This window comes from Eumetopias jubatus, unplaced genomic scaffold, assembly GCF_037043125.1.
Source record: "Eumetopias jubatus isolate StellerSeaLion01/CBP00866 unplaced genomic scaffold, mEumJub1_p1.0 scaffold_2, whole genome shotgun sequence".
Taxonomy (NCBI): domain Eukaryota; kingdom Metazoa; phylum Chordata; class Mammalia; order Carnivora; family Otariidae; genus Eumetopias; species Eumetopias jubatus.
Window position 1 is genome coordinate 171,472,021 of NW_028274808.1, and position 144,179 is coordinate 171,616,199.

A 144,179-nucleotide genomic window follows, 5' to 3' on the forward strand; every position below is an offset into this window, starting at 1 on the left:
ACCCCCTTCCCCTCTAAAACCCTCAGTTTGTTTCTCTGAGTCCATAGTCTCTCATGGTTCGTCTCCCCCTCCGATTTCCCCCCCTTCATTTTTCCCTTCCTACTATCTTCTTTTTATTAACATATAATGTATTATTTGTTTCAGAGGTACAGGTCTGTGATTCATCAGTCTTAACACAATTCATAACACTCACCATAGCACATACCCTCCCCAATGTCTATCACCCAGCCACCCCATCTCTCCCACTCCCCGTCGCTCCAGCATCCTTCAGTTTGTTTGCTGAGATTAAGAATTCCTCATATCAGTGAGATCATATGATACTCGTCTTTCTCTGCTTGACGTATTTCGCTTAGCATAATACCCTCTAGTTTTATCCACATCATTGCAAATGGCAAGATTTTTTTGATGGCTGCATAATATTCCATTGTATATATACACCACATCTTCTTTATCCATTCATCTGTCGATGGACATCTTGGCGCTTTCCACAGTTTGGCTATTGTGGACATTGCTGCTATAAACATCGGGGTGCATGTGCCCCTTCAGGTCACTACATTTGTATCTTTGGGGTAAATACCCAGTAGTGCAATTGCTGGGTCGTATGGTAGCTCTATTTTCAACTGTTTGAGGAACCTCCATACTGTTTTCCAGAGTGGCTGCACCAGCTTGCATTCCCACCAACAGTGTAGGAGGGTTCCCCTTTCTCTGCATCCCCGCCAACATCTGTCGTTTCCTGACTTGTTAATTTTAGCCCTTCTGACGGGTGTGAGGTGGTATCTCATGGAGGTTTTGATTTGGATTTTCCTGATGCCAAGCGATGTTGAGCACATTTTCATATGCCTGTTGGCCATTTGGATGTCTTCTTTGGAAAAATGTCTGTTCATGTCTTCTGCCCATTTCTTGATTGGATCATTTATTCTTTGGGTGTTGAGTTTGATAAGTTCTTTATAGATTTTGGATACTAGCCCTTTATCTGATATGTCATTTGCAAATATCTTCTCCCATTCTGTCAGTTGTCTTTTGGTTTTGTGGACTGTTTCTTTTGCTGTGCAAAAGCTTTTTATCCTGATGAAGGCCCAATAGTTCATTTTTGCCCTTGCTTTCCTTGCCTTTGGCAATGTTTCTAGGAAGAAGTTGCTGCGGCTGAGGTCAAAGAGGTTGCTCAGGCCAGCTGTCTTATAGAATGTTCCATGCTCTGGATTTTCCTCATGGCGTAATTCACCTTGTTCCTTTCGTCCAGGTTATTTCCTGACAGCTGGAAGGTAGGTCCAGAAGTTTGACAAGATTCAGCTTACACATTACTGGCAAGAATACTGCACAGGTGACCCTGAGTACGTCATGTTGTGTTTTACCAGGTATCACAAAATGTCAGGGTGTCCTACTGTGACTGACACTCAATCTGTTAAGATACCAGCTGCTAGAACTTTCCACCGAAATGCTGTTTTCTCCCTGTTGCCATTAGAAAGCAGTGGGGGGATAACTTAGCCCTCTGCACATATCCTTGTCTGCAGCAATCTTGAGAGCAACTCCTGATGGCTTCATAGCACTAATTTTAAGCACCTTCAACGAGCTCTTTTGTATTTCTTATGAATCCTAGGTTACAAGTGTTCATTTGGCTGTTCTTCAAAAACAGCATCTTGCTCAATGCTGATAAAGAAGTTCTGCAAATATGTGTAAACATTTCCTGTCGGGGACAGCTGGAAACACTTACCCTGAAACATCCCCAGTGGGTAGTGGAGGAATCAGTTTTGCTATGAAAACCTTCTTCACTTTCCACCAGCATCCGGGGTTTTCAGAGTGACTCACGAGATAGATAGGCTTCCCGCTGCCAAGGACTCCATTGTGTTCTCCCGGTACGGGGGGTTTCAATCCTGATTGTACATCTGAGTCATCGTGGGAGCTTTAAACTATCCTGATCCTACTCCAGACTATTTGGATCTGCATCTCTGAGGGTGAGATCAAGCATAAATATACCATAAAGTTTTCCCAGGTGATTCTACTGGGCAAGCCAGGTGGGAACCACTGAAAAAGAAGTTCCTTCTAAAAGGAAAAGTGATTGTCACCGTTTAACATCAAGATGCTATATACCTTTCTCCAGAATCATGGTTGCCAAACTTGGGTTCGACATTAGAATCACCTGGGGGAGATTTTAAAACTCCTGATGGCCAGGTTACACACTACATCAGTTAAATGGGAATGTCTGGACACGGGAGGCAGGCATCAGCATGTTTGAAAGATTCCAGGCAAGTCCAGAGCACAGCTAAGTTTGGAAATGACTGCACTGAAGAAGCAGCTGTGGTTTGCTTGAAAGAACATGAACTCGAGAGTCAAACAGCTCTGCTGCTCGCTACCTGTGTTAATTTCTTAGCCGAAATTGTTTTTGAGGAGAGGGAAAACAATGCTATCTCACAGTTTTGTTGTCTGGATCCGGAGAGAATAGCTGTGCTAGCACATGAAAGTTAGTACCCATTCTAACCCTTAGATTAGTTTCTTATCGCTGCTGTACCAAATTACCACAAACATAGTGGCTTAAAGCAACACAAGTTTATTCTCTTACCGTTCTGTAGGCCAGAAATCCAACATGGGTCTCAGTGGGCTAAAGCTGAGATACTGGCAGGACCACATTCCCTTCTGGAGGCTCTAGGGAAGGATCTGTTTGCTTGCTGTTTCCAGCTTCTAGAAGTCACCTGCATTCTGCATTCATGTCTCCCTTTCATCTTCAGAGCCAGGGATGGCCAGTAATCTTTCTCACATTACATCACTCGGACTCTTCCACCTCTCTCTTCCACATATAAGGACCACCCAGGGGCACCAGGGTGGCTCAGTTGGTTAAGCTTCTGCCTTCGGCTCAGGTCATGATCCCAGGGTCCTGGGATGGAGTCCCACATTGGGCTCCCTGCTCAGTGGGGAAGTCTGCTTCTCTCTCTGTCCCCCCTCCACCCCTGCTCATGCTCACTTGCAGGCTCGCTATCTCTCAAATAAATAAATAAAAGTCTTAAAAAAAAAGACCATCCAGATGATCCAACATAATCTCATTGTTGTAAAATAGCTGATTAATAACCTTAATTTCCCTTTGCCAAGTCATGTAACATATTCACATGTGCTGGGCATTTTGGAGAGGTCATTATTTCGTATACCACACCTTCAATACCTTTCCCTTTAATCAGGATACAAAGCATAACTGTAGGTTCATGTCAACTGATGTCCTATAAATACACGAGAGTCTTGCTAATGTTCAATGAACATGACCAACTAAATGAGACCTATTGGAGGTCTTGTTTTGTTATTTGTCCTACTAACAGACCCCTTCCCTGTTGCTCTGTCTGGGGGCCAGGCTTAGGCACCCGTGTTTGTATAACGTGATCCTGCAGCATAACCAGTGCAGAGTGGACCATGGGGGGGCCAATGAAAGAGCTTGCCAACATCTCATTGGAATTTGCCTTAAGAACTTGAGGGGAGAGACGTGGATAACTGTCATTAGTGGTTGCCACACTCTGGAATCAAAGGGGTTATAGGAATGGAACTGAAGTTGCCAATAGGCTAATGCAATGCTAGTCAGGGTTTGAAAGAGGCAAGAGCCAGCCGAGCTCGCGCAGAGAGGAAGTGGGTCTACGGAGATGACAGCTGAGTGCGTTTACTGAGGGAAGCTGGGATGCAAGACTTTCCCCACAGCTTTGGCTCTATTTTAGAAAATAGTGTTTTGAACAATTATTAAGAACTAGAACTTGTGCCAGGGGAGAGAATTAAAGAGGCTGATTATGAGTCCTGAAGATTGTTTATAAAGTCATAGCAGTGTTCTCTTACTCATGTAACAGGGAAAATGGAGAAAAGAAAGTGAAAAATCAGAAAATCTCATCATCCTACATGTTCCTGATTTTCCATCTTTTATAAATAATAACATAGAAAGTGCAATGGGGGAGGCAATGTATTATTTGGAAGTGTTTTAGGCTAAAACGAGCAGCAAACTGGTTAATGGCAGCTGAACTCCAAGGACATTTAATTTTATTTAACAAGAAGGCCAGAGGTGATTCCAGGGTTTGTTCTGAAGCTCCGTGATGTCATCAAGGACACCCCTCCCTCCCCCCCACTCTCTCCAAAGGACAGTCCCAGCTATTGGCTTCTCATTCTTGTTCTGGTGACCCCAAGGTCGCAAGATGGCTGCCACAACTTTAGGTATTTTGGCTTCACATCAGCTTTCCAAGGTAGAAGGTAGGAGGTGGGGGTAGTGCATAAAGGCTATATTCTTCTGAGGTTCTGTCATTTTATCTGAGATAGGGACCACCCTCCCCACCCCCCAGCCAACATCTCCCTCCATCTCTTTGGCCAGAACAGGCTCACTTGCCCACCTCTAACCCAACACTATCAAAGGGGAATGGGACAAGATGATGACTTAGACAACACACAATGAATTGCCTGTGACCGGAATAGATGCCTCCCTCCCTCCCTGTGATGAGTGGATTTCCACCGGTTGAAGTTCTGTTAGCAGAGAAGAAGTGGGGCGATGGCTATTGAGTAGCCAATAAACTGTTGGCAACAAGCAAGCAATGAAATGGCTGGAGGAGGAAGAGGAGAAATAGGAATTAGGAAACCACAGACCTCTTGGTTTTGCAAGATAAGAGCTGTAGCTATGCCTATTACAGCAACTCCGGCTAAGGCTGCTGAAACCACGTCAGAAATGCATTTTTCCTATATGCTAGAGGAAACTTCCATGTTCTAGGTTAAAGGCCTTGCCTGGGATTCGCTCTCTGCTATTGACCGTCAGATGCTACTTGAGAAACTGCTGTCATTGGCAATGGGAAGGGCCACATAACACCACAAGTTCTAAGCATCAGACAGATTTTGGGACTCCTCTTTCTCTCTCCCACCTTGCCCCAAGTAGTTAAAAATAAATACAAAGTCCAACCCATAACTACCCACCCATAACTGCCATGACTAGTACCCATTTCAGTGTTTTTAAAAATAACAATATCAAGGGGCCCCTGGTGGCTCAGTCGGTTGGGCGTTCAACTCTTGATTTTGACTCAGATCATGATCTCAGGATGGTGAGAATGAACTCTGCGTCGGGCTCCACACTCCGCAGGGAGTCTGCTTGAGATTCTCTCTCTCCCTCTGGCCTCTGCCCTCCTCCAATCCATGCATGTTCTCTCTCTCTCTCTCTCTCAAATAAGTAAATAAATCTTTAAAAAAAATAACAATATCAACTTTTTCCAAAATCACTTTTTGGTAGTTGCAACTTTTCAGATGCCCGTAAATATGTGCTTATTCTCTATTTTGGGTAAAGCACCGTTGCTCATGGGAATTCTCTAGTTCTGCACGTCATCACTGGAACCCCAGATAATATATAAAAAACTGTTCATCACCTCAATGGTTTGAGAGTTAATTGAGACCATCAAAGGGTAACATCCCAAAGGCGTAGCTCTAAGCGACTTCAGTAACTAGGTCAACATATGTACAGCACAGAAAATACTGCTTGGCATAGAGTGAGCTCCACATAAAGTGTTGTTATAGATCTCAAAACTCTTTCAGAATGAAAAGAGACCACATGATGTATACAAGGATGGTATGTTAATGAGAGGGCAGTGGGGGGAGGGGAAGGGGAAGGGAACGAACACTCTCTACCAATCCTCCCTTATTCCAGGTACAGGAAAGACAAGGTACATCCCTGTGTTATGACATGTTAACCATGGCAGCAACCCCACAAGGTAAGTATTATCACGGCCACTTGACCAGAGAGGAAATTGAAGCTAAGATAGTTGGGGTAACTTGGGCAAGATAAATCAGTAGGCAGCAAAGCTATCTCAGGTCCGTCCCAGCTGACCCATGCTTTTCTTAAGAATACATGCTACTTTCTTTTTTAATTTGACAGACTCATAGGACAAAATATTTGGAAATGGATAAAAGCTTTAGGTGTTCATAAAAAAGGGCACCAAATCCACTTACGCTGGGTGGCTGATGGTGTCCCTGGAGGCAAGTATAATGTAGCTTTTGCCTAACTCTTCTTGATTATTTATAGCCTTGGAGTTACAAAGGTGAAAAATGTGACTCCTGTCCTCAGAGAACTTACAGGCCAGTGGAGAAACAGAAATATAAACAAATTCAACACGTTAACTGCTACAGTGGTCACACATTCAGAATGGAGATGGATTATGGTAAAAGAAATCCCTACCTGGAAGGGGATTGGAGAAAGATTCACGGAGGATATAATTTTGACACAGGATGCTGGCTAAGGACAAACAGGAGTTTGCCAGGCAGAGAGGACAGTCTGTGGAAAGGAGAGAGGTTGAAGAGAGCTCTGGGAATTGTAAGTAGTTCGGCATTGATGGCTCATGAAGTTTAAAGATAAGAGCGGCAGAAAATGAGTCTCTAGGGGAAACAAGTGCCAGACCTTCCTAAAAGTATTTAAGTTTCATTGTTTTTAGAGGGAAAATAATAATTATGCAGCACTGTGATGTCACCAAGTAAGAAATGATGTGAAAGCATAGAGGTCCAAAGTAATTAATATTTTAACTTTCATGCCTGCCCAAGATTGGAGAGGACCTAAATGTCCACCGATAGAGGACTTGTTAAATACATCTTGTATATACATACATGAAAAACTATGCAACTATTAAAAAAGAATGAGACAAACCTACAGTGTCCTAGATCAGGTTCTCTAGAAAGCCAAGCTAACAACGTAGGGAGGTACAAGCCTTGAATGGCGAGGGGGAGGCCAGTGTGAAGTAAGTCCAGAGAAGTTTCATTGCCATGCAACGTGCTGGCATGCCAACCACATCAATGACCGGAAGAGACACAGCGTTTCGCTCAGCAGGTGGGTTACAAGCAGGAGCCATCTCAGAGCGGACTATGCAGGAGAGGTAGGAGAAGTCACCTGCTTGGCTCCTCCTGTCTCTCGTTTCCAATTGGTGGAGCTTTTCACTTCCCAGTTAGGTCCTGACCCTTGGTGGCACCCGGGTCACTGGGACCTATGCTTTGTTCTATGGTGTTTCATCTGGGTCCCAAAGTAGAGGGGCTACGAGGTGCAGGAGGAGCACTGACCAAGAGAGAAAGAGGGAGCCTGTTGAGGGAATTCTAAAAGGCACGTGAAGAGTTTTATCCCGATACATATACAGCCGGGATATAAAGTCTGGAAACATAGACATTATTTTATCATATGTTATATGTTGATAAGCTATCTTTTTTACCAAAAAAAATTCCTTATGTTTTCTTATGTAGGCACCTTATGTTTTGGTATAAAACAAGCTTCAGAATGTCCTTTAATTGAATAAACAAGGTACAGCACAGCATTTACACTGTCTGCCAACACTGGGTAGAATAAAGAAAATATGTTGGGGGGGGGGAAGTTGGCAAAATAGCTGAAGGAGTTTAAAAGGTAGAGACTTTCAGGTATAAAATAAATAAGTCATGGGGATATAATGTACAGCATAGGGAATACAGTCGGTAATATTGTAATAGTGTTGTATGGTGACAGATGGTGACTACACTTGTCTTGGTGAGCAGTTCACAATGTATACAAATGTTGGATCACCAGCTTGTACACCTGAAACTCACAGAATATTGTATGCAGCTATGCTTCAAGTTAAAAATTAAAAAAAAAGTATGTATGCTTATTTCTGCATAGAATTCTTCTGGAAGGAGACCCAAGAAGCCACCAACAGTATTTGTCTTTGGGAGGAGGAATTGGGTTGGGGGGGGTTGAGTAAGAGGAAATTCACTTTTCACCATGTCTCTTTTTGTGCTTTTCTAAGTTTGTACCCTGTCAGACTATAATTTATTAATCTGAAAACTTACATTATACTGAGAAACCCATTTTTTAATGTTAGTGTCAGGGTGGCTGGTGAAACGGGCGGCAGAGAGGACAGAGTTTATTTACTCTCTGAGGCTGGAGAGGGACCCAACATCGAGAGAGACGTTGCCCCCGCGTTTCTGTTCGGCTGGGCCTTCTAAGGGGTTTTTAGGGTGTGAGAGGGTTGCAGCTGTGGCGAGGGGGCCAACTCTTGGCCAGGTAGAGCAGGAGGTGACAGTTTCTCCAGGGGCTCTGCCCGGGAGGTGGGTTGTGGTCCCGCTAGAGAATACGTTTTGTCGTTGTGGTCTATTTTCTGAGAATGAGGGGCACCGTGACCTGGAAAAGCTAAGAGTTAGGGCCCAGCACAGACATCTGTGGGTTTAGTCTGTAAGCTTGCCTGGGGAGGGGACCTTTTTTCCTTCCCCCTTTCAGTTCAGAAGATCCCACTGACAGTAGTAAAGAGGATTTTTGAAGGAGATCATTTAACTCAGCAAATATGTAAGAGCATCAGGATACCAGGGCGGAAACGGAAGGAAACACGGCAGACCTGGCCCTGCCTGACAGAGTTTGTAACTGAGAGAGAGGACAGGTAGACAAGTGTAAAGGCAATGCTGTGGGCTCTGGAACCCTCAGCAAGTGAGGACAACAGATCCTCGCTCTGAGTACACAATCCCAGGGCGGAAGAAGTGATTTTGTGGTAAAACCCCTACACGGCAGCGCTCAGTCTCTCGTGTTTCCTCCTATAGTCCTGTGCTGTACTTTTCATCCCCGTGACTTATTTATGTGACAACTGGAAGTTTGTACCTCTTACTGCCCTTCACCTATTTTGTCCATCCCCCAACTCTTCCTCTCTGGCAACCACCAGATTGTTCTCTGTCTTGTTGAGTCTGTTTCTGCTTTTGTTGCTGTTGTGTATTTGTTCCTTCGTTTTGTTTTTTTTTTTAGGTTCCACATATGAGTGGAATCATATGGTATTTGTCTTACTCCAGACGACTTATTTCACTTAGCATCATACTCTCTAGGTCTATCCATGTTGTTGCAAATGGCAAGATCTTATTCTCTTTCATGGCCGTGTGTGTGTGTGTGTGTGTAAGAGAATTATATAATCATGGTTACATATAATATATATATAATATATAAATTAGTTTCTCATTTTTAAATTGTTGATGTTGAGCCAGGAAAGAAGTACACAAACTTTTTCTATAAGCAGGAAATAATAAATATTTTAGGTTTTGCAAGCTGTACTGTCTCTGTCCCAACTCCTCAACTCTGTTGAGGTAGCACACAGCAGCCTTACCAATACCTACACAAACGAGCAAGGCTGTGGTCCAATTAAACTACTGGAAGCCTTGCAAGTCTATTGGAGGTTCCAAGAGGACTTTGAATATCATACAATTTTTAGGTGTCGTGAAATATTATTCTTCCTTTGATTTTTCCCCGAAGCCTTTAGAAGTGCAAAAGTACCTCTTATCAGCTTGTAGGCTGTACCAAAATGGACAGAGGGTCCTATTTTGCCTGCAGGCTGTGGTAGGCTCACCCCTAAGTTAAAATTCTAACTCCGTCCACGTAAAATATCGATACGCCTCCAAACAGCAGTGCAGGTGCTGCTGGACCACGAAATCGTTGTGGTTCTGTGGCTGGTTGCTTGATTTGCATTTCATTTTGGTTTAACTTTGGGTTTGTTCCCCTTGCTTCGGCATGCTTATTCTTGCTGCATCATGTGCTGATTTGAAATGGAGCCCTGCGCTGCCAAGAAGGTCACAAAAGAAGATTTAATTCCCCTGTGACTGCTGGTTAATTCATTTCTGGACATTAGAGGCGCTTTTATGAGCTCCACACCATATGCCATATGGAATATCATTATGAGCTCCCTAGAGCTTCTGTTATTGCCATCTGTCTGTGACTTCCTGTGTGGTTTCTTTGGCAGACCGGGACTCATTTATCAGAAATGCTCCTGTAAAGTAAGTTTTCAAAACTCAATTCTAAACATCTGCCTCTGGAGTTAAATGTATATTTTCAAGGCTTAGACATTGGAAGTATATTTATAATGATCTCTTTTGTGAAGGCACCGTTGAAAATCAGAAGAGTGTATTGTAGTCCATCACCAGGGTAACACCCAGACACAAACAGGGCCAACGTTGCAAAATCCTCCCCAAGTAAAGCTCTAAAATCCCCCATTTTGAGGACTCTGACTTGTTAGTCAGAACCTTGGCATTCTGCCTGAACTAGGCCTCTGCTCTCAAACACACCCAGAATTTTCCATCCTAATGGTAGGAATTATATTTGTCATTGTATTGTGTATTTTGTTTTTGTGTCCCCAGTATCGAATACGACACCTAACACTTAGTAGGAGTTCAGTGAATTTTTGTTAACCTGAACTGAGATGTCGAATTATCCCCCATGAGCTTCTAGATCATCTCTCTCTGCAGTATCAATGACAGGACTTTGACTCAACGTGACACTGGTGATCAGTGGTAAAGGAACTGTTTTTCTTCCATCTCCTTTGTTCTGCCCTGGGTGAAGTTTTTCACTGCCCACACTGCTGACCTCCACCTGATCCGGTTGCCCCATATTTGGTGCCATGCCAAGCTAGGACTCTCCTCCAGATTCTCCAGAAATTTCTCAGCACTTGCCTTCAGTGGACCGACCATAGTACTCCTTGGGGAACTGATGACCTCCCGCCGAGGTTACTGCTCGGTGAGGATCCAAAGTCCCGGGGGGGAACCAGCCAGACCGTCCTGCCCCAAAAGGATGAGGATTACCCTTTGGAGGGATTCTCCCCTCCCTTTCCTTTCTCTTTTTAGCCCTGGGGTGGTCTGACCCTATACTTCCCAGACAACTGAAGATCTGGGGCCAGGGCGGCTGCCCGGTGTGGTCTGAAGGTCTGAGCATGAACATGACCACTGCCCAAATGCCAAAGATTTGTCATTGTCGAGCTGTCAGCGGGGAATGTAGAGGCTGCTTTAAGGCAATAGGCTTGAGCAATGGAAACCCGAGTAAGGGAAAAGGGCCCACAGTGACCACGGGGCTGAAAGCAAACAGGCTCATTAAGCAACCCACCTGGAGATAGCCATAGGCCCTACCTGACCAATGGGCTGCTTACAACCAGGCACAGGTACCAAAAACAGAAAATTCCGTACGTCCCCATACCTCTTCACCCCCCCCCCATAGCCCCTCACCACCCCTTGTGGCAGAGTCTCTTTCTTCTCTGCTGTCTTGCCCACTCCTCCCTTGCTGTATAGTCGATAAACTCTTATCTCCTTAAAAAAAAAAAAAGAATTGTTTGTTATGTTGTCTTGGTGGCTGATTATGAATGTATGTAAAGTTCATATTTATTTTGTGAAGATGAATGAGATACTCAGAATAAAGCGTTTTCAGATCTTCAGATAAATGCATAGAATAGATCACCCAGGATGGCAAGATGTGGATGGATGAAAGTATCTTGACCTCTGAATAAGAAGACCTTGACTTAAAGACCAGCTCTTTACAAGCTCTAAAATATTAAAAAAAAAAAAAAAAAAAAGACCACTTACAATCTTGGATCTATTTTGGTCTCTGAAACAAAGAATAATCCCTGCCCTCTCTTCTACCTTGCAACCTACAAGTGATATAAGAATTGAACAAGATAGTGTAAATGACTAAAATTTACAAATGAAAATTCACAATGCAAATATTGGATTTATTCATTCATATGCACATTTATGGCCCCTAAGGACAAAGCACTGGGGAATACAGATGTGAAAACAAATAATTTTTATTTTTTTACTTTTTTTGAAGATTTTATTTATTTATTTATTTGAGAGAGAGAGAAAGAGAGAGAGAGGATGAGAGGGGGGAGGGTCAGAGGGTGAAGCAGACTCCCCACTGAGCAGGGAGCCCGATGTGGGACTCGATCCCGGGACTCCAGGATCATGACCTGAGCCGAAGGCAGTCGCTTAACCAACTGAGCCACCCAGGCGCCCAAAACAAATAATTTTTAAAGGCAGACAAATGAGTTGGCACACAGGGAGGCAGCAGGAGTGGTCCTCAACTTGAATGGGCATAAGAATCAGGTGGAAGGCATGTTAAACAATTCCTGTGCCCCATGAAAGAGATTCTGGTGTGAAAGATCTGGGCTTGGGTACAGTATTCTATGGATTTAACAAACTCCCCAGGAGATTCTGATGTGGATGGTCCATGGACCAGGCTTTGAGAATACCAACTTAGGACTTAGCAGGGAAGATAGAAAAAAAAGAAAATCACTAACAACTTTCTTATTAATTTTAGAACCCTAAAATAGGCCTGCAATATTTTGTTAAAATGGTGTTCACGGGCTGTGAAGAAGTGAGAAACAAGTGAGATGATGAGATCAAGGGTACAACAATGGTACAATGGGAGTCTTCTCCCCTTACTTCCCACATTTTCTGTCCTTTCCACCTGTGACTGTAACCCTAGATTTCTTTTAGGAGTTGGCATATTTGCTAGGATTCAGTTGAGTTCTATGTGTTTACCAAAAAAAAAAAAAAAAAAAAAAAGCAATGGCTTACACAAGGTAGGAGTTTATTTTTCTTACTGGAAAGTAAGGTCCAGAGATAAGTGATCCAGGGCTGGGATGGTGGCTCCACAAAGTCACAAGGGATCTGCTAGGTAACTTTTTAGTTCCTCATTCTATCATCCATAGGGTGTGGGACCCTCAACCTCAGGGTCCAAGATGGCAACTATAGCACCGTCACTCACAGCATTTTTCCAGGCAGTGAGATAGAGATGAGAAAGGGCAAAAGGAAAATCAACTGTCTTTTAAGGAGACTTCCTAAAACTCATCATCCCTTTCTATGTATATCTCACTGGCTAAAGCTGCAGAAATATATTGGTTATTCCCTAGGCAGCCACACACCATGATATAAATCAGTGTTTCTATTAGTAAGGAAGAGGGAAGAATGAATACATAATGAGGTAGGCAACCAGAAATCTCAGGCTCAGATGGGATCCTGGAGTTTGAAGCTTGTTTCACCAGGCCTGGGCCTCTGGCCACAGCGACTCCAGCTATTGCCTGATGTTGAACCTCACGAAAAAGTGGCAGAGTAGAGAAAATCCAGTGGTGCTGGTGGGCAGACAGAGATTTGGCAGACACAGATTTTCTGAGTTGGTGGCATGAAAGTGCCCTCTGCCCTCTGTCTTCTAAAGTTTATTTCCCTGATGGTACCTGTATGGTTAAGAGATAGGCTACAGTTTTAAACAGGATCGACATCCCAGATTTAAGACTAAATAACCCAATGACTTTTGGTAACTTAGCTGCCAAAGGCTTTTATTTTTATTTCTCTAAAATTGAGATACATTCTGATTTAGCTACCTTCCTCATAGGGTTATTTTGCTCATTGAATGCTATATGTGAAGTGCTTTTACACTTTAGGGTTAGATTCACAAATATATTATTTTGAAAAAAAAATCCATCAAAGATAGGCTAAGGATTAATGAAAGTAGTTTGAATTGTTTAAATTGGGTTCATATACCTAAAACTTTAATTTAAAATTTCCTATTAGCAGGTGACATGAATAACTAAAACATCTCATTTAATCCAAACGAAATTCCTCTCACTGGATTTTTAATAAAATCTCCAAACTATGAATATCTCAGCTATTGCCTCCAGTTCTTCCTGATTAATGTAGCTCATTAGCATAACAAATTCTCTCTCCCCCAGAACTGATCATTTTTTCTTGAAAGCCTTATCATAACTTCTTTGTATCAACCTCGATATCTTGTTTTTCTTCAATGTGACCCCTTCTTTTTATGTGTACATTTTAGGTGTAGCTGGATAGGAATGGGGAAAACATACATAACCACACTGGTTTCATTTTACGTGGATGGTGATTGACCAAAGTCAGCCCTTGAATGCACCTCTGCCCTTCATTACTTTACATGATCGCTCACGCCTTCTCTGCTCTCCTCAGACCTCCAATCGCCCTTTGCTCTGGACTCATTAGCGGGACCTTGCTCTCTGGAATTTATGCATCTTGCATGAGTGAAACTTTACAAGACTGCTCAGAAACTAGTTGAGCAACCATCGTCTTGTTATTTATCTTAATATAGTTCTGATGAACATGTACATAGTTCTAAAAAGGTGTCAGACAAATCGAAACAGGTTCAGGGTGCTGCTGCTTTATTCCTATGGACAAATCTACTCCCGTGTTAGCAAGGTTCTGGGCTTGGCTCTAAATAAGAACCCAATTTGCAGACTAAGGTTAAGGAGGCATCGGCATTCTTGCCTTGCCTGTGAATGTCTCTCTCATCCAAGTTGTGCTCATCTATCAAGGCGCAGCACAAATATCACCCTCTAAGCCAAAAGTGATTTTTTTTTCTCCTCTGAACCTGGAGACTAATTTATAGCTCTCCTGTGAGGCCCCCACCTTACGCTGGTTTGATTTATAGTGGCTTGTATACGTATCATCTCTCCAATAGACTGTAAAGCAATGAGCAGGGACCATGCCACACATTCTGTGTCTCCAATGTCACTAAGGAATGAACCCTGGACTCATGTTGTGGCTTGTATTCACCTTTCATTCATTCACTGAATAACTATCAAGTGCTGACCTTGGGCCAGGCCCCATCCTAGGTACAGGAGAGCAATAGAACAATGGCGAACACGATTAACTCCCTCAAGGTGTGTAGCTCACAATGCTGTCGGCAACGGTGCTGGGCCATGAGCTCTGGGTTACCTGTCTGCTGTGAGATCAGTCCAGAAATCGAGAGTAAGCACCTCGACACTTTCAGAGCTATTTTATACCATGAAATCCAAGCACGTGATCAGTGTTAGCAAATGCAGTTTGAGGTTTGAGTTTTGTGTACGTGTGTGTGTGTGTGTGTGTGTGTGTGTTTTAAAGATTTTATTTGGGCGCCTGGTTGGCTCAGTTGGTTAAGCGACTGCCTTCGGCTTAAGTCATGATCCTGGAGTCCCGGGATTCAGTCCTGCATGGGGCTCCCTGCTCAGCGGGGAGTCTGCTTCTCCCTCTGACCCTCCTCCCTCTCGTGCTCTCTGTCTCTCATTTTCTCTCTCTCTCAAATAAATAAAATCTTTAAAAAAAATAAAGATTTTTATGCATTTATCCGACAGAGAGAGACACAGCGAGAGAGGGAACACAAGCAGGGGGAGTGGGAGCTGTCAAGAGTCGCACGCTCCTCCAACTGAGCCAGCCAGGTGCCCCAGTAACACTGTTTTTTAATGACAGAAACAAATGAAAAGGCAAAAATAGAAGTTAGAAGGCTGGAATAACAGAACTTTTATAAAAAAGTGTTATAACATTTAACTAGGTACTAATTATCAGTGAAGTAGGTGATAAGCTAGCTAGTTCACAACTTTTCTTATCACCAATTTATGAATTTGATAGAACATTTTGACTTTTATTTTACATACAAAAGAAATTCTTGGAGCTAGAATCTATTTTTTCACCCAAAGATGATAGAAATTTAGCTAAAATTTTATAGAATAAATTGTTAAAACTGGCTACCAATGAAAGATTGAAGAGGAATTATTGTGGATGAGTCAATAAATATCCTGAGCTTGCTAAAATTGCTTCAACATCTCTATCCCATTTCTGTCCACATACTTCTATGACACGAGTTTCTCTGCTTTGTTAATAAGACAAAATATAGATGCTTAGATTTATACCCAGTAAGTGGTGGGGTGACAAATCTAACCTAATTAGCTAAATCAACAAGAAAGAAGCAGCGCATTTTTCCCATTAAAAACTTAAAGTATTGACATGCATATAGGTGTTTGTTCAAAGCGTTTGTTTATTTGCATAGAAGTGTTTAACAGGAGATAGACCATTGGGTCATTTTATAATCAAGCAAGCAAAGAAAGCAACTTCAAAGGTCATATGAAAAGGTAAGTACTCTCCCCCTCAAGAATGCAGACATTTCTTAGTGGGTATCTCTCATCCTTGGGTGGATTTAGAATTAGGAAGAGAAATGTTCAAGAGAATGAAGCACATACTGTTAATATTTACAGGTGGAGGGATCCATGCCGATTTGGGAGGAAGGTGGGACCACCACCTTTCTCCACCTCCCTCTCCCTTCTGGTCAGAAGGATTCCCCATGGCCCCTGGAGTGGGTCAGAGCTTCAGCTTCTGATTTGAACGAGCATGGGATTTCACTGTGCCCTCTTCACTTCCAGAGATGTGATCTGTGATAAGTTCTTTGCTCCTCTAAGGCTCATTTTTATCATCTATGGAATAGTACCCAACTGATAGCCCTGTAAGAAGTAGAGAATACATGGGGAATGTTGGAACAGAATAAGTGCTTGATAAAGAGCAGCTCCTCCAGCTGTCCATTGCTGAGTAACCACATGACATTTTGTCATGGAAAACAACCACCTTTTTGTCATGCTTATGGAATCTCTAGACCAGGAATTCAAAAAGGGCACAACAGAGGATGTGTGCCACGATTATGTCTAGGATCTTAGCTGGAGTGACTGGAACAGCTGGAGGTAAACTGAATGGATGGAGCTGGGGTTGGGAAGGATCGACTTCCAAGATGGCTTCTTGACTCATGCATCTGGTGCCTGGGTTGGGATGGCTGAAGAATGGGCCCAGCTAGGATTGTTGACTGGAGTGCTCACCTACAGCCTCCCCATGTGGCCTGGGCTTCCTTAGAGCACGGCAACCTCAGGATAGTCAAACTACTTAGTGGCAGCTTGGAGCTCCTGGTATCACACTGTGCCAGTTTTAAATCATGGCCCCAAATTCTTGATAGTTCTTCCATTAAGACATCTCCGATGAAGTCTTTGAAGAAAAAAGATACATGAATACTAAAAAACCTCCCCAAGTCTGCCATTTACTCCATGAGTAATGCAGTAGTAGGAGAAGTAGTAGAATAAATTATCAGGATTTCTGGGGATGGGCAATGTGTGAATTTAAGATTTGAAGATGTTGGGACTGGGTCCCTAATTTTCCTTGGCTCATAGTGATTTTTGAATAGGGCTGTTTCAACCCTCTCCTGCCTCCTCCTATCATAGAGCTTCTGCCTCCTGGGATAATTTCTGCCCTTTCTGTGGCCACCTTGGCCACTGGCAAGCTCTACTCTTGCTCTCTGACTTCCTGATCTGCAAGCCTTCTTAGCTCCTGCTCTGACCCCTTCTCTGCCTTTAGTTCACGCTGTTTTCTTCTGAGGCCATGATAATGGGAGGTCAGGAAACTCAAAGGAAGCCAGAGAGTTTTGTGTGCAAATGTGGAGAATGATGTTGTGAATACAGATGGCTCAGCCTTTATTACAAGGTTAGCATCCAGTAAAATTACATATTTGTTTCTTACAACAAAAATATCTTTTTATAAAAAGATTTTATTTATTTTTTTGCGAGAGAGAGAGAGCACGAGCAGGGGGAGGGGCAGTGGGAGAAGGGGAAGGAGAAGCAGGCTCCCAGCTGAGCAGGGAGCCTGATGCGGGTCTCAATCCCAGGACCCCAAGATCATGACCTGAGCCGAAGGCAGACCCTTAACTGAGGAAGCCACCCAGGTGCCCCAAAACAAAAATATCTTGAAGACACTGAAGACTTTAAAAGCAGAGTGCTGGGCGCCTGGGTGGCTCAGTTGGTTAAGCGACTGCCTTCGGCTCAGGTCATGATCCTGGAGTCCCTGGATTGAGTCCCACATCGGGCTCCCTGCTCAGCGGGGAGTCTGCTTCTCCCTCTGACCCTCCCCCCTCTCGTGTGCTCTCTCTCTCTCTCATTCTCTCGGTCTCAAATCAATAAATAAAATCTTTAAAAAAAATAAAAAATAAATAAAAGCAGAGTGCTATGGTTTTGCATATACATACTCACACACATTTACACATAATGGTTCTTTTAAGAAGAATATCATTTACCCTATTATTTTTCTTCTTTCTGGCAGGCATCCCTGGTTTATACCAATAGCTAGTCAACTCTTAAAGAGCATTCCTCTTGTGGTTTATTAGAAGATTCAATACCTTCAAAGACTTAGGTCTTTCCCTCTCTGCCTACTGTACTCAGTGTGGGTAGAGAATAATGGGACTGTGGACAAGGTCACAGTCCCCTCAGCACTCCTGGCTCTGCTTGGCTCGTTTTCAGGTGACTTATTGATGTTCACCCAGAAGAATCGGAAGACTGAGTGGGTGAGTCTGGACGAATCATCACCACACCAGAGGACGAACTCAGCCCTCTGTAAGCAGCACCTATCATCAGGAGATAATTTGGTGGTAGGGAACCTAGAAATCAATGGGAACCTCTCCCCTTAGCTTTGTTTTTTTGTGTGTGTGTTCTCTTGGCATTCATCAATTTTGCCTCTCGGCTTGTGAAGCGCTTGTACTTTGAGCCTTCCTTTTTTATTTGTGATTTTTATGACAATTATAATTGAGCTTCACGAAATCTCCTCTAGTCCCGTAGGCTTTTGGACATAGTCTCTCTGTTTGAGCTTAGGTCCAGGAGCTTCTTCCACATACATTTTTCACTTTAGGAGTTGTTTTGGAATTTCTCTGGAAACCACACACTAAGTCAGAACGAAACCTTTTTAGAACATCTCTCTAAACTGAATACCTTAGCAGAGTGGATCCATCCAAGGAGCGTGCTTGAGGAAAAAGGTCCGAATGCCGTCTAGCTAAATATGGGGATTTGTCCTGCTGAGTGGACTGTGTAGGCTGAGGACAAAACCTGACGTGCTTGGGGATTTTTAGACGCTGTTATATTGGAGCGGAAGTAGAGGCTTGGGGGCAGTGAAAATAGAGAAGACACCCAGCTGGGAGGACACAGAAGGAAGAATCTGGAGAGGAAATAGTGAATGGAGAAGCATGGTTAAGCTTAGCTGCAAAGTGTGATGTAACCTTCCTAGACTCCCCATAAAATCTAGAAAATTGATATTATAGTTAGATCTTTTTTTTATTTATCTTTTTTATTTTAGATCAGTTTTAGATTTACAGATAAGATGTGAAAACAGTACGGAGAGTTGGCATATACCTATCCCACACCCAGTTTCCCTGTTACTAATATCTTACATTAGTATAGTGCCTTTTTTACAATTAATGAACCAACATCGGTATTTTATTACTAACTAAATAAAGTCCATGCTTTATTTAGACTTCCTTGGTTTTTTACCTGATGTCCTTAAATTTGTTTTTTCACTTCCAGGATCCCATCCCATCCAGGATGCCACATTACATTTAGTTGTTACGTCTCCTTAGGCTCCTCTTGGCTGTGACGGTTTCTCAGACTTGCCTTGTTTCTGATGCCCTTGAGATTGTTGAGGTGTACTGGTCAAGCGTTTTGTAAAATGTACACCAATTGGGATTTGTCTAATGTTTTCCATGATTAGATTGGGATTATGAGTTTTTGAAAGGAAGGCTATGAAGGTAACATGATACTCTCACCATGGCACGACAAAAGAACATACGACTGACATGGCTTGCTGCTGTTGAAGTTGACCTTGATTACCTGTTTGTCAGGTTTCCCCACTGTAAAGTTATTTTCTGAGAGGAAGTCACTGTGCACAGCCCACACTTAAGGAATGGGGAGTTAGGTTCCTCATCCTGGAGGGCAAACTATCTATATAAATTATTTTGAATTCTGCACAGGAGACTTGTTTCTTCTCCTCATTTATCTATTTATTTGATCATTTATTTACATCAGTATGAACTCGTGGATATTCATTTTATTCTTTGGATTATAACGCAATATTACTTTATTGGTTTTGTTTCTCAAATTGTTCCAGCTTTGACCTTTGGGAGCTCTTTCAGTTGGCTCCTGTGTCCATTTGACATATCCCTTAATTTGTGTGTGTGTGTGTGTATGTGTGTGTGTGTGTGTGTTAGCACTTTCTTACTTTCTGGATCTTATCTATTTTCTGCCCAATCCTAGAATCAGCAATTTTTCTAAGGAGCCATGGTTTATTTATTGGAAAATGGTATCAGAAGCCAAGTTCTGGCTGCTAGATGTGCTTGTTACTCCTGGGGGTCATTGTTTCTAGGCCCTCTCAGCTGACAGAACAAGAAGATAGATGTGTACCTTATCCTGTCTATATACATATCCATAAATATTTCTATATGTAACCATCTATATATTAGGCTAAACATCCATTTATACTGAGGTCTCGAGCCCTGATCCATTATCACATGGGTGAGTCTAGTCTCCTCCCCTTGCTTACCTATAAACTCCCACTCTAACACTGAGAAACCACCCATTTACTGAATTGCTCCATTTCGGTACAGATGGGTAGTTTGTACAATTCTGTACTCCAATTCAGTACAGAATTGTTAACCTGTATCTCTGTGGGAAACAACTTTTTCAACTAGAGTGCAGTTTGTTCTACCTTTGGTCTTATAGACTCTGCTCACATCCAAAGTTACTTATGTCAGCATCCCTGGGATGAAATTGTTTCCAACACCTGCAGGACATTAGACTGATTCATCACCTTCTGCATTCCATCCCAGGAGTCCCTGTCCTACAAGGTGTTTTAAAAATTTGCAGGCATGAAGTTTCCTTCTTTATGCTGTAGAGTTCTATGGGTTTTTGGCAAGGGCCTAGTGTCATGTATCCATCATGAGAGTATCATACAGAATAGTTTCACTGATGTAAAAAAAAAAAAAAAATCCATGCTTCACCTATTTCAGCCCTTCCCCAGCTCATGAAAACCACCACTTTTTTTGCCTTTTAAAGTTAGGTTTTTGGCCAGAAGGTACAAAAGGGAAATGCATCACAATGCTGAATGTGGCCTCAAGATGGAAGGGGAGAGGCACAGTGGGTACCCTTGGGACCCAGAGACATGTGGACCACTGCTATGGGAATCATGTTCATGCCCCAAACCAGAGTTGAACCCCCTTCTTATAGTCATTTTATTCCACATTGATTTAAGAACATTTTATTGAATGTCTACTATGTGCTAAGTGCTAAGAAGACAATGAGGTAAGACAGGGTTCCTGGCCTTATAGAACATATGCTTTAATAAGTAAGTTGGAGGGAGGGTAAAGAGTTTTTTCACCTAACTAAAATGCATTCAACATCTCCCACTGAAGCTTGATGACTTCTTTTCTGCTGAGGATCATGACAGAAGCTAAGAAATGTTTTATAGAGATAATTATAGATGAACTCAAGACTGGGGACCCCGGATTTAAAAAGCACTGAGCTGGGACGCCTGGGTGGCTCAGTTGGTTAAGCGACTGCCTTCGGCTCAGGTCATGATCTTGGAGTCCCTGGATCAAGTCCCGCATCGGGCTCCCTGCTTGGCAGGGAGTCTGCTTCTCCCTCTGACCCTCCCCCTTCTCATGTGCTCTCTCTCTCTCATTCTCTCTCTCTCTCTCAAATAAATAAATAAAATCTTTAAAAAAAAAAAAAAAGCACTGAGCTGGATGCATCTACCATTGCGAGGTCCAGGCCTGCCAGCAAAGCCTGCAGTCTCTACTGTCAGGCCCGCCTCCCTGGCCAGACGGCCCCCACCCTGCCAGCTAACCCAGACTCACTGGTCCTGAAGTCCTGAAGTCAGTCTGTTATTGGGCACAATCCGGGGCTGGGCCGGGGCTTTCTATGTCACCTATGGATCCGCACATGGAAAGGGAAAATACTCCTCCCAACATCATCCCGCTCCTTACCTGCTGGGGTTCCTTCTGTGCTGTTTCCTCCAACAGGGCTTGAAGGAAAACCTGGGAAGTCGAATAACGGAAAGAACCCCCAGCCTGCTTCCAGGGAAACAGCCCTGTGCCAGGATTCAGCTGGCGGCTACTCACTGAGGCTGGTTTTCCAGTTGAGGCTCTGTAGACCCCCCCACAGCTGGTCCTGCCTCCTGGACGCCTGATGGGCCCGTGGGCGGGAGGGCAAACAAGCTGCAGTTGTGTCTCCCGCTGGGGCTTTACCACAAAAGGATATGTTTAACATTTCTTAAGGAATGAAGACATTTCCATTGCCTGGAGCAAGAGGGCTCTTTCTTTTTTTAGCGTTTTTTGTTTTGGTTTTTTATTTATTTTTATTTTTTGGTGCAGAATGGTGGTTTATTAAAGCACGGGGACAGGAAAGAGTTGCTGCACCCGGGTTGTGACAATGTTTTGTTTTTTTAATGGATAAAGACCTCAGGGTGCTGCCCACTCCACAGTTAATGAACTCTGCAGTCATTGGTCCTTGCTGGGATTTGGGGGAACTCCCCAAAGATCCTCCTAAAGGGGCCTGGCTAATGAGTACTTCGCCTACAGCTTTGTTGAGCATTTACTTAGCGTAAGAGATGAGGCCGGCCGATACCACCGCAAATCAGACAGACGTTCCCCCCCCGCCCCCCACACGGTCTCTCCGAAGGCTTCACAGAGCATCTACGAGGTCAGTTTTACTTGGAGCTGTTCCCTCAGGCCGAGCCGGGGTGTGGAGACATAGAGACCAGGAACATGGGTTAAGAAGCCCAGCTCTCAGCTGCGGGACCCTGGAAGAGTGACTTCAGCTCTCCACGTCTCAGTTTCCTTGCCTGGAAAGTAGGGATAATAGGAGCATCCTGTCAGGGGGTTTGGGGGAAGGATTAAACAAATTTAGCCATGTGAAGCCTTTAGAACACACTTCCTACATGTCTGGTACATAGTAAGTCCTCAAAAACTGTTTGCAGTTATTATTATGGTCTTTTTTTATGTACCAGATCAAGTGCTTTACAGTTATTACATAATTCATGATGACACAAACTTTCAATTTACAGATGGGCAGAGAGAGACCCGGAGAGGTTAGAGAGCTTGCCCAAAGACACAGGAAGTGGCAGAGCCAGTGGGTGTGAGTCTAGAATCCATGCTCTCATGTTGCAGAGATCCGTGTTTCGTGGAAACGAAAACTCTTCCCTGCTAGCATTGCTATCCGAAAGTGTCAGTAGAAGATTGCGGGCAGAGTGGGGGGAGCACCTGGGTGGCTCAGTCAGTTAACTGTCTGACTTCCATTCAGGTCATGATTTCAGGGTCCTAGAAGCACCCCACCCCCCTCCATGGAGCTCCCTGTGCATTGGGCTCCCTGCTCAGCCAGGGTCTGCTTGTCCCTCTGCCCCTCCCCCTGGTAGTGCTCTCTCTCTCTCTCTCAAGTAAATAAAATCGTAAAATAAAGAATGTTCTCACACAGCTGTCATCTCAACCCCGAACAATTTTAAGACACCACTGGTTTTATGAAGCATTCTGGATCGACCGGTTCCAATGTGAAAAATGAGTGTGTATTTATAGTTGATAAAATTAGTAAAATAGGGTAATATTATAAAACTTTTTCTGAGTACATGCTGTGAGTCAAGCATGGACATCCTTTCCATATTTTAATGTATTTAATCATCAAACAAACTTATGAGAGAACTATTATATTTATTTTCTAATTGAGGAAAGAAAGGCAAATAGAAGTTAAATAATTTGTTTAGATCCCATAACCAGAAGCAGGTTCAGAATTTGATCCCAAACTATCTGATTCCAAAACTCATGCTCTTAACCCCCATAACCATATGGTCTGAGAGACTCAAGCAGGAGAGGTACAGAGTGGTGCAGGTGGAAAGAATGAGGTCAACCAAGGCTTGGGGGCCAGAAAGTGCATGAAGAGCTAGAAAAAAAAAGTTTCAGCTTGACCAAAGGGGTAACAGGAGAAAATGGTAGAAGGATGGGGATGCAGATGTCAAGGTAAAGAATCTAGGTGGATCTAAGAGAAAGGTAAAGAGTGTAGACTTTAGTTTATAGATATGTGCATGTATAGGTACATGTATGTGTTGGCGTGTATTGGTATAGATAGGTGTCAGCATATGTGTATGTACATGCATGTGTTTGTATGTATTATATATGTACTCATATATGCTTTCTGTGCGATATATATTCTATATGCTATATATCATATGTGTATTATAAATATTATATATGTGTGTATTACATGCCTATACGTATATAATATATGTGTGTGTGTATATATATATATATATATAAATCCCTCTAATTGTAGCAAATTCTTCCCAGAAGCTTGGTACATTCCTCAGAGAGCCAGGGAAGAAAAACACTTTGAAAATTTATACTAATGCATTTAATTCAACAAAGATACTTGTTTGACAATCAGTATATTATTTTGAGTATTACTCTTGTGGGAAAAGGGGCAATCAATCCTAAATTTCTGTTATATTTCCAATCATTTTTGTGTGGCGATATTATCGACAAGGTTTTTTCTTATCTTCTTTATATTTTTTTGTCTTTTCCAAACCCAACATGTATTAGTTTTGCGATCAGAGGAGCAATGCTATGCAGAACATTCAACCTTTATTTAGGCACTTAAACATTCTGTCTAATTTGCAGTACTTTAATAAGGATCTTCAATTACATCATAGTAAGTGCCTCATGTCTATTGACACAACATCTTTCTTCTGGGGCGTGTCAACCTCATCTATTTAGACCCCATAAGAATCCTTGGAGATGGTATTTTTCCAAGAGCTACTTCGAACAGAAGATGGAAAGGTTGGCAGATTGTCATCCTATTTGGAAGACTGAGAAATGTGTCTCTAGGGATCAGCAGTGATTCATCCACGGCTAAGCAGAGAATACAAGAGCTGGCAAGAGTCCCAAGAAGCCCCATGTTTTCCCTGAGTAAGCAGATGTCTAGACATGGTGTCCAGAATGTCCGCATCCCTGTAGCGTGATGACTCAGAGACAACCAGTCCACCAATACTGACACATTTGCATGATAACGTGGGGCCTTTCACAGGGAAATAGTTGAAACTCAAATACAAGTGGAAAGAATAGCTCAAAAAGTGTTTTTATGGCTTCTAACAAACGATGACATTCATCTTTTGGAAAACCCATCAATTTATTTGTGGTTAGAACAGTGCAATCAAAGATCTCCCTTGTATCTAGGTTGAAATATATTAATAAGTCAGTATCTCTAACAGAGATACACTGCATTAAAATTTTAGCAGTTTCTTATGATTTTGCATTTAAAAGATAGATACAAGCTTGATTTCCATTTATGACATAGCTAGGAAACTAAGAATAATTCACTTGAATTTTTGACTGTAGTATATTTCACTCGATGGTAATTATATTTATTGTTACTCGGCAAGTCCCTAGGAAACCTTTCTTTTACTGAGTTGAAATAGCTTATATTAGAATTTATCATGTAAGGGGCACCTGGGTGGCTCAGTCGTTAGGCATCTGCCTTCGGCTCAGGTCATGATCCCAGGGTCCTGGGATCGAGCCCTGCATCAGGCTCCCTGCTCAGTGGGAAGCCTGCTTCTCCCTCTCCCACTCCCCCTGCTTGTGTTCCGTCTCTCGCTGTGTCTGTCAAATAAATAAAATCTTAAAAAAAAAGAATTTATCATGTAAAACTAGAGTAAAAAACTAAGAATAATTTCCACATTGTGTTTAATATGAGAAGATAACATTCAAACACAGATCCATCTGATTCTGAACAGATCTCCAGTAATACTAACATTATTTAAAGTTATTTTTCTTATTTTGTAAACCTTCAAGTGGGTCACTGAATTTCTAGATGATGAAACGTGTAATATGATTATACCGTATATAGATTTTGGTAGGAGTTTAATTTTGCGTGTTTTTGGATCACCTAAAAATATTCTTATCAGTAGCACGGAAAAGTGCCCACAACTGGTCATTATGGAGATTTGCCAAACCAAGTACAATTTTGAAGCATGTGTGTTTTTCTGATTCAAGTAGAGTACATTCAGCAGCTCAGCATTTCCCCTTCATTATTGATTGCATTCTATCAGTGTGACCTTGTTCCCTAGGGCCTCTCACCAATAATTGATACTAGAAAGGGGTGGGATTGATGTGGGGAAGGGGATAATCTTATCCTACCATTTTTATGTAGTCACAGACATTGGAACCAAGACCTACTACACAACCAGAGGTATCAAAGGTCCCCTAGGTAATATTCTGAATACTACATTTTAAGAATGGGCATTCTTAGAATGAAAAATTGGAGAAAAGAGTGTTGGCACCAGGCAGGCATTGTGACATACTGAGCCTACCTACCCCGGAGCAACATTCACAAACCCATGGACAAAACCACTAACCCCCATGGGCGCAACTATTAATCAGGCCGGCTGTAAGCATCTCGGTGCTGAATAATGATCCTAATTATGCATGGTTACAAGGTGGGCCAAACACAGCATTTTGCATATTCCCTTTTTATCCACTGACCCAGATGTCCTCTTTTGCATTCCAGCATTGGATGGGTGATTGAATGAATTCCATATCATACTGGAACCATCCGTTCTTTGCGTACACATTCCACACACTGAGGGTCTCTCATGACTACAGTTTCTTAGATGGTAACTGAAAACTGGTGACTCAAAAGAGTTTTGAGTCTCAAGTATGAATGCGACCTATAAAAAATATCTCTGACCTGGACTAGAACCTTTAATAGGAGGCACTCCCCAAGATATATAAAGCTTGTTTCCTGGTGAAATAAAATGGCTCCCAAGTTTCTAGTGTTGACAGGGAAACATGGCAAGGACAGTTTGTCTTGGAAGCGAAAGACACCATGACTGTAAGAGGTCATTCAAGTAATCTTATTACCAATGCATCACCATGGTTTCAGATATACGTTCAACACAGGGTCACTCCTACCTCAGGATTAAGCAGAAACTTGCGGCAAATGTTAACTCTTTGATTGCAGAGTACCCAATGTGCTCTAATTTTAATCTTAATCTATTCAAGTAATCCTGACCATTATAACCAACACCCCCTACTCCCTTGGACCTTGCTATGCTAGAGTTGTGGAACAATATCCTTCCTTTATGTAGTTAGTTTGGTCTTCTCCAGCTTCACATCTTGACCTTTCGCCATTCTCTTCCCAGATGCTATCCCTTCTGAAGTGCAGTGTTGGTTTCCATTTTCCCTTAGTTTGTTTTCTTCTCTTTTAAACACTAGGAATTGCTCATTGAGTATGTATATTGAGCATTCTGATTCTGTGACCATTACAATAAACAGAGTCAGATGCCAGGTTAAGAAAATGACAGCTTTTTCATGAGAAAATGACAGCTGAGGAGCCTCTCTCACCAGGATGAAGAGCAGAACCAAGTATCACTAAGGATATTTTTACCGTGACACATTTGAATCCTATTGTAGTCCCCTTTCTCATACGGCTCTCCTTTACTGGAGGGATGGCTTCATCATGAGTTTCAGGTAAGGCTTTTCAGAATATGGATGTAGTCACTGCTTTCTGGGTCATGAGTCATATATCTTCCTCAATTCCTGGAGGCAGATTTACCTCCAACGTAGCATCTGAGAAGGCCAAATTTTGGCACAGGACAACTCTTGACTGTACTACCTTGAAATGTCATTCAGTAATTCATGCATTTATTCATTCCACAAGTATTTATTGAACATTTTCATGTGCCAGTCACTAAGCCAGGCATCAGTGATAAAATGATGAGCAAAAAACTACATCATCTCTGTCCTCAAGGAGCTTGCTTTCTATTCTATTTGGTTGGTTATTAATCAAATAATCATACAAATGAGTGGAAAATTTTAAATCGTGGTTAAGCGTTAAGAGGTCGGGGAAGACTTTGTTGAGAAATGACGATTGAGATGAAACCCGAAGAAATAATGAAGTTTGACTAGAAGAGAGAGGTAAAGAATTTCCCAACCACTGGCAATTGCATGTTCAAAGTCCCTGCAATAAGAGCAATCAAGGTGTGACCCGAATGAATTTGATGGCTGGAAGGTCATGGCTGAAGAGATGATCAGGGGCCAAACTCATGCAGGGCCTTACAGACATGCTAAGGATTTGGTATTTATCTTCCAGGCCACAGAAAGCTGTTGGAGTGGTATGGCAGAGAGAAAAAGTGGTAAAGTGATCAGATTTGTGTTTTAAAAAGATCACTCTGGTGTTAGTGTAGAGTAGAAATAGGTGAGGGCTAAGATGTAAGGATGTAACCAGTCAGATCAGACTACTGGAGTAATCCAGGTGAGAAATGAAGGAAGCCAATCTATGGGAATGGAAATGGAAAGAAGAGGGTGGATGCCAGGTATTTTCAGGACTCAGTGATAGTTTGAATGTGAGAAATGAGCAAATAGAGGTTTTAAGAATGAACAAAGACTACTTGGAGGGATCAAAGTTATTTCCATGAATATTTTGTATTCATCTTTAAGGTTTACTTCAGTATTATAATTTTTAAATAGACTGCTCTTGTCTTGAAAAATTAGGGAACTAGGATTTGCTAGGGAGAATTTAGTCTATGGTCGAGTGTGGTTGCTGATCATCATGTTGAGGATATCAGAGGTTCCTTTTGGTTCACTGGGAAGACCAAACACAAGTTAAATGATAAGCATTTCCTACAGAAATTGGTGGTTGGCAACATGTTGACCACCATTATCTACCCTCACTTGAGAAACTGATAAATTTCCTCTGGTCCACGCAGCCATGAGTTCCTCTCTGTTGTTGATGGTTGCTTTGGTAATTATAGCTTTCTTCTGAACTATGACAAAGGACTCTTATCAAACCAGTTCATCGGTGTTTGAGACTTTCTCCAGTCATTTTCATTTGCAGATTATCTATCTGGGCAGTTCATGGGTCACATTCCTTGGGAAGGGCACCAGCTCATGTAGTTTTGCTTGTTTTCTGAGGAAAGGTAACCCTGGAGAAAGCATTTTATTAACAGATATTACATTTATTGTGACCATTTTATCACGTCAGTCCTGGTCCTAGGGTTGTTAAAACAGAACTCTATTTTGTGTTTACTCTTCCTGGGACCTGTACTGCTAATAGTTCACTTGGGAATAAGACAGACTTTCCTGGGAGTTTTATCACACCCGGACCCGAGAAGACAAAATGATCATTTTACTTCTTCCATATTCCCCCTTCTTTCAGTCACATTCAGTAAGTCAGAGAACTCAAAACTCTCAGGGAATACGCTGTGCCCCACTGGAAAGCACTAGGGCTATGGGTCCTTTGTTACTCTTTAATATTAATTGACCACTGTAAGAAGCAGCTGTGTTCACATTATCACTTACTGAATATTTACTGTATGCCAGATACTGTGCTGTGTGGTTTATATGCATTGAACAATGTTTTTTGAGGTATAACATGCATAAATTTTTATTGTACAGTGTAAGTCCCAATGAATTTTTATATATATGTATACACTTGCATAACTACCACCCAGATCATGATATAACATGTTTCCAACACTCGGACTCCCTCATTCTTATTTTCCAGACAATACTTTTACCTCCTCCATGACAGGCATTATTCTGACCTCTAACACTATAGTTTCGTTTTGCCTGTTCTTGAACTTGATATAAGTGAAACATTTGCTCCCAAGATGGCTCACTCACATGGCTGGTAAGTTGATATGGACTATCAGCTGGGTTGAGGGATGGATGCCTTGGTTTTTATCCAGATGGGCTTCTCCATATGTGAGGACTTTCCTCAGAGTATGGGAGTTGAGTTCCAAGGGTGAATGTCCCAAGGGAGGTGGATACTGTATGTGTTTTTATGACCTAGTCTTGGATGTCCTGTGGCATTGCTTCTGCCATATTGTATTAGTCAAAAGAGCCACAGTGGTCCACCCAGGTTCAGGGGACGGACATAAACCTGGGACACAGACCTTGATGGGATCATGGCAAGGTTCTGAAGGAGCATATTAGCTGGGAAATATTATCACAGACATTTCTGGAAAATATAATCTGCCACACTTTCCCTTTCACTTTGCTGATGGCATCTTATAGTTAATAAAAGTTCTTGATTTTCTTACACCATACACAAAAATAAACTCAAACTACATTAAAGATCTAAATGTGAGACCTGAAATCATAAAAATTTTAGAAGAGAGCACAAACTGTAATTTCTCTGACATTGGCTGTAGCAACATTTTTCTAGCTATGTCTCCTGAGGCAGGGGAATAAAAGCAAATGTAAACTCTTGGGACTCCATCAAAATAAAAAGCTTCTGCACAGGGAAGGAAATGATCAACAGAACTAAAAGACAATCTAAATCTACTGAATGGGAGAAGATATTTGCAAATGGCTTATCCAATAAAGGGTTAGTACCCAAAATATATAAAGAATTGATACAACTCAACACCCCAAAACCAAATAATCCAGTTAAAAAATGGGAAGACATGAACAGATCTTTCTCCAAAGAAGATGGTCAACAGGCATATGAAAAGATGCTCAACACCACTCATCATCAGGGAAATACAAATCAGAACTACAATAAGATACCAAAACTACCTTATACTTGTCAGAAAGGTTAAAATCGAAAACACAAGAAACAAGTGTTGGCGAGGATGTGGAGAAAAAGGAACTCTTTTGCACTGTTGCTGGCAATGCAAACTGGTGCAGCCACTGTGGAAAACAGAATGGAATTTTCTCAGAAAGTTAAAAATAGAACCACCCTATGATCCAGCATTGCACTACTGGGTATTTACCCCCAAAATACAAAAACACAAATCCAAAAGGATACCAGCACCCCTATGCTTATAGCAGTATTATTTGCAATAGCCAGATATGGAAGCAGCCCGTGTCCATTGACTGATGAATGGATAAAGAAGCTGTGGTATAGATACACAATGGAATATTATTCAGTCGTAAAAAAGAATGAATTCTTGCCATTTGCAACAACATGGATAGAGGCAGAGAGTATGATGCTAAGCAAAATAAGTCAGTCAGAGAAAGACAGATACCATATGATTTTACTTACAGGTGGAATTTAAGAAGCAAAACAAAGGAGCAAAGAAAAAAGAGAGAGAGACAAACCAAGAAACAGACTCAACTAAGAGAAGAAATTGGTGGTTACCAGAGGGAGGTGGGTAGGGGGATGGGTGAAATAGGTGATGGGGATTAAGGAGTACATTTATCATGATGTGCACTGAGTAATGCATAGAATTGTTGAACCACTGTATTGTACCCCCAAAACTAATATAACACTATTTGCTAACTATCTGGAATTAAAATAAAAAACTTTAAAAAAAAGTTCTTGATTCTAAAGAAGTTCAATTTATCAATCTTTTCTTTCGTGGCCAATTCCTTGTGTGTGCTATTTAAGAAAGCTTTGCCTACTTTAAAGTTACATTCTTGTACTTTATCCTCATCACTACCTTCTGAGGTAGGTGCTCATGATATTATGGGCCTCAATTCTTATAGAAGAGGAAATTGAAGCATAGAGAAGTTAACCACTTGCTCAAGATCTGACTCCCAAGTTCATGTTTTTGTCTTTCACTCTGACCCTCTTGGTACCCTGACACTTAGAGTGAGCCCCTATTCCCGATGCACCTGTTCCGATCAGGCCCAACATCCGTGGGACCAGCTCAGAGCTGATTCTTCCTCTGGAAGCCTGTTGGCCAACCTACCTTTTCCTTCCCCTCCTCCAGAACAAATAGTCCATGGAAAACCAATTCTATCAAGTTCCTAGATGATCTTGTAAGAAGTCATAAAGGAGAAGGCAGCTTCTTAGGTATATCTGACTGAAATTTGGTACAAACTCAAAGGGTTTTGTTTTATATTTTTTCCTGCCACTGTTGTTGTTTTGTTTTGTTTGGTGTCCAGGCAGAAAAATGAAGTAAGGAAAAAGGAACTGCATGATTCTAGTCCAAATGACCCTAAAAGTGTGTTCAATTTTTAGGGCGGAATATCAATAACTGCACAATCTTGAGCCTCACGATGAACAGGTCTGTAAGATGTAAGATGAGTATATAAACTACCATTTCCATGTGCTTTACCAGATTGTTGTGAGGATGAAATGAGCTAATGGGTAGACGTTAACTCTAAGGGCAGGGACTATAATACTTTCTACTTGTACAAAAAGCAGCAAATCCCTGCCATGAGGCAAGCCACCAGGCAGAGTGGAGAGCAGAGCCACTCCCTAACTGGAACATATCTTAGGAAAATTTTGTGATCCCAATAATGTCATCATACATAAACACTTATATTTTTATCTCAACTGTTACCAGGCATTTGGAAGCCTGCCAACTTTGACAGTTGCTGCTTTCCTCACATGAACCATTAGGTAATCTAACTTAAGTGACTCAAAGAAGAGAGGAGGGGACTCAGGCTTGTGCTAGAGCCTTCTGCAGGTTTCCTGGTTTGTTTTTTTTATTTTTTAAAAGATTTTATTTATTTATCTGACAGAGAGAGACACAGCGAGGGAGGGAACACAAGCAAGGGGAGTGGGAGAGGGAGAAGCAGGCTTCCTGCGGAGCAGGGAGCCCGATGTGAGGCTCGATCCCAGGACCCTGGGACCATGACCTGAGCCGAAGGCAGACACTTAATGACTGAGCCACCCAGGCGCCCCAGGTTTCCTGTTAATAACAGGTAAGAGGTAGGACGTACAATGGTGCTTTACAGGATAATCGTCCTTTACTAAACAATTCAGTCTCGAATTAGTTACAGCGGGTGACAAAGCAAGTAAGTTTTCTTTTAACTTCCCACTTTACCTAAAGTGACAGCATAATCAAATTATTGGATTTACTCTCTGGTTGCCACATGGCAATAATGTACATAATAACACATAGGAAATAGATTACATTTAAAATATGTAAAGCACATACAGAAGGCAATTAATAAGTATTCATGACCTCTTCTCTTTGATGAACTCCTTAGTTAAAGATTTAGATGTCGGAAAAACACTGATTTCATACTATTGTGTTCAACCAGATAGATGAATGGGAGTGTAAGAACATAGAGCAAGTTTATTGCCTGAAAAAACAAGAGCCGTGCAAACAATTGGATCTTGATATGTTAGATAATTGATCAGTCAAAACAGGAAAAAAGAGCATCTAAGTCTCAATGAGTTGAGAGTCAGATGTAATAAACCTAGAAAACAATTAATGAGGATTAATTAGAAAATAATGTGCTTTGCCATTGTGAAGACACTAGAAAATCGGCAAACTGTTAAATAGGAAGACGTATTTTATGGTTGAGCAGCTGCAAATAAATTTCTCAGAGTTCTGAGCCACCCATTGGAGCAGTGATATAATGAAGAAGAGAAGAAAGATGTAGGAGTGAAATGTGAGAAGCATTTCCTTTAAAATCGGGAGCAAAATAGAGATGTCACTATCAGCACTTTTAGTTTAGTCAGTATTGTGCGGAAGGTGGTAGCCAGAGCAATAAGGCTAAAATTGAATAGCTCTAAGGACTGGAAAGAAAACAAATAAAGCTATAGTCATTTGCAGATAATATAACTATCTGCACATATAGGCACAAAAAGCACAAAAAACTCACAAGGAACAATATAAAAATCAGTTCTAGCTCTGTATACTAGCAACAGTGAAAAAAAATACTTAAAAAAAGGGATTAAGGTGACTATAAATAGACTTCACAAAGTTGGGCAAAACCTTTAGAAAGAAAATTAACATTTATTGAAAAACAGAAAGTAATGCCTAAGTAAATGTAGAGATATATCATGTTAATGGCAAGGAAGACAGAATATGGTAAAGATTTCAGTTTTCTCCCAATTTGATCTATAGGAAACTCCAGTTTCAATCCAAATACCAGTAGGCTTTTCATGGACCTTGACAATCTGATCCAAAAACTTAAATGAAAAACCAAATCACCAAGAGTAGTCAAGATGCTTTTGGAGAACAGCAAAGTGAGGAAACTTGCTATAATAGATATTAAAACTTACTATAAAACTATGATTATAAGAGAGTATGCTTGGTGGGAAGCCTGCTTCTCCCTCTCCCTCTCCCACTCCCCCTGCTTGTGTTCGCTCTCTCGCTGTGTGTCTCTCTGTCAAATAAATAAATAAAATCTTTAAAAAAAAAAAAAACCAAAAACAGAGTATGGTGCGGGCACAGGGGTTGACAAAGAGATCAATGGAACAGAATAGAAATAAAGATAAAACAAAGATGGAAACTTGATATATGACCATGGTAAAAAGTCAGATCAGTGGGCAAAGGGGAGTATAGTCCATATATGGTGCCAGGATATGGTGTTTTTCATATGGGAGAAAGTGGAAGTTGGATCCCTATTTCATATCAGACGCAAAAATCAATTCCTGATATATTAAATGTGAAAAGCAAAACTTTTATAATATTAGAAGAGAATATAAGAAATTATCCTAATGATTTAGAATATGGAAAGATGTCATAAATAAGATATAAAAAAGCATACACATATACCAAAAATAAGAAAAGAATCATGAATTGATTATAGTAAAGAAAATAAGTAAAAAAAAGATTGAAACTAGGAAATATTTGTTTTTTTAATTTAAATTCAATTAGCCAACATATAGTACATCATTAGTTTCAGATGAAGAGTTCAGTCATTCATCAGTTGCATATAACACCCAGTACTCATCACATCGTGTGCCCTCCTTAATGCCCATCGCCCAGTTACCCCAACCCCCACCCACTCCCCTCCAGCAGCTCTCAGTTTATTTCCTATAGTTAAGAATCTTTCATGGTTTTTTCCCCTTCTCTTATGACTACCCATTCAGTTTACCCTTCTTTCCCCTATGATCCTCTGGGCTGTTTCTTATATTCCACATATGAGTGAAATGATAATTGTCTTTCTCTGATTGATTTATTTCACTCAGCATAATACCCTCCAGTTCCATCCACATCGTTGCAGATGGTAAGCATTCATCCTTTCTGATGGCTGAGTAATATTCCATTGTGTGTGTGTGTGTGTGTGTGTGTGTGTGTGTGTGTGTGTGTGTATGTGTGTATATATATGTAAGATATATATATCTCACATCTTCTTTATCCATTCATCTGTTGATGGACATCTAGGCTCTTTCCACAGTTTGGCTATTGTGGATATTGCTGCTATGAACATTGGGGTGCAAGTGCTCCTTTGGATCACTACATTGGTATTTTGGGGGTAAATACCTAGTAGTGCAATTGCTGGGTCATAGGGTAGCTCTATTTTTGACATCCTGAGGAACCTCCATACTGTTTCCCAGAGTGACTGTACCAGCTTGCGTTCCCACCAACAGCGTATGAGGGTTCCCCTTTCTCCGCATCCTTGCCAACATCTGTCCTTGTCTGATTTGTTAATTTTAGCTATTCTGACTAGTGTGAGGTGGGGTATCTCATTGTGGTTTTGATTTGTGTTTCCCTGACGTCAAGTGATGTGGAGCATTTTTTCATGTGTCTGTTGGCCATTTGGATGTCTTCTTTGGAAAAATGTCTGTTCATGTCTTCTGCCCATTTCTTGACCGGGTTATTTGTTTTTTGGGTATTGCGTTTGATAAGTTCTTTTAGATCCTGGGTACTAGCCCTTTATCGGATATGTCATTTGCAAATATCTTCTCCCATTCTGTCAGTTGCCTTTTAGTTTTGTTGACTGTTTCCTTTGCTGTGTAGAAGCTTTTTATCTTGATGAAGTCCCAATAGTTCATTTTTGCTTTTGTTTCCCTTGCCTTTGGAGACATGTCTAGCACGTTGCTGTGGCCGAGGTTGAAGAAGTTGTTGCCTGTGTTCTCCTCTAGGATTTTGATGGATTCCTGTCTCACATTTAGGTCTTTCATCCATTTTGAGTTTATCTTTGTGTCTGGTGTAAGGAAATGGTCCAGTTTCATTCTTCTGCATGTGGCTGTCCAATTTTCCCAACACCATTTGTTGAAGAGACTGTCCTTTTTCCATTGGATATTCTTTCCTGCTTTGTTGAAGATTAGTCGACCGTAGAGTTGTGGGCCCATTTCTGGGTCCTCTGTTCTGCTCCACTGATCTATGTGTCTGTTTTTGTGCCAGTACCATACTGTCTTGATGATGACAGCTTTGTAATAGAGCTTGAGGTCCAGCATTGTGATGCCACCAGCTTTGGCTTTCCTTGTCAACATTCCTCTGGCTATTTGGGGTCTTTTCTGGTTCCATACAAATTTTAGGATTATTTGTTCCGGCTCTGTGAAAAAATGTCATTTGTCAAATGTAGGTAGGATTCAGGATTCCGTTCCTTGTGGCATGTTGGCCTCTCGTTCTCTGCCACATGGGCCTCCCTAACATGGCTGCTTGATTTCTCAAAGTGTCCAAGCTGAGAAGGCAATAGAGAGAGTGTATATCAAGATGCAAATTACAATCTTGTGGAACATAATCATGGACACGACATCCCATTGCCATTGTCATCCTGTTGGTGAGAAGTCAGTCCCAGGTTTCACCCACACCCCAGGTGAGGGAATTACACAAGGGCATGGACACCAGGAGACAGAAATCACTGGTGGCCCTTGAAGAGGCTCCCAGCCATGGTAAGAAAGAATGGGATAGGCTTCAAAGAGAAGATGACCCTGAGGGAAGAGAGTCTGGGCTAGTGTAATGGGCAGAATGATGGATTCCCAGTGTTGTCCATGTCCTAAACCCTAGAACCTATGAATAATGTGGTAGGTAGCATGGCAAAAAGGAGTTCAAGTTGAAGGTAGAATTAAGGTTGCTAATCAACTGACTTAAAAAATAAGGAAATTATCCTGGGTTATCTGGGTAGGCTCCATGTAGTCAGAAGGGACTTAAAAGTAGAAAAGGGAGGCCAAACAATAACATCACTCAGAGAAGCATGGAAGACAGACATAGAGAGGCACAATGTTGCTGGCTCTGAAGATAGAGGAAGGAGCCTAAGAATGTGGGAGGTCTCTACAAGCTAGAAAGGGCAAGGAAACAGATTCTCTCCTATAGCCTCCAGAAAGAAATGGAACCCTGTTTACACTTTGTATCACAGTGAGGCCGTTCCTGACTTTTATCCTACAAAAACTGTAAGATAATAAATTTATGTTGTATAGATGGCTGAATTTTTGGTGACCTGTTACAGCAGCATCAAGAAACTAATACAACTGGGTCATTCGGCCCCAATACGATGGCTCTTGCAGGGTTCATGGAGAGAGGCAAGACTGTAAGCCTATTGAATCCAGCCCCATGGGTCCTACTTTGGAAATACCTTCTGGGTGTGTAAGCATGAATTAAGAGTTGTAACCTTTGAACAACACCAGTGTGGTGCTGAGGGTCTAGACCAGGAAGGGGTCACAGAATCTGGGAAAAACATCTACAACTTTCGAAAAGTCCAGTCATTATCAATAGGGCACAGCAACAAAAATGAAAGGGCAGATGCACTGATGAGACTCCCCCTCTCCCATTCTCTCGTCCTCAGGGCATTAGAAGTAGAATGTTCCCCGAGTGTCCCCCTAATCATCCAATTTATTAGAAGAACAAGAGAAGGTTACAAATGCTGAAGCTGGTTATATCCATCATTGTAGTCCTGGTATTGAACATAGTGCCATGTACTCATTATGCACTCAGTACATGTGTTGAGTAGTATCTCAAACTTCCTTTGTGATTGGACCATTTTGGCAGTTCTGCAATAAGACACGTGACTTTAAATGACAATCTAAGCCACGATCATTATGCCAAGGTCCAAGGAAGTGAAGAGCAGATGAATGATGCTCTTTCCTCTAATGAACCTTATCAGAATTTCCAAGTTGGAAGGATAATGAAAAAGTTGGTTGCAATATTTTTAACACCTGCATTTTGCTGATTAAAGCTTTATATTAAAAATTGATTTGTAAACTTAGAGCAATTTTTGTTTTGTTTTGTTTTTTTCCAGTTCTTTTTTTTTTTTTTTTTTTTATTCCCTCTCTTGGAGTTGAGGAGTGTCAGAAGTGATAAGCATTCTGGTCATGGGCATGAAGAAGCAAATAGTATATTGAAATGTTGCTTGGAGAAATCAATTCCTCAACACTTCTTAAGCACTTGGCAGCTAAAATAGAAATACTTAAATGTTGTTTTAGATGCAAAAATACTGTGAAATTCAACAAACATCTCCTTGGGGGGATTAAAATAAAAACTTTAATTATTTGATCATCTCATGAACCAAGGTGACTTGGCAAGCTCTCAACTGATAGCAAGGGTCCTTTGGTCTGTAGCACACTCCAAGCAGCTGCTCCAAGGCAAGACAATTCTTAGGACTATGGTAGAGGATTGCATCCATCATGATTTGGGGCAACATTGCAAAATGTTGGATGGGAATTGCTTTTAGGAACGGAGGACATTTAGGAATGTCTTCTGGGGGACGGCAGATGTTCAAGGGGCCCATTGGGCTAGGCCTCCGGAGGCTATAGGAATGGAGAGACAGGAGCAAGTTACCAGGTGGTGGTGGGGAGTTTAGCAGAGTCTGTTGATAACCATGGATCCCAGGGACAAAGGAGGAGAAGCATTGTTTAATTCACTCTCTTCTCATCTTTCCCCTGCTTACCCTCAAAAAGTGTCCCCCAGCCTAAAATTCGGTCTTTTCCCATTCCCCAGCTAAAAGCCAACGGTCTCAGCCAGATGAAATGTGATTCATTGATTTGTGCTCAGACCTGCCAACAAGTATTCTTATTTTCACTAGGAATTCATCTTTTAAACCAGTCCCTTAATAATGTTCTCAGTTGACTCCTTTTTCACATTTACTAGATAACTACAGAATGTCCAAGTATGTGATAGTCATTGAAAACGAAAGATTGGGCAAAATTGGTTTGTTATTATAATAGCTTGCATTAAAATACACATGTACATATTTCATTTGTCTTCATATAAATCATTTTATATATATATATGTATTTTACAAATATATCTCAAATGTAAAGTACGTGAGATTAGGATTCATTTATGAAGTTGCTAAAATTCAACCAGGCTGATTCCCTCTGCAAAATGATAGGTAAGGATCTGCCTGAGTATTGAGCAGGGCCTGAAAAAGCTGATTATATCAAAATTACTTGTGAAAACTTAAGACAGTCAATTTTAAAATCATCAAAATTAAGTGAAGAAAATGATTTTTTAAATGACTTGATTATTTTTACCTGAAGAAAGGTAAAATTTTGAATTAACTTGTTTTTTATGCTGTGGCCTTTCGACGTCTCTGTGTTTGAACCGGTTTCCTTATTGCCCTCTGCAGATAGCCTGGGGTGCTGTTCTCCGCTTCAGCATCACCTCCCTCCACGTTGGCAGCCCACAAACTTATCTTCTAAGTCACACTTATAAGGTCCCTGATGCGTAACAAGAGTGAAGGCAGACTGAAGACAGTTTCTAAACCTGGAGATGGCTATCAAAATGCTTTTAATGCCACCAACCTTTCAATTACCTGTTGAAACTGAAAAGGAGTCCAACAGTGATTTGCTTTGTGCCTTGGATGTTATTCACTTATTTGCCCAAACTTCAAATATTTGTACTTTTTCAAAAATAACTTTTTGTCTAGCAATGAAATAGTTTATGCTTATTGAAAAAATATGGAAAAATGAAAGTTATCACAAGCTAATCACTGAGAAATTACCATGTTGAGTACCTTTTGGTATCATATTGTATCGTTGGGGGGATTTCTCAACTAATATCATTAGCATTTTCTCATGTCATTAAATGGTCTCCAAAAACATGATTTTAATGACTGTAAACCATTAACTATTCTCTTCATATGGACATCTACATTAATTTCTGCAAGGCTGTGATGAAAACAGCTACCACCACAGAGGACAGAAATGCAAGCTCGGGGCTGCCTCTAGAGCCAAATGCTCTCCTCATCCGGAGTAAATTATGGCGCTCTCTCCAATCGGAGAATCCCCAGCTCCCATTTTCCCTCCTGCCACTTTTTTCTTCATCAAGATGACTTCTCCTTATCTTTCAACTCCCTGTAGAGTTGGAAATTGGTACCATTCATTGCATTCCTTACTTGTTCATCAACACCTGTCTTCTCCTCTATACTGGAAACTTCTTGAGGTTGGTCCCATGGATCATGTTGTCTTCTTCGTTGTTGTAACTGCAGCATCTGGTGTATAATCCCTGTAGTTAAATATAGTAGGTGCTTCCAAAATATCTGATGAGTGCATAAGTGAATTAAATCTCCACAACCACCATGGGACCATTGGGTGTCCATCCCCATTAAGGATGAGGGAAGTGAGGCCCAGAGACAATAGAACACACTTACTTAGGGTTGTGCAGCAAAAAGCTGGGGGAAGTGGGGTTTGAACCCAGATCTCTGACTTCAAGTCCCATGTTCTTTTCATTACAGAAGAGCTGCCCTCTCATGTCCTACTCTACACTGGCGCTAATGTCCATCTCTATCTCCCCAGCCTGAGACACACGAGCAGTGGAAGCAGTTCCAGTAAGAGCAAGGCTGTGATGAAAACAGCTACCGCCACAGAGGACGGAAATGCAAGCTCGGGGCTGCCTCTAGAGCCAAATGCTCTCCTCATCCGGAGTGAATTATGGCGTTCTCTCCAATCTGAGAAAATAACACCACAGACTGCAGCTCCCTTTCTTTGTAATAGATACCACGGCTCCTTTGAACCACCTTCAGAAAAATCTGCGTGGACTCCCGTGGACGTTTGCAATTCTCACCGTCCTGGGGATGCTGCTTTAGTTCACCAAATCATGCCGTTCTCTGTATACCAAATATTTCACCAAATTAGAATGAGAATGGATTGTAGATAGACCCCTTTCCTGCCATTTCCTTTTTCACATGTAGGAAGTGAGGTTCAGAGAAGTGAACACCTTGCCCAAGCCACACAGTACCGGGGTGAGAACAGGGCAATCCTGCTCCTCTGTCTGATGCTGTCCACTTTACCAGTGACCTCCAGACACCGGGCTGCAGAGGGCCCACCTAGGACACAGCTCCTAGAAGTCCAGCTCGTGCGAATGCTGTCAGTCCAGCGAGCTCTGTATCACAGTGACTACAATGTATCATCGTTACTTGCTCATTGGTCTGTTTTGTACCTGTCTCCCCCATTATTATATTAATAATCTTTATTAGCGCCACAGGTGAGGGGGCATGGCGGTCTGGTGATAGTTCTTCTTTTGCACCCGGCAGACTCCTACCAGTCCTTCCAAATTTGGCTCAAACATCTCCCGGTCAGGGAAGCCTGCACTCATCTCACCGGCCAGAGCAAGGACTGCCTTCTTTGCTCCTTCTGTAGGAAATTCTATTTGATGAATGAATGAACCTTACCTGATTTTTCTTTTTAATTCTGAAGGCTTTATTCATCATGTATGTTTTCGTTTGCTAAGGCTGCTGTAGCAAGTACCACAGACTTGGTGGCTTAACACAACAGAAATTTATTCTCTTGTTGTTCTGGAAGCGGGAAGTCTGAAATCAATGTACCTGCCGGGTGATGTTCCTCTCTGAAGGCTCTAGGGGAGGAGCCTTTCTTGCATCTTCCAGCTTCTGCTAATCCCAGACTTGCCTTGGTTTGTAGCAACCTGAGTCCGCTCTCTGTTTCTGTCTTCACCTGGCTGTGCTCCCTCGGTCTGTCTCGCTTCTCCTCTTCCCCTGGGACACCAGTCATAGGCATGAAGGTGTTGCTCTGCTCTGGTGTGACCTCATCTTAACTAATTACACCTGCTACAACTCGAATTCCAAATAAGGTCACATTCTGAGGGAGCAGGAGTTGAACATATCTTTTTGAGGAACACAATTCAACCCTTAGCAACATATACCCTAAAAATGTACACTTACGGGCACAAGTCTAAGTCAAAGTGAACTGAGCCATGTAACCAATCCTCAGATGGAGAAACAGAATATGATCAGCACCCCAAAGTCCTGTCATGCTTGCTTCCAGGCACTTGCCCCCTTCATCACCAGTAACCACTATCCTGCCTAACAGAATGGATTAGATTTTTCTTTTAGTCATAATTCATCTACCAGGAAACGTATCTGTTAAAGTGAAAATCTCAGTAATTTTTAGTATAATTACAAAGTTCTGCAACCATCACATTATCTAATTCCGGAACATTTTCATCACCTATGAAAGAAACCCCATGCCCATTAGCAGTCATTCCCATCACCCCTCTGGTTACCCCAGGCCCTGAGGAGCCACTCACCTACTTTCTGTCCCTATTGACGTGCCCCTTTGGACATTAATTTCATATAAATGGAATCATACAATATGTCTGGCTTCTTTCATCCCTGTCATAGCATGTATGGGCACTTTATTTCTTTTTAGGATTGAAAAAGATTCTGTTGTACGTGTACACCACATTTTGTTTATCCGTTCTTCAGTTGATAGGATCTGGGTCCTTTCCATTTTTTTAGCTATTAGAGTAATGGTTCTATGAACATTCTCGTATATGTTTTTGTGCGGACATATGTTTTCAATTCTCTTGGGTATGTACTTACATATTTTTGTAAGCTCATCATCCAGCACAATTCAAGGCTTAGGGTGCATATCAGTTGATTGATTGCAAGTTAAAGGCAATCCTAGCCTCTGAAAAGGCTAGCCTCTCCTACATTAGGGAGTAACTTGGACACTTGAGAGAATTGTTTGATGCATATTGTCTCTTCATATTCATTTTTCCAGGTAGTAAATAATCATCTGCTTTTCCACATCACTGTTAGTGCAGGAAACAGCACACGGCTCATGTGCTCAGAAAATGTCATCTGAAGTCACCATGAAAGGGCACATGCTCAAAATAACAAAATGAAGTATTTTGGAAATTGTTAATTTGGGGGGGGAACCCCGCAGGAAACAAAGCATATACCTATTATCTTTCCCTGATGAGGACATCAAAGAAGTACAGTGTTAGTGAGATCCCCTGGGCTCTGCTTTGTACCTCTAACAACAGTGATACGGACATGCTTCCAATGCTCTCTACCTCTTTTTATAATGTTTCAATAGAGTGGATCCCTAGATAGAGAGATAGATAGATAGATAGATAGATATAAATGGATGTATAGCAGATGAGATATAAAGAATAATAAAACAGGGGCTCCTGGGTGGCTTAGTCAGTTAAGTGTCTGACTCTTGATTTCAGCTCAGGTTGTGATCTCAGGGTCGTGAGATCAAGTCCTGCATTGGGCTCCATGCTGGGTGTGAAGCCCGCTTAAGATTCTCTCTCCCTCTCCCTCTGCCCCTCACCCCACCCCTACTCACATGTGTGTGCACACACTGTCTCTCTCTAAAAAAAAAAAACAAACATTAAAACAAATACATGTGTATCTATTAACCCAGCTTAATAAATAAAGTATTATCAAACTTGTTGGAGTCTATCTTCTCCCAATGAACCCACCTAACTGAATTTTGTGATAATAATTTGTGTTATAGTTTTACTACATTTGTATATATCTCTAAACAATATATTTAGTTTTGTATCTATTTGAATTTTAAAAAATAGTATTCCATTGCTTGCATTCTTCTGCCATGTGTTTTTTTCACTGAATATTATGTCTGTACGATTAATCCATATTGATACATTTTGTTTTCGTTTCTTCTCCTTCACTGCTCCATTTTATCTAAATACTACAAATTATTTTTCCTTTATGATGTCAGATACTTGGATTGTTTGCATTTTTTGCTATTACAAACAAAATTGCTGTGAACATTCTTACACAGATCTCTGGAATACGCATTTTTATAAGATGCACATGCCTACACTCAAGAATGGAACAGCTGGGCCATGAGGTGTTTTCATATTTATAAGATAACGGTCCATTATTTTCCAAAGGGGTTTTATCAGTTTGTACCATTAGTGTGTTAGGAGTTTCCTTTACTTTACATTCTCATTAACTCTTGGCATTGTCAGACTTCTGAATTTTGCCATTATCATGGGTGTAAAATAGTACCACGATCAGCTAGTCATTGGTGCATACTGACTACCACCAAACTCAGTGTCTTAAAACAACACCCATTTACTATTTTTCACTAGTCAAGGGTAGGCAAGATGGCTCTGCTGATCTCACCCGGGCTTGCTCACAGCCTGCAGATAGCTGGCAGATGACCAGTGGGTTGGCTGCTCTAGGATGGCCTCGTGATTTAGCTCTGTTCCACAGGTCTCTCTCATCACTGGGTAGGACAGTCCAGGCTGGTTCTCAGAGCTCAGACAGAAGAGTAAGAGAAAGAGCAGAAATACATAAGTGCTTGTACAAGCTGTGCTTGCAGTAAGTTTGGTATTGTCAGATTGGACATGGTCAAGTCCAGAATCAATGAGGGAGAGCACTACGAAAGAGTGTGGATACAGGGAGGCATGAAAACTTGGGGCAGTGGGTACACTCAATTCTCCTCAATGATTTGAATTTATATTTCCTTGATTAGAATTGAGGTTAAATATCTTTCAAAAGTTTGTTGGTCACATGTTTCCTCTTCTGAAATGCTTCTTCATGTCTTTTGTCCATTTTCATACCAAGATTTTATCTTTTTTTATTCATCCAGAAGAGATTATGATGATGATTAACCTAAATGTTAATCCTTTGCCAGATATATTGTGTTTCAAATATCTTCTTTAGAAAGAGAAATTAAGGAATCGATCCCATTTACAATTGCACCAAAAACCATAAGATATCTAGGAATAAACCTAACCAAGGAGGTAAAGGATCTGTACCTTAAAAACTATAGAACACTCATGAAAGACATTGAAGAAGACACAAAGAAATGGAAAAACATTCCAGGCTCATGGATTGGAAGAATAAATATTGTTAAAATGTCTTGAAAGTGGGCCTTTCTCCAGTCAAACCTTCAGATGAGTCCGCATCCTTGGCCAACACTTCAATTACAGCCTCATGAAAGATCCTGAAACAGGATCCAGTTAAGCCATACCTGGATTGCAGACCCACAGAAACTATGAGATAATACATGTGTGTTGTTTTAAGGCACTAGGTTTGTGATACTTTTGCTATAGAGCAGTAGGTATCTAATACACTTGCCAAAGAACCTCAGTGGGGACTATCCTAATCCATAAAATAGTTTCTTACTATGTTAAACCTCAAAAGTGTGGCTTGAAGTGTAGATACTTGTTACTCAAAATGTTGCTTATGGCCACATTTCAATCTCTGAGATTTTTAGAAATGCAAAAGCCCAGGTACCATCCCAGAGCTATTAAATCAGAATCAGCATTTTAACAAGATCCCTGGGTGTTTTATATATTCATATTAAAAGGGCTCCCTTCTGTAATTTTCTACCACCTTTGTAATTATGAGTCCTGCATACCACAGGGGTTAGAGGGCACCTTTGTTCAGAACACCTTTCTCCTGGGTCAGTGGAACATACTCAAGTTACCCCTTCCACTCCCTATAATAGAGAATATGTATTTCAAAGAACTTATTCCCTTAACATCCAGGTAGAGAATGTGCTGGTACATTTTAAAAACTCTACTTCTCTACTCACAGAAAACATCATTGGTATCCTCAATGTTTGCAGTCTGTTGGCAGGAGGGGGCTTCCCATCGATCAGAAAGTAGCAGAGTCCAGTAAGTTGCTCAGTGTGGGGATTGAATGACAAAGCAATGACAGAGGTTGGTTAAGAATACCATTTCCAGAGGAAAATACGTGTTCTCCGAAATGTGGAGAACATGTAGGGCATTGGAGGGTGACAGATGTTGAAGAAAGAGCAGGCAGGAATATTTATGGGGCCCTTGGTGAACTTGGAGGTAGACCCATTTGGCCGGAGCACGGACTTCAGGTAAAGGGATAATGAGAGATTAAGGCAATAGAGGTCAACATTGTGGAGGGAGATAAAGAAAGAAAAAGAGAGGTAAAAGGAAGATCGACAACAACAGGTACCAGTTGCTGTTTCAACTAAGGCTTCAAGATATAATAGACACCACATTCCAAAGTAAGGTGTGGGCTGCTGATTTATCAATGAGGAGGTCAAACACCGGTGACATGACTGAGTTCCTCACCCATATAGGGGGTGTAAAAAGGTTGGGAATAATTGAAGAGGAGAAGAGAAGAGTTTTAGAAAGCGTGGCTGCTGTGCTGGGGCATTAAGCTCTTACCACCATCACATAGGAGGAGAGGGAAGGGGTTCTTCTTTCTTTACCTCAAGGCAAGGGGGACTCTTGGGCAATGCCACTCAGCTTACTATGTGTCCTCTTTTTGGTGCTTGTCTTCTACCTGCAAAGTCTAAGTGGTGAGGGATGACTTCGGTCAGCTACTTTGACAGTGGAGCAGAGAAATGGCTTCACTTGGGGAAGGAGTGGCTGTGATTCCCATAGTTTTCTGAAGCAAAGAATGTGTTCCTGTGGGGCAGGCCTGGGAGGGGGTCTTAGGTCCTGTCTACAAGGATGGTCTGGAGGGGCCGGCAGCCCTCAGGGAAAAGAAGACTGGAGCCTGAGGAATAAGTGAAGAGACAGCCAGAGTAGATGTTCTCCCTCTTTGATGAGAATTGAGGAAGATAGATTCCCAGGGGTGGGAGGCAGAGCCGGAGGAGATGTCTCCAAAGAACAAATGAAAATTCACACGAAAGAAAAGTCTGCTTTAACCACCTTCCATTCCTATTTAGCTCTGATGAGAATACGCAAATAGAACTTCTTTGTCCTTTCTCCTCTTGGGAAGACGGTGCTCCCCTATTCCCATTAACCAGTCCCCGGAGAAGGGATGTCCCTGGGAAGGAGGTAGTTCTCTTTTGCGGAGGCCAACTTCCAGAGATCCTCTCAGCTGAGAACCTTCGGGACCAATCCTCCAGCAGCCGAGGGACAATTAAGGCATGCCCGTGGATGGCACATCACTGCTTCAGTAAATGGACGACACAACCTTCCCAGGGCAGGCATCCTGTCTACAGGGGCACGAGCATAGGAGAGAGAAGAGTTTTTAATCATTACAGAGGACCGGACTTCTAATTAGTGTCCAGAGCAGCTTTTATTACCTTAAAGGTATCAGAAAGATCACGGGGCTTGCTCTAAATTTCATCCACGGGTGAGGACAGAAATATTCCCACAAAACAAATTTATAGAAATGTGTATTTAGCTAACCAGCTAAATGAACTTACATCCCCCAAACCTTGGTTATAACCACAGCAGTTTCTAGAGAAGCAGCAGCGGGAAGATACCTTTTACATAAGAAAATTCCACAGTGTGTGTGGGGGGGTGGGGGGCAGATTATGCAAAGGCAGCTCCTAGAGCAGGGGTTCCATACTTTTTTGGTGTGTGCTCTTGTGTATGATCCCTTTGGCAGGATGACGTGACCTGTGGAATCTCTTCTCCAAATTGTATTTTCAAATATAGGAAATAAAATATGTAGTACTACAAAGAAACCAGTTACGTTGAAATATTATCAAAAAGTTTTAAAAAAAACTGTGGTCGAGTGATATGTGCCACTTCACATTTTAAATATTAAGATCCTATTTTAAACCTTTGAAATTTTAAACCTCAAGGTGATTTCGAAATAATCAGGGGTCTAAGCCACATTTTGAGACATCTGTACAACTGTAATAAATATGAAAATATCTGTGATTTCTCCTGAGGCCAGTGTGGCAGACGCTGTGGGGTGTTGCCTACATTTGTAATGGAAGGCAGTGCTAAATTTCACTTCAAGATTATTGAAAAAAAAATGAGTACTTACTGGATGAATAATTTAAGATTAATTGAATGAATAATTGCAAGATTAATAAAGATGTAATATTTTTCCCCGCCCAAATCCACAAACTCCCTTATTTCTATTTACAGACCCCTCAGGGGCCCATGGATTCCATGGAATCTGGAATCTGGAATAAGATCAGCTAATCCTCTGCATCACAAAGTAATGAGAATTTCAGGATCTTGTTGAGGGGAAGCAAATTGGGCCTGGAGTGTGTGGAAGGCTTTGGAATTCTAGGAGAGGAGAGGTAAGGATTCTTTGCTCTAATCCTAAAAGCAAAGAGGTGAGTGGAGACCCAAGGAGTGTGGTGTGCTTCCAATAAGGAATTTTCCAGGGCCATGATGGCCCAGGGAATTATGAGAACAGTCTCCTTTCCTGTTCTGTCTGTGCTGGATCCACAGAGGGTATCGGCCAAACTTTCAGGAAAAGTCTGTTACATGCAGCACCTTTGTATTAGTATGTTGTGGGGGTGGGGAAGGGGGGGAGAGTAGGCAGTATACATGTTTGGGGAGGGGGCAATGAAGAGAATTGCAGCCATTCCTAGAGGTCAGAGTGGTCATCCTAGAATTGTACCCAGAGAGCAGTTAGGGGCCAGCTGACCATGAATAAGCACCTGGCAGTGGGCACTGAGTCAGAGAGGCCAAGAGACTGACCTTCTTCAACCCGAATATGTGAAAAGTGAGTAAGCCTGGACGCAGAGACGGGGAGCTGGGTCCTGCCTGCATGGAATGGAACTACCCAGAGGTAGACAGGTAGGTTACATCAGGCTGATGGTTGTAATGTGACCCCGTAGTCAGCAAAGGGCTGGCTCCTGGAAGGGTGTTGAGCCGAGGAGTGTCTGCTATAATCAGGCTTCTGGAAGGAGCACTCTGACAGTGGGACAGTGGGTGGGAGGGCGGCCCAGGCTAGACACAGACTCTGTTTCAGAGGCAACTGCATGACGTAGAACCACAAGGAGCACAAAAGGAGTATGAGAACCCTTAGAATCATGCCTTTTAGGGAGAAGCGATTGTTGACATAGCTTGCCTTTCCAAAGTCAAACACAAAGTCCTTTCAGCAGGAAAAAAACTTGTGTGATTGCTCTGAAGTAAAAGAAACTGGCCTACCCAGTGCTTCCATCTTGGTGTGTGGTTACAGAAGAAAAGGTGGCTTAGAATTTCAGCATTCAAAGTTCTTCATTAAGTCTCACGGTGGGGAGTGGGGTGGGGGTGGGCGGCTGGGTGGGGGAGGGATGCTCATTGCACTCAGCTCCCTTCCGGCCAAGCATGTCTCTGGTGAAAGAGTTATGCATGAATGCTGAGATCCAGGGCAGAACCCTAAAGCTTTATTCCGTCCCTACCACACGTCAAGTAGTTTGTACTGTTGTTCCTTCACGGTATCGGCAGACAGAGTGGACACAGAAATACTTTAGGAGGCAAGAGTCCCCAGGGCCTCCTGTAGGCTCAGAAGGATAGAGAATCTTGATAAACATGACCTTTAGGAGTAAGAGCAGAGGGTAGGAGTCTAAATGGCTTTTCAGTCACTTAGGGACTCAAGCCCGAGTCTATATGGTACAACAGTCTTATGCGGCTATGGAGCACTTGAAATGTGGTTAGTCTAAACTGAGACGTGCCATGAATGGAAGATAGCTACCAAATTTTGAAGATAGAGCACAATAAAAACAACATTAAACATCTCATTAGCAATTTCAAAATTTTGATTACATGTTGAAATGATAACATTCTGGATACGTTAGGTTACTATGAAATACACGATTAGAATTAATTTCACCTGTTGTTTTTTTTTTAAAGATTTATTTATTTATTTGAGAGAGAGAGAGTGTGCGCGCGCGTGTGCATATGCGAGCACAGGGAGGGGCGGAAGGAGAGAGTGCATCCCGAAGCCGACTCCCTACTGAGCGCCGAGTCTGACTCAGAGCTTGATTCCAGGACCTGAGCAGAAACCAAGAGTCGGCCGCCCAACTGACTGAGCCACCCACATGCCCCAGTTCTTACTCTTTTTCTAATATGGCTACTAGAAAATTTAAAAATACATGTGTGACTTGCGTTATATTTTTACCAGGAGAAATAACTTGTAGTTATTTCACATGGTTGGAAACCATCACAGAGTTAACTCATATAACCCGTACAAGTAGAGTCTGGCTTAAGCTATGCAACCGCTACGTGATGTTCTGTAATCTTTGTACTGTTCTCCTGTTCCTCTTTTTTCCTATTTTCCTTCTGATTCTCTGTAGCCGTTTCAGGAAAACCTTTAAAATAAAAATAAACATGAAAAATTTCCTGGGCATGATGGAGGGGTGGGGGGCTGTATGGGGCCTGGTGGTTGGCCCACAATGAGCCCAGGACGGACTGAAAAGACAATCACCCACAGAGGGACAGCGTTCTTAGCATCCTAGCCAAGCAGATCAACTTTCTGGCCATGCAGAAAGGAAGTGAAAAGGAGCGTCTGTGTTACTGACCTGGGTCTTGGCAACAGACTGGCCCATATGGGATTCTCGGAGTTCCAAAGAAATTGGCAGCATCTCTATGTCATGAAAGGGCCCTCCCGTCCTGTGGCTCTCCCGTCCTCTCCATCCTACCTCCCTGTTTCATGCCCCTCACACTCCACCAGACCCCTCAAGTTGTCCCTGTACCCCAGCCCTTTCCTGCTTAGCCAGCCTACGCTGAGGCTTCTTGCCTGAATCCATTAGCCTTCAGAACTGCTGAATGACTTGAAAAACCTCTCAGGTGGCAGGCTCTTTCCTGGAAAAACCCTAAACCTGTATCCATCTCCTAAGCTGCCTTCTTTTTCCTTCCCCTGGGCTGCCAGGCACAGCTACAGAGCATCATTCAGTTGAGCAGATTGGCCCATGAAAAATTCATGGGCTCCAGCTCCAGCTGTACCCTCAGCGATACGCAGCATTGCGTGCACCACCATTGCATGTTCCCTCCGGCGACCATGCAAACTTTCATCGCTCTCAGAATCTCTACGAATTAGCAAAAAGTGCCCTCCCTCCAGTTAGTTTGTTTTGATATTGTACAATCTGGAGAGCTCTGTCCTCAGGATAGGAGGAAGTGGCATTTCCAGGGCCCCAGGGGGCAGCATACCTGGGCCCAAGTACTTAAAACCTGTCCACACACCGCCCCACCCCGCTTGCCCCTGACTTTGGGTCTTCACAGTGGCAGCAACTACCCCTCATCCCCAGGGAGAGAAAAGCAGGGTTGGTTCCTGGTTGGCATGAGTCAGGCTTCTCTGGGCAAAAGGAAAAAACCTCAAGGAATGCTCAGAGCATGATTGACATAGGACCCAGTCACGCATGAGTGTGTAAGCATGTGTGAGCGCCGGGGAGAGTATACACGTGCACTCTTCTGCGTGTGTGCGCAGCCTTGTGGGCAGTGTGAGTTTACAGGAGGAAGCTCTCCTCTGCTTTTCCAAGACTTGACCAGGAAGCCAGAATCTCTCGCCTTCATATTCTGGGATAGATTAATAAACAGTGCCCTTGTGCAGTACACAACCCAGACGCCTGTACTGATGGCTCTGACCATGGTCTCCTCAAACCTTGCATCATTCCCTTCCCTTCCATTGTCAGAGCATGGCTTTGCCTCAATTCATGTGAACCTCCTTGATTTTCTATTTCCCACCTGTAAGTATATGCACATCTGTACCTTTTCTTTCTTTCTTCCTTTCTTTTTCTTTCTTTCTTTTTCTTTCTTTCTTTCTTTCTTTCTTTCTTCTTTCTTTCTTTCTTTTTCTTTCTTTCTTTCTTTCTTTCTTTCTTTCTTTCTTTCTTTCTTTCTTTCTTTCTTTCTTTCTTTCTTTCTTTTCTTTTTCTTTCTCTTTCTTTTTCCTTCTTTCCTTTCTTTCTCTCTTTCTTTCTTTCTTTTTCCTTCTTTCCTTTCTTTCTCTCTCTCTTTCTTTCTCTCTCTCTCTCTTTCTTTCTTTCTCTCTCTCTCTCTCTCTCTCTCTCTCTTTCTTTTCCATTTCCCTTTAATTTCAGAGCACAGGGTGTGTGCCTTTTGTTCAAGGCCAACAACTCCTATGCTACTGATCCCATCAGGGGTCTTCTCCAGACCTTGTTGCGTTAACTATCCCCCCACCCTATTCACATCTTCCTTTCTGTCTTTTTTCCAGTCGTCCCATAATATCCACTCCATTTCATAAAAGCCTTCTCCTGACTTCCAAGGCCCCACTCCCCCTCCTTTTCTTTTCTCTCCCAGCCAAGCTTCTGGGAAGAAAACTCTCTAGGACTATTTTTACTTCTTCGCCCACTGCACTCTGGCCTCCCCTTCACCATGCTTCTTAGTGTCCTTTCATGGGTCCCTCAGCAACCTCCATGGTGCCTGATTAGCTGGATAACTTTCTAGTCCTTATTTTACTGGACTACTCTGTACGTTTGACACTGATGATCACTTCTTTCTTCAGGAAAATCTTGCCTCTGTTCGCTTCTGCACAGAACCTATCAGCGAGTGAGAGGACCATGCCCAACATCCCTATCTAGGAGGAAGAGCTGCACTCAGGTGGGCAGCCCCGTGTTCTCCTGAGACACAGGAAACCGATCCGCAGCCAAGCTGTGGAGGTCATGCTGAGCGAGGCCTGGGGTGAGGCAGCTATGGGAGGCCCTGGCCAAGATAAATGAGTAATAAGCAGCAGATGGCAGAGAGAGTCAGAGAGAGACAGGCAGACAGACAGACAGACAGAGACAGAAATAAAAACCAGAGAGAGATAGAAGAGAGACAGAGACAAAAAGAGAGACAGAGAGGAAGCTTATACTTGCTCTGAGGTAGAAGTGAGGAGAATGTGGCAGCCCAGGGAGCTGGAGAGGGAGCCTTACCTCCTACATTTACTACTTACTGCTCCTGGTTCTAATGCGCTGGAGGACTTGGGGCCTGACTCTTTTTATATCCATGAAAGAGTTTACCTTCTTAATACATTTACTATTTATGGAGCTAGTGTTCAAGTTTCTGTTGATTGCAATCAAAAGGAAGCTTGCCTAAGTACCTTGTACCCTGTCCTCTGAAATGTGCGTTGTGGGTTTTTCCAAACCATGCAGTTCCTCACTATAATTCTCTCTTGCTGTTTACAGAGAACAACCATGTCGATGTCTATCCACCTGGTGTTGAAGCTCTACCAGCAAAGGGCCCGAGTCACTTACACCCAATTTTCAGAATGTGGTGGTCCAGAAAGGAAGCAGAGATTATGAACACCCTTGCACACCTAGCAATCAGATTCCTCCGACATCTACCGGGCACATGGACAAAATTAGGACTTCTGTATTTGCAGCTCCTGACTTAGGATGAAAACAATCTCATTGAACAATGGAAATTCTTCTCACTGCCCCTAAAAAAAACCTTATTTTGGTGACAGAATAATTTATTATAATTTATGACAATTCCTGGGCATTTGAAGTTCTCTGTTCTCCTTTTCTTGACTATGGCTCAGCCATGACCCACGGTTATTGCCAACCCATTCTCTGCTTCTTTCCCTCATGCATGCTCATCACTGTGGAGCGGACACCATGCAAATTCTCTCACTGTACATTTGCTCATACACTTTCCTCACGTCTCCATGAATCCCAAGACTCAGCCCAAATTGTACCTTCCCCATGAAGCCTTCCTCTGAGCCTCCACTGCAATCCTTTTGGTCTTCTTGAAATTCCTCCAGTCCAGGGGTTCTCCACGGGGGGGCGATTTTGTCCCCCCCCTCCCGGGGAACATTTGGTAATATCTGGAGATATTTTTGGTTGTCACAACTTGGGGGGGGCGGTAGTGGAAAGAGCACTACGGGCATTTAGTTTGTAGAGGCAGAGAATGTTGCTAAACATCCTACAGTGCACAAAACAGTCACCCAACACAGAATTATCTGGCCCATAGTGTTTTGATAATTTTGAGAAACCCTTCCTTCTAGCCTGACTCTGGCACCCTTCATCCTCCCTGTTGATTTCTTCTTATGGCGTAGAATCTTAGGGCTGGATGGCACCCCCCCTCCCCCGAGCCTTTGATCATTTACTAAATGTTCAGTGACTCTCCCCTCTGGCCTCCTACCCTCAGCCCAGTACTAGAAACATGGTACATGCTTGCTGTCAGATCAAAATAACCCTAGGTTTTATGAAATATCATTTATTCCCTGCAAACATTTATATATATATACATATATATATTTTTTAATTATCAGCTTTTCTCCTGGATATAACCTCTCAAAAGGAAACATGACTACATCTAAATCACAGAGGGAAGAAATTCTAGAGACTTTCTGCGGAAGTTTGTTCAACATTAAGTAAAGTAAATACCAGCCAACTGAGTCTTACGCATTTAAATGATGGTGATGAAAATCACCACCTTAGCGGCACAGAGGAAAACAGGAAAGTTTTCTACTAAGGGGAATGATTAACTGAATTCTTACAGAGACACTGGAAACAAAACAAAACAAAACAAAAGCCAACAAAAAACAGAAAGGACAGTCCATTGCCTAAGTTTGTAAACTTGATTCCTCCAAACTCTTATTTATAACCTATCCCATAAACATTCTCCTTGAAGAAAAAAACACGTAATTGTTGATGCAGAGTTCAAAAAGGCTAGGTTAAGTATGTAAAGACAGACTAAGACTTTGTATTGGAAAAAGAGAGCTGATTGGCTAGTATTTTGTTGTATTTTGCATTTTGGAGAAGAACCGTATAAGCAGAAGTTCAAGTGCAGGCCTGCAGTGAGCTGATCTTGGATTTGAGTCCCAGCAACACCATGGAGCAGCTGTGTGACTTGGGTAAATTCCTTAATTCCTCACATCCTGGTCTTCTCAGCTTTGAAGTGAAGGGCAGTAACAACACCTCCCCAAATATCAAGTTGTGAGGATTTGATGAAGGAACACAGGAAAAGTGCTAACTGTGGGATGGGGCTAAATCTAAGGGATGAATAAATGAGAGCCATTGTTAACAGCTATTTCTACCTTTTAATATTTTAATTTTATTTCTGAAACAAATGGGAAGATCCCTTAGCCTCATGGTGTCAATTTTTATTTCCTCAGAAGAAATGTGACATCCCCTTCCTAATGTAAAAAACTTCCATCACATTGAGGTCTTCACATTTAAACTAAAACAAACAATGGCTTTTTAAATTGTGCAAGCAAATCTGTAGTGGTAAGTACCTGGAGAATAACTGAAGCTTGATTTTCTTTCCTTCCTTCATCTCTCCCTTCATCCCTTTCTCCCCCCTGCCCTCCCTCCCTATAGTGGAATGTGCAAATGCACATATATGGGGTTATGTGACAGGAAGGTATCTACAGAGACTGGGTCAAAGAGCCAAGTGTTACAAAAAAGTCTGAGAAGGGAAATTTCAGAGCCTTGGGTTTCAACCCTGGTTCATACTAGGTATGAGGTATCTGGCAAGTCACTTAACTATCTCTCATCTCTAAAGTAAGGGGCTTGATAGACGGTTACTAAGGTTTCATCCAGCTTTAATTACAGGGTTGTATTTTTATTTCTGGAGAGCCATGAGTAGACATCCAATTCAAATATATTGTTTAAAATGGCCCTGTCTTGGGGTGCTGGTGGAGTGTGTGGCTCTTGATCTTGGGGCTGTGGGTTTGAGCCCCAGGTTGGGTGTAGAGATTACCTAAAAAAAAAGGTCCTGTCTTTTTACTAGTAAGTTCAATCTGAAAAAAAGAGTGAAACATGATTCATTTTTCAAATGATATTTTACATTTTGCATAGATATCTTGGTTCAAGCATTTTGCTGCATTCTAAGTGCCAAAACCTGAGCTGGCTTTATGGGTATATGGCCTGTACACAGGGCTCCATAACGGCTTTAACACCTGCTATTGCCATCCCGAAATTCTTAGTAAGTTTTGAACAAAAGGCCCTGCATTTTCATTTGACACTAGGCTCTGCAAATTATATAGCTGGTTCTGGCTACAGTTTACAGTTTAATTTCTAGACCCAGGACTCTCTCCTTTTTTAAGTTAGAAACCTACATGGACGTTTTCCCTCTGCAGCCATTTTCAGTTTTTAGGGTGGTATAAAACGGCTTCACCTGCCAGACTGCAGGATGTGCCCACAGCTGAACAGGACCCACAGTGCCCGCCCTTGGCTTCCAAGGGCAGGGGCTCCCATCCTTCAGCCCCAGCTATCTGTAGTGGCCCAAGCTTCTGGGGATTCCCACATCCGTGCCAGTGTTTTTAAGAGTCTATGTTTTTCCAGGACTCAACAAGAAGATAAATAGTCTTCTTTTGAAAACTGGAAGATGACAGTCAAACCAAGGAAGAGCCCCATTCTGTGAAAACCCTCAGACCTCACCCCCCTCACCATGCCTGTGATCTTGAGCATTGCTGAAGGCCTGACCACCTGGCTTCAGGGGTCTCTCAAGTGCAGTAAAGAGGGAACTACTCAGAAAGGCTCTTGTCTAATCAATGCACATGATGATTCAACTTCAAAGTCACTTCTGACTCTTAGTGTGTGTTGTCATTGAGCACAGCAGTGAGCAAACACCATGAAGACAAGTTAATTCCAGTTTAATACAGTGTCCCGTGGGTTTACTCAACGGCCGGTGGAATGGGGATACTACTCACCTCACAGAGCTGACATGAGGATATAAGGAGATCGTAAGTGACGAGGTACCTAAAGAACTATTTCGTGAAAGTATTTGCAAAGTGCAATGTGGGCGCACGATTTAAAAAAAAAAACAAAACAATTTGTTCCTGCAGGTATGTATAGGTTTGTTCTCCAAAAGGAGCAGCTTAAAGGAAAGCGGACATAGGAAGAAATTTGAAGGATTTGCCTTTTCTCCTCAATTTTCAAACAGTGAAACTTCACGTACGGCGCAGCGCCCCTCTCTGGACCAGTCACGGAGGGGAATGCCAGCTGAATAGAAATGACAGCAAAGAATTAATGCCCACTCCGATGATGGTCAAGTCAGGCCATCTAGAGCTTCCTGTCCCGCTCTCTCTCTTCCTCTTCCTCCGCCCGCCTGCTCTCGGCGAAGGGCAGGATGAACTGCTGAGACCCTGCCCGCTCGCCTGGCTCCCGCGCAATCCCCGCGTCTGCGCTGAAGCGGAACTCGGAAACGCAGCAGGCGCGGCGAGAAGAAGGGGGGACCAGGCAGAAGTGGGCGTGACCGGAGCTGCCGGAGGGAGGCGTGGTCGGACCTCGGTGGGCGGGACAGGAGGGGCGGGGTCATGGCCTAATCAGGGCGGTGGCAGAGGCGGTGGAATTTAGAAAGGAAGCGGGCGCCGCGGGGCGAGGCGGGGCCAGGCCGCGATGGGCGGGGACGAGGGCGGGGCCACAGGTGGGGCTCGCTCCCGGGCAGGCGGAGCCGGGGGTTTGGCGGGGAGAGGCCGGGCCGAGCCGGGTGGGGGGGGGCCGGAGAGAAGGGTGCTGTACGGGGCGGGGTTCACAGCGCGCGGGGGCCGAGCCCTGCTACTGCGTCCGCGGCCGGTTCTCGAGCGGCACTGCCTGCAGGATCCCGGGACGCGGCGCCCGGTGGGTGGAGGGCGAAGGAACGCGGCGATGGCCCCAGGAGAACTCTCGGGGTCCGCGGTCTTGGCCGCCGCTGTCTTCGTGGGAGGCACCGTGAGTTCGCCGCTAGTGGCCCCGGGTGAGTGTCCCATCGGGGCCTGGGCGCTCGGGAGGAGGCGAGGGGTCCGGACGGCAGCCCCACTGCGCCCTGAGCTGCCCTTGCCCTGGCAGAGCCGCGGGATCCCGACGCTGAACATCAGGCTGTTGGAGGGTGGCCGGGCCGGGTGCGGCGCGGCGCGACGGCTCCCGTCCCTCCCTTCCCGCTTGCCCGGGATCTGCCTTCCCTTTTCTCGCCTGCTCCTCTGAGGACCTGTTACCCCTAGCCCGCCCCTCTGAGCTGCCCGGGGTGTAGGGACTGGACCTGGTCTTGGCTTCCGTCAGGGCGCTTGCCGCCAGGCTGAGCACCTTGGATCCCCGCGGACCCCTTGCCGCACTTGTCCTCAAAGGCCCCGCGAGCGGAAATCGACACCGGCGACCGGGTGCGCTGTCGTAGTTCCCCCCCACACCTTTGTTTTATATTTTAAGACCTTGGGGATTTCCGTTTCTTTCCAAGTTTTCATTAATTGTAGTGGTTGATGGATTCTTGTAACAGGTTGAGGGCTTTCAGATGTCTTCCCCACATATCCTGGATAAATCAGGCTTGGGAAAAGGGAAGGCACGTTTGTAAACTTAATTTTTTTTTCTTCTTTGAGTCAATTCCTGTCACCACAAAGGAACCTTCTGTGGTCAGAGCAGGAAGCCTCCAGCAGAGACCATAAAGTGTCTTCAATGACGAATTTGGAGCAGGAGTTTTTAATTGAAATCTAAGAGGACGTGTAACTTTTACGAAAGTCCAGTCTTACACTCTTGTTTTTATGGCTGTAGACCCCAGGGATTTCTTGCCACTGGTTTCCCTCTTAATTGCCACTTTACAGCACTAGTTAAATAATAATAATAAACGCATACCTTCTTGGCCAGTTGGGGTTACCACAGCCTGGAATCTTACGTCAGCAAGCTCTTCCAAGCTTGAGCGGCTCTTCTTCACGTCCAAATAATAAGCATCTGGAAGCCTTCCAACCGTGACTATCTCCTCCATACAAACACATACACTGCTCTTTACTCCTGAGAAGATTTGAATCTCTTACAGTTTAAACTGGCTTATCACTTTGGCCTTCACTTTTTCACAGAAAACAACATGTTAGGAAGGCAACAGGATGGAGAGTATGTCTCCTGAGCCTTTATTAGCAGACCCGTATTTCCTTCAGTCATCCCTCCTGGGGAAATGGAAGCTGGTGACATGTATTACTGGATGGGAGATTTTGGTTTTCACCCCATGTTTCATGGCTGAGACAAGGGGGTGCATCATGAGGTTCAAATTGGACTCGGGGTTGTAGAACATACTTAGTTGCCCCAGAATTTGAATAGCTTAACCTGGGAGTAAAATTGTTAAAAAATCAGCATTGGATGCATATAATCAGCCATCAGCCAGGGATGTCCATTCCTGGGTTAAGTTTGTGTTTCCGATGGATCTCAGCAACACTCAGCTCTCAGGTTTGGAATGTGATGAAAAAAGTTCTCATCGCGTTTTTTGATGAAAGTTTACCATTGAAGAACAAAGTATCTAAAAAGGAAAGAGTACAGGGTACAAAGGTGCCCGTGTGACTAGAGGCCTGTATGAAGAAAAGATGTCCTGACCAGCTAACATCTGGTCCTCTTGGAATCTATGACGGTATTAATGTTTGTAGGTAATGTTTTAGGAAAGTAGGAAGAAGGAAATAGGCAGCAGCGTTGAATGCTTGCTGTGTGCCAGGCTTTGAATTGGGCGATTAATATGCTTTCTCTATACTTATTTCTCAGAGCCCTATGAAGTTCTTATTTATGGTGAGGCAACTGAGGCCCAGAGCAGTTAAATAATTGGCCCAGTCACATAGCTGATGTATCAGTCAGCCTTCAGTCAGAGAAGCAGAACCAGTGGGAGGTGAGCGTGTGTGTATGTGTGTGTGTATCTTTATATGTATCTTTGATAACCTAGCCTGCTTGATTCCAAAGTTCATTCTCTCTACTGTACCCCACTTCTCCCCAGAGAGAAAATAGAACAGAAATCAACCTCAGCAGTCTTGTTGAAATTCTAAGATCGGAAGTGTAGGACATCCTAAAACTGTAAGCATGTGGTTAGCAGAAGTTGGGAAGCAGAGAAAAGGACAGATAACTTCACAGTGGGTAGTGACAATGTCTCTTTCTTTTCCTGCCCGCTAGAAGAATCTCGTTAAACTTCTGTCTCTTAGAAGTCGCGTTTGAAACTGTATACCACAGGCATCAGAAGGGATGATTTTCCACATCTTGGCTTATTTATGCCCTTAAGGTTTCTGGTTACTCAACCTTTGGGCTTATTAGTTTCTCTACCAGACAATGGGCACCGCCTTCTAGAGAGGAGTGGGTGGAAAAGGTTTGGGGGCGCTGAAGAGAGAATGGCACTCTCCTAGGGTTTTGTGGGCTTCCATCCAGGCTCCTACTCCTCATCTGATGCTAAAGATAAGCTTTATTAAATCCTGGGTTCTCCTTTGGCCAGGTAGCACTCAAGCCATGCAGCCACAGAATAACATAGTCAGTGGACAGAATGTTTTGAGCCAGCATCCTGGGAGCTGAGACTTCCATACCCAGATCTAATTTAAAGAGGAAATGAAAAATTTGAGAAGCGCCTTTCATTCTCTTCTCCCCCTTTTGCTCCCCCTCAAAGGAAATTAATCAAACAGATGATGTGGGCGTTTCAGTAGTTGAATTCAAATGAGACAGGCCAAAGCCCCAGGCAATAGAAACAAAAATTTCATTGTTACTTTTTAAAGAATTTGGCTCTGATGTTGAAGCTTACTTACATGTTAAGACAAAAGAGAAATTATTTAAAACTGACAAAAAATGATTTAAGTTGTCATTGGTTAAAACTATTATGTTGAGTGGTTTCTAATTATTTTAGGGCACTTCAGTAATTGGTAAAGATTTGGTGGGCTCCTGATAGTAGGGAGAATAAGGAGTCTGGTGTGCCAACAAGGACTAAACTTGGAATTTGGAGTTGGTTCATTGTAGACACTTCACTCTTTTTGGAGGAAGGATGCAGCGTTTGTTATACCTGTTTTGTGGCAGGCTCTAGTCTTGAGTATTCAGATCATCTGATTCTTCAACACCCTGTCAGCTATGTGGTTTTATTCCTGTGTTTATAGATGAGAAAATCGGGTATCTGAGAAGTTAACTTGAAAAAGTCACTCAAATATTTAAGTTGGATTTTGACCTTGAGTCAGATCTGTTAGCTTCTGAAGCCTGTTCTTGTTATTAGTGAATCATTTTGGTTTTCTTGCTAGTGAGAAATTTCTTTTTATTCGAAGATATTTATGAAGAATCACCAAGTAATAGGCTAATGACAAGATAGAGTGGGAAGAGCACCAAGCTCTAAGACAGCCCCGGAGTGGAAGTCAGGGAGAAGCCCTGCCACTTCGGCGAGTGGGGCTATCCATGACTCTGTTTTGTTACCTGTACAATGGGTATGTGCTGGCTCCTATTGTTGCCTGCCTTACCCACTGCCAGTGAGCATATCTCTTATCCTTTGTATTGTTTCTTTCTGGATTTCTTTCCCATGGTGTCCATTAGGCTGGACTTAAAATGTCAGCCAAATTGTCTAATAAATGTAGACCACATACCCTATAAGGTTGTCATTCTGGAGGTAGTGGTGGTTGTGCAAAGACAGGTTCATTGTACGTTTATAAAAGCCCAGAGTGGCACCTCAGAGATTCATGAATTTGCTGCCATTGACTGGGAGTTATGTAGACAGGCCTTCTTTTTCCACTTCCCTTCAGCTAAAATACAGTGCTCTTGGTCCTTTTGGAAAAGTCTCCCAAAGATTTAAAGATTTAAAGGGGAGACAATTACCCCTTGGTCTTGTTACTCCAAGGCACTCGCCACTGTTAGTGTATTTCCTTCTTGTTTTCTCTCTATTTTTTTTGCTTGGATAGGATCGTAATGCAAATATAATGTTGTATCCTGTGTTTTTCTTTCTCCTTTTTTTAAAAGATTTTATTTATTTACTTGAGAGAGAGCGAGCAAGCGCGCACAAGCAGGGAGAGCAGCAGAGGGAGAGGGAGAAGCAGGCTCCCCGCAGAGCAGGGAGCAGGATGGATGTGGGTCTGGATCCCAGGACCCTGGGATCATGACCTGAGCCGAAGGCAGACGCTTAACCGACTGAGCCACCCAGGCGCCCCGATCCTGTGTTTTTCATTGAATATTATATGTGAGGTCTCTCCATTTCCCTACCTTCTCAAAAAATTGCTGCATAATATTTCATTATATGGATTCACTGATTTTGTGACTCTGTTTTAGATTTCAGTTGTGGCTAGTTATTTTTAATTGAATTTGAATTTTCAAATGAATTAGTTTTATTTTTGAAAATTTTAAAAAAGATTTTATTTATTTGAGAGAGAGCGAAAGAGCATGAGTGGGGGGGAGGGGCAGAGGCAGAGGGGGAAGCAGACTTCCCACTGAGCAGGGAGCCCGCCTCCTGGCCCCACGCAGGGCTCGATCCCAGGACCCTGAGATCATGACCTGAGCTGAAGGCAGCCTCTTAAGTGGCTGAGCCACTCAGGCACCCCTCAAATGAATTGTTTCAGTGAATGTCTGTGTGTAAAGCTTTGTCTAGGTATCGATGATGTCCATGGAAAAGGAGTTCTTGGAAAGGGGGTGTTGGGGTCAAAAGTATTCATCTTTTTGAGACCATTGATGACACCAGTATCGGTGGTCTGAAGGTTGTCCCAGTTTACTTCTCACAGCAGTGTCGAAGGACTCAGTTTTCAAACTGTTGGCATTGTCTCAGAAAAACACATTTGCTAATTTGTAAGGCAAATAGTGGTACCTTGATTGTTTTAATTTGTATGTCTTTGATTACTGGTAGGTTGACTATGTTTTCTAGTATTTGAGCCATTTGCACATGCCTGTAATTCTTTTTGGACAATTCTGAAGTCAGAAAAGCTCTGAACACCAAGTTTTTGAGGCTTTTTTGCATACCCCGTTGGTGGTAAAACCTAACCAGAACCAATGTAAGATTCTGGAGTACGTATTCATTTCACCTAGTTTGAATATTACTAAATTTTGCTGCAGTAATCTCAATAAATTTGATTTCAGAGTGTTATATAATGTGTGCTAAATGCATTGCATTACCTTTCTAGAATCTACAAAGTCTGAATTTCAAGGCACATCTGACCTCCAGGTTTTCAGGGAAAGGATTTTGGTCCTGCATTTCCTCTCCATGACTCATTTGTTCTTGTCTGTGGGCAGCCAAATGTACAACTGCTTAAAATAGTAAAATATCCTATGGAGGAAAGTAACTCCTCAAATGAGTGGTACCTCATGAAAAGAAGCACTGTTTTGGTATCCTAGTGTGGAATCTGCTAAAATAAAGATACCCGGGCAAAGCTGAGATTTTCTTTTTTCTCGGTGGCTTTGGGGATGGATGCCCACTATAATGGCAACTTTATGGAGAAGCTGGGCTCCGTTTCTCCTCTGCCGGTTACTGACATGGCTCTCTTTGTAAGGGGGAAAAAGCCAGAATCTGCCCAGGGACTTTTTGGGGAGGGAGGGCTGGATAGAAAGTGGCAGATACCCCAAGCAGACTGAGTTTCTCTGGCGGTCATCTCACCTTGAGAATCCTTTTGTCAAACTCTGTGGAACTCAGGGCAACTGGTTTTCTGTTGTGCCTTCGCCATCCCCCAAGGCCCCCACCTTCTTGTTTTTGCTCATCCCAGGATTCTTTTTTTTTTTTTTTTTAAGATTTTATTTATTTATTTGAGAGAGAGAGAGACAGATAGGGAGAGAGAGCACAGGCTGGGAGGAGAGGGAGAAGCAGGCTCCCTACTGAGCTGGGAGCCTGATGTGGGGCTTGAACCCAGGACCCCAGGATCATGACCTGAGCCGAAGGCAGACGCATAACTGGCTGAGCCACCCAGCCTCCGCCCGCACCCCCCCCCCCCCCCGCCATCCCAGGGTTCTAAACAGCAGCAGCTCTGCCGACTTTCCCCTCCCATCATTCTGTTTGCATGCTCCTGTGTATATGCATTCCCACCACTAAATAAAATGCCATTGTACGAAGGGGAAAAAATCTGAACCACTTTCCTCATCTGTATTAGGGAGAAAATGTGCGGTGTTATGACAATTCCATGAGCTAAAACACGAGAGTTCATGGCACAGTGTTTGGCACATAGTAAGTGCCAAGAAAATATATTATTATTATTTTGTCCTGAACCAAATACTACCCTACCACCACTATCTGCTGAGACAAACTTCGTAACTGCTCCAGCATTTTCCTTTCAGGTCCTCTGCTATTGCCTGAGGCATCCCCTATCTCATCTAGCTTCCCAGCTCCCGCTGAGGCTGGTTGTGTAACGACAGGGGTGGGGGGTTGAGGAAGCAATGTTGGGAGCACCTGAGGCCTCAAGGGGGGAGGAATAGGGACCAGTGGGCTTGGCAGGGAGTTCTCTTGGGATGCATGGGGTATGGGGGGCTGAGCCATTAGCTACCAAAATTAGGCAAGGAAGGAGAGAAAGACAAAAGGAAAAAAACCATTGCCTTTATAAGGGTAGAATGTGACATTTTGTTTTCGAAGAGTTCTGGAAGATTCAGTTATCTGGTTATCTCTAGCCAGTCGATCCAAAAGTATAGTCATAGAATTCTGACAGTGTTCTCCTAGGATTTGATGTGATCATTCTCCTGACATACTTTGTGATTATTCAGGGTTGGACTGATCATTGTTCCTCTTATCATTGCTGACTAGTGAATTTTGCATTGAAGTAAATCTTATGATAAATGTAGTTTAATAAGAAGTATATTTAGTCTTTGCCCCCAGTTCCTGGCACAAAGTTCCTCAAACCCTTAGAAGTTCCCAGGTGGTAGGAGTGTCTTTTGTCATTCATGAGGAGCCCCCTTAGAGGGGATGCTCTGGACTCAGGGTGGTACCCTAGGTAGCCTCAGGATGGGGCTGGTCCTCTGAAAGGTCATGTGATTGATTAGAGGATTGGACCTTTCAGCCGCACCCACCAACCTCTGGGATGGGGAAGAGTTAGGGGGGAGAGCTTCTGATTAAGTGCTTTAAACAACCTTTTGAACAAGACTGGATGAACTTCTGGGTTGGTGAATGCCTGGAGGTGTGTGGAGAGTAGCGCATCTAGAAAGCGTGGACATTCCACATCCTTTCCTCATACCTTACCATATGTGGCTTTCCTATCTGGTTGTTCCAGAGTTCTATCTTTTCTAATAAACCGGTGATCTAGTAAGTCAAACGTTTCTCTCAGTGTTGTGAGCCGCTTCAGCAAATTAATTGCACCCAAGTATGGAGTTGTGGGAACCTCTGCTTTATAGCCTGTGGATCAGAAGCACAAGGTGACAACCTGGACTTGGAATTGGCATCCAAGGTGAGGGAATGGGCAGGCTTGTAGGACTGAGCCCTTAACTTGTGGGATCTGATGCTCTATCCAGGTAAATAGCCTCAGGATACAATTATTGCTTGGTGGTGCTAGGAAAAACACGTACTGGAATGAGGAAGTAGAATTCTGTAGCATTAGGGGCTGGAAGGAACCTTGACCATCTCCTCAAAGCTTATTTAGAATTGAGGACACTAAGTTGGCCTAGCCAGGACTTAAGCAGGTTCCTTTACTTGGTCTAGGACTCTTCCCATTGTGTTAAAGCTGGCTCTCTATTGACGTGGCCCCAGGTTTGCTGCTTCTGATAAGGCTCCTTGGTCTACATTTGCACTTGATCCTCATGCTGGTTTCCCAGCTCTCCGGATCTAGGTAAGCAGGACTTGAGATGCATGACTTTGGCTAACTGACTTATGGGGCGATTGTGGTGTTTTTAGCCGTAAAACTACTTAGTTACAGTCAGAGGGGATTTTGGTGGTCATCTTGTAATTAACCCGCTTTCTTTGCAGATGGGGAAACCGAGCCCCGAGGAGTTCAATGGCCTGTGGCAGTCAGGAACAGCATTAGCCTATGGTAGAGGAGCAGACCATTAGGTTTGGTGAGGAGAGGGCCTGTGTATGTGTCTTGGGCACTGTCCACGGCTAAGATCCAAGCACAGGACCTAGAATAGAGCAGACACTTAAATACTGGAAGGAAGGAAGCCAGAGTTGGAATCCAGGTGTCTGACTTGGCTTTTGGTTTACAATAAAGTGAAGGGTTAGGCTTTCCAATATTCACCCACAAATGTTAGCTATAGTCTCCTCTCTCCGTCCCTTCTTGAATTAATAAGAGGCTGTTTTGTCTGCCAGCTTCTCTGGGCCATATTGTTCCCCAAGCCTGAGGTGCAAAAAATCTGGTCATTGAGGAAAAAAAAAGAATGACGATAAAAGTCAGCAAGTACTGCTTCATAGGTAAGTATGGTAGGACATTGAAATGTTTGGAAGTGTTAATGAAAATTTTCAAAGCAAAAGTTCTCAAAACCCAAATCCATTCATGAAACTGTTTTCAAAGGTGAACTAAATTCAGTTGTGTTTCTGGAACCAGTGTACCAAAGGCATCTGTTAATGTGTGTCTGTCATGTTCCATAATACTTTATATCTTTCTTTTATGCCTTTGTTTCACAGGACAGTGCTTTGATATATTTATTAATTCAGCAAATGTTAGTAAAGTGCCTTACCGTGCGCAAGGCACTGGGGATGAAGTGATGTGAACAAAATAGACTCAGTCTGTGCCTTTATGGAGCTAGCAGGTTCTCTGGGAAGGTGGTAAAACAGGCAATAATGATAAAGTGTCTTTAGTATGTTTGGCACGTGGCCCGAGTACCTAACCTGGGGCTGGGGGTGGGATGAGAGAGTCCAGTACAGGTTGAGCAAGACTTTCGGGAGGAAATGAAATTTCAGCTGATCCTGGTAGAAGTGTTGGCATTAGCGAGGTGAAGAGAACGAGTGGTCAATGGAAGAGAGAAGGAGAGAAGTCTGGTTAAAACATAGATGGATCACTGGGCCCCACCCCAGAGTGTGTGACAGTAGAGGTGGGAAGGGACTGGAGGTTTTGCTCTGCTCATACATCTCCCAGGTGATGCTGCTGGAGTATCATACTTGAGTGGGGAGGTAGGAGGTGGAAGAAATAGGGAGCAGTGTGTCTCTTAACCAGGAAATCCCTCTGTGCTTTGCGCGCTGTCCACATATTGTTCCCCTCCCACCCTTCAAGCTGAGATCAAGGGTGGCACTCCCAAGAAACCTTCCCTCTGATTTTATCTCCTGGGAATGGATGCGCAGAGTCCATGAAGCCCTGTGGCATCCATCCTGTGGTATTAAACATTAAGTTCTATGCAGTTTTCACTGCGTCGGTCTGACCAGCGGTCCTTGGGGCAGCAGAGCATGGAAGACATGCTCAACGGTTTCAAGGCTTGATCAGATTCTTGCAAGCTCTCTGAGAAGCAGGCTGCTGTAGTCTCGGTCTCTCAGTGATGAGGAAACACATTTACTGAGGATTCACCAAGATGAAGAGAAGTGAAATGTCTCACTCACGTCACAGATGAGGGGAAACCACAGCTAAATGGATGTTCCTTGTTCTCAAATGTTCTCTATTATTATTATGTGAAATTGTATGCACTGTGTGCTCAGCACCACAGGTAAAAGGAAGGTTGTATATTTAATCTTTTTTTTTTTTTTAACTTTTTCACCGTAGGCCCATCTACTCAAAGGAAATGAAGGCATCAGAAATTGAATGCAGGTTTTGCTTTTTAGTGGAAAATGGGCTGTTTTCCAAGGAATTCTTTAGGAATTGTTCTTTTTGCTTTTAGAGTAAATCTTTGAATGGAGTAATTCAGTTTACATGTCATTAGGTTTATAAATGAATTTTTAAAAGTTTTGGCATGAGGGGGATATTAAGGAAAAATGGACTTCAGTTTCCTAAAAGATACAGATAAGACAGTTATGCCATTACCCTTCTTAACAGGCCAGATAAGTTTAGCTGAGTGGTTGAAGATGTATAAAGAACCCATACATAAAATGTCACGTGATAGAGTTAAAACCAACCAGACAAACAAAAAATCCTTTTCAATATCGGCAACATCCTTCCTCCCCCGTGCTTATATACAGACATAACATGCTTTTGTGACATTCCTGTAAGGGGTGGAAGCTTGAAGAATTCACGGGGCTTTCCGTCTCACGATATAACTCGGCAATGCTAATTTTCAAACGTTCTAACAGCTTTTCATAGCTGGAAGTCTCCAACACAATCGTGTGAATCATCTACGTGATAAAAACAGCAGCCTGGGATTTCCTGGCATCGGTAAACTGGCAGATGGCTCATGAACAGGCATTCCTTCATTTTTCTTCGCATATGTGTGCTGTATGCATGTGGAGCCTTAATTCCTTTGCAGCTTCCTCAATTCTTTCCAACCTCCTCCTCCTCCTCCTCCATTAAAGGCAAAACACAAAAGAAGCGTGGCTAAAAACGAGAGGCATTGAAGATCGCTGGAAGCTAGGTGATAGAGCCAGCAAGCGGGGTTCCGAGGGAAAAGTCTATTTCATACGCAGGATTGCCAAGTTAGTGCCTTAATATAGCCTTTGCAGGTGAAACAGGTAGATATTCCCTACAAGCAGCGTGCGATTCATGAAAAAACAAAGGACCTTATTTGAGATACTATTACGTATTGTGTAGGTATGTAAAATTAAAAAAACAACAAAACAAGCTTGGTTTCTGCCCTCCGCAAACTTGTGATTCAGAAGGGAAAGATAAGCTCTGAATACAAATCATTGTAGAATAATGGAGAATGAGTTTGGTACAATCCAAGAACTACAAAATGCTGTATGGGATCCCAGAAGAGGGACTTGCCTTCCGATAGGAGAGGTGGAAGGGACTTCAACATGCCTGAAAGCCTGGCGTTGTAAGAGGACCCTAAAGGAGTGGAGGGGCTTGCTGGCCAGCACAAGGAACAGCCTGTGCGAAGGTGTAGAGGCAGGGCAGGAGAAGTCAGTGCAGACCCGGTATGAACGGAGGGTTCCTCAGTGAAAATTGCAGAGGGGAGGCTGAGGTGAGGCTATGGAGCTCCAGAAACTATGCACTTTATTGTGTAGGCAGTGGGGGCCAAGGCTGGGTGGAGTGGAGGATGGGGGACCGGAAGGGGGGCCCCCAGGCACTGGGATGTGATGGCAGAGCCCCAGAGGCTGAGCTCAGTAAGTCCTGAGTTTGAGACATGGCCCCAGTACCTCAGCAAAGCGCTGATATTGCTGTTCCTTCTTGTTTCTAAGTTGCTGCTTTGGAGAGACAGAGAGAGAGACAGAGACAGAGAGATAGGGGGAGGGGAGGGCCAAGGGATGGGGGACAGGGCTGAGGAGACTGTTCTTATGCATCTCAGAATTGTTCGGCATATAAAATGAATAACGTAGTTCTTGGTCAGTGATAGAAATACGACACATAGTGTGTAGGTTTAATTAATACCTATGACATCCAGAGAGAAACAATTTTTCAAAGTTTAAGGAGTGCTGGGAAACCGGAATCATGAAGTAAGGGCAGCGTGCAGTCTTGATGGTGTAAGGGGCCGGGAAAAGTTCATTAACCGTGAAAGCTAGCTACTTGTGTATTTGTGTTCTGTTACAGTAAATCCTCTGACATTGTACAAATCAGCTTGACTCCTGAATTCTTAATCGTTAAGCATTTATTCTCAGAAGAATGTTGTGCATTTCTGTTTCTTTCCCCCTATTGTTGGTCAGGTTCTCATTGTTTTCTCTTCCCTTGAGGTCGGGCGGGGGGTGGGGTGGGGGCGCGTGTTGGCCATCAGTGTATAGAGCAGTGTCTTTAAATAAAACCTGCAGATCAGCACTGGGGTGATTTCGAAAACGCTGCTTGGCTAAGGGCTTCATCTTGTCATTTCTGGCAAGTCCGTTTTCTTCTGTCCCTTGGTTTTTTTACAACAACGTGACCAAATTGACTTAGGGAGAGGGAAATAATCTGCTTGAAAGTACTAGTATACATTAGGCACCTACATGTTAAGGAAATGGTAGTTTCTAGACAATGGATGTGGTGTGACTTAGTTCCTGGGTGGGAGTGGGAAGGGGGAAGACAAAGAGAAAGAGAATTCTTTTGCTTCAACCATATGATAAAATAGTTGATATTTTCTATGCTGTTCAGTGCTGTATCTTGATAATAGAAATGAGCAAAGACTCTAGACTTTGAGTCAGTGTGGAATAATAAAACATACTTGTCCCTGGTTCCTGGCACAGAACTCCTAAAACCCTTGGGATTTTTTGAGCGCTAGGAGTGTCTTTTGTTATTCATGATGAGCCCTTTATTATACCTGAGTTTAGGCTAATGGATGACTCTTGGGCCCCTTGATAGCTTCCGGATGAGGGCTGTTTGCCAGAGGAATCAACAACAGGATTCCAGGGTTGGAACTTTCAGTCCCATCCTTTGATTTCTGGGAAGGAAGAGGCACTGGTGATTGAATTAATCCATGGCCAGTGACTTAATCATGCCTATATGAGAAACTTCCATAAAAACTTGGAATTTAGGGATGTGCTGGGAGGGTGGTATGTCCAGAGAAATCACGGAAGCGCCGCACACAGCCCCCGCCCCTCATACTTTGCCCTTCTGTGTCTCTTTCATTTGGCTGTTCCTGAGTCATATCCTTTATAATCAAACTGTAATCCTAAGTGTTAAGAGTTTTCCTGAGTTCTGTGAGTTATTCTAGAAAATTGGCGAACCTGAGGAAGATCACGGAAATCCCTGAATTTGTCATTGGTTAGCCTGGGGACACCATTTGCAGCTGGTGGCTGAAGTGGGGGCAGGCTTGTGGGACTGAGCCCTTCAACCTGTGGGCTTGGGACTAGCTCCAGTGGTTGGAATCAGAACTGAACTGAATTGTAGGGCACCCAGTTGGTGATGGAGAATTGGTTGTTGGAAAATGAAACAGTCAAGTCTTTCCTGTTTGGAAAAACCAACTCATGATATTAAAACATTATGCTTGGAGGACTCTCTTTGAAATTATGGTGGTTTACTATTTAGATAAGGACTCAGAAGGCATTTAAAGAAATATAGGGGGGAAGAAAAGACATTATCAGGCCAGTGCCTTATTGTTTACGTACTTACATTGTGTTTTATAGTGTAATAAAGTAGAAGTTATACCACGGTGTGGTTTTCTTTGACCCTTTTGTCCTGTGGTGTAACTCAAAGATTTCATAGCATTGTCTCTGCCTCCAGTCAGTGGAAATATCTAGTATATAAATATTGGGGATTGCACTTACAAGTAGTTTCCTTACTCACGGATTTCCAGAATTATGGTTTACCTCTACAGCATTAATATTACTATTAATTAATTACTTTTAATTAATTTAATAATTAAAATTACTGTTATGATTATGAAATCACCAACATTTGACTATTTTTGACCTATAGTGACAATAGTTCCATGTGGTTCAAACTAATAGTAATGAAGGTTTCTTACTGATTTTTATCTATAGTTTTAAAAAAACAACTGTAGTGATTACCGTCAAGCCATTTTAGAAAATTCAAGGAGTAGAAAAAGGTACTTCCCATGTTCCACAGACAAAAGATACAAAGCACTAAAAAGAAAATTAAAATAACTTACAGTCTTACCACACAGAGGTAACTAGTGTAAACATTTTGATGTCTTTTTTTGCAATAAACCTGGGATCATGTTAGCTCAAAATCCTGCTTTTATTTATTTTTTTCACTTAATGTTTTCATTTACAATTGATATAACTTTAGACAAAGGGATATGGCAGATCTGGTCCCTTCACACGATTGTTTCTATTGTTTTAAAAGTCAAAGGGAAGTTTAGGATTTCTGAGTAATCAACAATTACAACAGTGTTAAATGTGGATCAGCATGGCTTTTTGATTTTGCTTTTTATAAATGATAGCGGGAATTTTTTTTGAATTTAGTACTTGACACCAAAAAAAGAAAAAAATAGGTCAGATTGACTTAGAGAATATAAATAACTTAAATGCATTTTCCTTCCCAGTGATTGGCTCACTAGGAAAAACCATTCTGTCATTCTAGATTTATTATTGAATTAGATGAGTTAATGATTACCCATAGATTTTCTACTTAAGACTCTAACTCAGCTAGAGATGAGCTATGGGTAATCCCATTTTGTGGAACTTTACTTAATATCAGAACTGTTAACTCACACGTCAGAGGCCGTAGAGCTGAAGAGTATGGTGTTCTGGAGCTCTGCTGCCTCAACTAAAATCTTAGGTGAACTACTTGCCAGCTGTGTGACCTGATGCAAGTTACTTGACCTCTCTGTGCTCTACTTTTCATATCTGCAAAATGGAGCGGAAACAAATAGCACCCTTCATAGGGTGATTGTAAGGGTTAAATGAGTTCATCCCTGTCACGTACTCGGAATGGTATTTATACAAAGTATGCACAAATACGTGACTGTTATTAATAGTACTTTTCCCTGGGTCTAAGCCTTGGGGCTGGTTTTCAGAGTTCTTGTTTGAGTTTTGTGCTAGTGACCTTCACATGGTGTCTTGCCCTTAAACTCAGCTTCTCTGTGTCTTAGGGTTTTCCTGATTACTTCTGTTTACTCTTTCCCTCCTTTGCCTTTTTGCAAAGTGATGGAATTTTGTCTCCTCGCCTCCCCTTGGCTTTGGTCTTTCTCTCGCGGCACTCCGCACTCGGGCAGGCTTCACTTGGGAGGACTTCAACCGGGTCGCGACCTTGGTGCTCCACATTCACTCATCGTGGCTTCCCGGTTCCCGTGTTCCCAGGAGGCCAGCCATGTGCCTGTCTTTCAGGAACCCCGGCTGCCCAAGTGTGACTAATGGGAAAATCCTGTGTTGAGGACTTTTTGTAGCTTTCTGTTGAATCATGCCCCTCTTCCTGTTCCTGGAAGGAAGGGAAGCGCGGGGCCCGCGTGGGGGTTCCGGGGGGGGGGCGGTGCGGGAGTGGCCGCGCCCCGCGGTGCTGCGTCGGAACCCCCGTGGTGACAGGTGCCCCTCACCTGCGGGCTTTATGCAGTGATTCAGTTCCCCACATGTAACACGGCCTCCTCCAGTGCGGCTTCTGGGGTTCGCGCCTTTTCCTACGAGTCGGTTTCATGTCCCCCGCTGACTGAGCGTGGCAGCGATAAAAAACTAACATTCATTGGGCACTTACTCTGTGCTAGGCAGGTGGGTAAACCCGAGTTCATCTCATTTAATGCTTAGAAACGATTCTCTTATTATCTGCATTTTAGGGATGAGGAAACTGAGGCACAGGGACGTGAATTGACTTACCTGGGGTCACAGAGAGCTAAGAAGCAAGTTGAACGCAGTGCAGCTGAGAACAAGCTGGTTCCTGCTTTTGCTTCTTTCTTTCTAGGGAGCAGCTTTGCCACAGACCTCGGTTCAGATCCTGGCCGTTCCCCAGATGAGTGACCTTGACTTCAATATTTCGTTCTTTCATGTCCCCATTTCTAAGATGGGTTTGGTCATAACACCTATCTCAGAATCATGACAATTAAAGAAAAAAGATAATGGGGGTAAAGACGCCTGGCACATAATAAGCTCTCAGTAAATGTCCGCTGCTGTTAGCAGTTGGGGAGAGAGTGGATGACCACAGGAGAATCGATCTGTCTGCCTTGCTCCCTCTGCCGGCTTTCCTCCTTGAAGCCCTTGCTTAGCTCCGCCCTGGCTCGGCAACACCTTGTTGTTTTCCCCCCCCCGTGGTTAGTTTGTGTTGTCTTCTGCTTGCCGGGTGGAAACTACTTGGCTGAACTCCGACCCTGGCAGGGGCGGTTGTACCCGAAACCAGGGACCTAGATCCTGGCGGCCTGGTCCTCTATGCCAGCTCCCTCGCTGGAACGCGCTGGGGGAGTCAGTGATTCCTAAGGGACCCCCTTCCCTCACCCTCGCTTTTGCTGTTTCTGCTGGAAACAGGCCAGCTGGGCTTGTCCTCTTCCTATTTGGTGGTTTCGTCCACACACTTGCCATTAGCTTTCCCCCATAGTTTAAATAATTTCTAACCTCTCCCTGCTTGGCCTCTTGGGGAGGAATGTACACGAACTGATCTGTTAGGAATCGCAACCTTGTGAAAAGTGGGCAGTGGCTTTGGTAAGGGTATGTAAACGCCTCTCCTAATTTATTGTCCCTTTACGGATCTAGCAATTTGGAATGTAATGGAGTCCCATGAAAATCTAGTTGAGGGCCAATTCCCCAAGCTGGGTTTAGGAATGTGCTATTTGCGGCCTTCTTTTGAATCTTTGCTAATGGCAACCTTCTGTTGATTTCGATGAGCACAGGGGCTTGCTGGTATATTAACATCTTTCAGAAAGCTTACCCAACAAGTGTGGAAAGCTACAGGCTATATCAGTTGTCCAGCTCTGAAAATAATCTATTTCTGTTTTTTAAAAACTGTCGGTATTTGGCAAATGGGTGTGTAAGTACACTGGACATTCTGTCCTACAAATAGCATCTTGACCAAACTGCTGATGATCAAGTTACAGGCAAACTGGACACTCAATTACCCGGGAGCCCTTCTGGAAGGGGAGAGAGTCTGCTTTCCCAGTTTCACAGGTTCCATGTAGCAAGTAGTTAAGGGGCTCGGCCCCGTGTTCCAGAACTGTGAGAGGGATGAGGAGGTGCAAAAACAGGACACCCTCCCCTCCACTTGGGGAGACAAGTGTGTTTGACTTAAACCGGGCTTTTTCTGTGAGCTCTTTTTTTTTTTTTTTTACCGTTTTATTTATGTATTTGAGAGAGAGAGAGAGGGAGAGCATGAGCAGGCGGAGGGGCAGAGGGAGAGGGAGAAGCAGACTCCCCACTGAGCAGGAAGCCAGACATGGGGCTCGATCCCAGCAACCTTGAGATCACGATCTGAGCCGAAGGCAGACGCTTACCCAACTGAGCCCCCCAGGCGCCCCTTCTTGTGAGTTCTGTGTCACGTTTGGGTTTCCTAACTTGGATCGCCGTTGTATGTCCCAGTGATGTGTCTTGGAGTGAAGGGCGCAGGGAAGGTGTCAGCAAGTGTGAGTCGTGGTTCTTCTGTCTGGCTCATTTTTCTGCCTCTACCCAGTGATGTCATGTTAGGCCACTGATTTACTTGCAAAATGAGGATCTCATCCATCCTCTTGGCTATCCCCTTGGGATTAGAGGTTTCCATAAAATAATGAATGTAAAAGCTTCAAATGTCATTTGGGTAGGAACTTTTATATCTTGTATGTTGTCTCTGGCTAATGTATATGATCGAAGATTTTCCTCCTCCTGAGTCCCTTGCTTTCTGTCCCTTCCTCCCTCCCTTCTGTTTCTGAAAGACTTGTAGATGCCATGTAACTGACACGGTTAGTACATATTAGGTTTGTGTCAACTATGGAATTGCTTCTAAGTACAATACTTAGTAATAATGTGAAAACATACCTCTGTGAACAAGATGGTTTTCAACATTTCCTTTCCCCTTCGTAGTTTATGGAAGGGCAAAACAGCATTATACTTGAGAGTGATCTTTTGCTTTTGCAGTGAAAAATTAATATTGGGTAATTTTACGCTGCTGAGATCTTTTTTAAAAAATGAATTTATTACAAATTTCATCTTGCTCTAGCTGGTTTTAATCATTTTTCGTGAAGAAGATTTTTACATTAAAAAAATGCATGCAGATTTCAATATTTATCATGCATAATAGGGTCATTTGGAGAGAGGCAGTCTTTTTAGGGTTTAAGGGCATTATAGGGGGTGGATGTGGACCTGGGCTCCAGCCCAGCTCTGTGATCAGCTGCTGATGGTTGAACCTACCTGTTTACTGTGAGGTCTGTGTCTCTAGATAAAACTGAAGGCCACCATCACTCTTCCAGGCCCCGTGAGACAGCAGCTAAGAGTGTGGGGCCCAGGGGGTCCACCTTACAGATGTTGTGAAAATGAAATGACTTTGTCCAGGAAGCGTCCAGAACAGTGTGTGGCGTGCTGCAAACACTCAGTAAATGCTGCCATTATGATTATTTTAATGTAGCAACTCATTCTTCAAAATATACCACCTGTCACAAAGAATCTAAAGTGAAGATTAGATTTCTGAAGTTTTGTTGCTTTAAGGTCACTTCAAACAAACGACTTTTTAAAAAATTCCATTACTTTCTTGTTTGGATATACTTTACAGTTTGAAAGGTGCAGAAGGGGAAAATAAAAGTGTCTCTCACTCCTCTTCTCCAGCCATCCAGCCCCTCCCCAGAAGACCGACAGTGCTGTCAGTAGCCAAAGACTTAAATTTTTAAAAAATCCCCACGCTGGTGACACTGGAAATAGTGAAAGATGGAGGAGAGGCAGAGGAATGGGGAGACAGAAAAAGAGGAAGAGGGGGGTTCAGCTGGGGTCTGAACTGCAGAGCCCTGAACTGTGAGCATCGCCCTTGCTTACACCCCTCTCTGAGGACCCCAAGAGGTACCCTGCAGCTCGGGGTCCACTGGGGGCTCTTCCACCTTCCCTGCCTTGGAGCTGTGGTTGGTGGCCTCCTGGCCTGTGTCCTGAGGCGGATACTGGCAAGTTGACCTTGTTCCAGTCTGGGGTGCGGCCAGGTCAGATGAGCCTTCTGTTGTCTTCTGAATGCAGACCATTGTCTCAAGGACTCTGGAAGGTTCAGGAGTCATCCAGAAGTTGAGATCCTTGGTTTCTCTAAACAGTGGGATTCTAAAGTTAATTAATCCTCTCTCAAGGAGCAGCTGTGGGGTTGTGGCTGTTGTCTGTGTTCAATCTTCTGACGCCCCTGGGGAATTGTGTTTGGTCTGGGAGTTCTGTAGCCTTTAGAAATAACTTACAAATGGTGAATCCAACACAACTGTGGAGAATGCTAGGGACTTTCTCTGACTCTGCAAAGTTAGTTTTCCCCTTCTAGTTTCAGCTGAAACCTACGATGCTAAATATATACAGTACCCATCATTATTTTTAAGTATCTTTGTTTCTTTATATTGACTTTCCCCTAGTTTCAGTTCTTTGTTCTGGTAGCTACCTGGGGTTCAGGAGTGATTCCGTTTCGCCCCTCAACCTCCAAGAATGTTTATTCCCTTTTTATCCAGCCAAATTCAGTTTTTCTTTCGAAATCTAACGTAAAGTCCCTTTTCTTCCTGGATCACACTAATTACTTCCCTTCCCACACCTGTGGTACATATACAAAGAAACTGAAGCTGAAGGACGGGTTGTGCTCCAAACATTCCTTTTGAGTGATTGGGTTGGAAATTCAAATGCATTTTCTCATTAAAAATAATAATTAGGCTCCCACAAAGGCTATTTAAAAAATGATAAAATGGGACTTGGTGAACTTTTAATATAAAAGTTGAAGGAATCATAAAGTGGGTCCCTGTATACTGACCACTTAGATTCAACGTTTTGCCAGACCCGCTTGCTCACCCTATCTGCCTGGCTGTCCATCTGTCTACCTACTTCCTTGCTGGCCTGTTTGAAATCAAGTTGTCGACAAGGTTACATTTCTCCCTAAACACCTCCATCGTGCCTCTTGTGGGATTAAGGACTTCCTTCTGCATAAGCACAATGCCATCACTATACCTAAGAAAATAGACAGTAGCATCTCTAGTACTGCCTTAACCCAGTTTCCTCAGTTGTCCTCAAAATACACTTTATGGCCGCTTTGCAATTTTTATTATTGATTAAAATCTTGAGCTAGCCTCCAGTCAGGGTTTACAGGTAGTACTTGGTTATTTTAGTTTCTAACAAAAGCTAACAGTCAAGTACTGGGCAAGGGAAGAAACTTTCTTGGCCCCCGGCAGTATTCTGAAATCTTCAGCCGCTGGTCCCTCCCCGTCTCCCTCTCTCACAATTGGTGCCTGTCTCCAGATCTGGGGGTGCTCCCGCTGCCCGGAGCCCTCCATTTTGCCATCCCCGGGGTATAGCTGATTTCACACGGGGATTAGCAGAAATGTCAGGGACAGCTGCATTTTTCAAGGGACCTGTTAGCCGAAGGTGTCTGTAAATCAGGGATTCCTTCCTGGGCATTGCTCATGTAGGCACGTTTTGCTGGGGGAAGCCATCTAGGCCTCTGTCTGTTCCCCGAGTGGTCTTTGGTGTCCAGAATGAGTTCTGGCCTCCAGTATCATGGGGCACTTGGACAAAATAATGGTAACCGAGTGACTGTATGCCCTGGGAGGGATTTTGTGTCATGGGTGGCTAGACTAGATCCTATCTGGATGTCCCCTCCCCTCCTGGTCACAGTTTCGGAGGCGGGTGGGGAGGGCTGTAGCAGCTGTTTATCTGGGGGTTGTTCAGAAGTTGGCAGGGACCAGAAGTTTCATGACAAAGTTTAGCACTTCTTTATATACGGACTTCCATTGTCTTCCCGGTTCCATATAAGCTCATTTGTTCTCCCCATACATTTTAAGCTTTTTTATTTTTTATTTATTTATTTACTTATTTAAAGATTTTTATTTATCTGGCAGAGAGAGACACAGCGAGGGAGGGAACACAAACAGGGGGAGTGGGAGAGGGAGAAGCAGGCTTCCCGCGGAGCAGGAAGATTTTATTTATATATTTATATATATGCGGGGCTCGATCCCAGGACCCTGGGACCATAACCTGAGCCGAAGGCAGACGCCCAACGACTGAGCCACCCAGGCGCCCCATTTTAAGCTTTTTAAAACTTGTCTGCGTGAATGCTGTGTCGGGGATAGTCTTAAAAGCTCTGTGACTTGGGTTCTCTCTGTAAGAGAAGTCATTTGGGGACGATTGAGTTTTGTAGAATTTGTTTTGCATTTGCCCCTTATATTGGTGTATGTAATTGATTTAAAATGCATTTAAACAATTAACTTCATAAAGGAGGTTGTTTTGCAGAAGCTCGGAGATCCATCCTGCTCAAGTGGTACTGGGAGGCCATGTGTGGGCTGCTCATGCCTGGTTTTCATGCAGGCTCTCACCAGTTTTTAACTGTGCCTTTGGGCAGGTGACATACCCTCCCTGACCCCGTGGTTCCTCTTCTCTAAAAGGATAGTACCCACCTCCTAGTGTTGTGACCATCTCAAACCCTCAGGGCCCACGGCTGAAACTCTACCTATGTGATTTCCCCCTTTAGAGGTCTAATGAAATACATTAATGTTTATGCAGCAAGCAGACTCACTGGAATAGAGTTTGTAAATAGCCTCATGTCAGCTCAGAACAGGTTTTGCCACCAATGAGTTTGTCAGATTTGGTTTTGCTGTGAAATGAATTATAAAAGCTTTTTGGATTTTACCTTGTGGAGCCAAGAGGGTGGGCGGGCTTGTGTTTTGATCACGAGTCACACGTTGCGGATGGGGCTGGGGAAGGCTGGGAATGTTGCGAGCAAAGTGAGGTCCACAGAGGTACAGTGACTTGTTCAAATCGCAGAGGTGGCCAGTGGCAAAACTGAATAAAGAAAAATCCTTTTAGGGAAATGTCCATCTATTGATCTCAGTAATCCAGACCAAAAATAGATTGCTCTTGGGCACTGTGATTTGAGTCTTCGCTAAAAACAAAATAGAGTATGTGTATGTGTTTGTTGAGAAGCAGTTTTCCAACCAAGCTTGGTGTGGGTTATCTGTACACTAGCCAAGTGCCTTTTCCATCACAGAGTTGTCGGGTCATCCTGCTGAGAAACCCTAGATTCTGAGAACGCATACCCTTTCCTGATAAAAGGGGAAGGCTAGCTATCAGAACCATAAAAATGTTCCTTGGTTGGAATGAAGCTGCTTAGGAGAGGTCCCAAGGACCTTCTTAATTGTTGTCTCTAGTTATTAGCTCAGTCTTCCCCATTGTCTAGCAACCTCGAGCTGTGCCCACTGGGTTTGAGGAATGCCATATCTAGGCTATTCCTTCTCAGCTCCTGTGACCACTGAGGTCAGTTGGAAATACAAGTATTATTTGGAAACAAGCTAAAAAAAACTGCTTTTGATTTTGGGGGATGACCTGGAGCCATTCCTCAGACCTTTTCCTCAGTTCCTTGCCGTGTACAAGCTTTTTTTTTTTAATACCACGTCTTCTTTTGTGACGTTCTTAATGGGATCTGGGCAAAACACAATACAGTTGAGTGGGTCCTCAAAATGCAGTGAATTAACCAAACCTGACCAGGTCTAGGAAAAACCCAAAGGAGTTTGATAAATGCTGGCTTTTGTTGAACATTTTTTACTTGTAATATTGTAGAAGAGAATCACATTTGTCAGTGAGAGCCAAGAACTTCCTGCTCTGCTGGCTCTTGCTATGTGCAGGGCAAACTTGAGATGAGGCTATGGGCTTATTTTTGGAATAGGCTGAGTGGACCTGGGGTTGTGGCCTCCGTTGGGTGAACTGTGATGTTGGCAGTGGGGAGGGAGGTCAGCGATGGGGGCCAAAAGGCAATTTTGTAGTTGTTCATGCCGTAAGCTGCTTTGGAGTCTGGTGTTGAGCATGAAACCTATCCTCCTTCCTGTCATGCTCATTGGAAACCATAAGTTTGGAAGTTTGGGGAGCCTTGACTCTAAGTTGTGAAATATGAGAGCAAACCAGCATTTTGCATTTTAATAGAAAATCTCTAAATGGTGACATATTGTTGAAAGAGAACAAATTAAAATACACCTTACGCAGGCATTTGTAGTTGGATGGTGCCCAGTTAGAGGCCCAGTTTTACATGTGCAGAGACCCAGGCTTCCAGAAGGTAAGAGGCAACAATATAAACACAGGCAGGAGCCAGGCTGTCTGGTTTGAATCCAGCCACTGGCACAGAGGAGCAGTGTGACCTTGGGAAGGCCACTCTACCTTCCTGTGTCTTCTTTCCCCATCTGTAATGTAAGGATAGACCTCTAACTATGTCTTAGGTTTATTGTGAAGACTCAATGCTTAGCTCAGTGCTGGCTCATAAGTGCTCCGTAAATGTACTGGTTATTGTTGTTAGTGGTAATAGAGACACAAACTACTCTGAGCCACACTTCCATCTCTTCTGGAACACCATGTCACCCAAAACCATTCCCTTCCTTACCATGGCTCTGTCCGCTTTGCGTTCTGACTCTGCTTGCTGGTCCCTTACTGTGCTGGGCTTTCCATCTTGTATGGACTTCTCCGCATGGGTTACCCCAGCTGGAGAATTGGGGTGCGCCTCTGGGCTGTGCCCTGGATGCCTGTGCACAGTCCTTTCCCTGCCCTCTCCCATCCCCTCAATCTCTCCGCCAGGCCTCCCTGTCTCCACGGGCTGCTCTTCTTCCCGGCTGCCCGCCCCCGCCCAACTGGTCTCAACAGATGTCATCTCTTCTTATTTATTGTGAGAGAAAATGGAGGATGCCGTGCACCTTGCTCCCTCAACTTCCTTCATCCCACTAGTAAGGGCTCTAACTCACAGCCTGGCTGCTTCAGGAAGAACTGGGTGTTTTTGTTTTTGTTTTTGTTTCTGTTTTTTCTGTTCCAGTGTTTAATCTGTCTTCATATGGAAATCTCCTCAAGGCCATCACTCCTTATTCTCTCTCAGTCTCTCCCTTTTGCTCCTTCCGTCTATATATACATTGGTTGCTGGCACTTAAAAGCAAAACAAAACTCCAAACAGAAATGTCTTCCTCTCATCCTTTTTTTTTTGCTCCTACTGGGCTTCCAGAAAGAGTAAACCGAGCCCAGTCTCTGTTCTTCAATCCAGGGAATCTAGTCTTACCTTCCGGGCTAACTGAAAAACTGTGCTGTCCAAGGCCATGAAGATCTCCCGTAGATTGTTTTTCCTTCCTACTTAATTTATTTTTTCATTGTATGTAGTATTTGTTTATTTTGGGATTTTTAAGTTTACTTCAAGAAAGTACAGAAGAACAGGGAGTAAAGTACAACAAGGAGAAAGTTAAAAAAATTCCAGTGGCTTCCTAAATTAGAAACTAATGGTTTCCCATGAGTTCTTCTTTGTTGCCTGATTTGTTTGAGTGCTTCTCGATTCTTTTTCTAAAGAGTCCCCTTAGGTTGTTTGTGTCTTGTTTCTTTTTTTAAATTGTGTTAAGAACATTTAACATGAGATCAACCCTGTAAACAAAATTTTAAGTTCAGGATACAGTATTGTAGACAGCAGGCGCCATGTCATAAAGCATGATGGAAAGGTTACACCCGTTGAATGGCAGCTACCCATTTTCCCCTCCCTTCACTCCTGGTAACCGCCATTCGACTCCGTTTCTATAAATTTGACTATTTTAGATGGCTCATAGAGTGGAATCATGCAGTATTTGTCCTTCTGTGACTGGCTTTTCTCACGTAACATAATGTCCTCCGGGTTCATCTATATTGTCACCTATGGCAGGATTTCCTTTTTTTAAAGCCGAATGGGATTCGATTGTATGTATAGACCGTGTTTACTTTATCTATTCAGCCACCAGTGAACATTTAGGTTGTTTCCAAATCTTGGCTATTGTAAAAAATTCTGCAGTGAACATGGGAGGCAGATAACTCTTTAAGATCCTGATTTCAGTCCTTTTGGATAAATAGGCTAACTGGGACTGCTGGGTCATAGGGTGGTAGTTCTATTTTTAACTTTGTGAGGAACCACCATATTGTTTTACATAGTGGCTGCACCATTTTCCATTTCCTTCCTATTTTAATTGCTCTCTTGCAGCATCTGACCTAGCTGACTGCTCATTCCTTCTGGAAACTCTGTCCCTCTGTGTTCTAGAGGAGAACCCTGGCTTCTCTTCCTTGGCCTCCTCATGGAGTAGATCCAGTTGCTCAATGGATATTTCCATCTGGTTATTCCCTCCCCCCCACCCCTTACCTCTATCTCCACGTGTTCAAAACTGAACTCATGATATTGTCGTTCCATGCCAAGTATATTAGTTTGCTAGGGCTGCTGTAAGAAACTACCACAAACCGGGTGGCTTAATCAAGAGAAGTTTATTGTTTCACAGTCTGGAGGCTAGGATTCCTAGGTCAAGATCGGCAGGGTTGCTTCCTTTTGGGGGCTGTGAAGAATCTTATTTCAGGCCTCTCTCCTAGTTGGTGGTGGCTTGCTGGCAATCTTTGGCCTTTAGAAGCATCATCCCTTCTCTGCCTTTATCTTCACATGGTGTTTTCCCTTTGCGCTTGTCTGCCTCCACATTTCCCCTTTTATAAGGACAGCAGTCCACTCAAATGGCCTCATTTTAATTTGATTACCTTTGTAAAGACCGTGTGTTCTGAGGTACTTGGGGTACTTCAATGTATGAATTGGGAGGGAGGTAAAATTCAACACCAGGCAAATTTCCTTTTTTTTTTAAGTTATTTCCCATCTCGATGAATGGCGTCAGTGTCCACCGTGTTACTCAAGCAGAAACTTGAGCATCATCCTTATCAAGTCACTTGCCCTTATATGAACTTGGGCTTCAGAGCTCGTAGAACTTGGAAGCAAAATTTTGGAACAGGAACCTTCGTAGCAACATAGATTTTCAAAGGGGTCTGTGATTCCCAAATGGCTGACAATCTCTGCTTTATATTTTTCCACCACCTTGGTATAAAAGTAATACAAATGAATTTTAGAAAATTACAGGTAAGTATAAAAATAAAATTGAAAATTATCCTCTTACCTGGAATCACTTAATATTTTGGTCATTGCTTTGTACATTTTATGCCTTCATGCATTTTTTTTTTTTAAGTAGTTGGACCATACTTAGTATGTAAGTTGTTGAATCAAGCTTTTCTCTCTTTTTTAAAGATTTTATTTTTTATTTTATTTTATTTTAAAGACGATTTGTTTATTTGATAGAGAGAGAGAGAGAGCACAAGCAGGGGGAGCAACAGAGAGAGAGGGAAAAGCAGGCTCCCCACTGAGCAGGGAGCCCGATGCAGGGTCTCAATTCCAGGACCCTGGGATCATGACCTGAGCTGAAGGCAGACACTTAACCGACTGAGCCACCCAGGTGCCCCTATTTATTCATTTTAGAGAGAGAGAATGGGGGGAGGAAGAGGGAAAGAATCCCAGGCAGACTCTGTGCTGAGAGTGGAGCCCAATGTGGGACTCGATTTCAGGACCCTGAGATCATGACCTGAGCCGAAATCAAGAGCTGGATGCTTAACTGACTGAGCCACCCAGGTACCCCCGAATTAAGCTTTTTAAATTCAACATTGTATCTTAAGTGTTTTCTCATGTCTTCACAAAATCTTTATAATTTTAAATGATGAATATTATTCCATCAAATGGGTAGACAGTGATTGACTTAGATATTTTATTATTCCACTGTCAAACATTCAGGTTTTTGCCATTTTTTTGACTTAAAAATAATGCAGCAACAACCTTTGCTATGAATTTGGACTCAAATATTTTGTTTATAATTCAGGTATGATTCAGCTGGAGGTGAAGGAGAGAGATGGCCAGTGTCTCTAAACAAGTTATTAGTGTAAATTGAAGGAAAACTAAATTTACCTAAGTTGACAAATGTTTTAAGGCATTATTTGTGAACAGTTCCTTTGTGATTTCAGAGTTATTTTTATTGAATTCCTGTGGTAGGTCACGGTAGATTCTCTAGTCAACTGCCTTACAGCGGTTCTTTGTAGTCTATAACAGGGCTGTCTGTTAGAACTTTTGGGACTGATGAAAATGTTCTTTTTCTGACTTGTCCAATATGGTAGCAGTTAGCCACATGTGACTGATGAGTGCTTGAAATGTGATTAATGCAACTGAGAAACTGAATTCTTAATTTTATCTCATTTTAGTTGACTTAAATTTGAATAGCTACTTGTGGCTAGTGGCTACTGTACTGGATAGTACAGTTCTATCAAGATGGTGACTAAACACTTTTACATTGCTTATCTCTTCCTAAACATTCTTCTAAGTGCTTTATATACTAGTATATTTAATCCTCACAATGATTCCATGAGGTACTCTTCTAGTTATTATTGGTGTATAACAAATCAACTCATTTTGCTTAGGAATCTCCAGCTCGGGCAGGGTTCATCAGAAACAGCTCATGTTTGCTCCGTGCGGCATTAGCTGGGACTATAGAATCTACGTCTAGGATGGCTCATTTACATAGTTGGCAAGTTGATGACTGTTACTGGTTTCTTTCCTTGGGGAAGCTTGGGCTTCCTCACAGCATGGTGACTGCATTCCAAAAACAAGTGCCCCAAGAGACAGGAGGTAGAAAGCTGTCAGTTTCTTAGGGCCTGGGGCTTAGAAACTGACAAAGCAACGCTCCAACCTATTCTCTTGGTCAGGCAGAGCACAGAGGATATATTCAAGGGAAGGAGATAGAGACTTTCTATTGGAGCGGGATCAAAGAATTTGGGGCCGTGTTTTAAAATCATCATAGAAAGGTACAATCATTTGATTTTATTTCATAATGAGGAAGCTGAGGACAGAACAGTTAAGTAACTTGCCCAAGGTGATGTGTCTAGTAGTGGCCAAGCTGTTCTTTGTGCCAGGCAGTCTGACCTTGTAACCTCAGTGCCATATGGCATCTCTCTGTAATTCATGTTCCCTAATTTAGATTCATATCTTCTTCAGTTTTTCCATAGTACAGTAATTACGAGATTAAGTGACTGCTACCTCTTTGTAAATCACACTCTAAATATGTAGTGTTTGCAAGGGTTTGCTACATGTCAAATTAATGAAGACACATTCTCAACCACCTGATTCAGGAGGCGGTGTGGCTCCAATTCCGAGCCCCTCTGCTTTCCTCCCTGTTCCTAGTGCCCCCCAAAGAGAATTGGTTATCACCTCCAGATTGAAACAGACCTGATTCTGCGTAAAACTCTCTCAGTCTTGGAGGTTGTCTGCTTCACCTATTCCTGTTGTATGGAATACGTGGTATTAAAAAGGAATTAATAAATAAGACTTACTTAGAATTGTAAAAGGCATTAAAGAAATGTTTCTGGTTTTTACTAAAAGGCTGGCAGTAAATCCTAAGTTAGATGATCTATTTGCATATGCTTAGGGAAGTGTGTGTGTGTGTGTGTGAGTGCGCGCGTGCGAGCATGTGTGTATGTGTACTTCCATTTATTTGTCCATTCATTTAATTAATATATTGATTCCTGGAAGATAAATCAGAAAAAAGTATAGGTTATCCCCAATTCTAGAGATTGTCTGATAAAATAATGCAACCTTGTACAAACTTAAGAAACCAGCAGTTTCCTTTCCTGTTCAAAGGTAATGGGTATTTCCATGTGAAAGATCGATAGCCCTTTGCTGTATGGCCTCTGGTTTGCAAATTGGGCTTCTGTTTGATACCGTTTGCTGCAGTGATGAAATGTGGTTATTTCACACCTGCTATTTGTCCCCTACAATCATTGCCACACAGATCCTTTTTTTATCAAAATACTCTGAGAGAGCTTATAATTAAACATACCCAGTTTTCTGGTTTCTGGATTTCTTCAGCAACATTATGAAACTCCCTGATGTAGAGAAAGAACTTTATTTCATCACTTCAGAATCTGAGTATTACAAATAAAAACACTTCATTTCTTTTTTTTTAAATTTTTTTTATTAACATACAATGTATTATTTGTTTCATGGGTACAGGTCTGTGATTCATCAGTCTTACACAATTCACAGCGCTCACCATAGCACATACCCTCCCCAATATCCAGTCACCCCATCCCTCCCACCCCCCTCCACTCCAGCAACCCTCAGTTTGTTTCCTGAGATTAAAAATCTCTTATGGTTTGTCTCCTTCTCTGGTTTCATCTTGTTTCATTTTTCCCTCCCTTCCCCTATGATCCTCTGTCTTGTTTCTCAAATTCCTCATATCAGTGAGATCATATGATACTTGTCTTTCTCTGATTGACGTATTTCGCTTAGCATAATACCCTCTAGTTCCATCCATGTCATTGCAAATGGCAAAGTTTCATTTTTTGATGGCTGCATAATATTCCATTGTGTGTGTGTGTGTGTGTGTGTGTGTGTGTGTGTGTGTGTGTGTGTGTATACCACATCTTCTTTATCCATTCATCTGTTGATGGACATCTAGGCTCTTTCCTAGATGGACATTGCTGCTATAAACATTGGGGTGCATGTGCCCCTTTGGATCACTACATTTGTATTTTTGGGGTAAATACCCAGTAGTGCAATTGCTGGGTTGTAGGGTAGTTCTATTTTCAACTTTTGAAGAACCTCCATACTGTTTTCCAGAGTGGCTGCACCAGCTTGCATTCCCACCAACAGTGTAGGAGGGTTCCCCTTTCTCCACATTCTCGCCAACATCTGTCGTTTCCTGACGTTAATTTTAGCCATTCTGACTGGTGTGAGGTGGTATCTCATTGAGGTTTTGTTTTGTATTTCCTGATGCTGAGTGATGTTGAGCATTTTTTTCATGTGTCTGCTGGCCATTTGGATGTCTTCTTTGGAAAAATGTCTGTTCATGTCTTCTGCCCATTTCTTGATTGGATTATTTGTTCTTTGGGTGTTGAGTTTGGTAAGTTCTTTATAATAGATTTTGGATACTAGCCCTTTATCTGATGTCATTTGCAAATATCTTCTCCCATTCTGTCGGTTGTCTTTTGGTTTTGTTGACTGTTTCCTTTGCTATGCAAAAGCTTTTTATCTTGATGAAGTCCCAATAGTTCATTTTTGCCCTTGCTTCCCCTTGCCTTTGGCAATGTTTCTAGGAAGAAGTTGCTGCGGCTGAGGTCGAAGAGGTTGCTGCCTGTGTTCTCCTCAAGGATTTTGATGGATTCCTGTCTCACATTGAGGTCTTTCATCCATTTTGAGTTTATTTTTGTGTGTGGTGTAAGGAAATGGTCCAGTTTCGTTCTTCTGCATGTGGCTGTCCAATTTTCCCAACACCATTTGTTGAAGAGACTGTCTTTTTTCCATTGGACATTCTTTCCTGCTTTGTCGAAGATTAGTTGACCATAGAGTTGAGGGTCCATTTCTGGGCCCTCTATTCTGTTCCATTGATCTGTGTGTCTGTTTTTGTGCCAGTACCATACTGTCTTGATGGTTATAGCTTTGTAATAGAGTTTGAAGAAGGACACTTCATTTCAATTAAATCTCACATTTTTCTTTACTCCCCATCCTACCTGACCCCCTCCTTTATTTGATAATTCTCTTCTCATTTTGTGTCTGTGAACTGGTACTTTGCTGTTTTTCTACCTAGTTGGCTCTTTCTCTGTTATTTTCGTTGACCACATCTCATGACGCCTGCGCCCGGCTTTCCGCTGCTCACCCTCCTTCCTAGAGGAGATGCGGGTCCCTGTGTGCAGGGACCTCTCGGGAGCCTATGCGTGACACCCCGGCAGGCCTGGATCTGGTAATAGCCCATGGGATACTTTGACATGTCCACAAGTAAAGTTCTCCGTTCCTTTAAAAGATGCCCCTTTCCTAGCTGCCCTATTTTTGAAGTCATAAAATAGGTCCTCACTGTTCTTTTTTCTTCTGTTGTCCCATGTACACCTTCGACAGCATTTCTCTCAATCTGTGATGATCTGCCCATGCGTTTTGTTTAGGGACCGTTTCTGATGCTCCCCTACACGTTCTAAGATGTTCTTGGCCAAGTCATGTTGTTTATCACTATATCCAGTTCCCAGCCTTGTGCTTTTCACATGATGGGCAGACAGTGAATTTTAATTTGGATGAGTGCACGAATAAAAAATGCACAGTCTTCCATTTTTATGTTTGTCCCCCTGGGCCAAAATCTTGATGCCGTCCTGGATTTTTCTCTCTTTTCCATATTCTAGATCTGTCAGTTTACTAAGTCCTTCTAAAACTTAAGCTCCATGAGGACAAGCCTCTTTGTCTGTCTTACTCAGTGATATATCACAAGTGCCTAGAATGGTACCTGCCGCGTAGTTGAGCATTTATTATGTTGTAAAAATGGTTGTAAATGTTTTACAAGTATTTATTTCATCTTCATGACACCCAGGAAGGGTGGGTAGGTTCTGATGAGTATGTGCCTTTCACAAGAAACTGAGTCATGGAGGTGCTAAGTTATTGCACAGCTACTGAGTGGTAGAGTCAGAACTTGAACCCAAGGCTCCTGGGTCCATCCTCTTAACCACTCAGCGCCCTGTTATAATGCCACCAAACGACTCTGTGTTTCCTTTGTGCTTGACACTCCACCTAGACATGCTTTCCGCACTGTGTAGGTCCTGCTGCAGGCGAAGAAGTAGAGGCTGACTTGAGAGGTTTTAAAGAAATGACGCAGGTTGGGACCTAGTTTGTGAGTAGCAGGGACAGGATGGGAAGTCGGACGTTAAGCCAAGCCTGGCCCTTAGCCTGTGTTCTGTACTGCCTGACCCACCAGTCTCTGCATGGCCTGTGGTTTTGGGAGACGACTCAGATTCCATGTGAACATTCCCTGGGGTCGTCAGGTTGGTCTTGTCCCTCCTGGCAGACGTGTGATGCAGCCGCGTGTATGTCTTTCTGTAGACAATGGTGGCAGCCGCACGTTGCAGTCCAGAACAGAGACGACCCCGGCGCCCACCAACAATGTGGGCAACGGACACCCAGAATATATCGCATACGCGCTGGTCCCCGTGTTCTTCATCATGGGTCTGTTTGGCGTCCTCATCTGCCACCTGCTTAAGAAGAAGGGCTATCGTTGTACCACAGAAGCCGAGCAAGAGGTGGAAGAGGAAAAGGTTGAAAAGATAGGTAAGTATCTGCATCCTTTCACGGAGAGGTGGGTGGGGACGATTTTCTTTTCTTTTCTTTTCTTTTTTTTTTTTAAGATTTTATTTCTAAGTAATCGCTACACCCAATGTGGGGCTCGAACTCACAACCCGGAGATGGAGAGTCGCGTGTTCTACTGACAGAGCCCGCCAGGTGCCCCAAGTGAGGGCAATTTTTAAATGAGGAATCAGTCATAGATACTTTCATCTCTACGAAGCAAAATGATCCATCTTTTTTTTTTTTTTAAGGGGGGGTAAAGGGGCAGAGGGAGAGAGAGAATCTTAATCAAGCTCCACACCCAGCATGGAGGCTTTTGAGGGGCTCCATCTCACGACCTGAGCCGAAATCAGATGCTTAACCGACTGAGCCACCCAGGTGCCCCCAAAATGATCCATTTTAACAGTAGGTGGTATGGTGGCATGTCAGTATAGATTTCGTAGTAACCACACCTGGAGCTTGAAACCTGGCTTTCACTTATTAAACACCTACCAGCTCATTCCTTGTGGCTTTGGGCAAGTTACATGTGGTCCAAACTTCTGCTCTGTGTAATTTAACTGGAATTTTAAGCTTAGTTAATTTAATGCCAATTTAATTAAGATTTTAATTTAATTTAAATGAGGACAGTAATCTCCATCTTGTAGGATTATTGTGGAATGTAGAAGATGCATTTGGTGTTTGGCACATATGGCCACTCAATAAATATTAATCCTTACTATTATTATTGAGAGAGCTTCTAATAAGAACAATGGGGAATTTAAATAGCTCTCACCACTTTTGTGGTATTACTTTTGCTGGGGGAGTTCTATATGCAATCTATGTGATTGGAATTTATATTTATTAAGTAAATATGTCAACAGCGCAGTAAAAGTGTGGTAAGAAATGGTGCCTTAGTATTAATTTGAGGGTGTCTTATCTTTTCCTCTTAAACATCGAGTTGTTAGGTAGTATTTGGAAAAACCCAAGAAATAAAATCCTGTTTTCTCCATAGATGTTCTTTCCAACCGTCCTTTAGGGACGTTTCCTGACTTGGATTTGGGGGAGGAGTAGCTAACCTTCCATATCCCTTTCAGGTCCTAAGGGCAGTTTTTGCAGAAGAGGACATTTGGAGTTGGTCACCTTTCAAGAGAGCCAACGGGTAGAGTGGGGAGAGCGTCTTCCTTCCTTGCCAGCCGGCTGTCTCTTCCTTCCTTGCCAGCCGGCTGTCCTGTTGGTTTTTCCCACCCCCACTGACCTTTGAGGCAGAGAGAACCCGGCTGCAGGATGAGTCATGGGTAGCTTATGAGCAAACCAAAGCTGAGTGTTTGTCAACAGAAAGTGAGCCTCCCCGCTCCCGTCCGTCACAGACGCTCGGTAGGCTGGCTTAGGGTTTGCGCCGTCCAGCCAAGTGCGCGTTTTCGCGGAGGAGGAAGCCGACTGGGGTTGGAGAAGACGCTTTTCCAGGGACACGAGTAGGACATTGCACGCTTCGGTTCATTCTCTGTGAACTGGGATCCCTCCCTTTTCCTTCCTCCCTGAAATTACAGTTTCCGGAGGGAGGTTTGATTTTTCTTCAAAGACTGTCCCATAATACCGTTGCCCAAGGTAAACGGAGTGTGTGGGCAAATAACCACAGCCAAAGTTTAGGTCATTTGGAAGTGTATTTAAATGAAAGGAGAGTCTTCTAAACATGGGTGAATAGTTACCCCATGGAAAAAAGAAATCCATACTCTAAATTTATATAGTATGTCTGCAATTAAAACAAAATCCAAGGAGAATTGTATCTTTTGATGAACTGTTTTCTGCCCATTTCCCCAAAGGGTTTAAGGAAATAATGAGAGAGAACTGCAGCAGTAAGGACTGATACACACGCAGGAAAGTGAGTGGGTGTTTGGACTTGAGAAGAGGTTGATGGCTAATTCTGGTACTTGTTATGTCTGTCATGCCAAGGAAGTCACTCTGGGCTGTGCATCAGGCAGTTTGGGGCTGAAGGAAGAAAGCCTTGACCGCTTGACCCTTGGCACCACAGCTGAGCTTTCTGGAGACCGTTGAGTGAGGTCTCATTGCCTCGACAGAGGTGACTGATTCTAACCCGTTCTCCCCTCCCCCTTCTCTTTCAGAGTTGAATGACAGTGTAAATGAAAATAGTGACACCGTTGGGCAGATTGTCCACTACATCATGAAAAATGAAGGTATGGATGTTTTAGTGTTCCAGAACAATTCAATATTCATGTTTTATTAAAAACCTGCCTTGAAGAGTCAGTTTGTGTGAACTGTCCTGTTGATCTTTCTAGTCATTGGCAGCACCTTTTACCTAAGCTCATGAATACGTCAGCTTCCAGATGATCCCACCATGAGAATGTCACCTAAGTGTGTTTTCGAAGAGTCAGTGGGTGTGAGTGTTGGCAGAAAGCCAGCCCTGGAGGCTCACCTTCAAATCCTGGCCTCACCTTGATTTGGGGAAAGTCACTTTACCTCATGGAGTCTCCGTTTCCTCCTCTGTAAAAGGAGGGTAATAAATAACATTTACCTTGTTGCATTGTTGTGACATCCTGCACATAAAGTGCTTAGTACAATAGGCACTCGAATGTTGTGTATTCCTTTTTTTGTACTTTTAAAAAAAATCATGGTAAAATACACCAAGCCTAAAAAAATTACCGTTAAATGCACAGTTCAGCGACATTTAAGTACCTTCGCAATGATGCACAGCCATCAGCACGGCCTAATTCCAGAACGTTTTCATCGTGCCAAACTGAAACTCCGTACCCATGACACAGTCGCCCACTCCACCGTCCTCCCGCAGCCATCCTCTGGCGACCTGCTCTGTTTCTGTCTCTCTGGATTTGCCTGTTCTGTGATCTATTCTGAAGTTTTCAGACTTTTAAAAAGTTTAACCTTTGTGGACAGAAGCATTTTTTCCCTTTGAAATGTACTCTAAACTCCTGTCTTCTGAAACGGGGGATGAACTCTGAATCTTGATTAGATAAATGAGGGTCCTCGTTCTGCACACTGGCGATTAGCCGTGTAGGATACCGTTAACAGAGGTGCACAGGGTGAGGCCCTCAGTAACTTTTGGAGTGTGCAGAACTCCTTGCCCACATCCCCAGTAGCTGCGGATCACCATACTTTGAGTTCTCCTGAGAATCAAAAGAAACATTTTCCTTGCGCTCTGGCTTGGCCCTTGTCAAAGCTGAGGGCTACCGGGTGCACTGATGTGGCTGAGCCATTTGTCCAAAACGTGAAATACCTCTGTAGTGCTCAGTAAATACCTGCTCTGCCCCCAGCCCTTCCTTGGGGGGACCCCACCCCGGTACCCTCACTGTCAGTGAGAGCACCTGCCTGGCCCAGGCTGTGGGGCAGTGTTTTTGACTTAGAGAAACATCAATTTCAGATGGTTCAGCAGAATTTTCCTTGTTCTTTACAGTGTGCTTTATTTATTTGTTGATAATAACTCATTTATTAAATGAGTCATCTCATTTAATCCTCAAAATATCCCGCTCAAGTTTGTATTGTTATACCCATTTTCCAGGTGCAGAAATGAAGGCTCCAAGTAGTTGAGTTCACATGGTTAGTGAACAGCCTAGTGCTCTCTGGGTCTCTTTCAACTACACAACATGACCTCTCCTCTCATAATTGGTGGGTTTCAGTTTCTGCCAGATGTAAAACCAGATCATCAACTTTAATAGAAGGGTATTTAAAATAAGAACAAAAATGACCAGAACACTTGGCTTTGGATCTCTGTCTTCCAGAGACCTTCCTTCAGGGAACGATATTTGGTGATGCTCTTCAATACTCAATGGTGTGCATTTCTTCTACATAAAAAATGGTTTTTAATTTGCACAAGCAATACACGAATATGTTCTCGGCATGGAAACGCCAGCCATTGCAGAGGTACATGAGTGAGGCATGGGGTGCCTTGTGCATCGGACACTGCCCCACATGGCTTTGGGGATCTTGGGCCTTTGGGACCTGAGTTTCTAAGAGCAGGAGTAGCTGCTAAATTAGTGAGTGTGGGGTGAGGTGGGTTACTGACTGTTGAATCAGAAATAAGTAAACCCTGGAAGCGTTGCAGGGATTGAAGTTGTTTTGTTTTGTTTGTTTTTTTATCCAAGGATTTTATTTATTTGAGAGAGAGAGAGAGAGAGAGAGCGCGAGCGTACACGAGTTGGGGGGGGAGTTGGGGAGGGGCAGAGGGAGAAGCAGACTCCCCGCTGAGCAGGGAGCCCGACGCGGGGCTCAATCCCAGGACCTGGGGATCATACATAACCTGAGCTGAAGGCACCCGCTTAACCAACTGAGCCACCCAGGTGCCCCTGTCCTTTTCTATTTTATTATCTATTTTAATGCTGAACTTTTACTTTTGGGAAGTAGCCTCTTTGTTTCCTCTGCATTGATGACCGGTAGGTCCATTGGATGACATCTAAAGCACTGTTTTCCTTCTGCCTCCTCTAATCCCCAGTTCTGTTCCCCTCTCTTCCCCTGTCCATGCTTTCAGTTGTCTACCTGTGATTTGTCCAGGGACCCGTGAGGATGGGGGGTGGCTCTGATCCTTTGTGTGGCCCTTGGCTCTCCTTGGCCCCCAGGAGACATCTGACCTCACCGGAACCCTTTTCCAGACATGGCTGGTGTCCAAACCACAGCTGGGGAATTAGATCCCTACTTGGGTCTCTTCCCAGTTTATAAGCTAGCTTTTTAGTTTGCCTTGAGGCTTCAGTCCTCTATAGAACAAATATGTTTTTAATCTTTTGTCTATGTCATTATCAGTCTCTGAACTTAGTATCAATTTAGATCTGTCGATGTTAATTTAATTTTCCATTTTTTTAATTTTATGCACACCCTAACATAACTTTTCTTTTAAAATTGAAAAGAAAAAGGAATAAAATATGAAGTACAGCCCATCCATTACCATTTGCCATGTTTATTTAGGTTTTCTTTGCCTGTGTTTACATATTTAAAAGCATCTGGAATCATGATTTATGAATAGTCTTCTGCTTTGCATTTTTAATTTGGCTAATGGGGTAATATTTCACCTATACTCATGGTGACATTGTTTATGGCTTAAATATATCATGCCTCAAATGTTGCAAATCAGGTTAGTTTATATGAATCTCTTGAGGGATAAATTTATCAGCTGACCCGCATACTGATTACTTTCTTGCTAATCTCAAGGCTTGGATTAATCACAGTGCTACCCTTAATTTTTCTTTCTAAGTAGATGGAATTGAAAAGTGTGTGGGTGGTGATCAGGGTTTTCTTGAGTTCTGTGGGCATTTGGAAAGTACCTGCAAGTCCATAGCTCAGCCTCTCTGCCAGGCCCTTAAACTGTCCCATCTGGTAACAATGCAGAGTGCTGTGATTATTCTCCAAGTGCCCCTGATTATTCACACGAGGCAGAGGGATCCTTTTGTGAAATTCTTACCTGGGGGTTCAATTTATGTTATGGCAAGGATTCCCTTACAAATTGTCATTGCTGAGTATGTCTCTGAAACTTGCTATAATGATTATGCAAATGTCCTTGAAACATTTTAAACTATTAATCATTTGGGTAGAGACTTGGACATTGAAGAAGTAAGAACATCAGGGTCAAAAGCATCCACCCTAGAGTCAGATGGGCCAGGGTTTGTGGCCAGGTCTCTCATGCTGGCTATGTGACTCTGGCCAGTCAGTTACGATCTTTAGGGCCTCAGTCTCTATATTTATAAAATGGGCATGATGACTCTGTCTACTCTTGGAGTTGTCAGGAGAGTCAAACATGATAAGGTCTGTAAAGCTTTTGGCCAGTGGCTAGCACACAGCGGCACTAATTTTGGGGGTGGCCATAGTTCCTGCCTGGGAGATTTGCCTTGATAGCAAGGGAATCTTTTTTTTTTTTAATAATTTTATTTTTAAAATTTATTTGAGAGAGAGTGCGTATAAGCGGGGGAGGGGCAGAGGGTGAGAGAGATAAGCAGGCTCCCTTCTGAGGGGGAAGCCGGGACTCTGGACTCCATCCCAGGACCCCGAGATCATGACCGGAGCTGAAATCAAGAGTCAGACACTTAATGGACTGAGCCACCTAAGCGCCTCACAAAGGAATCTTTGAAGAGAAGCGTGGTGGGAGAGAAAGCAGGGCATTCTTCTTGCGTGATTTTGACGGCTTTATACCTAGGATCAGGCAGAAATTCAGGACAGAAGAGCGGAAGCATTTTATGAAATTATTACCCTCTAGAAAATTTCTCCTGTTCTTGACAGGTTTTCCTTGCCCTGTAACTGACTCCTCCCATTCTCTGGAAACCCAGGACGGGAAGTCTAGTTGACAGAGTGTTGACAAGTGCAGGGGAACACCATCTTTTATTGCTTATTGTAATTATGAGTAATGAGGAGATATGTATTCAATAGAACTTAATCAGACGACTGCTCTTTCGTAGTAATTTTACAACCAAATTAAAGCATGTGTTTAAGTCCACATGGTGGGGTTACGTTAGAAAGTTTTCTTAACCCAGGAAACCACATGACTCCACATACTGAACCTCCTCAGACAGGGTGTGAATGTTGTTTACATAGAAACTTGAGCCCACTCTTAAAGAATTCACTCATAGCAAACATGTTTAAATTTTCTAGGAGATAGGGTGAGGTCCAGGAATACATGAATATAGAAGAAACAACATAAATCTATTAAAAAAACGGTTTTAGGGATGATTTTAATATATTTTAATCATCTTCTTTGATCATTTTCTGATCCCATGTTTCTAAGGGAGGTCATCATTTTATAGGTGATTAATTTTCTCTGGCAACTATTTAAGCTTTCGTTTTTAAAAAGCACATTCTTATAAGTGAGTGCTATTGGCGCTATCTTTATTTTCATATCTCTTGTTGTTTTCCCTTTTTAATGTCTGTGGTCTTGAAGTTTAGTAAATGATGGCAGAGAATAAGTGTCAACTGGCAAATTATTTTGTGTCTTCCCCAAACCTTTTGTCTAAACAAAAATTTATTTTCTGAATCCTTATTATTAATTAAAAGAGAAATTGACTGACATCACTAGATTATATTTAAGTTTGTCTTATAGAGGGTAGCATGCCTTTGTTGTATGGGAGAAGATACTGCCAATCGATTTCAGTACTTTTTCAGTAATCACAGGAGTCTTATTTAGGTCAAAACTTGTGTTAGGGAATGCGTTGGGACTTCATCACAGGTAGTCTTGAAGAGGGCAAAAAGAATATTTCTTTTAGAAAAGATGATATGCTGTGTTAATATTTCTTTTAAAAAAGACTCTATGCATTTGCAAGGGTTGTGAAGGGGGGAAATGGATCATGGGGGCAAAAAAACCCTTATTATTTTGTATATAAAACACAGATATACGTACAGTACATAAACAGATATCTATCTGCATTATTATAATTTCGCAAGAGGGTGATTAGGAAAAAGATGTTGCAAAAGGCTCCTGGGTGGAGCAATAATTATTTAAATTAAAAAACTTAAATTTTGGGGCACCTGGGTGGCTCAGTCAGTTAAGCATCTGCCTTTGGCTCAGGTCATGATCTTGGTCCTAGGATCAAGCCCTGCGTCGGGCTCCCTGCTGAGCAGGGAGTCTGCTTCTCCCTCTCTCTCAAATAAATAAATAAATAAATAAATAAATAAATAAATAAATAAATCTTAAAAAAAAAAAAAGCCTTAAATTTAATTTTTGAAAGGTTGAGAAGCACCATATAAACCTGTAACTGTTAATAACCTGAAAGCAGTAGTGTTGAAACTAGAGTTAATTTTCCTCCTCTAGGGATGTTTGAGCTGTTAAATGTGAAATGTTGCTGTTGGCTTACATGGCAAATAGTGATTTTTTATTCTTCCATCTCTGGAGAATTTGTGGTTCCTCATGAGAACAGCACTTTAAAAAAAATCAATGAAAAGGTTAGGAGTCAGTAATAACATTTGGCCTTGCCGATTAAATATCCAAGAGAAACTTGAACACTCACTCAGTCTTTCATCCTTAAGAGTTTGGCCACTCTGTAAGAGGCAGAAAGAACATGTGTGTCTTTGGGGGCAGAGAGGGGAGTGGGGACGCAAGAAGCTTAGATTCAGTTTGCTTTGGTTGACAGCCTACCCCCAACCTAAAAATTTGGATTTTTTTTTTTAAATTAACATTAGAATTCTAATTTAATTCAGTCCATATTAGGTAACCTCTATGTGTGACCAACTCTTGGAAATTTAAGGTAACTGGCCAGAGTTAAGGTCTTGTACGGTCCTGAAGCTGAGCTAAGCCAAATGGCCCACCTGGAAAGTGAACCCTCTCACATCCCTGATTATATGTGGGATAGACTTGACAATACGTGGGTATCCAGAGGTTAAGGCTAATCGTTTGGGTACGTGCAAGTTATTAGAATACAGGTCTCTTAAGACCTACATCTCACTATTTATTTAGCCAAGTGAGGTGAATGCAGGGGAATAGCAGCATGTAAGTCTCCTTTTCGTTTGGGAGGGATAAGAAAAGTAGTTTTCTCTGTCCTATTGAAATGATGTGTAGGTAGCTGGGCTCTATGGTAGATCCACTGTCCTTTGTGTAGATTCTCTGTCACTCATACTGAATTCCTGCATGGTGAAAGGTATCTGCAGATGGTGCCATTTCGAGGGGTTACCTTAGGGAAACACCCTCCCTTCTCTGGGACCTCAGGGCCCTGTGAACTGAAGGACCTCAGATCTTTTTCCAACAGCTTTTCTTCTCTTTATTTTCCTTCCAACAGCTTTTCTGTTGTGATAATTCTGTGATTGCTCATGTGATTCATTCCATTTTAATTCTTTACTTTCTTTTTTTTCCTTAGCAAACGTTGATATTTTAAAGGCAATGGTAGCAGATAACAGCCTGGGGGACCCTGAAAGGTGAGCACGACTCCCCCCCATTTAGTGGCACTTTTTTTTTTTTCCTGCGGTTATCTGCTGGAGCAGGTTTCCCAGCTTTGGCATGGTTGACATTTGGGCCAGGTAATTTTTTGCTGTGGGCAACTGTCCTGTACATTGTGGGATATTTATCAGTGTTCCTGGGCTCTGCTCACTAATGCTGGTGTCCTCTTTCCCCAATCTGTGTGACAACCCAGAATGTTCCCACACATTGTCAGTGTCCCCTGGGGCGAATTCAGCCCTGGCTGACTATTGTGGTTTTGGAGATAGGATAAAAAAGTAACAGCCTGGGAGTTGGGCACCTGGGTGGAGTCTCACCTCTGCCACGTATTGACCACCTCTTTGTGGGCAAGTTAACTCACCCCTCTGAGCTCAAGTTCCATCATTTATAAATGGAGATAACCATGTACCCACTTCCTTGGGTTATTAGAAGGAAGACAAAGGGCCTGGGGCATTGAAAGACCTCCATGAATAATGACGATGAAGCAAAAATTAGGCTGGTTGAGTTGATGACATTATAGTATTTCTCTAGAGTTTTTTATTTCTTCAGCAAGGAACATTTATTGAATGCCTGCTCAGTGCTGGGCACAGTGCTGGAGGTGGGCTTTCGCAGATGCTTGGCCCAGAGGGCTCAGTCTAGTGGGGAATGGAGCCTTGGGCATGAGGCCTTGTGATGGGGAGCACAGCCATGCTGTGGGAGCAACAAACACTGGATGCTCTGGGGGCTCCATGGGGCCAGAGGGAAGTCAGCGAAGGTTCGCAGAAGTGCTGTCTGAGCTGGGCACGTGACAGCCGAGACTGCTTGGAGGCAGAGCAGGCCTAGGAAACACTGGAGCATAAGTGTGGGGCATACCTGAGAGAGTTTGGCGTGGGGCAGCTAGAGAATGTGCGGTGGACAGTAGCAAGAAGGGCCAAGAAGGCAAATTGTTCCAAGGGACAGGGCAAGGAGTTTGGACCTTTTCCTGTTTACTCTGTGGGTGGAGTACACGGCACATCTTAGATAATCTATAGTGTGTTTGTCAAACTGGCGTGTGAGATCTGCCCTTTGTCGAGGTCACTCAGAGGGCAGGCAGGTCAACCTAGGAAGCTCCGGGTGTGGTGTGGTTCAGAGAGACTCGCGAGCTGGGATTTCTCCCACGTTCCAGCCCTGACCACAGACACCTCCCTGGTGTTTGGACCATGTTGTCTCCTGGTGTGTTGACCTCAGTTATTGTGGGGCAGTGAACAGTGCCTGTCATTGGGTTTTATGGACTTGAGAAACGTTTGTCGAATGAATGTTGTTAAACTTGTGAATTCAACTTCCTACGATGTGGTGTTAATTTCACTTCTTTTTTTTTTTTGGTCTCAGAAAGCCTCTGCTGTGTGTCTTTATTTTAACGATCTAAAGAGCCTCCCTAAAGAACACTGGAAAGCTTCTGGCTGTCTGTGATGTTTGAGACTCTCTCCTCAACCATGCACAGTTCTTTTTAAAAGTGCAAGTGGGCCGGTTTCTGGGAGCAGAAAGGCTGGTTGATGCTGTCATAAGACTTCCATGTGCCTCTGGGGCTGTTGGCCCGGGCTCAGGGCTCAGGGCTCAGGGCTCAGTCTCCGCGGTGACATGCCGCCCTCCCTCCACCCACCTGTACCACGTCAGAGGGCTGATTCCTGGTCAGGCCAGCCCTGTCCTGTTGTTAAGGCCTCCTTCTCTAGGGGACCGGAGTCTTGGTATGCCTTTTGAAGGTGGCCAACATCTGACCTATATACGTCTGCTTTTTATATTTTGGATGGTTTGGCTAGATTTTTTCTCAGGCTATCAAAGAATGCAGTCTCTCTTGTTTTCTGAGGTACTATAGCACGGTGGTTAAGATCATGGTTTCTAGAATTAGGCTTTCCAGATTTGGATCTCAGATCCATCACTTATTAGCTGTGTGACCTTGGGCAAGTTACATTAACTTCTCATTTTTAAAATGAGGAAATTCATAATACCAACTTCATAGGGTTTTGAAAAGATTAACGGAATTAACACATATCAAATGCTTAGAATACGAAGTGTTAGCTATTTTTGTTACTGTTACCAACACCATCAACATCTCTTGAGCATCAATTTTGGGATCTTGACCTAAAAGCTTTCTTCCTTTGATGCAGTAGGTCAGTCTGGATCTCAAATCTTCTATTTTAAGTCATTTGATCATCTGAGTTCTTCAGGGCACATATGTTCAGGGGATCTCTTTGTTTAGAGACCTAGGTAGACGCTGGGCTGTGATTTAAAGCTGCTGCTTGCCTTGCAGGGGAGAGCTTGCCTCAGTTAGTACTTTTTGTAAGTAACCAGTTCTACCGTTTCTTCCCCCACCGCCCTTAGCCCAGTCACCCCCAGCACTCCCGGGAGCCCGCCTGTGAGCCCGGGGCCCTTGTCACCAGGAGGCACCCCGGGGAAGCACATCTGTGGCCACCATCTCCACACAGTGGGCGGTGCTGTTGAGAGGGATGTGTGTCATCGGTGTCGGCACAAACGGTGGCACTTCATCAGACCCACCAACAAGTCCAAGCAGGGCCATCCGAGGCGTCAAGGAGAGGTCACTGTCCTCTCTGTTGGCAGGTAAGATCCCTGTGGATGCTTTGGGTTTGTGTGACATGTTTGCTGTGCTGTGTGGATTTGTGTGTCCCTGATAAATATAGAGTACGATGTCCTGAGCCTGGCTCGGGTTAATCTCTGGGCTTTTTAGATGTCTTCTGCTCTGGGTCCTACATTTTTCCACCTCCTAAGAGGTGGCTATGCTAGATCAGGGTTCAGGTGTATTAATTAAGGTAAAAAAAAAATCAATTACTTGCTGTATTAGGGTTCTCTGGAGAAACAGAGCTTATAGGATACACACACACACACGCACACACACACGATTTATTATAGGAATTGGCTTGCCTGATTATGGAGGCCAAGAGGTCCCGCAAACTGCCCTCTGCAAGCCGGAGACCAGGAGCACTGATGGTTTAATTCAGCCCCATTCTGAAGGCCTGAGAACCAGGAGGCTGATGTTGGAGAGCAGGTACAGAAAAAACCAAATTCTTCCGTCCTGGACCTTTTTGTCTATTCAGCCTCTTAAGGGATTTGATGACACCCACCATCCTTGGTGAGGGCTATCTTTACTCAATCTACGGACTCAGGAGCTAATGAATCTCCCCTGGAAACACCCTCACAGACGCACCCAGAAATAACGTGGTCCCTGTGCTCTGGGCATCTGTTCGTCCAGTCACGTTGACATGCAGCATTTGCCAGCACCCTGCTTCTAATAGATAAAGGCCAAATCTCAGCTCTGCACAGAGCACAAGTTTGTATTTCACTCGTGCGGCCCGGAAGATCAGTGGGCGGCTCTTCAAGTAGCCATCCAGAGGCCCAGGTGCTCTCCATCTTGTGGCTCTGCCACAAGTAGAAGAAGAGACAAGGAGGACTGTTCATACGAGGCTTGATGAAATAGGCCTGGAAGGGGTACATTTCATCTTCACTCCCAGGCTGCTGTCTAGACCTCAGTTCCCCAGCCATCCCTCACTGCTGGTTTGCAGGGAGAAGAGAACAGAAGAGAGGAGGTGGAGCTGGTCCACTGCTCCGCGGTGGCTACCACATGATGCGCATGTGGATTCCTGCCGCTGCTTTCTTTTCGATCACGTTACCTGTGTCCGGTACCATTGCCTCAGGGCCCCTCAGTGATGTGGAGTGCTCGCCCTTCCTGGGATGAATCCGTTTGACGGCGTGGAGAATATTTGTGCAGGGGATGCTTCTGCCGTGTCCGCTGCATCCATCCTGAGTCCCAGGCGGGAACTGCCTGGCGAAGGCTACGTTTGGAAAGGCAGAAGTTAACAGTACTGCAAACAAGATCCTTTTCTCTATGGACAGACTCGGGAGAGTGGCCTGAACTCATTGCCATCTCCCTTGTTTGCGTGCTGGCACGACTGCTTCCAAATTCACTCATGTTTCTCTGTGCATCAGTTTCCCCCTCTCTAACATGAGGAGGACAGTAAACATTCACCTCACTGGGTTGTTGGGAAGATTACATCAGTTGACTCACAGAAAGGTCTTAGGCCAGTTTTTGGCACTTACTATGCACTCAGCTGGTGGCTACTTATTATTGTGATTTTGATCTGGTTGAGTTTTATCCTGTGTTGCACAAGCAACAAGAAGACTGCAGGGCTATTTCCCACTTACAGCAAAAGACTACAACTCATGACCACACTGTTTTATTAAGAAGCAGAGTCATGGGAATTTGTGAATGTGGAATGTAATGAGAACCTGCGGCTTGTTTAGACAAAGCGTATTTTGTTTGCTTTAAAAAAAAAATCTGCTGAAATTTTCAACTGAGATTCAGCATGGCCCTTGTAAATGCCCCAGATGCAGTTCTCTTTCCTGGATGTAGAAACTGTGAGCGTTTAATTGTAACAGGCTTCTTGCGTTACTTAAAGGGAGACTTACATTTTGACCTAGTGGATCTGTGGTTACAACTTTTCCCTGATTCTTCTTTTACTTCCTTAGAGGCTCCCTCCTCCTTGTGGTGAGCTCATTTGGGCAAAGAAGGAGAGTGTATTTTCTTTTAGATAGTTTTAAGGGAATTTTAGACCAGAACTAGAGAGAAGCTACTATGGAAGACTTCAGTCAAACTGAATAAATTTCCTTAACTGCTCTTTGAATTCTTAATGAAAATCTCTTCCTTAACTCCCTTAACGTTTTCCTAAATCCTTAATGAAAATTAACCCACATTTGCTTAAAAAATAGTCAAAAACCGAACACACACAGAAACCCTACCGCCAACTGATGCTGATAAAAGACACAGCTGGGGCTCCTCTGGCCATGTGTGTACAGAGATAAGACTGTCTGAGGGGTGCACTTGAATGAGGCAGCTCTCGAGTGAACCTTCTGGTTGCATCAGTCTAACTGCAGACTAGTTGTGCCTTTAGCCCGCCTTCTGTGGTTAAAACAACCAATGGTCAACCCATGTCCTTGTTGGAAACCACAACCCTGAGGCTGTTTAAAATTTGAGTCCCTTTGCTTTCTAATTCATTTTTCATGCTCTATAAAGTATCCAACATAGTGTGTAATGTGTTGAGGGAAAGTCAGCTGGAAAGTTTGGCAGGGGACTGGGGTATTTGTGGGTGGGAATGCCCCCCTGCCCCTTATGAATAGGGCGTTTTTCATTGATGTCCCAACATTTGGCTGAGTTCGTTTGGGATCCTCTAGACTTTTGACTCACTCTTGATTCTTGTTTCCTGGAAAAGCAAAACCCATCACATCTGCTCTTTAACCCCTCAGGTTTAGAGTGACTAAAGTGGAACACAAGTCAAATCAGAAGGAGCGGAGAAGTTTGATGTCAGTTAGTGGGACCGACAGTGTCAATGGAGAGGTGCCTGTGACACCTGTGAAGAGAGACCGAAGTGACACAGAGTAGCAGGTGAGTTGCAGTTTGGGTGACATGGGGGTGGGGTGGGGCACGGTGGGGAGAAGGTGCTGAGAGCCTCCTTGGGTGTGGATGGGAGTGTAGGAATGACGGGGCAGGGAAGCGAGAACTGGTAGGGCTGTAGGGGACTGAATGTGATTACTCGTCTGGAGCTTCTGGTAAAGAGGCCACAAACTTGGGTGCCTCCAGGGGCCTGGCCTGCATGATGATGGAGGAGAGAGGGTTGCTTAAGACACAAGGCGGAATGGTGGGGATTTTGGCAAACTAGGATCCCCCAACCCACCCATCGGGCTTGCGTTACCACAAGGCAGAAGGCCCTTAAGTGTTGCTAGTTCTTGTGCAAAAAAAGGCGGAAATCTGAACTTTGGAAATGCGAAATCGCCACAGGTTTTTAAATGTTGGCAGCTTATGAAATGTGCTTTACGAAACCGTGCCGGCCAAATGAAATACAATCTTGTCATTTCTGGGAAAACTGTGATTTGAAAAAGGCTGGAGCATGCAAACCAATGCTTTTTTCCTTTAATTGAGCTGGAAACCAGTTTTCTTTGATGTGCCACAGTTCTAGAATAGCCCTGCTAGGAATATTACTCTTCCAACCAAATATTTTGAAGTGATTTAAAAAGCAAAAGCGAATGCTTCTTGGTGGGGCAGTTTTCATTTTGGAAGATAGAGCTTGCAAAAGAAAAAAGGCTTGTGATAATTTGATATTGGCTTAGCTTTTATCTTGCTCTCTTTTTCTGTTCTGTCTTGAGGAACATTCCCCCCTTTCATGTTTCTTATTATGTATGAGAGGGCAAGGGTGGGGCCTCAGGAGTGATTATGCTCAGAAAGCTCCAGCAGAACTGTCAGAGCCCGAACAGGAAGGCAGAAGAGGTCACGCTTGCAAAAGGGGGGAAGGGTGGGGCCTGGGGAGGTGGACTGGCTGGGTCCTCGAAGGTTCCTGCAAGAGGCAAGGTTGAAGCTGAGCCCTGGAGTCAAGTAGGGTGTGGCCGGTGCGGAGGAGTCCGAGAGGAGTGGCTTTCAAGGGATGATCTGCCCAGGCTCAGAGGGGTTGAGGATGATCTGGCAGAGTTGGTGCTCCCGAATTCTGTAAGACAAAGGGGTTCTGATAGCTTCCCGTGTTAGTTCTTTCAGTCTTGCATCTGGGAAGATCTGGCTCCCTCCCCTGAGATGAGGAGCCAACTAGGGGCTTTCTTTATAAAAGAGAAACAGAACAGAAAAGTCTTTTCTTTGGCTTCTGAGCCAGTTACTGGTGCCTTGGGGAGGGAATGAAGGGAGATTCAGGAAAAGGAAGAGGAGAATGAAGGCAGTTGTAAAAGTAACTGACGTCAATTCAGTATTCTAGTCTTCTGGGCATGGTACTGCTATAAATCTCGCCTGTCACCATTATCAGCATCTCCTGATGAGATGGACACTATTATCCCAGTTTTACAGATGAGAGAACAAATGAATGGGAAGGGTAAGTTACGTGCTAAGGGTCACTTAGCTGAGAAGAGGAGCTGATTTGAACCTAGGTCTCTGACTACAAGACCAGGTATATACTCTTCTACCATCCTCGGATGCTCATTAAGAGGCAGCTCTAGACCCATGAATGGAGGGCATTTCCATCAGTGATCTGGAACCTTGTGGTCTAATATGGTAGCCACTAGTCACCTGTGGCTCCTTAAATCTAAATTAATTAACATTAAAAATTTAGTTCTGCAGTTGCACTAGTCCCATTTCGCGTGTTCAGCAGCCAGAGTTGGCTAGGGTCCGCTATATTGGACGGTGCAGATCCAGAACATTTCCGTCATTGCAGAAAGTTTTATCGAACCGAGGAGATGTTCGGGATTAGTAGAAGTTACGGATTCCAATTTGACTCCTGAGTGACTTTGGTAAATAAGAGGAGCAATCTGATTAAAGTCATGAGGGCTTTAATCCTGAGAAGAGAAACATCTGGCTCTCCAAGTATACAGGGAAAGGCCCAGCCCGCTCAGCTGCCGAGAAAGTTATGGGTTGTGATGACAGTCTGCCTCTGAGTCAGCAGCCCGGCCGTGTGTCACCGAGTTGGAGCAAACCACGGGTAAGAAGACACTGCTGTCCCTCAGGAAGGACGTGCAGGGCGATCCTCTGTTAGGCTCAGCCCACCAGGTGTGAGCCTCTACTGCTCAGAGAGAGAAGCACTTGAGATTTGAGAAGGTTAGAGGAAGTAGGATTGCTCAGCTGGTTTTCTTCATCCAAATTCTTCTGTATCGGACACTAAGAATTGGATTCAATCTCTGAAATCCTGGCCACAGCTGATTTACAATTTGATATTCTCTGCAAAGCGCGCAATCATCCACCAGGATTTTGTAAGAGAATATCGCATTTGATCAGAAGACGTGGTCTCACGTGCTGGCTTCAGCACTTGGAAATTGTACTTTACCCGGTTCAGCCCACTTAACACCTGGTTTCCTTGAATGTGACATAAGGTTATTAAACTTACTGGTTTAAGGCAAGTGCCAGCTGAGTGTGTGGCATGTAGTTGGCTCTCAGAAGAGGGTGACCGTATTGTGCTGTGCCCTCCAAAATCAACAAGGAGCTCATGAATGGCCTTAGAGAGGGGAGTGTCTTCTGAGCCTTCGATTTACAGATGAGAGAACTCATCTCTCTGAGTACTTAATGAGAGTACTCATACTCTCTGAGTACTTAATGAGAGTACTCATACTCTCTGAGTAATTAATTTTGAAGTTAAAAATTTTTTTATGGAAATTTTCAAACAAACTCAAAAGTGGAGAGAATGATATCGTGAATGCTCATGGGCATAGCGTAACTGAATTATAATACCTGCTGTGTATTGAGTGTGTACTCTATACCCGGCATGCTTTGAAAGGCACATTCCATGTATTGATTTAATTCTTACAACAGCATTGGGTAGGTACTAGTTAGTACCCCATTTTGCAAGCGGAGGTGTTAAGCACAGAGAGTGTAAGTAATGTGGGTGTTCAGAGTGGCAAGAGGCAAGAGGAGGGATTGAGTTTAGAGTCCACCCCAGGCAGCCTGGCTTCTAGAGTCACAGGCTTGACCACTTATCTGGGTTTGGGGAAAGCAGATCCCATGGTCCAGAGCCTGCTGGGGTTGAGACCTGCTCAGTGGCCATGCCTGATGACCCCAACAGAGAACAGACTCTGAAAAAGAAGGGAAAGAAATATTCATGGGCATTTAAAAAACTATTAATCAAAATTTTTCTTGCTAGGTGTCTTAACATTTTTATCCCCCCAGAAGAGTGTGTTTGGGGTATTTAACATGACTTGATTTTTCCAGCTAGAGAAATCCTGATATTTTTCCATCTGGGCCCCAAATCTCTGGTTCTAGACCGAATCGGAAGATTTGCCCTAGAATATAGCTAATAAAGTAAGACAGGAGTGTTATGCAGCTTTCATACAGTCTAAGATAGTTCTTAGAGTTTTATTTTTTCGTGAAAAGCGCTTTTAAATTTGGATTTTTAGTGTAGAATTGATTTAACTAGTCACATGCAAATCATAGCTACTCATTGGCTTGGCTTCTTTCTTTTTTTTAAATTAGAGATTGATGCTGGAAACTAGTCTTAGGATTTCTCTTTCTCTCTCTTTCCTTCTCTTTTTAAAAAACAAAATCTGTTGTTTGGCATTTCTTCTTCCCCTTATTCTTTTCCCCCTGTTTTGTTGGCCTGTGTTCTTCTTTGTAGTTAGATCTAACTTGCTCTCTGCCTGATTTATTTTGGCAGTGCAGTTAAAATGGTCTCTTTTTTTCACAGAAAATGTGTTTTGATTTCTTCTTAGAAGAATAAGCTTTTGTTCTTTGAAGTTAAATAAATCGAATTGCTTTCAGCCTCCAAATGCCACTGCCTTGTCTTCATGATCACTGGTCTTTCACTTTTTTAAAATGAAGCTGTGGTAAGCATTTGATATCACACGGTTCTGAAGTATGCGCTCCTTTTTTGCATCTTCTGGTAGGATCTCACTGAAACATTGATTTGGGAAGTGTACGTAACAGTATTTTTTACATCAAAACAAATGTTCATAATATTAGATGTGGCTTTTTATCTTATACTGTTTTATTACAGAAGTGATTCTATTGTTTTTTTTTTTTTTTTAAGATTTTATTTATTTATTTGTCAGAGAGAGAGAGACAGCCCAAGCAGGGAGAGCGGCAGGCAGAGGGAGAAGCAGGCTCCCTCCTGAGCAAGGAGTGCGATGTGGGACTTGATTCCAGGACCCTGGGTTTGTGACCTGAACCGAAGGCAGATGCTTAACCAACTGAGCCACCCAGGTGTCCCGATTCTGTTATTCTTATTTTAGCAATTTATTATAGTGATTAAAAGCCGAGTTTTAAACTGTTTAGGTTTCATTGTAACTGTATCACTCATGACCAGTGATTTTAGGCAATTTGCCTCTCCCCTCCGCGACTGAGGGTCTTCATCTTTACAATGGGGTTGCTGGTGGACTTCAGGGATGTAGCATAGATACTTCGTTCTTCAGTCTGTCCTTGGTACAGAGTTAATATTTACTAAATGCGCACGATTATCAATAATTTTCATCCCATCCTCAGTAGTCTTAGTTACATATTAGCCCATTCATCAAACATTGACTTGAGGTTCTGGGAGTCCCCTTTTATTTCTTAAGAATATTAGAGCTTTGGATTCTTAGGACATTTTGACAATCGATATTTGGCAGGTCCCTTAGGAATTTGGACCATTCTCTTGCCTGTGCCAAGAGGCCTTCACCATCCATACCCCTTCCCCTCCTACCAGGCCCCCGCCATCCATACCCATTCCCTACACCCATGGAATTAGAAATAGTAACAAGTCCGTTGGAAAGTTTGCCGGCTCAAGTTCTTTGTACTGTACAGATCAGAGGGCCGGTTAAACTAAGAGGTAGTGTGGCCCGGGTTTTCTGCGCTAAATTGCTGTGCTGGAGTCTGTCCTGGCATCAGAGCCTTCTTTTTGCCAAGACTCTTTCATGGATCCTGCTCCCTCCCTCCTGAGCATCATCACCAGTCACAAGGTCAGCTTCCCTGACCTTTGGCACCTTCCTTTCCTCTTCCTTTTTGAACTCCGGTGACTGGGGTGTAGTGGAGGGTCCCTGTGGGGGCTCCCCTGAGGTTGGGCTGCATTATTTGCACGACTTTGCCTTGTGGTTCTTTTGTTAACTCTCCAGGGAAGGAGAGGATGGTGAGAAACTTACGGCACTGCCCGTTAGCTAATATTTTTCTCTATAGCGTGTATTTTTTTCAGGGCAAAATGTACAGTTTTTAGAAAGCAAGTTACCTTAGGTTGATGAAAGCCCCTTAATTTGATTCACTGGCCTTAGCGAGCAATGGCAGAGAAATTGATAAGAAACTGTGCTTTGAATAGGCAGAGAGAGGAACATCGGCCTTGATTTGCAGTTGCTGAGCATATTTCTGCAGGGGAAAAGCGGTCCTTGTCTTGATGCCTCTGTTCTTACATGGAAGATCACTCCCGCTGAGTCCCCCTTCAGTATGGAAGTGGAGAGGAGCCAACACCTGCCCCGAACCTGGCCAGATAAGGAGAAAAGCTGAGTGAGGGGCCGACATGTCAGTGCAACCTTATGGGTAATAATCTCTCCACTCTTCCCATGACAGATGAAGAACGAGGCTCAGAGGGATGACTTTTTCCCAGCTCCGAGGCCCAGGCAGTTGACGCGGGTCGGGTGGGCAGAAATCCACACTGGGAGCGAACATGCTCAGTGGCTGTGGAGTTTGAGGGAGCTTTGCTTTCTCTGAGTAAAAAAAAGTCCTCATTCGATCTCTTAGCCCAGAGACTCAAAGTAGCTCTCGTGACAGCATGATCAGCCTTCACCAGGCATGGCCTCCTTTGGCCTCCTACGGGGACCCTCTGATGTCATTGGGCTTTTAGAGCTGTGCCTGCCTCAGTTCAGTTCTGTAAGCAATTCTGTTTTCTTACAGGTAGATTAAGATCATAGACTTTGAGCTCTCAGAGGAGCTGTGATTGCTAATTCAGGTCAATTCAGATGCAGTTAAAATCTTTTAAAAGTATTTACGATACGCAAGGTGCGGTGCCAGGCCTGAGGGACACAGAAGCATGGAAGATGGACGCACAAGGGCTGTCCTTTCTCGGAGCTTCGGTTCTAATTTTTACGTAGACTTTGCTCCCCGGGCCTCCTCACCCCCTTCTTCCGGAGTAAGGAGGCCCTTGGAAGTTATGTATGTTGTTTAAGGTCATGCCGCTGGTGGGTTCCAGAGCTTGGACTTCCTGACGGTTCATTCCCCTCACTGTCTCTGGTGAACTGGTTATTACAAGTGTTTGAACTTGAATTACTTTTTTTTTAAGATTTGAAAAAGAAAGACATGCGCACAATAAAATACTCAAGCAGCATAAAGCCAACAGGGTGAAGAATAAGAGAAGTCTTCACCCTATCTACAGCCCTTCTCCCTCACCACAATCTCAAAATCTCCCTCCCAGGAGGGAGCCATGGTCACTGGCATCCTCTGTATCCTTTCTGGATTATTCTGTGCGTATACATGCTTATGCAACACATGTATGTATGTACAGCTCCTTCGTTTGCTCTTCCTCCAATGAGAGCATGGATGCTTGTCTACACCTTGCTTTTTGTTGACGTTAATGACTAATAGCTTCTGTGGACTCTCGAGTTTTTACTGTCCCCCGCCAGTTGAGCCATGAGGGGTGAAAATGCTGGACACATTTTTAAAAAAAAGTTATGTGCCCTGTTTGTCATTGGGAATAGCTCCAAAACATGGATGGAGATCATCCGAGAGGTGTTGGTGGGCCTAGAAACCTACTTCGCTGTCATCAGCTGTGATGTTCTTTCAGAGTTCTTCGCCCACAGCCCTGCCGTGGGTACAGACCAGACACACACACTTGTCAGTCTTCTCGGGGCTCAGACAGAGTGGGGGCCCGGAGGTTTTGGTGTCGGTTTGGTGTCAGTTGCCCCCGAAGCAGTCCGTCTTCTGCTGCACACATCTCCCTGGGCAGCGCTGGTTCCAAGGCCCCTCTTATTTTTGACCAGAAGTTGACCCACTGACCCCTTGTTAACTCAGCTCTTCTTCCTCGGGAGCCTGTCAGCCCTTTGACAGGACTTAAGAAGCAGGGGCTGTGACCTCTGTCCTTTCTGTAGCACTGGAGGCTCTGGAGGCTCTGGAGGACCTTGGCAGAGGCAGAAAATGAAAGGCTTTTAGAGACACATTTGCCTAGAACTAGAAAGAAAAGGGAATCAATAGTTATAGCCAGGATTTTAATTTTTCTTAATTCATAACTTGAGGCTTTGAATCTGTTAACATTGAACACCTCAGTAAGTCACAGTGCCTGTTTTCTATAAGAACAGGACACAGGATGCTGAGGTAACTCCACAGTGTAGGTTCTGGAATCAGGCTCCTTGTGCTCAAGTCCTGGTCTGTCACTTGTTAGCTGTGTCACCTTGGACCTCGTAGCCTCTGATGCCTCAGCTTCTCCGTCTGTAAAGTGGGGATAATGGTAATAATAGCACCTAATATCAGCTGCCTCATAGGGATATTCCTTGGCACTTTGTAAGTGCTAAATAGGCAAATGCTGGATATTAGTTATATATCAGGCAAACCCTACTTAGCAAATAAAGTGTTTTTGAAATGCTTTTGAAATTTCTTAATTTTCCTGCAGCGCTGTGAGGCCAAGTTAGACATAGGTGTTGTGGTATTATTCATTTGATTCTCAGGTAGAGGCTTACCGACAGCCAGGTAGCTGAACCTCTAGCTCACAAGCCAGTAGAGGTAATGTCTAATTCGTTTGGCTTTCCTTACTAGAAAGAGGTGATACTAGTCAAAGTCCTAAGATCTTTTACCTGTAGCTTAGTGTAGACGTAGAATCATAGCTGTATTGAAACTAATAGGGAACTGCCAAATTGCATTTAAATAATTCCCAGGGGACCCCTGGTTTTTCCAGATACAGAGTAACTTTTGATGTCAAGTACATTTTACTTGGAATAAAGTGCTCTGCATCTCACCATCCCAAGGGCTGGTAAATCACAAGTCTTCAGTTATTGTCACTTGGGAAACCCATTGTTGCTAAATATACGAACACATTTAAATTGCTATGAGTGTAATAACTTAGTAAAGAGCAACCTCCAGATCTAATGTCAGAAGTTTCAAGGCTATAAGGAGTGCAGAATTTCTTATTGGCTTTATTCAATGAAGAAGATAATATAGTTTGTAGGAATATATATTTTCTCTTTATGCTACTTAAGAAAGCTCTTTTCATTTTGAATGGAAAATACCTACAGATATTTTTATTTTTCCTGCATTGACCTATATACATTAGAAAGTTGTTCACTATTGATAATAAAAAGCTAAAATTTTGATTATTTAAACCCCCTCCCAAACTAGGGGCTATAATATGGTAATGTGTGATACTGTGATTTATAATAAGAAATACATAGTTGGTCCCCATTTCTTGTACAGAGCTAATAAAACTATTGAAATCTCTTAAGGGATGAGAACCATAAAAGTCTTTTGTTTTATGTTAATGAAGTGACCTTTGGAAAGCTCCTAGGTAACTGAAGGATGGGGTGGTTCGCCAGGGAGCCAGCCGTGTGTTTAGAGGTTTGGAACTCTTACCCCACCTCCAGAGAGGGGAGAGGCATTGGAGATTGAGTTCAGCCACCAGTGAGTGGCCCGTGATTTAATGCATTGTGCTTATGTAATGAAATTTCCGTAAAAACTCAAAAGGAGAGGACTTCCAGGTTTGCGAAGCAGAACGCTTCCCCATGCCATCCTGCTGGGCTCCCGTGCATGTCCAGGACCCAAACTCCACGGAAGCTCCTTTGTTTGGGACCTTGCCCTATGTATCTCTTCATCTGGCTGTTGATGTATATCCTTTAATATCCTTTACAATAAATTGATGATCTAGTGAATGAACTGGTTTTCTGAACCCTGTGAGCCAATCTTGAATCCGCAGAGGGGGTCATGGGAACCTCTGACTTATAGCCAGTTGGTCAGAAATACAGGTAACAATCTGGACTTGTGATCAGCATGTGAAGTGGAAGGCAGTCCACTTGTGGGATCTGATGCTATCATTAGGTAGATAGAGTTAAGAGTTGAGTTGAATTGTAGGACACCCATCAGTTGTCCGAGCATTAGTTGGTGGTGTAGGAGAAACCTTGCCCCCCCCCCCACACATACACTGGAACTGGGTGCAGAACCCTTACAGTGCATGAAAGATGCGGTGGTCAAGAAACATGGAAAATGCCCAAACTTCCTAATAATCACATAAATATAAACTAAAATAATGGGATCACTTTTTGCTTTTCTGTATAAACTAAAATAATGAGATCACTTTTTGCTTTTCTGTCGGCAAAGATGAATGTTAACACTAGCAGTACGATATAACTTATATTCAAAATGAGACTCTCCTGAGAGTAAATGGGACACTGTAAATAATTATTCATATTTATTCATAGAATAAACATGTATAAACCGAGACCTCCCCAGGCCAGCTGGTTCACATGGTCTCCCTGGTTGGTACTCAGTGTCAAAGAGGGTGGAGGGAGATGGGCGTTGTCACACACCCCAGGAGGGACACTACTTTGGTATACAGGCGCAGAGCTTCTACTCTGTATCATTAGATGAAAAAGCAAGTTGTAACATATTCCAGTTTCATTGAAGAAATGATACACAACACATCTCATTTCATTTTGGATTGAAGTCGATCACTTAAACTTTCCTCTGTAAGCTCCACGGTCTTTGAGATTTTAGACTATGTCTTCTCACCTTGTCATGCCTTCAGGTGTCCGTTTGTACATAGTTGGCCTCAGTGAGTCCTTAACAGGTGTGATGATAGCTCACTCATCTGGTCCTTAAAAGTAGACCTCTGCAGAGGAGATGAACTCTAGTTCCAAACTATTATGAAGGAAGTTAGGAAAGGATTCTGTAATCCAGAAATTTTGTAGTTCAGGTTACTTAAGATTTTTCAAATTAATATTGCAGTCTCATATTGCTGAACTACACAATTTTGCAGTTCTGATTGAGTTGCTGAGATTTTTATTAGTATTTGACTTTAAATGTTTCTGTCATGTCCCTTTCCTCCTCTGTTTCTTTCATTTGGTTTTTTGACCTCAGCTGACTTTGTAGCGTTGTGTTTTGCCCTTTGGAGGTGAATTTAATTCTTATGTTATTATCAGTTGACAAACAGTACTGAGTTTTATCTCATGGCTTAAACCCTTATATATGCATAAAGGCATCTTGTAAGAAAGCAGAGTCCTGAGCTCTAATCCTATCAGTTTGGATTTAGTAGGTTATGGGTGCAGTCCAGAGAATTGGCAGTTTTTAATAACATTTGAGTTGCTTCCCAGAAGGTGCTACCCATCATCCTGAGAAACACTGACTTAAAGAGACCTCACTGATTAGCTAGATTAGCATGAGTCTATCAATCAGCCTAGATTAGCTTTTTAATAAACATGGAGTTTTTATTAAAATAGGAAGGCATTAATATTAGTTTATAAAACTTAATGCTCGATTTAGACCAGAGCAAAATTTGAAGGACTACAAAACACCAAGTACATTCTGGTATCTTCCCATTAATCTATACCTGCCAAGATGCCACCCTACGCAGGCAGTACTGTCCCCACATTTTCAGCAGCTAGAACCTGCGAGCACATGACCACAGAGCATTCAGTTAGAGCCTGGTAGGAGATAATCCTCTAAGAAGTTCAAGTCTCGGACGCCTGGGTGGCTCAGTCGGTTAAGCGTCTGCCTTCGGCTCAGGTCATGATCCCAGGGTCCTGGGATCGAGCCCCACATCGGGCTTCCAGTTCAGAGGGGAGCCTGCCTCTCCCTCTCCCTCTGCCTGCTGCTCCCCCTGCTTGTGCTCGTGCTCTCTCCCTCTGACAAATGAATAAATGAAATCTTAAAAACAAACAAACATTCGAGTCTCAAAGGATCACGGATTACTGGTGAAAGATCACATATGTGTTGCTCTAGGCCTTTGAATAGGAATATTACTGTCCTAATCTTAATTCTGTTTCTGTAAACAACTTTCCCCATCTATTTCCTTTAAATGTGTTCTAGAAAATTCTTAATCCAGCTCTGTGATTCTGTAGCCTTGTGTCTATTCCGTGTCATGCCATGTCATTCAAGGTGCACTTTGGGTCTTCTCAGGGCCTGAGCCCCTTGTAGGTTATGGGTTTTCAGCATGTTTCTCTGCTCCTGTGTAGCCACAAGGACCACTTCCCTAGAGAGTGGTCCTGCCAGGGTCTCTATTTCTGCATTTCTCTTCTGTTGCCCCCACACAGGTGGGGGACAGGGAAGTGAAGGAACCAGAAGGTCTCAGTGATGCTGTGGACGTCTCTGTGGTGACTGGTGCGCCGGTGCAGTTTGGGGATGAGTGGGTGGGCTTCCGGGTCAGACTGCGGGCTGTGGACTTGCTGCTTTGCCGTTACTAAGTGTGTGGCCTTGGGCAAGTGATTGAACCTGGAAGCCTCAGTTTCTTCCTACAAAAATGGGAATTGTCCTTGACTCATGGAGTCATTGGAAAGCTTGAGTTCATGAATCTGGGGTGCTAAGTGTGGCAGTGCCTGGCACATAGAAACACGCTGTAAATGTCAGCTACTGTTATTATTAATCAGAGAGTGTTTTCCCTCCTTGATTGACACCCTGTCCTTGGGGTAGTCTTAGTGTTCAGTGTCTATTAATCTGCTCAGGCTTCTAGTTTTTGGAAACATGTTTCTACTTTTTAAAGGGACCAGATAGTTTTTCTAGAGAATCCTTTCTAACAAGGCACATTAAGTGTCCTCAGCAAAGTTACACTGAATTCTGGCTTCTGTGGAACCATAATCTAATCATGGCATTATGGTTTTATCTTTATCATTAGAATGACCTCTTCCTTCTTTCCAGATAAACCTTTTCTGAAGCTCTTAATTGCTCTGCATCAGCCTTGTTTTAGGAGGGAAATGGTCACACTGGGGATTTCTGAATCATCTTTTTTTTTTTAAGACTTTATTTATTTGACAGAGAGACACAGTGAGAGAAGGAACACAAGCAGGGGGAGTGGGAGAGGGAGAAGCAGGCTTGCCACCAAGTGGGGAGCCCGATGCGGGGCTTGATCCCAGGACCCTGGGATCATGATCTGAGCTGAAGGCAGACACTTAACTGACTGAGCCACCCAGGCGCCCCCTGAATCATCTTTTAAATGTAAGGAAGTTTTGCTTAACTTCTTTCAGCTTGAACATTCACGTGTAAGACTGTAATCACCAAATTTCCCCAGAGAGAGTTTCGATTTGTTCGATATGGTGGATCCCATGGTGATGGGAACTGAGAACGAGGGGTGGATGGAGGATTTTCTCCCAGTCCAGCCACTGCTGCTGGCCTGCCCTGGCATTTATGCTAGCCCACACATGGTTTCTGACTGCTCTAAGGCCTTAAGAAAGGCACCTTTTAATATTAATGTGGTGTGTTAAATACCGTTTAAAAGTCTGTGTTTTGTTTATCAGTCTGGGTATGTTCACAACTGTCGGACGCAATGAGGAGAAATTTAACAATGTGGAAATGCACCTGTGAACCCAGCCCCGGCCTTAAGGTCACAGCTGGAAATTTACAAGCCACAGAGTATGTGGTGTCTTCTTTCCCCTGGATCGTCAGTCTGATAAGAGAGGTATTTACCTGGAAATGGATAGCAGCTATGCTGGTAAAGTGCTGCCTTTGGATAAGCACGTGTTTTTGAAGAAGGAGAGCCCAGAACTGCACCTTGGTGCTGGGTGACTTTAATAGGGTTTTTAGAAAGGTTAACTTAATTCTGTAAATTTGTATTTCTCGCTTCCTCTCTCAAACTGCGCACAGTGCAGTTTTAATCAGCCTCGGAAGGCAGCTGTTGGAGCCAACATGATGGTTTAGGGCAGTTTGGATGAGGGGAAGGATCATAATGACTCAGCTTTGGGGGCGTATTGACTGCTAGCCCCGTGTTAACTATGGTACATAGATCATCTTTTGTAAAACTACCCTTTGAGGAAATGCTCCAGAGCAGGCCAAGGTTCAGCAGCGGGTCATGGGGTCTGGATTAGAATCCAGGCTCTTGCTCCAGCTTCTTTCCCAGCCCAGGCCTCTGTCTTGCCCGCTCTTTAAAGTTGGTTAAATCTGTGCAAAGAACTCTAAATGGGAGGTTCTCCTCCGTTGGATCAAAAACTCTGACTGTGATGGAACATTACATTCTAGGCCTGACATTCCTCGCCCTTGACCTTCCTGTTTTCCTTGATGCAAAAAAATCTAGGTCTAAGGGAGCAGATGATAAAAGGAGGAGATATAAAAATAGTTGAACACCTATTTTACAGATAATGGCCTAGTTTGAAGTTTGGCTTTGAAAATTCGCTCTTCTTTTTTTTTTTTTTTTTACTGTTTTGTCTTTCAGGACCATTTTTCTATTTCTCCACCTCTGGCTTTCCTCCCTTTCCCCCCGCTAGCATCTTTCATACTCATCAACTCTCAAATGAAACTATTCCCAGACTGGCTTGTGCTCGGCTCTGAGCTTTGGCCGCGCTAGGCTGTAGCAAGGCAGGGCAGAGAATTATTGTCTCCATTCATATTAAAAACTGCATGCTCGCTCTTTTAGGGGACAGTGTTTTATTTCCTTTTTAGCGAAGGGGTTAAGGATCCTTTACCCAAACCTTCTAGTTTAGGTAATCTCTCTCTCTCTCACTCTTTCTCTCTCTCTCTTTCTTTCTCTTCCTCTCTGTCTCTCTCTCATAACTATGATCAATATTCTAAATGACAGAATGACAGAAAAGGATAATATCACACTGTAGATCCTGAGGAAGGAGCTGTAAAATAAATACAGTGTAACATGTAAATCAGGGTGTCTCTGTTGACCTTTTGCTCTTGTGTTCCTGCAAGTTGGCCTCTTGCGGGTTTGTTTCGCGTTTGTCAGCAGACGGGAAACGACTAAGTTCCTTAACTGGTGCGGGGTGGCCTGCGTGGTGTGCCCGCTTCGACACACAGAGGCAGCGCTAGAATCTCAGTCTGTCCTGAGTGATCCCCGGCTTCCAGACAGGACCGTAAACGGGCACACAGCCGTCTGTCCCTTAGATGAGACATTTGTAGAAACAACAACAATTGAAAACGGCTTTGGAGGGCGCCTGGGTGGCTCAGTCGGTTAAGTGGCTGCCTTCTGCCCAGGTCGAGATCCCGGGGTCCTGGGATGGAGCCCTGCATCGCGCTCCCTGCTCCGTGGGAAGCCTGCGTCTCCCTCTCCTCCCCACTTGTGCTCTCTCTCACTCTCTCTCTCTCAAATAAATAAAAAAAATCTAAAAAAGAAAACAGCTTTGGAAAATAAACTGTTTTCCAAGTTTACCCTGGGCCTTCATTTGTAAGGAGAATATAGACAGTGACAGGGGCTGGCTGTTAGAACTGAAAACCACAACACCGGCCTCGAGTTAAACAAGGAACACCTAAGAACGGGCATCTCGTCACTGCTCCTGCTATTGGCCCCTGAGGCCCCAGCCAAGAGGCTGTAGAGACCCAGACTTAACTCCGTCTGGTGTGGCTGGGGAAAGATGCCTCATCTGACGCATAGCGCTTTCGTCATGCCTCAGCACGTTCACCCTGCTGCTCCTTACTTGGCGGAATGTGGCCGAGGAGTTAAAGAACACATTCCTGGGAAGAAGGGGATACATGCCTCAGGGCAGAGCGCTCAACTAGCCGGTCACTTTAGAAACTCCTGTTGAAACGGACTGATACCCTTAGTCCACTGTGGCTCTCGAATTCTCTTCTTTCTTGGTTTATAAAACCTTGACAATGAGGTCCTTTTGAAATTGTGGTACTTGCATTTCTTTAGACTGAATTCTAGAAGAAATGGGGGATGGGGAAGGAAAACAGTGGGGTGGGGTGAGATGGGGTGAGGAAGGACTACCATTCCCCTGTGTTTTTAAATATCCACGCAGGTGAATATGTGATATGATGTTTACCTTCTGGAAAGCTTTACCTTTGTGTTTTCTCTTGCAGGGGTGACTTGATTTGAAGAGTTCTAAGACACTGAAGACTTACAAGATAAGGAGTTGCCTGGGGGATTTTTAAAAATTTTTATACAGTTTCTATTGCAGAGTCTGCAGACATGGGGATAAAAGCCTTTATATGCTGGATACAGAATTCAGTTTGCTTGGAAACAGGTTTTGGGTTAAAAAGTCTGATGGAAAGTTTATTACATTTCCAGTGAAGAAAAGAGCTCATTTTTTCAGTTTTCCCCAACCACCGTACCTCCCAATCCCCATTCCTTGGCCTTGATACACCTTGCAGTTTTTCCAGCACGATCCCTCTGTGCAATGGAACTATTCGTGTACACTCTGAGCTGATGCTCGGGGGTGTTGTTGTGCGAGTGACTGTGAGTGCGCGCGCGTGCGCACGTGCACGCATCCACATCTGTGCGCACGTGCCTCTCTTCTCCCAACCCGTAGGTCTCATTTTGCAACTGGTTGCAAGAAGATCCTCTTGCAGTTTAACTGTTAACAGAAGATAAAGATGAAGCTTCAGTGGGGGTGAAAGGTCCTTGCAGATAGTCTGGTCTAGCCCTGAATAATTGGTCATGGAGTCAGATGGAACCAGATGCCAGACTTTTGAATCTTGGGCCAAGAAGTCAACATTAACTCGCCACCACCATGCCACTCCTCGGTCACTGATAAAAATATTGAGAGTATGTTTTTTTTTAAACTTGCGCTAAGCAGTTCTTACTTTGTCCATTGAATAAAGGGGGACAGTAGTTTAAAATGACTAAAATCAAAACAACAAAACAACAGAATGCCTGTTTTGACAACCCAAGGCCAAAACAAAACAAATATGCCCAACTTCCGACATAAAATGGGCCTGTACCTTCCTCTGGCGTGTTTTCCGAGGGCACTTCCTATTTCATATCCTATAACCGAGGCTTGTTTTTGAAAAGATTCTGGAGGGTCGCATTTCCCCTGGAAGCCTGGAAAACCCCACTTTTATGTATTTATTTGTTTAGCTATGCAGTGTACGAAAACCCCACGAAAACCAGAGGCAGAGATAGTGGCGCATTTCTGACCGGCGGGGGCCGGGGCCTGGGAGCATCCAGTTACAGGTGCCCCCGTGTCAGTGTTGGTGTGGGCCTGGGGGCACTGATGTTATCTCAGAGAGAAAGAGCATCTTTCTCATTTCACCCCCAAGAGGATTTCCATAAAAATGTCGTTTCAAGTATTTACTGTCAATTTACTCATTCCGTTCTGTTCCTCACATCAAACTACAAATTTCCAACCTTTGAAATGAATGGTAGGTTCAATTTCACATGAATTTTTTCTGACAACTGATTAAGAGCTGTACGTGTGTCCATACATCTACACAGAGGACTGGGAGAAGTCGGTATGGAGAGAAATTCCGCTGAAGTCCAGAAAGGAGCAATAGAAGAATTTTGGGGGTGTGTATTAGTGTAAATACTATATGTGCAGTCTAGACCAATAGTTTTAGTTTAAAAAAAAAAGGCATCATTTTTGGCTTGAAAAGTATAATGCCCTCAAATGGTGAGGGACAAAATGTAAGATATTCCTTCAGCTTTAATTATTTTTTAATTTTATTCAGGTCAGAGCACTTTTTTATAGCAATACAACAGGCAAGAGAATACTCAAAAATATTTAAAATTGTGTTTATACCAAGAGTACGTTTTAAATATTTTCTAATACTTGAGCAGTTTTGTCTGGCTGGCTTCCAAACATGCCAAAAGTTAAGCATTCAGTGTTTTAACACATAAGCTTTTTACTAATAAGAATTCTTAAGTGTTCCCAAAGCAGCTGATGTTTACAGGCTTGTGTTTTTCTTCCTTCTGTGGAAGGACTGGGGGTCCACAACCAACTTGCTATACAAAACACTAATGATGGGCTGTCTTCTGGTAGAATGAGTGAGTTGGCTGCCACCTTGATGTAAAAATTTGTAAAGGAAATTTTTCACCATTTTGAGTGTCAATAGTATTTTTAACTGTCTGGTTTGTACTTTTACGACTTTTGTACTACCAAAGCAGAGTTAAAAATAAAAATGTTAAACACGTTGTGCTGTTTTTTGAACAATTCACCCTGTTGGTGCCTTGTCGACTGAAAATGTGATTGTGGTGGCACGATTCATATTGAGCCTCATGTTACCGTGCCTCATCTCTTAGGTCTGAATTGACCAGTGATGATTTGGCTGACTCTCCCCACCGGATGTCAATCCCCGCTTCCCTCCACCCCCCACCCCCGCCAGTAACACCACTCCCCACCCCCTGATAATTATTTTTAGAATCTGGAGATCACTTTGAATGTGCAGAAGAGTTACGGAATTCGTACGAAGAGTTTTTGTGTGCCCTTCACCTCAGTTCCCTCTGTGTTAACATCTCGCATCACTGCAGACCAACGATTGAAACTAAGAAATGAAGCCCCGGTACCATACTACCAGTTACGCTGCCTCTTTGTTCAGATCCCACCCGTTGTGCCGATCATGACCTAGGATCGCCTATAGCAGTTAGTTGTCTGGTCTCTGAGCTGTGATGGTCCCTCCTCTTTTTCTTGGGGTTCATGATCCCATGATTTACAGTGTAGCCTTCTGTAATTTTGTAGAATGCCCGTCAGCTTCAGTCTGCCGGCTATTTCTCCTGATTTGATGGGGGATTTGTGCTATGGAAAGGATCCGCCGAGGCGATGTGCCCTTCCCGTAACGGGAACGTGATGTCCATGCCTGTCACCAGCGATGTTAGCCTTGATCGTTTGGTCGAGGCCGTGGCCCGCCAGCTTTCACTTTGGTCTTTCCCTTTGCAGTGAACATTTGAGAGGAGATCCTTTGAGATTAGGCCAATATCCTGTTTCCGCTTAAGGTTTCACTTACTAATTTTACCATCTGTATTAGTTTCTTAGGGCTTATGTAACAAATCACCAACTGGTTGGCCCCCAACCACATAAGTGTACTCTTCCACGGTTTAGGAGGCCAGAAGGCTGCGATTGAGGTGTCTTCAGGGTTGATTCCTTCTGAAGCCCCTGAGGGAGAATGTGTTCCATGCCTCTCTCTGAGCTCCTGGCCGCTGCTGGCCGTCCTTGGCGTCCCTGGCTTCGTGGCCGCTTCACTCCCATCTCTGCCTGTCTTTCCATGGCTGTCTTTCCTGTGTGTGCCTTTGTCTGCTCTTCCCCTGAGGCTGCTTTATTTTAACTTCATTACATTTGCACAGAGCCCAATTTCAAATAAGATTCCATTCACAGGAACCAGGAGTCGGGACTTCAATACCTCTTTTTAGGGGACACAGTTGAACCCACGACATCATCCACTGGTGGATCTTGCCTGCAACAGTTATGACTGTGGTGGTGGTGGTGGGGCCTCTTTCAGGTTAGTGTCTGTGTCCTTTTGATAGGGCTCCATGCTCTTTATTCTCCCTTCCTTCCTTCCTTCCTTCCTCCCTCCCTCCCTCTCTTCATCTCTTCCTTTTTCTTTTACCCTTTGGTTCATTCTCACTTCGTGGAACTCAAGATGCTCCAGGCTCATCTTGTCATCTTGCATTTTTCTTGCCTCAGCCCTAGAACTGGCCACTAACCAAGGAGCCTTAGTTCCTTTTTACTGTAGAATTGGGTTTAGAAACCAAGTTCAGGATAGTAGGTGTGCTCATGGAAGCAGGGAAGTCACTGCTTCTAGGCTTCTATGCATACACACACACACACACACACACACACACACACACACACACACACTTAGCCCGTGTGTACACACACTTTGGTTCCTTTCTCTGTCTTTAGAACAAACGAGCTGGGACTGGTACTCTGACTGGAGTCTAGCTCCACAGAGCTCATTCCAAACTTCCTGCGTTCCTTGTTTATAACTTTGGTCTCCTACAGGGAGAAAACCTGGTTCTTACCGTCTAAAATATTTTTATGTAGTTCAATCCTAGCATACATATAAAGTCGTTTGAATACAGAGCCCTGGGAGAAACAAATGTATCAGCTAGAGCACGGTGTGTGCGCGTACAGTTCATCTAGTTGTTTCACCTTACAGTAGCCAGCAAAAACCCTGGGTGCCTGGGGCTTGGGTCAGCTCCTTTGTTCCCCACCCCTCAGCGTGGTGATGTGATTTCAGTTTTAACGCGGCATCATTTGTCATTGTCTGCATGCCATCTTTCCTTTATGTTCCGGTTAGAATTTTCAAAATTTATACACAGCAAAGTTCACTCTGGTGCCTCCTTGGATTTGGGTTTTAAATTTTCCTGGGATTTTGTTGTTGCCTTGAAAATAAGATGATCAATGAGGGCTTATGTTAAGGAAGTGGAAAAGCTGATTTTATCATTTCAGTTCGTGAAAACCAGGAAATCCGGAATGTATGCACCGGGGAGAATGTTAGAAATTCCCCCCCAAATTCCTCATTTTATAGTCAGAAGGGGTCACTTGGTGTGATGGGGTTTATTCTTAATTGGTCAGTCTTTTTTTTTTTTAATTTATTTGAGAGAGAGAGAGAGCGTGGTGAGGGGAGAGGCAGAAGGAGAGCGAGAGAAACTGAAGCAGATTCTGTGCTGAGCACGGAGCCTGACGGAGGACTCAAATCCACAAGCCTGAGACCATGACCCAAGCGGAAATCGAGTCACAGCCTTAACTGATTGAGCCACCCACGCACCCCTAATTGAGCAGGCTTTTGATCCTCTAGCACAAGTGCCCTGCAGAGTGGGTGGGGCCGAGTCACTTGGCTTTCATGTCTCTCTCAGCTTTTAGGGGAGCAGTGAGCAGTGGATGAGTTGTGCCCACAGCCATTCTGTTGTACGGGGAGGCAGAGCACCACCCTTGCAATGTCAGCTTGAATAATTAGCTCAGCACTCTCCCGGTCCCGACAGGTCCCGAGTGAATTTGCCAACTGTCCATGGCCTTGTATGCTCCTGCACTTCCTTCTCAACTCACTCTTGGTATCTTAGGCATCTTCCACCCTAACGTGGTATAACAAAAAGGTGAAGAACGCTTCCTTCTCCCCCACTGAGCACAGCAGAATGTTAGAGGCTAGGACGTGGGGTCCCACGATTCAGTCCTGGTCAGCAAGGGCTTGGCTGTGGTCAAAGGGGACTGTTCTGCACCTGAGGTCCTTGCCAGTTTCTGGATCCTCTGACCCTTTTTTTTTGTCAGTGGAATAGGTTGTTTCTACCCAGGGCTTCCTTTGCACATTCCTCATCTTCCCAGGCCCGTTTTTCAGGACTGGTCTTAGATCTTCCCGGGGTCCCCTGTCACTCCAAAGACCTGAAAGGACGCCTGGGATTGCTCTGTCGCCGGCATTCTGGGCCAGCCCAGCTGGGCCACCCAGATCAGCAGGTGTCCGGACCTGCTGGGTTTTCTGCCTTGCACAGAGCTGGCACTCGCCCCCTCTGCTGGCCGAATGGGAGAACTGCAGGGAGCGTGGCTTCTAGGGTCGTTTGTCGGTCTTTTTTCAGGACCTGGCGGGCAGAAGGCATTCAGGATTACCTGCTGAACGAATGAATAAACAAAAGTCTACCTTTAAAAGCGAAAGACTATCATTAGCTCTTTAACGGGCATAAAAATGCAAGTTTGGGTTTTTCCTCCCCCATTTCCTGGCTCTGCCAATTTTTTATTTTCTTTCTCATCAGAAACCAGTGTCGTACCCGGGAGCTCGTGTCCCCGCACGTGTTAGCTTGCGTGCTGGTGGGAGTGACTGAGTTCCATGCCCCGAGTGCTGTCACGGAAGTGGTGTGACTTTGCTCTTGAGTTTGAATCCCGGCTCCGCCACTCGGAAAATGACCTAACCTTTCTGAGCCGCAAGGTCCTCATCTATAAAAGGACCTCTCACAGGGCTATTCAAGGGGTAAAAAAGCACGCAGGGTCGTGGTGCCTCCCGCCGTCTGCACGTCCGGCCCCGACCGAGGGCGCCGCCATCGTAAGCGCCACGCGCCGTGGCTTGGCCAAGGGTCCGCGTGCCTCTGTCCCACCACAGCTGACCAGCGTGGCCTGGGGAGTGGCCCGGCACACAGCTTTGTCCAAGAGTGGGGCTGAGCCAGGGAGTGCGTTCGGAAGGTGAGCCACAGTGAGAGCCCAACGCCTCCTGGAAGAGCCACAGGCTAAGGGCAGGGTCCAGGTTTGGAGGAGGCGGAAGCGCAGGGGGAGGAAAAAGATCCGCGGGGCAGGAGGCGGCGTGTGCAGGCGCGGCGCAGGCTCCCTTCTGGGAAGGGGGCCTCCTCCTTTGGAGAACCCTTCGCCTCCCTCTGAGAGCCGAGCCCTGGGCCTGGCTCCCCTGGCTGCCGCCGGGCTGGACCGAGGCGGGCACGGGACACCTCCACCCGTGACCTGGCCAAATGCAGCCCCTTTGCGATGTGCGCCCTCGGGCGCGGGAGGAAGTGGCCGAAGCGGTGGGCTGAGGGCCCGGGGGCGGCCATGTTCCCCGCCGTGTGGAAACCGGTGAGGAAAGGAAGAGGCTTCCCAGCCGTGCCACGTTCACCTCCGCCGAGGGGAGGGGGGAGAGGCAGGCCTCGTGGTTTTGAGGCCCCAGGCTCCGCGGGCCCTGAGGACCGGCTGCCCTTCGGAGTTTTAGGAACATGCCAAGGCCGTTCCTCGTTTGTCTTCCCTCGTTTGCGTTGAGTTTCTGTGTCAACAACGACGGCAACAAAACCCCGAGACTAACGCACTGATTCACAGGAAAAGAGATGGAAGGGGAGTTACAGAGCCACGTGGGCAGGGAGGCCCTGGCGTGCGGCCCCAGAGGCGCCTGGGAGCCGGCGGCCCGGCAGCACGTCGCGGCGTCTCCTCTGAAGTGCCCTTGCACGCCCGCCCCCCTTTCATGCTTTGGGATAACCTGCCAGAAGAGGACAGATGTGGCCTTTGGGCGCCTGCGGCCGTCTGTGACCTTACATTCTTGGGACCGCAGTCTTCCCAGTCTGGGGTGAAGACGGCGTGCCTTTTAGGGTGCCTGCGAGGGTTACGTGCGCGTGCGCGGGTCAGGCGCTTAGCCCCGGGCCGGGTACCGGCAGCGCCCGCTCGGCGAGGCGCCCCAGGCCTGCCGGGTTCAGGTCCTTCCCAGGGAAATAAGCGATAGAATGAGGCAAGTGGCCGTTTGAGAGTCGGTTCTTGATGTTTCTGTCATGTTCACTTTGCTTAACGTTTGAAGATGAACTCGGGGTGGGGGTGGGGGGCAGGGATTGGGGGGCAGGAGGGCCCGGTGTCATTTAATCTTATCACCCACGATAAGACATGAATGTCGTAGAGTCATCTCAGTGAGTTTAAAAAAGAACTTGATTTCGGGGCACCTGGGTGACTCGGTTAAGCATCCAGCTCTTGGTTTGGGGTCAGGTCATGATCTCAGGGGGGCGGGATCAGCCGTGTATGGGGCTCCGCCCTCAGTGGGGAGTCTGTTTCTCGCCCTCCCTCGCCGTCTGCCCCTCCTCCCGCTTGCGTGTGTGCGTGCGCAAGCCGTCCCTCTCTTGAAAAAATAACTAAATAAATCTTAAAAAAAAAAAAAAAGAACTTGATGTCTTCTTATTTGCAAGTGAATCTAGCTGAGAAATTACAGGTTAAATGTTCTTAGAATTGGGATGCCTGGTGGGGCAGTTGGTTAAGGGTCTGGCTCTTGATTTTGGCCCAGGTCACCATCTCATGGGTCATGGGATTGCGCTCCCAGTGGGGCTCCGGGCTCAGTGTGGAGTCTGCTCGGGTTTCTGTCTCTCACTCTCCCTCTGCTCCTCCCGCTGTGTGCTCTCTCACTCTCAAATCAATCAATCTTTAAAAACCGTTCTTGGAGTCATAACACTATACCCAAATCACAAAACTTACGGGGTTGCTTATTACGAATGAATATGTTAATGGTGACCAAATCAAACAAAAACCAAACCAAACCAATCCTCTGTTGAAATAACAAACCGAACCTCCCAAACCTCCCAAGGTTTCTGTCTTGCCTTAAATGCATTTTGTTTTATAAAAACTTACTTGGGGCAATGAAAGATAAAATAGGTCAGTTTTAATGCTATAACTACTCACCTCAAACACAGTATGACTTAAATTTGTAATGAAGTATAAATTACTGTGACCTAATGCGGAAAATAATGAAAATAAAGACTAATCATAAGAGTAAGGAATACACTAAATTTGAAGTGCCTCCCCACTGCATTTTTGAGATGATTGTTAATGATGTAGGTACAAAAGGATTTAGTCAGTTTGGAAATGACTTAAAATTATTAGAAGCGGTTGGGGCAGCTGCCTGGCTCAGGCAGTAGAGCATGCAACTCTTGATGTTGGGGCTGTAAGTTCAAGCGCCACGTTGGGTGTAAAGATGACTTAAAAAAATAAAATCTTAAAAAAAAAAAAAACGTGGTTCGGGACCCTTAGTGGTAATAGCAGTAAAAGTGTTGAGTGTTACTCATAAAGAAAAGGTGGTCTGGTGGGAGATGACATTCACTGGGTAGTAAAATCCCATTTAGTATTCATCTAGTGCTGGGTATGTGCAAAGCACTTTTTCTCACGTAGGTCTCATCACGGCCCAGAGGGAGGTATAGCCTTCACTTCCACTGTCCTGAAGCCAAACTGAGGAAAGGAACCTCCACATACATTGTACTGGCTGTTCCTGTGACATGTATGCCCGTGGGTCCACCTCACACTTTGTAGGATAAGAAATTTATGGCCCTATGATCATTTAAAAACACAAGTATCATTGATAAGAGACAGTCTTAGAGACTTTATAGATAAAGGCCTTGACTAATTTTTCAATGCTTTGCTAAAATCTTCCTCAGAACCAGAAAATAACCTGTCTTTTGCAATTGACAATACATACACTTTTACTCTTCTGAAATTGCATTGTATTTCTCTCCACCATTTTAAAGTTCCCTCACGTTTCAGGTCTCAGATTCACTTGATTGCTGTGATTGATGTGTTCCTTAAAATAATGGAGACCAAAGGCTTTCTTTTCTTAGAAATTTCACGTTTTGATTCGGCCATTTTTTCGTTTGATGGCAAAATGGCTGCCTCCACGGCGGGGGGGGGCTGTATTATGTAGTTCTTAACAAGGACCAGTTTGTTGTTCAATATGTGTGACGATGGATGAATTATATAGCTTTTTGAGCCTCCATTTCCCCATCTGTGAAATGGGGATAATCATACCTCCAACTCATGGGGTCATGGTGGGACTTAGATGATGCAAATGCACAACTTAGGCTGTATGAAATGCATAACAAATGGTGGTTTTGAAAAAAGTTAAGCTATATTTGCACCTATAAGAAACCCAAACCCATAACTTGATGGCTCCCGTAAATTATCACTGAGTAAGGTTTCTATATCAATAATTGTATTGTTTGGCAAATTATTATGAAATGGTTTCTTTGCTGATACATTTTTCTGGTTAGGAATTTTTTTCCTCTATAAAGTTTTAAATACCGTAACAGTCCTTGGCTTGTCTCCTGGCTAATGGCTGATGTCATGAAAATCTGAGAGCATATGATCTTATGGCTTCGTAAATGGGTAATTTAAAACTTTTGATTCCTTTCTAAGCGTTGATATTTAAGACCAGGAAAACACGTTCATTAATGGGGAGAGACCATTAACCCTCTTTGACCTGTGAAATTGTCCTTTTTTATATGAGTACCAAGGTTTATATGCGCCATTGTCTGTAGCTTTGACTATTCTGGAAAGGGTGAGTAGGATCTGGAAATGAAATTATTTTTGTGATTTTTTTTTAAAGTTGGTGACTGATATCAAGAGAAAATGTTATGGTTTTGCTTTCAAAATAGCGAGATCCCGACTAAACAAATATGCCCATCGGCCTATCTCCCAACTGTCTTGTTCAGATTGGTTGGGAACATGTAGTTTTGATAAGGGAGATGAGTAAAATTCTTTACCTTCTGGTCTCTAGGTCATATTTTACTCCAGTTTTATATTAACTACTCCAAAATGCTTAAAGGCAGAAAATACAGAAGTTTCCTAAAAATCAGGCTCAAAGGATGAGAATGAGTGGTATTGGAGTGTACGTTTTCACATTTGCTTGTGTACGGCTAAGTGTGCATTCTAAGTGTATACGGCTCACATATATGTTGTCAAAAATATTACTTCGGTTTTGTCTATTTACAAAGTGCTTTTATAGATAGTTCATTTGAGCTTCTAAGTCAGTGGTTTTCAAAGTAGGTTTCACAGAACCAAGGGGTATGGGAAGAAAGTATTAAAACTTTGATACTTAATTGTTAATCCATCTTAATATTCCTTTGTTGGGTATATGACATAGTTCAAGAGGTACGTGTAATTGTAAGTGTTCTTCTATTAGGGGTAAGAGCACACACTTTTTTTATTGGTAACTGCTGCAAGATCAGGAAGATATGGCAATTCCTAGTCTATAATCTTGGTGTTTCTCCATGTGTGGCTGGAGAATTACCCACATCAACCATGCAGATGCCAGGTCTCCGCCCAAAACCTATGGAACCCGAATCTCTGGGAGGTGAGGCCCAGAAATCTGCTGTTTGGAAACAGGCACCCTGAAATTTGAGAATATCTGCTTTCAGTTTGGGGGGTAGGAAGGATCCCCGTTTTACAGGTGGGGAAAATGGGGGTCAGTAAAGAAATGTAAACTCAAGGTCACACAGTGAGCAAGAAGCACAGACTGATTCCACCCCTATTTCTTTGGATTACAGAGGTGTGTGTGTGTGTGAGTGCTTGGCACGTGCCATGTGCTCATAACCCCTGAGACCTGCAGCTCGGGATGCATGGCTACAGAGCCAACCTCCGGGGGACATCTGAGTCTTGTTACACAAACACACATCCTTCCTTTCTTACTCCCTCAGGATTTTAAAGATTGAGTTCAAAATGAGTGAAAAATGTGGTCAGCCAAGTTTCCCATTGCTTGGTCCCAAACTTTGGTTTTCTTGAGGGTTTTGTCTTATTTGGGGATTAAGCTCCTCAGAGTCCGGTGGTCTCAGTCTAGAGACCAAACCTTCACCGAGTCCTCGAATTCTACTCTCTGACCCCTTTCCATGGACCACTCTAAAGCACCATTGCTCAAACAGAGCAGGGCAGTCTGGGAGTGAAAAGCATGAATAATAGATGCAATTTCTTTTCTCTTGGATTCACATAGACTTGTGCTTCCATGCCCTGCATTTATACCTTGATGGCTACATACCACAATCTCCCAATTAGCCTCCAGAATCTCTGCTCCAGGGGGTGTCCTAACTATACTGTGGGGAGCTGTTCCTCATTCCCTCAACAAATGATGGATTGAGTTCCCGCCTTGTGCCCTACGCTATCCTAGATGGAGGCACAAGGCACTGGTCTGTTACAGTTGCTTTAACTGAAAACCATTGCTAGTAGTCAACTGCAGCCGACTGATTTAATGTGGCAGGTAAGAATCATCCATAATCAGCATATTTGATAGGGGTGTCTGCAGTGTTGTTTCTTCAAGTGGCCGAGGGTGCTTTGAAGGTCAGTTTATAGCCGTCTACTATAACTTCCTGCATCGGAGGAACTTACCAATTTAGTAAATCAACGTGCAACTTATTTTTCCCACACATTAACAGGGAAAGCGTTTACCAGGAGAAACAAATGTTAGCTTGTCTCTGTTTAATTATCACCAGTTCCAAAATAGAGGGTTTGAAAATAACTGAGTTATTTAAACTCTGGAGTTTAAAAACAAAACAAAACAAAACAAAAAACCCCAGAAAGCAAGGATTTCCACATTTTCATCATAAAGTTCACGTCCAAGACTGGAGGCCTCACTCCTGTGACCTCACAGAGACAAAACGAAGGAAATCAGATCTTTGCTCACATGCTTGATTCTGTGCCCCCTTCATTCTTCCGAGGGCCTCCTGCTTGGAAATACTGATGGAAGACCCAGGAAGAGACAGTCTGATCCTTTGGGTCAGAGGCAGAGTGAAGCAGAAAGGGAGAAACAGTGACTGGCCAGCAGTTACTAAGTATGGACAAAATGGGCGTGTGCTAATAAGCAGCCTCAAATTCTCTTTGTGCCTTTAAACATCTGGTTTGACAGTTACAACAATTTGCTACTATCTGCCTTGGAAACCAGAGAAAAATATTTACTTTTCTATTTACATGATGGTTCAGCTTGCCCCAGGAAAAAATGTGTACATATGCACATACACAAGCATACAATATAGAAATAATTTTATATCAAAATCAAGATTTAATGTGGTAAATAGCCACATGACACAATTTGCTTAGACCATGAAAGACCAGGATGTCCCCTCCTAATCAAAGCCAGTGCCTTCCATTCAGAGTGCATCTGTGCTTTCAAGTTGTCCAGAAAATTTTAAAAATTCACTATTGCCAATCATTACTTTTCTGATACGGGGTGGCACTAGACTATAGAAAGACACTCCACAGAGTAGGATGCTTAGTCAGTTGCTAGACAACCTGGTGGATAAAGCTAAAATCTGAAATTTCTTTTCAACCTGAAGATTTGGACATCCTTTGGTAGAGCCTGGATATGGGGGTAGACAAAAGGCGTCATGACAGCTTAAAAAACAAACAAGAAAACACTCGAAAATCTTGGTCATCTGCTAACCTTTCTGAAGCAGTTATTTGCACAAAAAGAATCTTTAAAGCTTAGGAGAACTGTTAACATGAAGTATCCAGAGCAGTCTCAAAATGGGAAATTATGTACACGTGCAAGGCAAGGAGACCTGTCTGCATTAATTCCTCACCTTACCTTACCCGTTTTCTGTCTGAATTTTCTTCTTTCATCCTTCTGTTGTAGACAGCCATGGGAGGTCAGGACACCTTGTAGTTGTCCAGTCCTCCTTCCACTAGAGGGAAAGTTCAATCCCTTTCTGTTACACCAAATGTGAATACAATCTTTCAACCTCTTGCAAACTGGCTCTCTCCCAGGCTCTTGCGTTTCTGAGGCCCTGGCGTACCAGACACAGCAAGGTGACCACCTCAACACTCAATGTCTATTCTCCCTCTTCTTGGTAAGTGAATCCTGAATTCGACTGGAAAATCCAGACAGAAAGGTAAGTTTTCTTAGTCTTTCTTGCATCTAAATGTGACCACATGACTAGATATTGACCAAGAAGGTATAAATGGAAGGGAGGGAGATCCCTTCCTTCTTTTCCCTGCATGGAAAGCAAATGTCATGATTGGAATACACAGTAATCTTGAGAAGGAAGCCAAGATGATAGGAGCACAGGTAGCTGATAGGATGGAACTCTTATCACCCTGGACTACTAACTCCGGACTTCTTCTAAATACATCTCTATTTTTACATAAGCCATTTATCACACGGGCTGAACCTAATCCCAACAGATACACTTTGGGAAACTCTTGAAGGGACCACTCTCAAAGAGGAAGCATTCTGTGTACTAAGTACAATAGCAAATCCACCGATTATGCAATTAACAATGACAACAGCTTGTATTTTCAGTGCTTGGTGTGACCTTGTATGTAGAGCTGGCATGTCACCAAACAAACCCAGGGTAATGTTATGTCTGGTAAGCATTTGTAAGGGCGCCATCCTTAAAGATGCCGGGAAGCTCAGAAATCACCTTTTTATTTAAATGATCACCAGAGTGCAGTGATGACATTGACAGTATTAGAGTTTTCAGTCGTGAGGACATAAAACCATTCTTCAAGGATTTATTTTTAACAAATGGTAAGACTTAGCATTTGGTTGCGTGCCTACTGTGTGCCAGGCACTGTGATAAATACCTGCATAATCTCATTCAATCTTTACAGATACATACTATTATTCTCACTTAACGGATGGGCAAGTAGAAGGGAAAAATTATTTGCCTGAGGTCGTGTGGCAAAGCTGGAAATCAAACCAAGGTCAGCCAGGTTTCAGAGCCTGTGTTATGAAATGCCATATGAGAGCATCTCCCATGTTCATAGTTTTCCAGAGAGACTTGACCATCCTCTACATTCTCCACTGAGTCATGTCAGATGGCAGTTCTTGCTTTTATAAACCAGAAGGCTGGCATCCAGAGAGGGCTGTGGCTCATCCTTAGGTAAGATCGGAGCATGTGGTGTCATGAGTTTGAACGGCAGGGACAAACAGCCAAAGCCATTCTCAGTGAACGGACTGGTTCTCCTCACCTGTAACTCAGTAGTGCAGCCCTCGAAATGGAAAGAAACATCAAGGCTTACTGACACTCAGTCTGGGAAATGAGAACTACCTTTGAGTTACGACAGACAGACACATGTTGTTATATTTTAATCAGAATCGACATTAGGTGGCGTAAAACATCTATCTCTTCGCTCTTCCCAATCTCATGAACTTAAAACTCAAATACAACACAAGCAGTTTTCAGAATTATTTTGGCCAGCCTCCCCAGTCCCAAAGGAGATTAAAAAGTAATAATGTAAAAAAGTTAAGGTCAAGGTGTCTTAATATCACAGCTAATGACTAACCATTTGCTTACTGGTGGCTTCTGCTCCATCCTGAAGCCTGCTGAGTTTAACTCCATGTCAAACAAGTGGTTAGTGATTAGTTCCCTGGGTGACTGTCCCTGAAGGCAAGCCATGCTCTGGGGACACACTAGGCACTTTCAGTGGGGGTAGCTACTTTTTCCAGGTTGGGTACAATGGCTCTCAAAAGCAAGACAACGAATTTACAAACAGAATGTTCCGTGATTCTGTGCCCTTGGTGGTGGGGGGTGGTGGGGATTAAGCGCTGGGATTTCAGAGCATTCTCAAGAACATCTGTCCCAGATGTTCTGGAGGGAGATCTGTGGGTCGACGAGTAGGCTGTTTGATTCCCGCATGCGCTGTGGGCACCTGCACTCTGATTTTTATTCTGGCGCCCTGAGTGATCGCCCGTCCACACAGTGGTGCTGTCCATACTTAACAGCAAGCGACCTGGCGCGGGCACCCGCGATCATCAGAGCGGACGCTGACGCAAACAACCTGTAAGGCTGCGGGGGGCACAGGCTGCGGGGCACCAGCTCCGACCACGGAGCACGCGCACCCCACGTGCGCGCAGCGACACCTGCTCAGGGCCCTAATCTGCCTCGTCCACGTCTTCTCCAGCGGTAGCTGCTTCTAAGGCTGCGAGGGCTTCGGCCACGGCCGCATCCTCATCCTCCGCGTCCCTACCCGGCTCTCCCGCGGAGCCAGGTGCATCCTCCCAGCTGGTTCTGGAATCGACCAGGGGCGCGGCCTGAGCAGCATCCTCTGCTTCAAAGTAGACACTTAGGCCTTCTGTTGCCACGGCCTCGCTTAACGAATCCCAGCTTCTCTTCAAGGGGAAGGGCATGTTCAAACCGTGCTCCCCGACCCTGGGGGAAATTCCCGCCGGGGCTTCTTCGTCAGTCTGGCTCTTGGAAAGACAGTGCTTTTCTTCCTGATCAGCTTTGTCTACAGTGGAGCCCCGAAAGGGAGGGTAATCCGGGGCCGGTATCTGGAGGTCATGGTCTTGTACTCGCAAGGCAGGACCTTCTGCCCTGGAAGAAGCTCTGGAGTCCCCATTTCGGATGAGCTGGGTCTCTTGCGAGGCCGGCAGCACACTGTCCTGTTGTCCGGGGCCCCCTCCTTCCGGGAAGGGTTGAGTTGGGGCGACGCTGTGCGCGGTCCTGACGCAGGAGCCCCTGTCTCCCCGGTGGGGCCCATGATCCCCAGTGGGCTGCAGGGGGGCGGGGCCAATGCCGTTGATGGCACTGCCAGCTCTGTCCGCACAGTATCCCCCCGCCGTGTCCCCCTGAGGGGGCGGTCCGGGGGGAGGCCAGTGGGGCTCCTGCCCGCCACAGGCTCTGCCTCTGCTGGCCGTCCTCTTCAGGCCCTCGCTCTGCAGCTCGTTTTTGTGCACGAGGACTTGGCCGCTCTGTTTGCCTTTCAGTTTACCCACGTCACCTTCATCCACCTTGCAGCTGTTCACCTCGTTGACATAGCCAGGGGAGGGCACTTGAACCGGATCAAAGAGATAGCTGGGGGTGACAAGAATGAGGGTCAGGCTAAACACTAATACACTTTATTCGTTACTACCTTTATGAATAACTAGCTTCTGTCATTAATACTTTCTCCTACAGGCTCTGCCTCCTTCTACTATTCCTGTTAATTTCTGCGATTATTCCGTTAAGCCTATATGTGTGTCTAAACCAATTAGGTAAGAGTTGGGGTAAAGGAATAGAGCCTAAGAAGAGATCCAAGAGAGAAACAAAGTAAAGTACAAAGTGATTCATGGAGTTTAAAAATAACCAAACAGGGAAATAAAACAAATGCCCAATAACAGGGGACTAAGTGGTTAAGCATATCCCCTTAATGGAATATCGTGTAGTCGTTAAAAACAATAAATATGAAGTCTGGACTAACATGAATGATACTTATAATATTTATTATGATAAATGTTTTCTGAATAAAGCCTACCATCACATTGTGATGACAATGGAAGAGAACTTATACACACACACATACATACGAATAAATGGATACAGCCATATAGCTACAGATGTAGAACTAGAATAATAAAAAGTGTTATTTGTGAAGGAAGCAAATTAGTCAGGTTTTAGTTTGTGTAGAATTCTATTCATGTGATCCAAATTATTCTGAAATAGAATCTGGACAAAATTAAAAACATGTATGTGATGGGCATGATTTATTTTCAGCGATGCCCTGTCAGGCACCATCCCTGAAACCCAAGCTTTTCTTTGTGCTGAAGCTCTCTGGAGAACTGGAAATTCAACCTAAACCAGATTTGCTCTCAGAGCATTATGTCGTTCCCAACGCGCTCTGAGCGGTGAGCAAAACAAGTTTAAAAATCTAGGCCATATGTCCTCTTAAATGATATCAAAGCAGTTCCAAACTCATAATTTCTTAGCAATGCTGGTCATGCCCCAAGAGGGATAAATGCAGTAAATCCATGCATGGTCTTTAGAAGGGCCCCCATGGTAATCCCAGATTCCTCCACTCAGAAGTTATTTTTTCAGCATTACCTTTGTATCATTTTACAGCACCTGCACCCCATCTGGATTATTTTTTGTTACCATCTGGAAAAGAAAGTTAAAAAGGAGAGAACACAGTGAATGACACGTGAATAGAAATTACGTTTGCTTTCTCTTCCTTAGATACTCCAAGTTCGTCGAGTCACAATTTTTGGCAAAAGGACAACACGCGCGTCCTGGGAACCCCTTCCTTTATACCAAATCGCAAATTCAGAGCTCTCAAACATCTGCTCACACTGGTCTCTGCCAGGCCCTTTCCGCCCACCCTGGGAGGTACCTGTGTCATCTCCATTCGGCAAAGGAGTTAACACAGGCTGAAGAATGCAAGGGGGAGAAAGGCGGGATTGAAAAGGATCCGTGCCATTTCCTAGCTCATCGCCTTGCACTGGGGACGCGGGAACCCAACCAGGGTGCAGCCACCGTGCTGCAGCGGGAGGTGTAGGAGAGAAGAGAGGACTCCTTACCAGGGGATTAGCTACTCAAGTGTTAAAGGACATCTGGGTACGGCGGCTGACCTGCGTGTTCCACAGTAGACACCCAAGGAGGTTACAGCTGCAGTCATCATGCCACGCTTTACCCAGGACTAAACTGCACCTGTTCTGCCTTTCCCATGACTGGGCCACACCTGGCTTGGGGCCAAGGGCTCCACACTCTTCCAGCTCAAGGACGGGCCCCTGGGGCCTCCTGGCAGCAGGTGGGTTCAGCTCTGTGCTTCTTTTATCTCCCACCTGCCCCTTTCCAAGTTTCGTGTTTCCTCTGACTCAAATCTTCCCTCCATGTAGAACTGATCATGTTGTTCTGATCTTTCCTCTCAAGAGCCAAAATGCTGATGTGAAAGAACCTCTAAAACCTACTAACTTCTAAAACCTACAACCTTTAAAAAGACAGGCCGATAACAGAATCTACGGCCCCAGTCTCTCCGTCTCTGTAAGATGTGCGCTCTAGGAAGAAGGAAAGATCATTCATTGTTGGCCGTGTCGCTGCCTCCCCTGGCCCCTCTTCTGTCTTTAGTTGTGGCTGAATTCCCAGGATGCCCTTCACAACTGCTTCACAAGCCTTTACCCACACGAAAAATGACCGGTGCTCTCTCGTTTTTGTTTTGTTTTGTTTTGTGTTTTTTAAGATTATTTTTTTAGTAATCTCTACACCCAATGTGGGGCTCGAACTCACAACCCCAAGATCAAGAGTTACATGCTCTTCGACTGAGCCAGCCAGGCGCCCCATGAATGGTGCTCTTTAAGAGGTTATAGATGGATAGGTTACCGGGCCTATGTAATCCACAAATAACCTCTTATGGAATGCTGAAAAATGGCCCCCCAAAGATATCCCCATCCCAATCTCTGGAACTTGTGAATGTTACTGCTTATGACCAAAAACCAAACAACAACAACACACAAAAAACCCAAAGTCTTGGGGCGCCTGGGTGGCTCAGTCATTAAGTGTCTGCCTTTGGCTCAGGTCATGATCCCTGGGTCCTGGGATCGAGCCCCGCATTTGGGCTCCCTGCTCAGCAGGAAGCCTGCTTCTCCCTCTCCCTCTCCCCCTGCTTGTGTTCCCTCTCTTGCTGTGTCTCTCTGTCAAATAAATAAATAAAATCTTTAAAAAAAAAAACCAAAACCCAAGTCTTTGCAGATGTGATCATAGATTGGAGTTGGGGAGATTTACTTGGATTATATGGTTCGGAGCCCAGCTTCTGACTGGCTGTATGACTTCAGGCCTCAGCTATTCCATCTGTAAATGGGACTAATGATATGTCTACCATAAGGAATCGTTGGAGATTATATGAGTTAATATTCATAAGAAGCACATACTTATTACTCGGACCTGTTTGGACACAGCATGTTAAAAAAAAAAAAGAAGGGGGATGGAGGCCTTGCACCGAAGAAAGATAAAATCTAGTTGCCACAACACACACAGGAACAAACTCATTTATTAACACCAAATAATACTTGCTTTCTGGAATAAGCCAAATGGTATATTTCTATCAACTGTGGCACCGATTGAAAGATAGAAGCCCCAAGTGCCACAAAAGTTCCTCGGAGGAAGAGATCATTGGGAGCTTACAGTAGTTTGTGTGTACAAGCATTTCCTTCTTCAAAGCCCTCTCAATTAAATGACCCCGGTTCCAGAACCTGGAATTTTGTTCCCAGCCTCTGCTTCCACTTATGCCTATTTTCTGCTAATAATTCACAAATCAGCTGGACAAACAGGATAGATAACAAATACCACGTGCACCTCCCCTCCATCAGCCCTGCTCCCCCCCTTCCCCCCCCTCCCCCACCCTGTTCTAAAACTCTGCCCCCCTCTGCCTACTTGCAGTACTTTTATTTATCTTGGACTCCGTTTAAAAACACAGTCAGGAGGATAGGTGGCAAAAAAGAAAAAAAAAAGGAGAAACCAGGCTTTGAAGTTTTTGAGAGGGCAGACTGGGTCATCATGTCACTGAAGCCACTGTAAAATATTAATCTTTGTAAAAATATCAGGGAGGTCAATTTGGGGATGGGGAGTTCAAGAGGTATAGGAGGGGAAGGTTTTCAGGAAGGAAAGAGGGAAGGGAGAGAGAGGAAAGAAGGGAGGAGGTGAGCAAGGGGCAGGCCTTGAGCCACACCTTGGGTGATCAGGTCTCCGGCTGACCAAGGTCAACCGTGGTGAAGCCTGGCCTGGCTGCAGGCCCCACCCTCTGGGGCTGGGGCTGGGGCCTGGGGGCCACAGGCACCGAAATGCACACCGCTCAGATTGAAGAGGCCAGCTGGAGAGCCACCGCGTCCTTGTTTCTTAAGAATTTACAAGCCACCTGGGGCTTTGGGGTGCCCTTCCTCCTCCAGGAAAACCACAGGATCTATTTTTCTTCCGAAGCCACAGAAGGTGAAGGATGTTTTGATGGCTTTCCCCTTTTAAGAACAGGTTTCTAAGTGGCTTCTCCCCCGACGGCTGGCCTTCGGGGCACACCACATGGGTTTCCTCCGGACCTAGTCTCCTACCTGAGGGCCATGCTCCGAGCCTCTCCGGCCAGTGGACACAGCCTCTTCCTGGTCAGGGCTCAGCCTTCTCTCACCTGCCCAGGGCTCTCCCTCCCGGCGGCATTCCTTCCCTCACTGAGGCAACTCCTGCATCCAAGGCTGTGTGACCGCTGACGGAAAGGGTGGGGACTAGTGTATTTACACCCAACCCCTGCCTGCCCCTGTCTACAATTGCCTTCCTTCTGTGAAGATTCCTAGTAACAAATCCATGATTTCTCTTTTTCTATGTCCTTGCCACACCCACATCTTGCTTTGAGCAAGGAGCTCTCCCATATCCAGGATCGAAAAGGGAATATTCCTTGCCTGGTGTGACACATGGAAATGGTGCGAGGGGCGGGGGGGAGGGGGCAGAATACATGCTCGTTTGAAATAACACTGAGTTCAAAATGGGCAGTCTACCTGCTTTCTCTCCGCCCCCCCAACCCCCCTTGACAAGGGCTAGCTTGAAGGCGAGAACTCAGTTGTCAGGGGCCTTTTATTTACTTAGCAGAATCGGAATTTGCTTTCTCTTTAGAATATAAAAAAGCAACAGAGAAGCAAAGGGCAAATCCTTTGCAACCATCAGCTGGTATGCACAGGGGAAAAGCAAATACCATTAGGATGGGATGTCCACCCACCGCAGGCGACTGGCCGGCCACTCCCGGAGTCCTGTGTTGGGGGTTGACTCTGCCCCGTGTTTTGTGTTGAAGTTAAACAGTCCTGTGTTTGAGGATGGACATGCTAACGCTCCGTCAGTTATTAGTCAAGTCTCCTTGCTGGAAAATCCTGTTCCATGAGGGAGGGGGGTCGTGGTGGGGGTGGGGGAAGATGGGAAGACCACGGAGAGTCCGTTTTCTAACCAGGCAGAGACGCTGAGTATTCATCTGCAAGTCAAGAGGTAACAGGAAAAGGCTCAACCCAGTTGCCAAGGGCTGCCTTTGAATAGTGATGGTCCTAAAGGGTGACAGACGCAAAGGACGGGAACCAGCCAGCTTGTGAAGGTTCTACTGGCCAAATCTGGAACAATTAGAGCATCAGAATATATGCTACTGATACAAAGGATTATAACCCACTGCATAAAACGAGGACCTGTGAATCCACACTGATAGAAATTTAAAAAGGGAAAGTTCTGCCTTACAGGTCGAAAGCCAGCTAACACACACACACACACACACACACACACGCACACGCACATGCACACACACGCACATACGCACACACACGCACATGCACACACACGAGGAATCACGGGACCAGAACAATCACCATCATAACAGTAACTGATTCAAGCAAGAATCGTCAATGGATGCTGACACTAGTGGGCAAGAGTCTGAGGAGAACAGAATGGTTAGCCTCCAAGCATCTTCCCGGCACATGCTTAAGGCTCCAACAGTATCTGGGCAGTGGAGAAATCTGGCACGTAGCACCTGCATCCGATAACCAAAGGGAACACTGCCTGCACCCGATGAGACTACCCGGCTCCAGGTGCCCCCGATGGGATGCACGGAGAACTCAGCATCACTTGTCCGGTGTTCCTGCCAAAAGAATGTAACCTGGGTGGAAGAGTGAAGCAACATCTGTGAAGCCCAAATGGAGGGGTATCCTGCAAAACAGATGGCCTGTACTCTTGGAAAAAAAAAAAAAGTACTAGTGCGAAAAACACAGACAGACTTGAGGAGCCATTCCGGAGTAAAGAAGACTAAGGAGCTACGATGGCCAAATGAAATGCATGCGCTTTTTGCTAAAAGGTCATTATTGACACAATTGTTGAAATCTGAGTAAGGCCTATAGATTAGGTAACCGTATTAAGTCAATGTTAATTGCCTGATTTTGATCAATGCACTGGGGTATATAAGAGAACCACCTTGTTCTTAGGAAACGCCCAGGGAAGTATTAAGGAGGAAAGGGCATGGTATCTGTAATTTATTAAAATGACTTAGAAAAAAATTTGTGTGCGCGTCTGTGCGTGTGCAGAGAAAGAGAGAGGATAAAGCAAATGTGGTAAATGTTAACTTTGGGGGACTGTGAGTGGAGGGTATACGAAGGTTTTTGTACTTTTCTGACAGCTTTTCAGTAAACCTGATGTAATGTCAAAATGAAAAGTTAAAAGAAAAAAAAAGTGGGAAATTAAAAAAAAAGAAGGCACCAACCTAACGTCAGCTCTTGTTCTGTGTATCTCTGGACTAGGACCGACCACCGACAGGAAACCGCTGATAGTAAGGTACTCCCGCTAAGGAAGCAGCGGGGAAAGGGTTTTGGAAGGGAGCTCCCCAAGCCCACCGATTTTTTCTGGATTTAGTTATTCTGAGCACATCCTGAAGACCTTTCCTCAATAGCCAGTCCCAGGCACCGGAGCACCACAGGCCAAGAAGCTACGGTTCCTGTCCTCCGCTGCCGTCTTCGAGGGGACGAGTGCTTTGGTGTCCTCCGCAGTCTGCTTCCTCTTCCATCCCAAGCTCCTCGCAGGCAGCGCCTAACTCACGGCAGCATCCAGCTCATACGGGGCCCTTTGCACTTGCTATTCAACCGAAGGCATGCTGGGCGAGTGAGAGCTGTGAGTGAATTAAGGATGAGGAGGAGATTTTCTAGGTTATTCCGACAGAGGGCCTGCCTCTTCCTGTGATTGCACTACCCAGTGGCCCAAAACAAAGAGCCAAGCGCAGGAGCAGAGAGAGATGGGTGGGACTGGGTGCAGCAAACCCTCCCTCGGGCCGTTCCCCGGGTCAAGGGCGTTCGGCGCCCAGGGTTCTAGCCCTTGAGCCGTAGAGACTGCAGCGGGGAAGCGGTCTGAGTTGATTAAAGCTGGAATGCTTGGGAGAGAGACACAAAATAAAACGCTTAAATTTCCAGCTCCGTTTTTTTTGAAACACCAACTCGCCGGTGTTTGCAAAACAGCTGGGATTTCATGTAACCTGGGCAGCAGGTGAAGTTGACAAATATTTAGTGAGTCGTTTCTGGGTACTGAGCTCCTGGGCTCAAGAGGAATGAAGGATGATAATTGCCAGGTGCTGAATAAATTGCTAGGTGCTTTATAGGACAGATCCGAGATGGCCTGCCCAACCTCACTGACTGTGCTGAATTCACAACAGTAAAGGGACAAGAAGCTAAATTCTAAGACCACTCAATCCATTTCCTCCTTTCTGGACAGCTTTTGAAAACTCTTGGTGTGTTTCCTTTTCTCCTTAAGAGGCTAAGCTTGGGTGATTTTGGAGAACCTGAAAGACTATATGAGGACCTTTATTATCACCGTCTATTTTATGCATTCTCAATAGTTGATGTGCGGGGCACATGGGCCGCTCAGTCCGTTAAGCTTCCGGCTCTTGGTTTCGGCTCAGGTCACGATCTCAGGGTTGTGAGATCAAACCTTGAGTTGGGCTCTGCCTTCAGTGTGGAGTCTGCTTGAGATTCTCTCTCTCTCAAATCAATAAATAAAATCTTCAATAGTTGATGTGCTACGATACGTGTTAGCATCACCCAGAACTGGGTTTGATGGGATATTTATGTGCAGAGATGTGTTTGTAGGTTTTTCCCCTCAGAAAGGGGTCCATGGTCAGATAGGTTTGGGAACAGTAGCGATTAAAGGTTAAAGATGAAGGGCGCCTGGGTGGCTCAGTCGTTAAGCGTCTGCCTTCGGCTCAGATCATGATCCCAGGGTCCTGGGATCGAGCCCCACATTGGGCTTCCTGTTCAGCGGGGAGCCCGCTTCTCCTCTAAAATCTTAAGAAAAAAAAAGATTAAAGATGAACACATTCGTGATTATGAAAAAACTCTTTCACTTGGCTGACATCGGTATTTACCCAAATTATTTGACCACAGAATTTTCCCCCCATAAAAGACTTATTAACAACCAACAAAACTTGTGTTTTATGAAATATTTTGGGAAGAACAACGGTCGAAATGACAGTCCTAATTATCAGGGGGCAGTTTTGTGCCTCAAACTCGAAGTGTTATACCGTGTCTGGGGGGAACCAGCCCGGCCAAGTTACACATTAGCAACAGCTCCCTCACCAGGTGCAGACGTAGGAAACTCTGTGGTCTCTCGATTCCTCAGTTTCTTTAGTTGCAAAAGGAGTCCATGACCTCAAAGCTCTCCTCCAAATCTGATAACCTAAAAAGGTGACTCAGTGAAGAAAGGGGGACTTCCCTCATGACCCCCTCCTCCACCTGGTTTACACACGCCTGTCCCCTTGAATACTGAGGCAAGGCAGACACCAGTAGGACGCTGGCGCAGGCGAGGTTTCTCGCAACGGCTTGTAAACTACACCATGGCCATACCGCTGAGGTGTGTTTGGGTCCCGGCTCCACACTCGCCCCAGCCCAAGATCCTGACCAAATACAAAAAGCTTCCCCTCCTTGTCCTCCCTCAGGCCCCGAGTTTTCTGGCTCATTCTCTCATGCGTGCGGCTCTTTGGCAGAGGTCTCCTCAGCCTCTTTCCAGGGAGTCCCCGGGGCAGAGAGGGCATGTAACAGCAAAGCCCCTGGGAGGGGTGAGGGCTCAGATCTTGGGGACCACCCTGTGAGGCTGGAGGAGGTGCGCTGCTGGACCTGTCTCCACTGGAGAATGGGGGAGGGGGAGGCGTGGGCTTTGAGCTGGAGGTTGAGTTCTCAGGAGCCAAGGAAATCAGTCAGTCTCTGAGGATGAAATGTCAGGGTTGAAATCGGTATTTCTTGATGAAAGGCTGTGCTGGGGTCCACTCAAATCATATTATTTAAAGGGCTGCCTCCTTGGTCTTTCCCAAGGCTGTCCTTGCCAGGATGTTCACCCAAGAAGGGTGTCTACACTGCTCCCGCAGTGCTTCCATTGCATGAACTGGGAGGAACAAGCCAGGTCCTGGTCCCGTAACTTCACCGCTGCTGCGGCCACAGGATCCTTGGTGTCTGTGTTAAATGTGGAAAAACAAGACTTTTCCAACAGCAAGAACGTCACTCCATTTTTCTCTCCTTGTGGTCCCGAGACTGGCAAATCGCAATCTCTCTGATGGATCTTAAAAACATTTTTATGGCCCTTCCTTCTACTCAAAATCTGACACCATTTTCTTTTCTGATGTGGTCGTTGGTGAGCTGTCCTTAAGACAGATGTTTCGTGAATGGCCACAGCCATTACACGGTGTCCCCGCTGATTCCACGGCTCTCCAAAGAACCCCTAGCATGTACCAGGCACTGGACCAGGGTCTGGGGAAACAATGGCGTCCGGGTACTCCCTGAGAGAACGTCTCGTCTTGAATGTGTGTGTGGTGGTGGTGGCGGCGGGGTATATGTGTGGGGTGGGATGGGATTTAGATAAACGTTTGGGAAGACTCATCACAGCACACAGGCATTTCAGCCTGGTAGATGAAGGAGCAATCTAGGTGCCAAGTTGCCAGTTTCAATTCTCCCTCCAACACTTACTAGCTCTGTGACCTGGAGGCAAATTTCTCAGCTTCTTCAAGCTTCAGCGGACAAATCTGCAACATGGGAATGAAAGTGTTCCAGCTTGCCAGGATCGTTTTGAAAATTAAATGGCTAGAAGTTTGTAAGGCATTTACTATAGTGTCTGGCATACTGCCAGTTCTTATTAATACTTAGGTAGTTAACGTTTCAGTGTTTACTATGCATCAAGTAATGTTTTAGGAACTTATTTTATTGTATTTATTTCAGAGAGAGAGAGAGAGAGAGAGAGAGAGAGAGAGAGCATGAGCAGGGAGAAGGGCAGAGGGAAAGGGAGAAGCAGACTCCCAGCTGAGCAGGGAGTCCAATGTGGGTTCGATCCCAGGACCCTGGGATCATGACCCGAGCCAAAGGCAGACACCCAACTGACTGAGCCACCCAGGCGCCCCTGTCCTAGGAACCTTCATGTACTCATTCATTTTAACTTTGCAACAATCCTTTAAGGCGTGAACCACTTGTTTTATAGATAAGTAAATGGATATAAGTTAGTGATACAGTATAGCTATTATTAATGCTGTTGTTCTAATTTTCATTATTATTAACATTTCCCAGCCTCTGTCTTGGTAGCTTCTGTTGGTTTCTGAGTCCATTGGGTTACACAACAAACAGCAGTTGGGGATCCAGTAGCTTCTGCAAAAGGGAACTAACTGGATCCTCTTAATTGGGGCTCGGACAGAATTTTACAGGTGTGCTTGCTTCTGTGACCACCAGATGGCAGTACACAGCGGCTGTTTAATCTACACTGGAGGGAGGGCCGGGTTGGGAAAGGCCTCTGAGACAAGGTTTAGGGCATAAATAGTGTAGGTGCTTTGCCCCGTGGCAAAGTTAGGGAGTAGGTGATGTGGTGAATATTTCAGATAGTGGAGTGTCACCTTTAAGTCCCGGTGGCTGTGGCACCACCATATGGCAGGGCCTCCTCCAGCTCTGGCCCTGCACGAGGAGGTTTATTCTGTAATCTGGCCACATCATGGTGGGGTCAAAAGGCTCCCACAATCCTATAGAGACCACTGTTGACACAGTGACTGCTCATCAGATCCCCAAAGCGGAGAGTCTGGGTTGCTCCCTCCCACCTGTACGTCTGGACAATAATTCTGTGGAAGTGGCCGGAGAGGAAGGAGCCTGTGGAGTATGGAGTTACAGTTCCTTCCCCCCAAGTTAGATATGATGATGCTGGGCTGTCCATGTGGCTGCCCCTCCCCGTGACCATCCCTGTGTTCCCCCCTGACCCTGCGGGCTAGCCCATGCGTGAGCTGGTTTTGGGGACCCATCTTCTGGATGAGGGTATGTGGCCATGAACTAGGGAGTGAAGATAAGCCACAAAATAACACGTGGATCAATCTGAACGTTTGGGGGGAAGAAGCTCATTATTTTTACTTAAAAATAAATTCAGAATATTGTGTGTCTCAAAAGGCAAAAATCTGCATGAATTATTGGACTTAAAACAGAAGGCATACAGGAATTTCAAGTCTGTTAGTAGCTTGGGGTCAGCCGTACCCTTGGTGGGAACTGTTGTAGGGGAGAAGTTTGAGTGGCTCTGCCTTTATTCTCTGGAGTGCACATTCCTAAGAGTAGGCTTCTCTTTGGAGCAGATGTACTTCTCCCCTTCTCTCTCTCTTGCTGCTTGGACAGTATGCTGTCCATCCTGGCACTGGCCATACCTCCCTCACAGCCCTCCACGGCTCCAGCTGCTGCCCCAGCATCCAGTTCTGTGCCCCCCCCCGCCCCCTGCGGTGCTCCTGTCTTCCTGCCTTGACCACCTCTGTGCTGCCTCACCGGTTGGTTTCCCAGTTCTGCCAATATCTGCATAACCCGCTGACTCTAATTTCCCT

General features: G+C 44.1%; 2 protein-coding genes across 2 annotated transcripts; one reads left to right on the forward strand and one right to left on the reverse strand.

The window, feature by feature from the left end:
• The first annotated feature begins 56,268 nt into the window (after window positions 1–56,268).
• Window positions 56,269–119,116, forward strand: RELL1 (RELT like 1). Its single transcript, XM_028089183.2, has 7 exons — window positions 56,269–56,487; window positions 87,608–87,832; window positions 89,947–90,018; window positions 96,619–96,676; window positions 99,033–99,269; window positions 101,967–102,105; window positions 117,067–119,116. Exons 1-6 carry the CDS (start codon window positions 56,400–56,402, stop codon window positions 102,100–102,102), a joined length of 816 nt encoding a protein of 271 aa, XP_027944984.1. The 5' UTR covers window positions 56,269–56,399; the 3' UTR covers window positions 102,103–102,105; window positions 117,067–119,116.
• An 11,290-nt stretch (window positions 119,117–130,406) lies between these two features.
• On the reverse strand, window positions 130,407–134,029 carry PGCKA1 (PDCD10 and GCKIII kinases associated 1). Its single transcript, XM_028126402.2, has 2 exons — window positions 133,916–134,029; window positions 130,407–132,910 (listed from the first exon to the last, which is right to left on the reverse strand). Exons 1-2 carry the CDS (start codon window positions 133,945–133,947, stop codon window positions 131,989–131,991), a joined length of 954 nt encoding a protein of 317 aa, XP_027982203.1. The 5' UTR covers window positions 133,948–134,029; the 3' UTR covers window positions 130,407–131,988.
• Between the last annotated feature and the right edge of the window lie 10,150 nt (window positions 134,030–144,179).

What these genes read in the sequence shown, in the direction of transcription:
- RELL1 (XM_028089183.2), top strand. Translation starts at nt 56,400, where the DNA reads ATGGCCCCAGGAGAACTCTCGGGGTCCGCGGTCTTGGCCGCCGCTGTC. An exon ending in CTACATCATGAAAAATGAAG is followed by an intron (nt 90,019 to 96,618) that starts GTATGGATGTTT and finishes TTTTTTCCTTAG; the next exon opens with CAAACGTTGATATTTTAAAG. An exon ending in AGCCTGGGGGACCCTGAAAG is followed by an intron (nt 96,677 to 99,032) that starts GTGAGCACGACT and finishes CACCGCCCTTAG; the next exon opens with CCCAGTCACCCCCAGCACTC.
- PGCKA1 (XM_028126402.2), bottom strand. Translation starts at nt 133,947, where the DNA reads ATGGGGTGCAGGTGCTGTAAAATGATACAAAG. An exon ending in TGCTGTAAAATGATACAAAG is followed by an intron (nt 132,911 to 133,915) that starts GTAATGCTGAAA and finishes TGTCACCCCCAG; the next exon opens with CTATCTCTTTGATCCGGTTC.